We start from the raw sequence: 144,179 nt of genomic DNA on the forward strand, positions 1-144,179 counted from the left end.
GGAGGAGTCACATAATAATAATAATAAAATTAAGCAAGTTTGAGCGCTGTTAGTAGTTGGAAGGGATCAGTTGTTTATGCTGTTGGTACAGCCTCCCTCGTGGACTCCCTGGAGGTGTCACATAATATATAATAATATATATTATATATTATAATAATATATAATAATATATATTATATAATAAATATATCAAATAATAATAAATGAGATTTCACAGCTTGTGAAAATCAAAATAGAAAATTTTAAAAATTACTATTTTAATAATACTAAAATACGGTTCTTATCACAGGTGGCAGTTCAGTAAGAAAAACCCATTTTTCTGGTTTGAGGAACGAGTTGGATTTGAAGTTTGCCGGATATGGTAAGTAATGTTGTATTTTGAACTTTAAGATCATTTTTGGTTAATTGAAATGTGCTGTGTAAAATTTAAGTTATTTTGCGGAATGTGAAGCGATAATTCTTAGCGAAGGAAAGAAATGCTGTTATTTAGCACATTAATGCGCCAGTTGTTATGTTTGCCTCGTTGTTCACTTTCAATATGGCGATTTCTTAACACGTGGATTGTAGAGAATCTGGACTTTTTGAGGTAAGAATTGAATGGTTTCTCGCTTTTGCTTTCCAAACTCCAGTTTATTTATTTTTTAATTTTTATTTATTATTATTATTTTTTTTTTGTAAACCGCAGTAATATATTAACTGACACATCCTAAAAAGGCACAAGCGTATGACGAATTTCTTTATGAATAGTCAAGGAATTTTTCATATATGGGCTTCATTGAGTGTAAGTAGCTAAATGTGTTGAGTTCGTATTCTGTTTTCATCTTTTTATGTTAATTTTACGTTATCAGTTGTGCCATTTTTCATTTACAGTCACTGTAACTTACGTATTACATATAGGAAAGCGGGATATTGGGAGAGAAAGAAAGATTCCGAGTTTTTGGGTATTTTTAATTCACTGCTATTTTATATTTATAACCCCCCCCCGTTCAGTTAGCACTTAATTATTAACAAACACCAATTTTTGAAATAACTCACAAATAGACAATTGATCTTTTTCGCTGCCAGATAGGTTGCATTTAGGTCCCAGTTATATCCATCACTGATTTTAGAGATGACTCCGGGGGGGGGGTGAAAAATCTCATTTGAAAATGAGCGGTAACATTTTTTAGTGAAACTCAGATGCTACAGTAAAGAAGTTTGTTAAAACACTTCAGTCATTAATTACTGATTTTACTGTTCAGTATTTATTATATATATTTTTTCTATTATGTACAAAATCATTCAGATTTTAGAACTAGGCAAATCACTTCTTTTATCGGATATTTTCCATATACCATAAATATAACCAGTTATATTTCAGTGATGGAAAATATCTGATAATAAATTGAAAATTTCCAACAGTTTATATTCATTTAAAGAAAGAGTTCAGAGTAATCCATTTGATACTCTGGAATTCATTGGGCTCCAATGAATGATCGGAGCCCAGTTGGGCTGCATGTTGTCCACTTAGTACTTGTGTTGTGTTATATTTGTCCTTTTAATTTATTCATCATCAGTGATTCACATTCTCTTGACAATGGATTCTTTCTCTTTGACAAATTTCATCAACGTCACTGATTCAACTTTTAACATTCTGACTCTGAAAAATAAGTTATTGTTACGTAACACCTACACCTCCAGGGAGTCCAAAGATTCATTGAGGGAGGGTATCTACTCTACAGTGAACCACAACTAACATCATCTACACCAATGCCATCTATCATTCAACATCATCACTAGTATTTTCACAGGCAATCACAAACATCCACACACACGGTGGGATTTGAACCCACAGCCTTTTGGCTGGAGAGCAGATATGCTGACTACTCGGCCAACCAGGCTGGCATAGTTATTGTTCCAAAGATGACAGTTTTTCTCTTGCATGAAAGACTGGTTGTATTGTGACTCCCACAAAGGGTCTTATGACGGTGGGCCTGAATAAGAAAAATGCAATGATATGAAATGTCTATATCCTCTCACCATGTTGCTTTCATCTTAGACATTTGTTGAGGATCATCATTAAGAATGGGCACTGTTTTTAATACTTGACATTACATTATAAACATTTCTAGCATGTATAGTAAACTTCTCTCAGATACTAACAGCTTTGGAGATTGATCCAAGAATGCTTCACTTTATAGATGGCCCTCCAGAAGTCAGAGACTGCCTATACTCAAATGAAATGAAATGTGGCTTCCTTTCTGCAAGTCCCAACAATCATTTCCAAGTTTTCATATGAATGAACTTTGCTCTACAAATCAAAAGCTTTTATAACTTAAATTGGTCATATCTGGCCTAAGCCAGAGATAACCAGTTTAAATATTGCAACCAAATGATGACAGTTAGGATTATTACAAGAAAAATCAACTTGTGTCAAAAGTTTAAGTCTAATAATATATATATATATATTGTGAGAAATATAACAGGATTGTTTTGGAAATATTGAGGCTAATAAGGCTGTCAAAACTTCCATTGAAAAATTGGTCAAAGTCAGCATTTTTGTAAAAGCTTTTGATTTGTATAGTGTAGAGTTCATTCATAAATTGCATTGAATTTGCATTCAAGTGGAGAAAACCATCATTAATCCAATGATGGTTTTCTCTACTTGGTGAGAACAGCTTGATATACATTTGTAGCTCATAATAGTAATATTGGGTGAGAGAGAGAAGTGGAGCTAATAACTGTCTTTCCTGGATATGGTATAGGGAGATGAACAGCCTGATGGTATCTCAGAATTAATTTCAAAGTTGGAAGACAAGCTATGACTGGTAATGAATTTCTTCATTATTTTAGAAAGGGAGTATGAGCAGCTAAATGGAATTTCGTGACAGTTTGTAGCATTTTTAGGAATTGGTTATAATTTCCAAGCTGCAGGATAAATACCAGTAGGAGAGTATATAAACAGTCACAAAACAACTGACATTGAACACAATCATTCAGAACAGTTAGAAATGTCATCAGGCCTGAAGATTGGTGGTATCTTGTTTGGAAGAACTTTGTCTGGTGTCTTTTTTTTTTTTTTTTTTTCTGACAAACATTCAAAGGAGAGACATTGAATTTGTGAGATTGGATGGAAAGAGGATATTTACTAAAATAATCTTTGGGAAATTAGTATTAAAATGTTGGAAAAACTTGTAGCATGTCTAAATGGCAGCATGACTGCCATTCAGACATGCTACAAGTTTTTCCCCTACGTTTTGGTCTTTCGCAATTGGTATGGTATATGCAGAAAAGAAGATGGGATTTTTGATGAAAATCAGTTGCAGCATGCTTGATTCTTCTCTTGACAGTCCTGGCAGACTTGGAGAAACAAGATTTAGATATATGAGAATTTAAAATGGAGTAGGGCATGAATGTTTTCATATCTATAAGAATTGTGTGTGATGCTTTCAGTGTTTGGTTCAGAAGACTAATCGAAGTAGTGAAATGAAGATAATCTATCCATCTTAGTGAGAACAATACATATAGTAATACTAAATAACTTTCTCAAATCACCTTTGTCACCTAATACATCAGATCAAAGCAAACTTCCCCATACATTCATGGTACATCTGAATCAATATCCTGAGTGCTTAATAAATATTGGTTCCTTGCCACATTTAAACCATATATCAAATTGATAACCCTCAACTGTTCACCTGTTGGATCCTACTTCTTATCAAACTACACTTTGGATCCGACATGATTACAATTACGATGTTCTTATCCAAAAAAATAGTTGCTAGTTGATTTCTAATTCAAATATAGAGAAAATGTATATTTAAAGACTGCGCCACTCTATATCTGAATTAGTTCAAGAATTGAAGAAAAATCAACCTTCAACTATTTCTCCTTAAGATTATATATATACTGGCCGAGTATATTTGACTTACTTAATTTACCCGCATTGGTTCGAATATTTTATGAATGGTGCAGTAAAAGAGATTCAGGCAAAATACAACTTTAGATAAACAAAAACAAACGTTTAATTTTAAAATCACAAATTATACACTTAAGATCAAAATACTAAATAAGTTATTATAAACACTTCAGCCTTTCTGATAATACAGTCTTCTCACAGTTCTTTAAGTTCCAAATACAACAAAAATTGCAGTAATACCTCTTCATAAACAAACACTTTTAAATTTGCACTTTAGCTAACTTCCTCAATAGTTACTGTTAGTATAAGGAAATTCTAGGATGAAACTCACACTTTGCTGTATAGAATTATTAAAGGTTGGAATAATCTTACCGATAATCTTTTTTCTTCTTTAACTTACACACAAACACTTTTTATAACTGTAAACACTTATACGGCACTCATTAAAATAAATCTTCTAAGCAATAACTGAATTAATCATCGGTCACTACACACATAAACAAACGTTGCATAAAGTACTACTGATCAGTCATGAAATAAGGCAACATATAATAATTCCTTAACTTGAGGTTTTATATGCACAGTTGTTCATTCCTCCGGCATTCAATTTAATCCTTTAGGTACTATAATTCTTGACACCGCTATCATTAAACACAACTCTGTTACCTCTCATTATTCTCTAGTTACTTCGTGCTATGCTTCAAGTTTCCGTGTGTCCTTGAAAGGTCGGTCCTGAAATTAAATCTCAACTCAAGTAATCGCTAGTCTATCCATATCACTTAGCTATCTTCCGTAGCTTTATTTGTTATTCCGAAACTTATAAGCTAACCGCTTCTCGACTAGTAGACTTTATTTAGCTGCTTGAGTGACTTGCCAACTCGCTTTTATCGCACTGTGATTTTCGAATGCCGAATGCTCCGCTTCCAACCTAATGCCAGTCCCTCTCTAATAAATCTCTAATGCTCTCCCTTTTCCAGCGTTCCTCGCTTTTTATATCAGTCGTTCCCGCCTAAATTGTTCTCGTGATCTAAAACTCTTTTCAATAAGCTTTCTCTTCACGTGGTGTTCCAAAACGTGCTCGCTCACTTACATACATTTCCATGACAACAAAACAAAATATAAAAAAATTGAGCTATTACATAACGTTAAACTTTACAAACAGGAATAAATAGAGAATATTTACATTTCAAATAATGCGCAGTTAAAATATCAAATACAAGTTCTTATAATATTAACATAGTAATAATTAAAATAGCTTAATAATATTTACTAGTCTTATCACTATTAATACATATATCTTTGATTAAATAATAGATATTAGACAAAATTAAAGTAGTCATATGAATATTAAATTGTAAAATAAGTGTTTACATTAAATAATATTTACAAGTCCAGCCTTTGTGATGGAAATCATGTTGGATTCTGAAGCAAATAATAATTACTTAAATCTCTATATATTCAGAATCCAACACACCTAAGTACAAACGTTCACCTTTATCACAGAGGAGTATATGATATGCCCTGACTTACTATGGACAGACAGAACTGTTGACACCTGCTTTGGAGAGCATAAAAAATACATTTTTGTGTTATCATTATGGTAGGTTGGGTCTGTCAGGCCATGCCTTGGATACTCCTTCACACAGGATCAAATGAAGAAAATCAAAAGTGCTACATGTATAAGTCAGAGTGACTTTTTGGAATCTGCAGCAGCTTTAAAACATTCTCCAAACCTTAACAATTATGGCTGTATCAATTTATGAAAAATCTGTCATTTTAAGATCAAATTAATATTTGTTAACTCTATCCAACAATAGATGGCATCAATTAGGACTTTATTTCCTTGAATAAAATTTTTAACTGGTCCCACTGTTAACTAATTGTTGCTGTTTGCAAACTGACAGTTTTGTGCTCTGAAGATATTGAGTGTCAAACTCAATATAACATGACAAAATTTCATGCCGGCTGGGGCGTCGCCCGGTTAAACAAGGCCCCCGTTGTTTTTGCCAGGGAACCAGGGCGAACAGCGAAAAGTCAGCTACTGGAACAAATCTGAAAACAAACCCCAACTCAACATCACCAGAGTTAAAGATCGGTACTATCAACGTAAGAAGCCTGAATGGCAAAGAAATGGAGCTAGCTGAGGAATTAGATAAGTACCAGATCGACATAATAGGGGTGACTGAAACAAAAAAGACCAAAACTGGTGAGATCTTTCTGAGCAATAAATACAAAATATTATATTCAGGCAATGACAATCAAGGAAAAGAAGGAGTAGCCATAGTATTCAACACAAAATACGAGGCTAATCTTGTTGAATGGCAGTCAGTCTCAAGTAGAGTAATGTGGGCAAATATGAGAATGGGGAACTGGACAATGAGACTAATTTGTGCCTATGGTCCCACAGAAGGTTCTACTAAGGTAGAAGTGGAGGAATTTTTTGAGGCTTTAGAAAAAGCAACTGACACAATGAAAAAGGAAAAGTTGGTCCTTGTTGGGGATCTAAATAGTAGAGTAGGAAATGATTGTGAGACATACAAAAATATTTTGGGAAAATTTGGAGAAAAGAGCAAAGCTAATAATAATGGCAAATATCTGTTGGATTTCTGCTCAGGACATGGACTGGTTATTACTAACACCATGTTCCAACATAAAAATGTGCACAAATTCACATGGAGAGAAGAGGCTAGGAATAAGAAAAGTCTCATTAACTATGTTATTGTTGATAGTGATGTTTTCTCCCTGGTGCAGGACACCAGAGTGTACAGAGGATTTGAAATTGGAAGTGATCACTATTTAGTCTTGAGCAGGATAAAATTGAATTTCATATTGAAAAGAATAACATGTAAGAAAGTTTTAAAGCGAATAAAAGTTGAGCAGCTCTCAGATGTGAACTGTAGACTAAAATACAGAAATATTATTGAAAAGAAAATGAAAGAGTTTGAGAATAGGAATCAAACCTTGGAGATTCAGTGGCAAACTCTGAAGGAAACATTGATTGATTCTGCCAGAGAGGCATGTGGTGAGGTTGTCTGTAAGGATAAAAAATCAGAACTCCCTGGTGGACACAGGAAGTTAAAGAGGCAGTGAAGGAAAAGAAGAAAGCATATCAAAAGTTCCTGGCAAATAAGTCAGCTTTTACTCTTACAGAATACAGAGACAAATGTAAGAAAGCTAAACAGTGTGTAAAACTAGCTAAACAAAAGTCATGGGAGGACTTTGGCAAGAATATAGAAAATAAATATCAAGAAGGTGGCAAAATATTCTGGAGGTTGTTGAAGAAGCTTAGGAATGGAGGAAAGAGTGCTGTAAAAGGAATTAGAGATGATAAAGGTGAAATGAAAACAGCAGAAAAAGATATCCTTGAAGTATGGAGTAATTACTTTGAAAAACTGCTAAATGAAACAAGCAGTGATGACAGCACAGTGATAAAAAACACTGACCAGGCATGCAGTCAGGAATACATATCCATACTTGAAGTAGAAAAAGCCATCAAAGGCTTGAAATGTGGAAAGGCAGCAGGAGTAGATGATATTCGACCAGAAATGCTGAAGTATGGTGGTATAAGAGTCTTACAGTGGCTGCACTGCATAGTTCAGAAAGCCTGGACAGAGGGACGAATTCCCGATGATTGGAGTAGAGCTCTCATAGTACCCATATATAAAAAGGGAAATAAAACTGAATGTGAGAATTACAGAGGTATTTCCCTACTGAGTGTTCCTGGCAAGATCTATGCAAGTATACTTGAGAAACAGTTGAGAAGAATTGTGGAAGAAAAGCTTGGTGAAGAACAAGCTGGATTCAGGCCAAATAGAGGCTGTCAGGATCAGATCTTCACTTTACGACAAATAGTCGAGAAAGCATGGGAATATAACAAAGATCTGTATTTAAGTTTTGTCGATTTGGAAAAGGCATATGACAAGGTGCCAAGAGAGAAGCTATTCAATATGCTGCAGTTATATGGTGTCAATGGGGCATTATATCAAGCAATACTTAGTCTTTATTTGAATTGTGAGTCAGCAGTTAGAATTGAAGGAAGTACAGGAAGATGGTTTAATGTTAAATCTGGGGTGAGACAAAGATGTACGTTATCCCCTCTGTTATTCATTATCTATGTGGATCACATTATGAAGGAATGTGGTATTAAACCTGATATCAAAATTGGAGATGTTAATGTCAGCTCTTTGCTTTATGCGGATGATGTTATACTTCTAATAAATCCGCTACAAGTCTGCAAGATTCTCTGACTAAATTGAATAGCTGTTGTAATAGATATGGTATGAAGGTCAGCAATAAAAAGACCAAGACAATGAAAATAGGCAGAATCATTGAAAATGTCAACTGTGTTGTGAATGGAGAACCTGTGGAACAAGTAAAACATTTCAGCTACTTGGGCACAATTTTTACTGAAGATGGTAAACTAAATATAGAAATAGACAACAGAATAAGCAAAGCTGGTATCGTGGGAAGTCAATTGAATAAATTCATATAGAATAAGAAAGAAATTAGTCGGAACACTAAATTAGCTGTATACAAGACTGTGTTCAAACCAATTTTAACTTATGGATCTAAGAGCTGTGTCAGAAGTAAAACACTTGACCAAAGACTAGAGACCACAGATATGAGAGTTTTGAGAAAGATTAGAGGCGTGAACAGATGGCATCAATGGCAATATCATATTAAAAATGAGGATATTAGGAAAGAACTTGACATTGTCAGCATCCAGGAATGCGTTAGCAGAGCTAATCTCAGATGGTATGGTCACTTAAATAGAATGGGAGAGGAAAGATTAGCAAAACAAGTGTTCTCTGCCAGGTTGGCAGGAAAACAATCCAGAGGAAGACCAAGTTATAGGTGGATTGATACGGTACAAAGTGCCTTAGACGATAGAAATATAAGATCTGATAATGTTGGAGTCTTGATAATTAACAGACTGATTTGGAGGAAAATTGTAGATAGGAAGTTAGTAATGATGTAATTTTTTCATGTAGTACTGTCATATCCTGTACACCCCTTGAGGGTACATGGCAGGAATTTGATGATGATGAGATATTGAGTGTAACACCAGCGAACTATTGGTAAATAAATATTATTTTATTATTCTTGTGTTGTAATAAAACCACTTAAATAAACTAAACTTTAACTGCCAATACAAGGCTTTCTACATGCAGCGAGAAAATGCTTCTATATAAGACGTCATTGGACTGCTTCCCTGTATGCTGCTAATCATGGATTTCAAGAGGATCAAGAAATGTAGAATATATGAAGGTAGACATTGAGATGTCAACTTTGAGTACATATTGAAGGAATGCAATGTGTAAAGATTGGTATACAAGAGGAAGAATGATATGATTGAGACAAGTTGAAGCATATACTGGGAGAGATAAGATAGAAAAAGGTAGAACAAGAGGTCATTAATTTGTATGTAAATGACATTGGAAAGGGCTTAGATGGTGATATACAGTTGTTTGCAGATGATGAAAAATTGGAGCGTTATGAGGAGTAGAGCAGATGTAGCTTTGTAAAAGGACCTAAATAGACTGTCTGAATGAGCAAGTGTGTGTGTGGGGGGTGTCAGTTTAATGTTGCAAAGTGTAATGCTTTAAAATTTGGTAAAAGAAGAATTGGAAGATAAAGAAAGAGATGACATGAGACTGGAACAGGCCACCTGACCTAAAATCCATGTTAAGAAGAAGGGAAGCAACAATGGATGCAGAAAATAGGATTGAAGATATTTTAAAGGAGGTGGAAGGATGAAAGATTTGGGGGTTATGGTGGACAGGGACTTTAAATTTCATGGAATTTTGCTAAAATTGTGAGGACAACCCAGCAGATTATGGGAATGATATGGAGAACACTGAACGTGTAGAAGTTGGATGTTTTGATTCCATTGTACAAGACTGATCAGGTCACATGGATTACTGCACAGATTTGGTCAGCAGGTTTTCAAAAGGATGAGATGTTGGAAAGGGGTCAAAGACAATTGACTAAGTTGGTCTCTGGAATGTGGAATATGCAAATTACAGAGCCTAGTGGATAGAAGGAAGAAGAGAGACATGATTGAGACATAAGTTGGTAAAGGATAATTACCACATTGTCGTGGATGAGATTTTTCATAGACTATCTGAAGAAGGAAGAATGTGATGCCATCCTGGAAGTTGTATAAGATGGATGTGAGCAAAGCAGTGAGGTGAGATGTCTTGCATGGAGAGGTAGGTAATTGGAATGCATTGCCTGAGAGTGTGGTGAGTGCAGGAACAGAATGCATTTAAGTCAAAAGTATGATGAGCTGTGTATGTGTGAGTGGAGCCGCCCACAATGAGTCTTGACTCCATGTAGATCTTTTGATGATAACTTTGATACATAGAGCAGACCTCTTGTAATGTCTTGATTCTATGGAGATCCTAAGATATTAGTCATTATTATCCTCTTAGGGGACTCAAGTCCATTATTATTATTATTTTAAATTTTGTACAGCATAAGTAATACAAAGGTATCAGTTTTGAAATGTTAAGGGTGAGTGATCTGGTCTGAATGTATAATAACTGATACAGTGTTGCATTTATATACAGGGTGTTCGGGATAAATTTCACATATTTATAATTAATTATATTTTTCCGTAAGTTACATGTATTAACACACACTTCTCTTCATTTAAAAGTTTGGACCCTTCTTCATTCATATACAAGATGTCAGAAAGGATGGATAGCTGGAACCCACCTGAATCATGGAAGAGAATAACTTGTATCATGATGATTCGTGCCCGCCATCAAAATAAGGATATTACGACTGCTGCCCAATGCTCCCTGAATACAGTAAAAACAATCAGGCATGAACTAGAGACTTGCAATGGTGACTACGAGGATGTAGCAAGAAGAAAGATCCCTAGCAGACGATCTGATTGCGTTCGTACAGCAGAATTCCTCGCAAATCTGCAGGAACAGGTGTTGAAGAACCCTGGCATTGGAATTCGGGCTTTGTTCGTGGAGTTGCTAACTGTAGTCAAGCCCTGGATAACAAGGGTAGCCAATGGTAGGCCGTATGTATGGCAGCAGGATTCGGCCCCTTGCCACACCTCTGGGAAAAGTCAAAAATGGTTGTCTGAAAATTTCTACGACTTCACCAGTCCAAATGTTTGGCCTCCAAACTCCCCAGACCTTAACCCCATGGATTATTTTGTATGGGGCGCAGTTGAAAAAGACACCAATCGCACTTCCAGTAATACAAAAGCCCAGTTAATGGATAAAATTAAAACAGTTTTTGCGGCCCTTCCCAGGGAGACTGTAGCATCAGCTTGTTCGAGGTTCCGAAGCAGAATTGAAGCTGTGATCGATGCTAATGGTGGTTATTTTGAGTAAATCTTGTTGATAGTATTGTAGTTAACTCTGCCTGTAATGTTTTTTTGTCAATTCATTAAATTTAATAGATACAAAGAAGATTTTCTTTTTCCTTACGAAACTGTCAAATTTATCCCGAACACCCTGTATATATATGCATGCCACATGGATGCTGTTGTTTTATCAATTTTTTCCAGCTGACAAAGAATGTATAGAAGCATCTATTGTTTTCCAAAGAATATAAATAAAAAGGCTCTGGATACACTAATGTACTTTTCGTCAAAGGAGCATCACATAATTGTACTTTAGTTCAGACAACCTTTCAGTTGTCTGATAATTGAAGGATAAATATTAGATTACTGGAATTTTTCTCTAAAATGTGTTGCTTGAGAAATATAATTATTTTTAAAGTAAATTCTGATTGTGGTATAATTTTACTTAAATTGTTCCTTTCAGCAAGACAGACACTTCATACAGATAGGTCGTGTGGCCTACCTTGCCTTTGGTCGTGATGCTGGAAAGTTGTGTACAATTGTTGATGTGATTGATCAGAATAGGGTGAGCATAAATAGTTTCTTTTGCCATTTTTAAACTTCATATTAAAATAGCATTTACCATCTATCTTTTAAATACTGTGAACTTCCTTTGCTAATGAAGATAATTGGGACATAGATAGGCTTAGGTCTTGGTGGTTATTCAGAATATTGCTTCATTGCATAAGGGGTAAAAAATAACTGTCCAATGTTAGTAAGCTCAATAATCCCCCCCCTCTGGTGTTTATGTCATTAAGCGCGTATGAAAATAAGAAATCTTTTTGTTTTTTTTCTTGGACTTGACATTGCAGTTTTCTCTGCAATATGTAATGTAGGGTCAGAATTATTTGTTTGGTCATTGCATCTTTTTGCTTTGTCTGGTTTTCTTATTTATCTTAGATTGCTTATTTTGTAAACTACATAAATACAAGTCTCTAAAAATATATAAATCAGTTGGGGTTAGCATATTGAGTTGAATATTAATATAGACCTTATATAGAACAGTTTTTTAATTGACTTTAACAACATGAATGAATATATAAACATTGCCAATGTGATTGGTTATGTATGGGAGGTTTGATAAGCATTTCCACATTGTCCTGATTTAAATCAGTGATGGTTTCATATTTTTAAATGTTAAGAAATTATATTTAACTGTATGAATGTAAAGTCTGTAATGGATTTTTGTTGAATCCTGTTCAGTTTTTAAAATGCTTTTGAATGTTTTTATCCTCAGCGTTTATGCAATAGTGCAGAAGAAATCAACTTGTCATAAATTGAATTATGATACGCTATCAGTGTTAGAACTGAAAATGTCAAAATGATCATGAATCATTAATAATAAATGGTCACATCACTCACAATGTATTTTTTTTCTTCATGGTTCATGGAATGATAAATATACTAATATATATAATGGTGATAACACAAGATAAAATTCAGCCATACCATTATCTAAAGCTTATAAATTGACCACTTCTGGGATTGAACATGTAAACTGTGATATCCCACTCAGGCTGACTCCACCTGGCTTACTAAAGCAGCATAATATTTCAAGTCTCATCTATCATTTAATCCCATACATATCAGAAATTTTGATAGTTAATGGGTTTATATCCCAATGATACTCAATAATATGATGAACCTTCTTTGATAGGAATTGCCGTCAGAGCGATATCTGATGAAACTCGGAAATCTGATTATTTGAGTATCTTCATTGTTGTTAATATATAATATAAAGTTCCTTTGATTGATTTATAAATTCCATAGTAATATTGATAATTTATCTCAGTTATTTGCATTTGACATTAGTGGATGCCTTATGGTCACTCCCCTACCTTAGAGTTTATGGGAGTGTGAAGCCTTTTGCTAGAAGAATTGGTAAGGTCACAGAATCCCATTCTACACAGAGTTAATAGAACAATCATAAACATTCATGCTGATGGTGGGATTTGAACCTGCAGCCTTTTGACTGGAGAGTGGGTATGCTAACCAGTTGACCAACCAGGTTGGTGACAATTTATCTTAACTAGAATTTTAAAAAAAATTGCACCGTATTAAAATGCACTACTATTTCTGCAAGTATCAAAGTACCCATAATGTATTTATTAAATAGCATAAAATAATATAAGACATGCAGGTGCATCACATCTTAATATAATCTAGCTGATCTTTAGAATACATTCAGTCTGGCAATGCAGCAAGCCACCTGCACTCATGATCTCTTAATCTATAAAATAACTGTTAAGGCAGTTTTGTATAGCCCAAAGGAATGATAATCTGACAGCAAGGTTTGGACTGTGAATTGAAGTCATGACTCATGCAAAACTGTTTTTGCTATATCTGCAGTGATTTGCCACTTTGTTGATACTTACCCTTCTACTGATGAAGATAACTAAGTATTCTTTTAATGAATTAATGCAGTTGAGCACTGATCATTCATCAGTGATACTTAATTTGTCATTTTTAAATGTGAATCAACTCATGCTTTGTAGATAGATAGATATTCTCATCATAAGTCCTGTGAATTTATTACTCTACTGAATACTTTCATTCCCAGTTGAATCTCTTATTTGCTACATGTGGTCAGATGTCTCACTCAACAGTGAGATTTTATTTATGTTGATTTCTGCTATCAATGCATTCAATAATAGGTCCAGTTGGTTTAACCACCCCAGCTGGCCAAGACATATATATACGTCCAGGTTACCATGGATGCAAAGTGCTTATTAAAATTGTGATACCATTGATATTACATTGAAATATATAATGGATACGAAGTGTAGAGGGGTGGTATTTTATCCATATTGATGGCTATGTGATTGGGGGGAAAAAAAAAAAAAAAAAAAAAATATATATATATATATATATATATATATATTAACTCTTGTAATATTGAATGCACTAGATCTAATATTTACATTACAAGCTTGCCAAGAAATTATTTATCCTGATGAGTAATACTCAGTAATATAATTAGCCTTATGAATTTCAAGATATTAACTTGTCAAGAAATTATATTTTTGTTTTATGTATGATCAAGGCTCTACATACAAATAGCCAAATCGTTAATTTACTTGTTTGCATATGAAGTAAATTCATAGTTTGGCTATTTGTATGTAGAGGCTAATGACTTCATATTAATTGCCTTTGTATCCCATAATGCAAAGTACGCGCACACACACACACGTGTATAATGCATGCTATGCATTATGGAAAGGGCCAATTCCCAACTAGTTTTGACTTATATTGAGATCTCATTAATGGGAGCCAGAAGAGATACCAAGGCTGAAATGATACAGAAGGCATTAACCTCTATAAACAGTGAATGTACTTCACACTCAAACTTTGTTTGCTTACATTTAAATAAAGGATGAAACAAGAATATAACTTCTTGGTAAGTTTAATTTACAGATGAGTGAAAAAAAAAGTAATATTTATTTACATCTAATAAATTTGATTCAATGATTTTACTCTCAGTATCGTAAGTAACACTCAGTAATATGATGAGCCTTATGTGTGATAGGAATTGCCGTCAGAACGATATCTGATGAAGCTCAAATTCTGATTATTTGAGTATTTATATAATATCTAGAAGGCAGTTTTTTAAATTTATATGCTTGAAAAATCTGGTTAGAAAGAATTATTTTTTATCTTGATAAGTAATACTCAGTAATATGATGAGCCTTATGTGTGATAGGAATTGCCGTCAGAACGATATCTGATGAAGCTCAAATTCTGATTATTTGAGTATTTATATAATATCTAGAAGGCAGTTTTTTAAATTTATATGCTTGAAAAATCTGGTTAGAAAGAATTATTTTTTTATATTGATAAGTAATACTCAGTAATATGATGAGCCTTATGTGTGATAGGAATTGCCGTCAGAACGATATCTGATGAAGCTCAAATTCTGATTATTTGAGTATTTATATAATATCTAGAAGGCAGTTTTTTAAATTTATATGCTTGAAAAATCTGGTTAGAAAGAATTATTTTTTATCTTGATAAGTAATACTCAGTAATATGATGAGCCTTATGTGTGATAGGAATTGCCGTCAGAACGATATCTGATGATGCTCGAATTCTGATTATTTGAGTATTCTTATATAATCTAGGAGGCTTTTTTTAAATTTACGTTTGAAATGTGGTTTAGAAAGGATTATATTTTTTATCTTGATAAGTAATACTCAGTAATATGATGAGCCTTTTGAATTTCAAGATATTAACTTGTCAAGAAATTATATTTTTGTTTTATCTTTGATCCAGCCTCTATATACAAATAGCCGAATCATTAATTTACTTATTTGCATATGAAGTAAATTCACAAGTTGGCTATTTGTATGTAGAGGCTAATGACTTTATATTAATTGCCTTTGTATCCCATAATGCGAAGTGTATGCACACATACACACACACTTCCATGTGTATAATGCTATGCATTGTGGGAAGGGCCAATACCCAAGCTAGTTTTGACCTATATTGAGATCTCATCACTGGGAGCCAGAAGAGATACCAAGGTTGAAATAATACAGAAGTCATTAACCTCTATAAACAATGAATGTACTTCACACTCAAACTTGGTTTGCTTACACTTAAATAAAGGATGAAACAAGAATATAACTTCTTGGTAAGTTTAATTTACAGACGAGTGAGAAAAAAGTAATATTTATTTACATCTAATAAATTTGATTCAATTATGTTACTCTCAGTATCATTATTAAGTAATTATATTTATCCCGATAAGTAATACTCAGTAATATGATGAGCCTTATGTGTGATAGGAATTGCCGTCAGAACGATATCTGATGATGCTCAAATTCTGATTGAGTTTATATAATATCTAGAAGGCAGTTTTTTAAATTTATATGCTTGAAAACTGTGGTTAGAAAGAATTATATTTTTTATATTGATAAGTAATACTCAGTAATATGATCAGCCTTATGTGTGATAGGAATTGCCGTCAGAACGATATCTGATGATGCTCGAATTCTGATTATTTGAGTATTCTTATATAATCTAGGAGGCTGTTTTTTTTTTTTTTTTAAATTTATGTTTGAAATGTGGTTAGGAAGGATTATATTTATCTTGATAAGTAATACTCAGTAATATGATGAACCTTATGTGTGATAGGAATTGCCGTCAGAACGATATCTGATGATGCTCAAATTCTGATTATTTGAGTATTTATATAATATCTAGAAGGCAGTTTAAATTTATATGCTTGAAATGTGGTTTAGAAGGGATTATATTTTTTATCTTGATAAGTAATACTCAATAATATGATGAGTCTTATGTGATAGGAATTGCCTTCAGAACGATATCTGATGATGCTCGAATTCTGATTATTTGAATATTCTTATATAATATGTAGGGGGCAGTTTTTTTTTTTTATTTATATGCTTGGAATCTGGTTAGAAAGGACACTTGACAAACATGTCGAGCTTGTGAAGCATTCTGAGATACCAAGGCATTGTGCAAACTTGTTTGCTTAATTTGGATTATAGGATAAAAGCAGTAATTTTTTGTGAAATATAATTTGCTTTTTAAGAAATGGCAGGGAACTTGTTTCAACTCCTTTCTCATGCCCAGAATATTTTAATAACATGGTGTGCACCATTTGTTAACTTTATACGGAAATATCACTTCTACCATTGATTTAGCTCGTGCTTTCTCTGCATGTCTATTACCAACTGATGAAATCTCAGTAAAGGTTGAAATATGGGTTTGTAATGACACTTTGCAATAATGCATGGTATTATATATATTGCCGGCCTGGTTGGTGTCTCCAGTCAAAAGGCTGTGTGTTCGAATCCCACCATGGGCATGTATGTTTGATTGTCTGTGGAAATACTAGTGGTGGTGGTGGGCAGTAGATGGTGTTGGTGTAGTTGGTAGATGAAGTGGTCTAGACAGAAAGATGTAGAGTAGGTGTCCTCCCTCAATGAGCCTTTGGACTCTCCGGAGGTATCGCATGATAATAATATGTCTGCAATCAAGGGTTATATATTGGAATACTAGGAAGTTCATGAAGTTTATTTATTTAATGTCTAAAAATTTGATTGAACTACTCTTTTACAAAAAAAAAATTAAGTAGATCTGTTTGAATAGTGCTTGACTTTTTCATCTTGCCATGCATTTTGTAATAGTTAGTGGTCGCTTTATCAAGATTTCGGAGCTTCGTTTCATATCAGGATCAGCAGCAAACAAAATTTCCTTAACATGCTCAATGTGATTGAAAACTATCTCAAGTTCTTTTGCAGTTAGCTTCTTAGTCATAACATTATGTTTTTTGTTCACACTCCTTATCTTCATATGCATGCTGTTTTTCTAGTTGAAGGAGATCATTAATGACTTCCAGCTTTTCTTCTATTTTTATTATTGCTGCTTTCTTTGTCTTTCTCTTCTCCATATTAGGGGTTAAATATAATAAAGCCTTCTAAAGCAAAACGAAGGAAAGTGATTAAGCAGGAGAACAGAGTTTGCATGTGCACTTGTGATTATATGCCAGCCACTGCTCACTCGCTGCAGATTGGCGACAAAAAGTTTTGCGCAATAAAAAAATCATGTTGGCTGATTAATCACTCGCTTAAAGCAGGAAACTGTATCATTTCATTCCGTGCATATCAAATTCCCATTAAGCAAGGTTTTCCTGTACATTTAATATACCTTTTGTGGCCTTGGGCTCTGGCCTCTTTTATACTTATCCATCATTTGAGGTGGTTCTGGTTTAATCTCCTTGCTGACCAGCCATTCATGGAATGGCAGCCTACTTAGGTAAGTCAACTACCTGGAAAAGAAGGCAGACTTCCAAAACCTTCAAATGCTGTAACAGCATTGGGGGAAAGGAGCAAGATAAAAAGAGGAGGGACCAGTCTGCAGGCGATACTTCATGTGTATATTATACGAAGTGAGGATTCATCCAGCATCAGGTATGTTGGGGTGTTCGTCACTTCTGTCCACACTAGAAATGAGTCCTTGATGAACAGACACAATACTGGTCACCTTAAGTCTGGCACATTCATGCTCCCATATACCATTTGATACCTGTCCATTAGCTTCCCGCTTATTTAAACTAATAGCTTACATTCCAGTCTCATATCTCTTTTTTACAGTCTTTTATGTGGTATCCTATCAAATGCTTTAACAAAGTCAAATGGTATCAGAACACGTATTCATTCCTTTTAGTAAATCAATGCTGTTTCTTTCTTGCAAAACTATAGCTTGCTCGTTGATTCATTTCTGTATTTGAGTTCTTACCAGCTGCTCTAAAATTTTTACAATCAGTCTTTGTACCACCCTTGTGCAATGGGAATATCATACTTTTTTTACATTTTGGACACCCAAAATTCTTTCGCCTTTTAGCAAATGTTGCCAATTTCTTTTCATACTCCAACTTAGCTTTCTGTACAATACTTGTAACTTTTTTTGCTTGCACCTTATATATTTCATAATTTTTCTCCCTCTTATTCTCACGATATTTCTTCCACATCATATGGGTCTCTTGCTTAATAAGGTTGCATGTCCATTTCACTCCCATACTATTTGTTCTTTGAATCTAGGAACACATGCAGATACTGCTTAAGCATCTTTTAGAGCTTCTTCATTCATTGCTGATATCCTTCCCATTCAGTAACTGATATGGGACTGAAGATAATATTCTGATTTTGTTGTAATTGAAACATCCATGTGGTTGGCCATTTCTCAGGTCAGTATGTCATGATCAGTCACCTTCTGGTGCTGTGATCAAATCTAACACCTTTGTCCTTGAGTTGCTTTTCACATGCTGCTTGAGAAAGTTGTCTTGCAAATGTCAGCTCGATAAATTCTCCTTAGGTCTTATCACGAGTTTTCCTGTTGCTCAATCAGTATTTGTTATCAATATAAAGGTTCTTGTTTCCAGTTTCACATTATCGTTATCCTTGGCTTTTGATGGTGGTTTGTTCTGATGGGATTATAGTGTTATTTTCAAAAAATTAACCTTTTCTGGGTGACCACTTTCCATCATTAATCACTGACTGGCAGCAGAACTAGCATGTCCTTAATTGAAACCCCTTCTGACCTCTTATTAGGACCAGCACTCTTTAGTTCCTTCTCTCATATGTTGCTTGAGGAAGTTGTCTACCCAATCAACAATCAGATAATTAGTCTCCCACAATAATTCATTTAACAACTGACCAGATAGCTTACAACTCAGTGCTACATTAAAATTGTTGCTAGAAAGCATTCCTAGCTTTCTACTCCAGGTGGATTCAAATCTTCTATCATTAATAGTGCATGCACACACCTTCTATCCTGTTCTGTCCTTCCTAAAATTATTGTACTTTTTACACTCCACTCCAGACAGTATTATATCATCTTGAAAGTCAAGTCTCACCAATGCCACTATCCATATAATAACAGATCTAAAGTTTTAAATTTATCTTAGAGCTTATTAGTTTTTTTTTTTTTTTTTTTATGTTATAATAGCTATTACTTAATCATGCCAACTGGCTGTGTATTCTGGTACCGTAGTTATGCACTTACTGAAAAGTCATTTTATTAAGAATACAGCTTTCTGATGAGATTGGTGTGATAAACTAGGGATTGCAAATTTACTGACTTTTTTTTACCAAAATTTTAATAAACATGAAACAAATGTTATAAACAGTTGACACCAGTGGCGCACTCAGGATTTAATCTTGGAGGGGGCCGAGTTGAGTAGACATTTTGCGAATACACTACACATCGCATACAACCTATAACTGAGCATCTGCAGTAATCGCTAATTCATAAGTAGCACACAACATAAATAAAAAGAATGAATTTTAATTAGGAAAAGATTTTTGGAAATTTTTCTAGTGTTTTTTCCTTTTCTTTGGGGAGTGCCTTGGCCCCCCCCCCCCCCTCTGGGTGCGCCATTGGTTGACACAATACTAATGACGGTTGCCGCTTTCGACAGCAAAAAGATACAACAGGTGGTGCCACTAGTTTCTTCTATTTTTGAAAAGTTCAGTTTCTTTCTGTATAAAAATATTCCATTACAAAAAGAAACATGTAATTATAATTAGAATAAATATAATTATAATAGGATAAAAATTAATTTTAATGCTTCCAGTATTTTATCTGTCACTGAGACATCTTTAGAGATTACAAATAACTTTTGTAATCACTCACTCAAATACAATACAATACTTAGTAAAAGACATGGGTGATTCTAAAGTCCTATCTAGGTGGTGCACCCTCTATGGGCATTTGTAGGTGGCCTAGGATGTAATGTGGGATCTCTTTCTTTCTTGAATTTACTATGGAGAAGCATGGTGGTTTCTCTTCAGGAGATCCCGTGGGTTGTGTATCCAAAACATGGTCTGCAAGGCCAGATTGACCATTGTCGTGATTTTAGATGTATGATTCGTGTTCTTCTATCCAGATGGTTTCTGATCTGCCTGTCTGTCCAAAGCTAGCTAGCTTACATGAACAGGGTACTCTGTTCATGCTATATACTCCAGACACAGAGAGGAATGATCTGATCTTTGGTGGAACAGATAAGTGTAGTGAGTTTACAGTTGGGCTTAAATGCTGTGTGAGGGTTGTAATTTTTTTTAAGGATTTCGCCATTTATTCTGATGTGCCACCGATTCATTTCATTACTTGAAAAGGAAAAATTGAAATATTTTTCAATGCGTGAATTTGACTTACAATGGATTTGTTCGAACGTAACCCCATCATAAGTTAAAGATAACGTCAAATGATGCATTGCGTTAAGGGTAAAGAAATAAATTGCCAACTTCTCCAGCATAGTGCTGTAATATAATACTTTAAGAATTAGTCTTTTATAATTAGAATTATAAATGCAGAAATTGTTTAAATATTGCTACTTTGACTATTAGACTATATTGTGGTCAGCAAACATTACTTCAATGGAATATGGATCTCAAAGATAATGCCAAGTGTGACTGTGGATCTGATCATAGACTGGTCTTGATGAAGATGAATATTTGCGTGAAAACAATAAAAATTAAAAGGAGTCAACCCCTAAAATGGGATCTGCAAATGGTACAAAATCCAATAGTAAAATCAAAATTTAATGAAAATGTTTCAGAACTGCTGTTTGCACAGTTGCAAAATGAACCCTCTCGGCGGAATAGCATCTGCTTAAAAACCTATTATAACATCTGCTTAAAAACCACATCAATAAATAAGAAGAAAGAAAGAAAAAATCATGGATAACACAAGAAGTAATCAACCATCTTGATGAGAGAAGAACATGGAAAAGAGGAGCAAATGAAGAAGAAAGAAATATTAAGATTTAAAACATTGGATAAAAGAATCAGTTATGCAGAAGATCGAAAAAAAAACTGGATAAATAGGCAGTGCATTGAGATAGAAGAATTACAAAATAGGAACAAAACCATAGAAGCATTCCTGTTAGTGAAAGAACTTAATGGAAAAGCAAAACGTACACAGTCCTAATAGCATCAATAACAAAGATGGAAACATAATCATTGATAAGGAAAAGATAAATGGAAGATGGGTGTACTTATCAGATCTCTATGATGAATAATGGTAACATGATAGATGATTCATCGCTGGCAATAATAACTATTTAGTGGAATCCGTTCAGGACATGTAAAAAACAATACAATTACCTGAAGTTTTTACAACCTCTATCTACATACAAATTTCAAAGAAAAATAATGCGCAAAATTGTGAGGATTACAGAACTGTGTGAGCCTAATATCACATGCATCTAAAATTATTTTAACCATTGTTAAAATAATGATTCCATTAACACTCTTAAAAACAGAGCTTCAACAATTTGCTCTAACCATCAAGCCCTGAAACAAGAACTAAAAATCATCAGCGACACATTCATAAATAATTGCTATAACAAAAATACTATTAATAAAATACTCCATAAAACAACAACAAAAGTGAATCTAGATTACAATAAAACCATAGCCATCCCATACATTAAAGGGTTATTGGGAAAAAATCAACAGAATCCTACAACATTATAACCTCAATGCCACCTTTAAACCACCCACTAAACTTAAAACCATATTCAACTCCTCTAAGGATCCTCTCCTCCCATTAGCACATCCTGGAGTCTGTTGCATCCGCTGCACCTGTAACTTACCGTACATTCGTGAAACAGGACGGACAATCTATACGCAAGAAAGAACACATTAGACACATTAAATATAACCATGTAGACTAAAATACACAAAGATTATTGAAGAAAAAATGAAAGACTTTGAGAACAGGAATCAAACCTTGGAGATTCAGTGGCAAGCCCTGATTGATTCAGCTAGAGAGGCATGTAGTGAAGTTGTCTGCAAGGATAGAAAAATTAGAACTCCATGGCGGACACAGGAAGTTAAACAGGCAGTGAAGGAAAAGAAGAAAGCATATCAAAAGTTCCTGGCAAATAAGTCGGCTTGTGCTCTTAGAGAATACAGAGACAAATGCAAGAATGCTAAACACTGTGTAAAACTAGCTAAACAAAAGTCATGGGAGGACTTTGGCAAGAATATAGAAAATAAATATCAAGAAGGTGGCAAAATATTCTGGAGGTTGTTGAAGAAGCTTAGGAATGGAGGAAAGAGTGCTGTAAAGGGAGTTAAAGATGATAAAGGTGACATGAAAACGGAAGAAAAAGATATCCTTGAAGTATGGAGTAATTACTTTGAAAAACTGCTAAATGAAACAAGCATTAAAATGTGGAAAGGCAGCAGGAGTAGATGATATTCGACCAGAGATGCTGAAGTATGGTGGTATAAAAGTCTTACAGTGGCTGCACTGCATTGTTCAGAAAGCCTGGACGTAGGGACGAATTCCCGATGATTGGAGTAGAGCTCTCATAGTACCCATATATAAAAGGGGAAATAAAACTGAATGAGAGAATTACAGAGGTATTTCCCTACTGAGTGTTCCTGGCAAGATCTATGCAAATGTACTTGAAAAACGATTGAGAAGAATTGTGGAAGAAAAGCTTGGTGAAGAACAAGCTGGATTCCGGCCAAATAGAAGCTGTCAGGATCAGATCTTCACTTTATGACAAATAGTGGAGAAATCATGGGAATATAACAAAGATCTCTATTTGAGTTTTGTCAATTTGGAAAAGGCATATGACAAGGTGCCAAGAGAGAAGCTATTCAATACACTACAGTTATATGGTGTCAATGGGGCATTATATCATGCAATACTTAGTCTTTATTTGAGTTGTAAGTCAGCAGTTAGAATTGAAGGAAGTACAGGAAGATGGTTTAATGTTAAATCTGGTGAAACATGGATGTACATTATCCCTTCTGTTATTCATTATCTATATGGATCATATTATGAAGGAAAGTGGTATTAAACATGATATCAAAATTGGAGATGTTAATGTCAGCTCTTTGCTTTATGCGGATGATGTTATACAGGGTGTTCGGGATAAATTTGACATATTTATAATTAATTATATTTTTTCGTAAGTTACATGTATTAACACACACTTCTCTTCATTTAAAAGTTTGGACCCTTCTTCATTCATATACAAGATGTCAGAAAGGATGGATAGCTGGAACCCACCTGAATCATGGAAGAGAATAACTTGTATCATGATGATTCGTGCCGGCCATCAAAATAAGGATATTACGACTGCTGCCCAATGCTCCCTGAATACAGTAAAAACAATCAGGCATGAACTAGAGACTTGCAATGGTGACTACGAGGATGTAGCAAGAAGAAAGATCCCTAGCAGACGATCTGATTGCGTTCGTACAGCAGAATTCCTCGCAAATCTGCAGGAACAGGTGTTGAAGAACCCTGGCATTGGAATTCGGGCTTTGTTCGTGGAGTTGCTAACTGTAGTCAAGCCCTGGATAACAAGGGTAGCCAATGGTAGGCCGTATGTATGGCAGCAGGATTCGGCCCCTTGCCACACCTCTGGGAAAAGTCAAAAATGGTTGTCTGAAAATTTCTACGACTTCACCAGTCCAAATGTTTGGCCTCCAAACTCCCCAGACCTTAACCCCATGGATTATTTTGTATGGGGCGCAGTTGAAAAAGACACCAATCGCACTTCCAGTAATACAAAAGCCCAGTTAATGGATAAAATTAAAACAGTTTTTGCGGCCCTTCCCAGGGAGACTGTAGCATCAGCTTGTTCGAGGTTCCGAAGCAGAATTGAAGCTGTGATCGATGCTAATGGTGGTTATTTTGAGTAAATCTTGTTGATAGTATTGTAATTAACTCTGCCTGTAATGTTTTTTTGTCAATTCATTAAATTTAATAGATACAAAGAAGATTTTCTTTTTCCTTACGAAACTGTCAAATTTATCCCGAACACCCTGTACTTGTAAATAAATCCACTTTAAGTTTGCAAGATTCCCTGACTAAATTGAATAACTGTTGTAATAGATATGGTATGAAGGTCAGCAATAAAAAGACAAACACAATGAAAATAGGCAGAATCATTGAAAATGTCAGCTGTGTTGTGAATGGAGAACCTATGGAACAAGTAAAACATTTCAGCTACTTAGGCACGATTTTTAGTGAAGATGGTAAATTAAATATAGAAATTGACAACAGAATCAGCAAAGCTGGTATGGTTGGTGGGAAGTCAATTGAATAAATTCATATGGAATAAGAGAGAAATTAGTCAGAACACTAAATTAGCTGTATAAAAGACAGTGTTCAAACCAGTTTTAACTTATGGATCTGGGAGCTGGGGCAGAAGTAAAACACTTGACCAAAGACTAGAGACTGCAGATATGAGAGTCCTGAGAAAGATTATAGGCATGAACAGATGGCATCAATGGCAATATCATATTAAAAATGAGGATATTAGGAAAGAACTTGACATTGTCAGCATCCAGGAATGCCTTAGCAGAGCTAATCTCCGGTGGTATGGTCATTTAAATAGAATGGGAGAGGAAAGAATAGTAAAACAAGTGTTCCCTGCCAGGTTGGCAGGAAAATGACCCAGAGGAAGACCAAGATATAGGTGGATTGATACGGTACAAAGTGCCTTAGATGATAGAAATATAAGATCTGATAATGTTGGAGTCTTGACAAGTAACAGACTGATTTGGAGGAAAATTGTAGATAGGAAGTTAGTAATGATGTAATTTTTTCATGTAGTACTATCATATCCTGTACACCCCTTGAGGGTACATGGCAGGAATTTGATGATGAATGATGAAATATAACCATTATGGTGAAGCAGGCCTCTCAGACCACGCACTCAACACCTTAGACCAAATCAACTGGAAAAGCACCTGCTCTTTACACCGCACAAAAACCTGGTACGAAAGGAAATTTAAGGAAGCCTGCGAAATCCTGATAAACCACTCAAATATCAACAACAAAGATGGCATGAAAATTCTAAGGATCTGGATGGCACAAATTCAGCCTACCTAATATATAAGATCCAGCATAAGTCAGGACTCGAGCCAATCTTCAGCTAGTATTAGAAACCATTCCATACCAACTGGCTCGAATGTACATGATGTTAATATATGTATATAGATAGATACTTGTTGTGCCTTCAGCCAACAGATAACACTAATAATAGGACTCTAGCATTGATGTATAATTTTTTTTTCTCACCAGAGGTCAGGCCAAAAATTGTTGTAGCGGTTGGTAAATGTCTTTAACAAACCAGTTTGATTGTATTGTAGCTTGTTTTCTGTGTATAGTTGTATGCTCCAGAAGATGACCTTGACATAAAGGTGGAAACGTCGAATGTAGATTTTAGTTATATTAAACTAAAGTTTTTATTCAAACACGGTAGTTGTCTCCATAATTTTCAAAAATGCATTCGGATCACTGTGTAAGCTTAAAAGTAAGGATTTCCTGGGTACAGTCTTTATTGAAGGTTGAAATGGAAAATAGAGTAACACTGCTGATCTAGTATGGTGGGGAGCCAACTGGATAAATTTATATTAAATGTGTGGAATTAACAAGAAAACTTAACTAGCAATGTATAAAACAGTGTTCAAAGTAATTTTAACTTAAGTATCTCTGAGAATGGGTTAGAAGAGATGTGAATCAGAATGAAGTATGGATGAGGAAAGTGTGAGTCAGAAGATTCACACTTGATATGAATGAATTGATAGCTTTAATGAGAGAAATAGTGCACTTTACAGTTCCTTTCAGGACAGCTTGAAGTGGAGAAAGTAAGGAAGGTGTTATTGTGCATAAAAAAAGGTAGAGTAAGGTGATAATATCTTGTCAATATTTCCTAACATGGGCTCATCTAAAACGTGATATTATCAAAAGAATTGTACAGCAGAATAGCTTTAACCCAAAGATGGGGCATGTTAGAGGCCTATCCCTAAGAATGCTGTACTTGGAGTCCCAATCTCCTGCATCTCAAACCAGTTTCAAGATGTCTAAAAATATATATAACCTTGTATCTGCTTTGTTATTGTTTAACTATCTTCCATGTTACATTCCAAATATAAACTGTCTACACTTTCTATCTGAGGTAGGTTTTTGTTGATTGCTTTCTCTCATACTTTGGACAAACACATCAATCCTATATTTGCTGTTAAAACAATTCAGGTTTTGCACAGCATGGAGTTGGCATGGGCTACAGAATCTTCTGATTGAAAACCATTTGGAATGCTTATTTCAAGAATGGCAAAGTGCTAATACAATGCCCATATCAATTAGGCTAGGTGTTTTGGCATCCATGCATGCACATGTCAACTTTATACCAACTGTAATAATGCCCTCTGTAGCATATTCAGCTTGTTTCTTGCTTGTGAATTGTCTGTCTTTCTTTTTGAATTGTCTGTTACACTGCAAATTATACGTTTCAGTTCAAAAAAGTTTGTTTGTACACATTGCTAATAAAACCTCTTGTCTTTTCATTTCATATTTAGTTCATAGTGTAAAATATTTTGTCTCTTGGCAAAGTATGATACGAGTGATAACATTCACTCATGTGCAACCATGGAATTAATGAATTCCATGGTTGCACATGAGTGAATGTGCAGGAGGAATGATGTCAGGTTTTTAGATGTTTGGAACAAATTTCATGAATAGAGATTTGGAGTTAGGTTCTGGAGAAAGTTTTGTTCATTGTGAGATTTGAGGTGCAAAATCAAGAATACCAAATCCGTTAGAGGACGTAAGTGGAAAAATGAGTGAGAAAGAGATCATAGAATGCTGAATGTAGTTTCTAAAGTCTCAAATCAGAATGACCCTCATTCAAGAGTGCCTGCCAGCCAGCTCAAGGGAATAATTGCAATGCATCTATTTAATTCTTATAGTATCAGAGACAGTGATGAGTTTTTTTTTTAACATTAGTGAGACTAGATAACAGAACTTGCAGTTTTATCATTAGCAACATACCAACCTTCCAGTCTTTGGCACTGACCTCCCTGAAAATACAATATCAGAAGGATAGAATCATTATTATTGTCATACAGGTATCTCAATGCAGGAGATCATTGTTTAAACACTAATCATTATTCATGCAATACATATCATACCTCTCCACCAGTGGCATCTCGTGCCCATTTTGGTTGGGTGTGCTGTGCTACAGTATCATGTCAATTTCACTGCATTTTTATCAATGTATGAAAGTTTTAAGAGTGCATAGTGCATCAGCTATCATCTTAATTGGTCCAATGCAATTAATTGTGGGATAACTGAATACTTTAATTTATATATTAATTGTAACCAAATCTGCATAGAGTGGGGGGACAATACATTTGTTTTAAAATATATTAGAAAACAATGAAGGAGAATGGTATGAGGAAAGGTGTAAATATGTGAAACATCATTAATAAATCATGTTAGAATAGGAAATGTAAAGGAAAGAATAAATGAGTAGAAATACTTTCATTAATGGCAAATGAATGAATAATAATTAACATTTGCAATATTTTTTTCCTATAAGTTGCCGTGTAGAGTGAATAGCATGTGATCCTGTCATGTCTAGACATGAATAAGTGAATTTATGGTGGCATAATTTTAAAAAAAAATTATAAGGAGAGGGAAAGAGATTTGTTTGCTAAGTATAAATAACTAACCAATAATAAACAGCCACCATATGCATTTAGTAGTTCAGTTAAAAATTATAGGGAGAGGCTAATCCAATGAACTAATGTTGATGGAGCAACTAATCATCTTGTAAAATTTGTTGTTCATGTTATGTGTATTTTACTTTCTAAGAATTTTCTTTTTGTTTACTGAGACTCAGTATATATTTTACGCATTGATAGAATAGATAATATCCGATCATTATTGGAATTATCCACTTTCAGGAACCCTACATTTGTTAGCTTTTTTCCTCTGTGTGTGTGTGTGTGTGTGTCAGCGTTTCTTTTTTATCATCATCATCATATTCCTGCCATGTACCCTCAAGGGGTGTACAGGATATGACAGTACTACATGAAAAAATTACATCATTACTAACTTCCTATCTACAATTTTCCTCCAAATCAGTCTGTTACTTGTCAAGACTCCAACATTATCAGATCTTATATTTCTATCATCTAAGGCACTTTGTACCATATCAATCCACCTATATCTTGGTCTTCCTCTGGGTCGTTTTCCTGCCAACCTGGCAGAGAACACTTGTTTTGCTAATCTTTCCTCTCCCATTCTATTTAAGTGACCATACCATCTGAGATTAGCTCTGCTAACGCATTCCTGGATGCTGACAATGTCAAGTTCTTTCCTAATATCCTCATTTTTAATATGATATTGCCATTGATGCCATCTGTTCATGCCTCTAATCTTTCTCAGGACTCTCATATCTGCGGTCTCTAGTCTTTGGTCAAGTGTTTTACTTCTGACCCAGCTCTCAGATCCATAAGTTAAAATTGGTTTGAACACAGTATTGTATACAGCTAATTTAGTGTTCCGACTAATTTCTTTCTTATTCCATATGAATTTATTCAATTGACTTCCCACGATACCAGCTTTGCTGATTCTGTTGTCTATTTCTATATTTAGTTTACCATCTTCAGTAAAAATTGTGCCTAAGTAGCTGAAATGTTTTACTTGTTCCACAGGTTCTCCATTCACAACACAGTTGACATTTTCAATGATTCTGCCTATTTTCATTGTCTTTGTCTTTTTATTGCTGACCTTCATACCATATCTATTACAACAGCTATTCAATTTAGTCAGAGAATCTGCAGACTTGTAGCAGATTTATTTAGAAGTATAACATCATCCGCATAAAGCAAAGAGCTGACATTAACATCTCCAATTTTGATATCAGGTTTAATACCACATTCCTTCATAATGTGATCCATATAGATAATGAATAACAGAGGGGATAATGTACATCCTTGTCTCACACCAGATTTAACATTAAACCATCTTCCTGTACTTCCTTCAATTCTAACTGCTGACTTACAACTCAAATAAAGACTAAGTATTGCTTGATATAATGCCCCATTGACACCATATAACCACAGCGTATTGAATAGCTTCTCTCTTGGCACCTTGTCATATGCCTTTTCCAAATTGACAAAACTTAAATACAGATCTTTGTTATATTCCCATGCTTTCTCGACTATTTGTCGTAAAGTGAAGATCTGATCCTGACAGCCTCTATTTGGCCTGAATCCAGCTTGTTCTTCACAAAGCTTTTCTTCCACAATTCTTCTCAACCGTTTCTCAAGTATACTTGCATAGATCTTGCCAGGAACACTCAGTAGGGAAATACCTCTGTAATTCTCACATTCAGTTTTATTTCCCTTTTTATATATGGGTACTATGAGAGCTCTACTCGAATCATCGGGAATTCGTCCCTCTGTCCAGGCTTTCTGAACTATGCAGTGCAGCCACTGTAAGACTCTTATACCACCATACTTCAGCATTTCTGGTCGAATATCATCTACTCCTGCTGCCTTTCCACATTTCAAGCCTTTGATGGCTTTTTCTACTTCAAGTATGGATATGTATTCCTGACTACATGCCTGGTCAGTGTTTTTTATCACTGTGCTGTCATCACTGCTTGTTTCATTTAGCAGTTTTTCAAAGTAATTACTCCATACTTCAAGGATATCTTTTTCTCCTGTTTTCATTTCACCTTTATCATCTCTAATTCCTTTTACAGCACTCTTTCCTCCATTCCTAAGCTTCTTCAACAACCTCCAGAATATTTTGCCACCTTCTTGATATTTATTTTCTATAATCTTGCCAAAGTCCTCCTGTGACTTTTGTTTAGCTAGTTTTACACACTGTTTAGCTTTCTTACATTTGTCTCTGTATTCTGTAAGAGTAAAAGCTGACTTATTTGCCAGGAACTTTTGATATGCTTTCTTCTTTTCCTTCACTGCCTCTTTAACTTCCTGCATCCACCAGGGAGTTCTGATTTTTTTATCCTTGCACACAACCTCACCACATGCCTCTCTGGCAGAATCAATCAATGTTTCCTTCAGAGTTTGCCACTGAATCTCCAAGGTTTGATTCCTGTTCTCAAACTCTTTCATTTTCTTTTCAATAATATTTCTGTATTTTAGTCTACAGTTCACATCTGAGAGCTGCTCAACTTTTATTCGCTTTAAAACTTTCTTACATGTTATTCTTTTCAATATGAAATTCAATTTTATCCTGCTCAAGACTAAATAGTGATCACTTCCAATTTCAAATCCTCTGTACACTCTGGTGTCTTGCACCAGGGAGAGAACATCACCATCAACAATAACATAGTCAATGAGACCTTTCTTATTCCTAGCCTCTTCTCTCCATGTGAATTTGTGCACATTTTTATGTTGGAACATGGTGTTAGTAATAACCAGTCCATGTCCTGAGCAGAAATCCAATAGATATTTGCCATTATTATTAGCTTTGCTCTTTTCTCCAAATTTTCCCAAAATATACTCTACTATTTAGATCCCCAACAAGGACCAACTTTTCCTTTTTCATTGTGTCAGTTGCTTTTTCTAAAGCCTCAAAAAATTCCTCCATTTCTACCTTAGTAGAACCTTCTGTGGGACCATAGGCACAAATAAGTCTCATTGTCCAGTTCCCCATTCTCATATTTGCCCACATTACTCTACTTGAGACTGACTGCCATTCAAGAAGATTAGCCTCGTATTTTGTGTTGAATATTATGACTACTCCTTCTTTTCCTTGATTGTCATTGCCTGAATATAACATTTTGTATTTATTGCTCAGAAAGATCTCACCAGTTTTGGTCTTTTTTGTTTCAGTCACCCCTATTATGTCGATCTGGTACTTATCTAATTCCTCAGCCAGCTCCATTTCTTTGCCATTCAGGCTTCTTACGTTGATAGTACCGATCTTTAACTCTGGTGATGTTGAGTTGGGGTTTGTTTTCAGATTTGTTCCAGTAGCTGACTTTTCGCTGTTCACCCTGCTTCCCTGGCGAAAACAATGGGGGTCTTGTTTAACCGGGCGACGCCCCAGCCGGCATGAAATTTTGTCATGTTGTACCATCATTTTTTATTTTGGTTTAACCAATAAGAATACAATTTGGTCGGCTAAATCCCAAATTGCCAGCCCATCCTCGTTTGTTCAGTATCAAAGTAGATACCCAACAGGGTGCACCACGAGAAGGTGAGGATTGGACATTAGGTCAGAAACCCTGGTCGGTTCTCCGCATTCCGTTAAAGGCTATGTGGAGGTCTCCTCTCAGTTATACAGCTTTGACCCTTAAGCACCCCTTCTTTTTTATCAATAATAGATATCTCACATGATTTTTTTTTTTTGTACATTAACAACTGCTTATAACACAGGAGTATTAATGTTACTCTGGAATGGCTAAATTTTTTATCACATCTGCTATTTCTGAAGACTAGAATGAAATGTCCCTATACTGTTAAAAAAAAAAAAAAAAAAAATGGCCAACCTCAACAGATGCTATCCTGCACAAGCAAGAAAAACAAGTAGCTGTATCACTAAATATAGTAAGCAGACATTTGTATTAGGACAATTATTGTAATTAGAGACAACTTGAACGACGCAATGAAAAAAACACTCCACTCCTGCAAACTATACTAAATGCATGCACACCATAACCAATCACAGCCACTGGTTTTTAGGTGCCATTGTCTCAGCACTCACCCTGCCTCGCTTCCAGGCAGTTTAAAACCACTGGAACACTAAGCATTTGACATGTTTCACCATCTGTACATATGTTCAAAGGGCCCAAAGGTGTATGTATTGGCGACTACACAACCAGGCTATTAATGCAGATGTCATGGAATGTTTACAATTCTGAAAGTATCTTCATCATGAAGCATTAATGTATTATCTTTAAATTTAGGAATAATGTGAAGCAAGGAAACAATAGAGGAATCTATAACGGGAATAAATGTAAAAATATAAAATTTGTGATATTGCTATTCCATGGATGTGCACTGCATACCTAGCACACCCGGAACATTCGTCCCTGCTCTCCACTCATTCACTGAACAGCTCGCAACTCCAATCCAGAAATCAATTTCCATCCCATTCAATATTCTCTAACCAGAAAAAAAAAAAAAAATCTAGTCCTAATACCCTTGTTAACTCGTTCATTGCCAATCACGCGATATCACGTGATGCGAGTTCTCACCAAACGGCCAATCACGTGTTATCGCGTGGACTATTTAACTTATTTTGAGCACAATAAAAACTAAATAAAAAAATAAAAAAATTTGGCAACCACACGAAATTCCAATTTTCAGCTTGGCAATGAACGTGTTAACTACACAGATTTCCATGCATGACCGCCTCGATCTCTCTTCCTGCCATGTACAGGAAAAAATCTTGGTGCCAATCCTATAAAACTTGTTTAATAACTTATATGCATTTATCATGTCTCTTTTTTTTTTTTTTTTATCAGCTAGTGTTCGAAGCCCAAGATCGATTGGGAACATTCCATAGATCTGCCACAATCTTTGTCATTTGCTTCTGTCTTTTGTCCACTACTTCTTCATCCCACAGAATCCAGTTATTTTGCATGCAGTAGTCCGGATGTGGCCGCCTTATTAAAAAGGGGGCAAACTCTTCTCTATCATGGCTTGTTGGTGTGTTTTCTAATGACCACATAATCTGATGTGCTGTTTTGGCTACCTTCACAATATGTCCTCTAAACTTCAACTCACTGAAATCTTGGATTTCCTGCAATTCAGAAAATGCAAGACAGGAAATCAGTCTCTTCCCAAAGTGCATCACCTTACACTTGTCCACATTAAATTGGCAACCATTCACTTCCACTCATACTGCTAGTCTAAGTCTTCCTGGAGGATATGTATCATCTTCATTTATCTAGTTTAGCATCATCAGCAAGCATCTGATTATTTGCTGTCAAATCATTTCTTATATCATTGATATACAAATTAAACAATCTGCACAGTCAGTCGAGTGGCTATGCGCTTGAAAGTTTATTTTTCACTAGGTTAAACTATGATAAATTTAGTTTAATCCTTTATCCCAGTGAGAGCAAGCAAAGTTTGCACCTGAAAATATCTTCAGGACTGAATATAATGTACTATCTTACCTGGGTAAGTAGTACAACACCAGGCAACTTGTAGCAAAGGTAGAGCAAGCTACCAACACTCCTATCGCAGTATCTCCCATAATGCAAAACACATCTTGTGGATATGTATACTGTTATGCATTAAGGGATTGGCCTCTATCCAGACTAGTTTCAACCTTTATTGAGGTCTCTTCAGTGGGAGCCCAGGTCCAGAGTTGGAGATACCAGGCAGAAGCAGTAGCAAGGTCATCTTTACCTATAGGAGTTGCCAAAAGGTTTGCCGCCTTTTTTATTAAATTACTCTGGATTTAGAGAAAGATGTTGAAAGTTTATTTTTCACTAGGCTAGACTATGATAAATTTAGTTTACCATAGTCTAATACCACCTTTGCTACGAGTTGCCTGGTGTTGTACTACTTACCCAGGTAAGCAGCTAGTACAAATAAACTTTCAACATCTTTCTCAAAAAAAGAGTAATTTAATTTAAAAAAAAAAAAAAAAAAAAGGTGGCAACTCCTATAGGTAAAGATGACCTTGCTACTGCTTCTGCCTGGTATCTCCAACTCTGGGCCTGGCTCCCTCTGAAGAGACCTCAATAAAGGGCAACTAGTCTGGGTAGTGGCCCTTCCCTTAATGCATTATGGGAGATAGGAGATACTAAGATAGGAGTGATGCTAACTTGCTCCACCTTTGCTACGAGTTGCCTGGTGTTGTACTACTTACCCAGGCAAGATAGTGCAACACTATTCAGTCCTGAAGATATTTTTAGGTGCAAACTTTGTTTGCTCTCACTGGGATAAAGGATTAGACTAAATTTATCATGGCTATGCGCTTCACAACCACATGCCTGGAAAAGGAGTGTCCTTGGTTTGATTCTCTTCACCGACGTAAGTAGCTTAAAGATCTTTCTAAGTCATAGCCAAGTTAGCTGGTGTTGGGCATGGACAGCAGGGTTTTTCCTCCCTCAAGCAGGCAAACCGGCCCCTTGAACACACACGGATTATAGTCAGGAATACTTAAGTCCCAGCTATAAGCCTGATTCGTCAGTTATAACTATGCCAGTCCTGAGCCCTGGTGCCTTCCCCATACTAAGGCTTAAATTAAACTGCTTGGTCAGAGGAGCCAATAATTCCCTTTCACATTCGTGTAATTTAGTCGTCCTCCTTTTACTTGAACATAGTAAAAGAACTCCAGAATTTCTTTTAGCCTCATTAGCTATGGCCTTCTTTACCATGTGTTGCCCTCTTGTCTATGCCTTGTACTACTCATGGCATGCTCATCACATTTTTTTTTTATTTTCCTTCCACAACTTTGCAAATTAACCTGACCTAACCATCCAGTTTTTCTTCTAGAGTAATGGAGAACATTGACACAACTTCATCTCCCTCCTCTAAGCTGATAATTGATTTGCTCATGGATTCCATCTTTAGATAAATGCCATTTGAAAATTTGAGAAATCTCAAATGAGTGCTTATTATTACATAACACCTCCAGTGAGTCCAAAGACTCATCGAGGGAGGGCACCTAATCCACAACACTCTGTCTCCACCAACTACAGCTATGTTCATCATCTACCACCACCTCTAGTATTTTCACAATCACAAACATCCATGCCCACGCTTGGATTCGAACCCTCAGCCTTTTAGCTGGAGAGTGGATATGCTAATCACTCAGCCAGCCGGCCTGGCTGGTCAAGTTATCTCTAAGGCATTTGATCATGGCACAAACATCTGATAAGTAATCTCCAAACTTTCTTTGTATAAACATTATGAATATCAGTTCTTCAGCGTCCAGATAAAAAAAATTCTCTTTTGCTCAAAGGCATTGCTTTATTTCTGAACATCTAATAACTATGCAAATCACAAATCCATCCAACTGTTGAATACTGTTCTCACATTTGGAATGGTATCCCTAAGTGCTACCTAGAAACAGCCATTGGTAAAAAATCATATTTACATGGTTGAATGTTTCCTGCCCCTTCATTAATTTTTTGGTGTTTTAATTTAATAGTAGATAATGTTAGAATACTATGTAATTAGCTTTTTTTTTTTTTTTTTTTTTTTTTTTTTTTGCAAAATTTTTGATAGTAACAAGTGCTGTTATTAGCATAATCATGTAAATGCCTTGTCAGCGAATTGAATAACTATAAAGGAATGAACTTATTCATATAATTAATGCTTCATCTTTGTGTGCATTCAGTCATTATTTTCAAGTCTATCATTATCTGTAAACTGTGCTATTGGTAAGTGAGATGCTGTATTTCAACCTCATAAAGGTCTTTACTCAGGTTTCAGACATTGAAGCTTCTCACAAACAGTTTATTTCATCTCATTATCTGCAAACTGGCATCATTAGAATACATTCTTTGCAGGTTGTAGTCAGAGGCTATTAGATCCAGGTTATGAGCAGGATAGAGATCGTTTCATACAAATGTTGCTCGGTGTATCCCTCGTGTACAAGCAAGTGTTGGGTTGCTCAAAGTTATGGAGAAGGACCTTGTTCATGTTTTTAGTAGGTCGTGTACTGCTCTGAAATAATCATAGTGCCTCACTCCAGAAAGTTCACGTGCAAGATCCTATAACACAGTTCTCACAGTTGCCATTTTGATCACTGGTATGATGTATAAAGTCTTTTGCTGCAGTCAAATGGTCATTTGGGTGGCTAAACATTGATTATTTCAAATAGCCCCCATCCTAAGTTAAGGCAGTTTAAGGGTTGTGTAATTTGGGAGAATCTACATATACAAATAAAGAAATTGTGAATTATTGTCATGTAATTTTTTGAAGCAGTACTATAAGAGCCATAACACTGAAGAGTTGGCATTTGGTTTGCAATGTGGATTGTCATTAACATACAAGTAATAGGAAATCAACTTAATTTGGTTTGCATTTGTATATATATATTTTTCTCTGGCCATTATAGATTCTATAAATACATGTGTATTTCTTGGGGCTGAAATAATTGCTTTCACATTGTGTATATTAAAGGGAATCGCCATTGTTAGCGTATCCTAGAGATTTGTCTTGTTTAATTCCCCGCTACTACCACCACCACCATCCTTATCATACATGTGTAAAATGTTTGCCTTGTGATAATTTAGCTATTCTGTTTGATTATTACACAATGAAATATCTGATAGAATAGTTTGGTAACAATATATTTCATTTATCAGGCACTTGTTGAAGGACCTTGTACTGGGGTACTTAGACAACCAGTCCAATTCAAGAGGCTTCGTCTTACAAAATTCAAATTAAAATTCCCTCATGGAACTTCAGCCAGAGTAATACGTGGTGCTTGGGAAAAGGAAGGAATTACAGAAAAATGGGCAGAAACATCAACTGCTAAAAAGATGGCTGCTAGAAAATTGGTATGTATTTAATTTTTTGTAGATATAAATGTTTAAGTAGTATAGGGAATTTTACAAATACAGTTACACCCCCAAGTTATGTAAATAATGTGTTCCGTAAACCTTTATTATAAGTCGAATTTGTAAATTACATACATACAATAAAATGCTCAATGGCTATTCATACCGCTTTTTTGCATTAATTTTTTTGCCATTAATCAGATATTTTTCATTTTTGGGGTGATTATATAAAAATTTATCAATTGTATTTGAATAATATACATACTGTAAATATGAAAGTATGAAAAATACATAATATAAAAGAATATAAAAACAAACTGAAATATTCACTTTTCTTGTGACTGCTAAGCTGGCTGTTCTTCGGGAAGTTTTACCCCTTTCAATGTTGACAGCTGACGGTAGTCGGGGCCGTCATCTTGACTTTGTTGTGAACGGCATCTCACAAACATGTCTCGAGTAGATTGTGTAGTCACATGCTTCTTGGCCTTATAGCTAGACATCGGAATAGATACAGCGGCTAACAGTTTTGAATCGCTGTGTTCGGTTCCATCAATTTCAATTTTGCTAACGCCATGTCTACCAAGTTAAAAACCTCGGCTAGTCCCTTCGTTGTAAATTTCTTTGTCTGTTGGTTCAATTGGCTTAGTATTTTCTTCGGAATGCCTCAGACTGAATAAGGTCATCATCAGTTAGCTCTTCTCTTCATCGTGATTTAAAAAAAAAAAAAAAAAAAAGCAAGCTAGTTAATGTTACCATTATCCACTTCCAGCTCTAATTGCTGTGCCAGTTGCACACGTGTCTCTGTCACCTGCTTTAATTCTTGTGTCAACTCATCATCTGTATCAGTCATTGTTTGCTCTCTCCTTGCGTGAAATGGTTATGGACCATTTCTGGGCTGAGTTTCTTCCACACAGCGTTCATTGTTGTCTGCTTGATTTCATCCCAAGCCACCCTGATGTTTTTGATAGCGTTAAGGATATTATAGTTCTTCCAGAAATCACATAGAGTAATGGCCTTCATTGCTTGGGAAAATGTACACCACAGATAGCAGGCATTAAAAGTCGCCTTGATCCATAGGTTGCAATAGTGAGGTAGTTCTAGGAGAAAGGTAAACAACTTTTACATCTGATGAAAGTCATCCAATTCTTCTGGGTGACCAGGGACATTGTCGAGGAGGAGAAGCACTTTAAATAAATGGGATTCCTTCACCTGGTGAATGAAGTGTTTATTGAACCAGTCTCCGAACAGCATATGTGTAACCCAAGCCTTGGTGTTGGATTTCCGGATTATGGGCAGCATATTCATATCAATGTTCTTAAAGATGCTCAGTTTCTGGGAATGGTACACCGTGAGCGGTTTAACTTTTAAGTCCCCTGAAATGTTGCTGCCAATCATAACAGTGTCCTGATCTTTTATGGCCTTGAATCCAGGCATAGATTTTTCCTCTTTTGCAGTAAATGTCTGTTGGCATCCTCTTCCAAAACTGTTTCATAAACATTAAATATTTGCTCAGGCAAATATTCCCCCTCCTCAATTATTTCTGACAAAAGTTCGGGAAATCGACTTGCCATGTCTATATCTGCACTTGCTGCCTCACCTGTGGTTTTGATGCTGTGCAGATTTGTATGTTTCTTGAACCATCCAGCACTAGCTTTAAATGCACTCTCTGCATCCATGATGCTAGCCTGCTCTTTTAAATCCTTATATAAGGACATAGCCTTCTCCTGGATAATCAGTTAAACTTAACGGTATCTGCTTTTGTGTCAGATCATCGATCCAGTGAGACAACAATTTTGTTACATAACTCAGGGTGTAACTGTACCTATTAATAATTGATAACTTTTTAGCGTGAATTAAACTTTGTTCATAGTGGTACAGTCGACTTCGGATTTTTTATTGGCCTTCACAAAGTACATATATAGTCACTTTGATCTTTATCTTAAGGAATTCTTAAGCCAAAAAGATAGAAAAGAGTCATGGTGGAAACAACCAGTTATCCCAAAATTAATGGATGAATTTCTTTTGCATGAAGCTAAGTTGTGGCATACATAAAAGTGATATATATAGTTTCTCCCAAAGCAATGGACTGTTCCTTTTGATATAGTAATCGATAAAAACTAGTTGAAATTCTAGTTAAGAACTGTAAGCCCCAAAAGATTTTAAAGATAAGGAAGGAGTTTCCACGAGGAAAAAGGAACTTTAAAATTATCTTCGTATTTTAAGAAAATAGAGAAGAAAATGAATTGTGCAAAGATATGAGAGAAGACTTTTTTTAAGAGAAGTTGTGCACAAATTATTTTCTTGTTTTTGAAGAAAAACAAGTATGAGCTAAGTAATTTATATTTAAATTGCCATTATTGAGAGCAGAAGAAACTGCACTTAAACTAAAACAGTTAACTTCAAACTTGTGTATTTTCATCAAATTCTGTGATTTTGAAGAGAAGAGACCTTGTGTAGTATTTATGTTCTTTAATAGTGTTAAGTTTTTGAGCCCTTTTTCTATTTATGGGATAAGTTATTTATAATGCAAATTTGTATATAGCGCTTGCAAAAGAAACATTTTACACACACTGTTTAGACAATAACATAAATCTACACTAATGTTATTTTTGAAATTTCTTTGTTTCTCACTCAATCTCTTAAGTTATAATAATATCCCAGATCCGAATCTAATATTAACCACTCATATAAATCAGAGAAAAGACAAAAAAGGTTTACATCCTTTTATTTTTTAAAACAAATATATATTCTTTAGGTGGGGTATGGTTTTAAAAAAATTTTACATTATTGAGAAAGCGAGTAATTTGCTGATGAAAAAGCAGATTGGCACCATCAGGCAAATGCTTTCGATATTAGATGGTGTATGTGAATATTACTGGTGGTGTGGCCATTAAAAAACTGGTAATCCCCCACACACACATGCACACATCATCCTGATAAAATTTAGTTGAAAGAATAAAAATCACTTAATGTTTCCATCCTTATATACTGAACAAACATATGCCATAATTTTTGTGTTTATCTTAAAAATTATATTAAGGAAAATTATTTATCCTTTTAAATAAAGAACAGAGATTAAGCATCTTTTTTCTTTCAGAGAGCCAAAATGAATGATTTTGATCGTTTCAAAGTGTATAAAGCAAAACAAGCGGTAAGCTACCTCCTAATAATTGATTAATGTGTTCTTATATATATAACCTGGTTATTTAATATATATAATATACATATAATGTTGAGATGACTGCTCACCTTTCAGGTCACAATCTCATCCAAGTTTCATAACCTCATATGTTGGCTGCAATAGTGCCAAGTGGGACATTTTCAGGTACTTCCGATTTGGTTACAGAAGTTATCCATTTTGTAATGAAGGCCTTTATTCCCTGCACTTCAAAATTTCTATACACTGAGAATAACCGCTACATGGGAAGTCCATCGCCTGGTGCCCAGTCACCTCAGATTGAAAGAAAGAAACATCTCATTCCTTAATTGCAGCTGCACAAAAATAGTCATGATTTTGAAAACAAATAGCCTATTCCGTGCGTTTTGATTTTGCATTATAAAAGAAAATTAAAAATAAGTCAGTGGTGTGAAAAGATTAACATGGCTATCTTAGAACTGCATTGGAGATGGTTGAAGAAAGACATGGTGACCACTGATATGAGTTGTGAGAAAATTTATGGGAGTGAATAAGATATTATCAGTAGCAGAATTATAAAAAATATAGATATTAGAAAGGAACTTGAATTAGCATTCAGGAATGTGAGAGTAGAGCTGATCTCAGGTGTAGCAAAATCAAATTTGAGTAAAATTGGTAATACATTTAATCCTGGAATACTACCTGCTCAGAAGCATGCCTTGCCAAAAATAGAAGGCATGCTTACCATGGGCGTTGTTTTGATTCATGATAACACAACCTCTTGCCACCTTCAACTGGGAACAATTCCATCATCATCATCATCCCCCCCATGTAGTCCTGACCTCGTGCCAAGCGACTTTCCCCTGTTCAAACAACTGAAATCTTTCCTTGGTAGCCAGTGGTTTCGAGGCAACGAGGAGGTCAAAGAACCAGTCAATGCGTGGTTTGCATCATAGGTGGCAACCTTCTATGATGAAGGTATACAACTCTTGGTGCCACATTATGATAAGTGCCTAAATTATCTAGAAAAGTAGTGAAATGTGTCTTTTTTTTTTTTCTCTGACTGCCCATCGGAACTTACTTTCTGGATGTCCCTTGTATATCTGCCCTAACTCATCTTTGCACGTTTTACCATTATTTCAGTAGCAGATGCCACATGTTTTGCTTGGAAAAGCTCAGCTTGGATGTTTTCCTTTCAAAAGCTATAAAAGAAAGTTTGGGAATGATAACGTCAGTGAGAGAGATTACACTCGCACCTATTTCTTTTTCTTTCTGAAATTGGATCAAACTTGTATGGAATTTCAAAAAAAACTGAATTAGCTTCTCTAAAGTAACTAGATTCTTAGTTAATACTTTTAGGTCTTCGTTACACAGTTTTTGTGACCATGACTTCTGGATTATGCAGTGCAGCTTATCTAATTAAACATCTTTGAAATGTAGGCTTATATTGAATGAAGCAAATTTGCATATGCATGATTTTCGATTTTGTGCTGACAGGAAATAAGTGAATGCAGCAAGCACCACCCAGATGAATTTTCTTTCTCACTCATTTGCTGATATATACTACTTTGTGTATGAACCTGCCTCCTTTTATTTTGTTGATAAGACTGTAACAGACACACACACATGCAGTCAGTGAAGTTGTAGATGGGGATAGAAAATCATTGATAGAGAGGGAAAGTAAAATTCTGAAATGATGAAATTTTGGATTAACAGTTTATTGTGTAAGTATTTTATTAGGATTTTTTATTGCTTGCTAATGTTTAGTTTATGAATGTGTTCAGTGTCTTAAGTGGTCTATGCATAATCCTATTTTTTCCAAATACACCATTATTTGTATTGCATACTTTTCCATTCTTGTTTCTGGGAACACAACTATTAGAAGGCTGCGGGTTAGTAATAGTCAAATAGTATTCATCATAATGAGAAAAACAAAGGATCTTTCTGGGTTTGATAAAGAACTTATAGATGTTTGGCTGGAACCATGATTTTGAAAACAGTGGAGTTGACTGACTTCCCAAAAGATGAGATATCCTGAATGTAGATAATGTTATTTATTTATTTTTCAGATGAATCGTGAAATTAAACAGCAGTTTCTGAGGCTAAAGGGCAAAGCCAAGAAGATTCAGTCAAAACCTAGGCCGAAGAAAGCAAAAAAGGTTCAAGGAAAAAAATAGTTGCTGTAGACCTCTAAAATTTAAATGTTTCTGTTGTTGTGAAAGGCTTTAAAAGCTTTTTCACATTTTCAGAAAATTAAAAAGTTCTAATAAAAAATGCTTGGCTTGTTAAGATTTTATTCTTCAATAACACTTTGTATGAATTTTAAAATTATGTACAACAAACAAATTCTCTGCATGTATTCTGATAGGTAAGGGATTCCAAATGTACCTTTACCATATTTATAAGGCAGAATCTTTCTGCTAATAGTGAGTTAACTTTAAAGTAAACCTGTAATGTTTGGAATGCTCCTGAATAGTCAGTTGTATTTTTTCTGCTTTAAGGTGTACTTAATGTTTACATAAACTGTTTCTCATCAAAATAAGACAATACAAGGGTTTTGCATATTTAAAATATTTTCTACTTGACAATTTCTCATACAGAAATATTTCTTGGAGAGGCTAATTGAGAAAGTATTCCAATAATTCAGATATATGTCAAACAACTGCAGGATAAATTCCATCAAAATATCATAATGGGATTCCTGTTCTGTCTGATCAACTAACTATTTGTTGTGGATTTTAGTTTGAAATTTCACACTTTGCCTCACTGTTATACAAGATCTGATAGGATCACAAGTGCATGCAAGGCAGTCCATAACAAAATTGCAGTTTAAAGGAGAAGCCTGTATCATTGGTAGTTTCCAGTTATTATTTTTATTGAAACTGCTTAGTATATCAAGAGCATTTTGCTCTTAAGGATTGTGAATTTCACATGTACTTCAAGCATATTGTTCTGTTTCAGCTTTTCAGTATTCTTTAGAAATTATGCCAAATCGTAAATTACTTTTGGACCTCTGGTTTAAGGGTTTTTATTTTATTTATATTTTTGTTTGTATTTGTACCTATCTGCATCATTCGTTTGCTCTTTGTCCTATCCCAAAGCCAGAAAATCAACTTCTGCTTTATTTTTGTTGAAATTAAATTTCTTAATTCCAGCTAGCTAAACAATAGCTTCCAAGCATGCTGTAGAGATTGCTTCTCCTATATTTGTAACCCCAACTTATGGTTGTGTGGGATTACTAATAGAGGAGAGAAGTTGTTTTCTGTAGAATAGTTATCCTATTCCTCGTGTCTGTTGGCATTTCCAGCAGTACTCATACCAATTGGGGATGAGTACTTTTCTTTCTATGACCAGGCTGTTTCTACTCTCCAGATCAAAACACTGACTAATTGAGTTACAGAAGTTGTCCATGTTGGAAGAATGATGATGTTTATTCTCCGTTCAGAATAATTGTTCTTGCCCAATATCCAAATCTTCATTTTCCAACAAGAGTGGAAACAACCATCAACCAAAATACAAATGACTTAAATACCTAAATGTAGAAATGGCATTGGTACCATTCTGGACACTTGCAGAAGTAAATTGATTCAGCTTCACCTATCTCTTGTATTGGGGGGGAGGGGGGGGTATTCTCTTCCAAATCTTACTAGGCTTAGGAACAGTAAGCAATGCCTACTGTGATGTAATGTTTCTATTCAAGATACTTGTAATATGCCCCGTCATATCTCTCCTTAAAATCATTCACTGACAATCAATATCTGGCAGCTTATTTCAGCTTGCAAACAAATATCTAGTCCTAGCACCTTTGCTAACCACGCTAGCACAAATTTCATAGGTGGCTACTCGCTCCTGCCCTTTTATTGTGTACTGAAGTCTTCAGTGTCAATCCTTTAACAACTTATATTCGTGTACTTTTTTTTTTCCCTCTGAGCTATTTTTGAAGCCCATTGATCTTTTCTGTTCTTCATAGCTTTCCATAGACCCACCATGTCACCTTAAGTTTCCATCTTATTGTGCGATTCTGCAAGTGTTGTAGATTTCTCTATAGATGCTCATTACATGTTGATAGCAGATGAAATTTAATCATCAAAGTTTGCAATTAATGCAGTGTTCCACCATTTGACTCCAAATCCCTTTTTCCTAATAAGAAAAAGGAAAACTGAACTTTAAAAAAAAATTCATTCAACTGTTTTCTTTTCCTCAATTCCGAATCCTTTTCTGTAGACTACAAATTGTAAGTCACGCATACTTTCATTCATACTTTAATAAGCAAGACTTTGTCTCACATCAGGCAATAAATAATTTATCCTACACAACATCCACAAATTCAACTGAAGGGCCTATTTGCTGATCCCTAAAAATCTAATGCAGTCCTTTCAATTCAACCAAAAGAAGAAAACCTTGAATTTGAGTGGTTTAAACTTGGTAACTCCCAAAACTGCAGCTTCCAAGTTTCAGACACATCACCATTTGTTTTTACTTACAAAATTGGTAAGTAAAAAAATTTGGCACCTTAATCACATTGGATCAAACAATAATTGTATTATTTAATACATATGGATCAATGGCACCTGGGCAATATCCCATTCAGCCCAATGGATAAGGAGGGTAAGTAGTTACTAACAATGATTATGCAGATCAGCTAAATATAAATGACAAGTATCTAAAGGCAAAAAAAAAAAAAAGTGCTGAATGAGATCAGAAAGGAAAATAAAATTCTCAAGAAATAACCCAAGAAAAGCAATAATGACCGATATGATCACATAAATTATAGAGAAGAAAGGTTTGATCAAGACCACTATACCAAGGACAAAGAATACTGAACAAGCAATGGTAAAAATCCAGATCGAGATACATGAGAGGAATAAATGGAAAACCATCACTGCCAACCAACCTTCAGATGGAAAATGGTACTTAAATGAATGTGTTATCTCCTATTTCAAAACAGTGTAGGGAAGCTTCATTAACACTGACTACATTTTTGACACTCTCCACCCTTTGCTTACTGATAACTTAGTCAATTTTATATGCATCAAGAGAGACATGCTAGTAACCACAGACAGAAAAGACATGACAGACAACTGCCTTTTCTTTTTCCATCTGAAATGGTACTATGATTAAAAAGCAGTTACCCTGAGAAAACTATTTCCTGTACTAAAGACAGAATTAGCTTTTAAAAAAAAAAAAAATTCCAGGTGGTAAGTAGAATAGGACTTATAATGGTTTTTCTTGAGTCTATCTAGGTACCAAAAGCAGAGTTGAAAATACAGTTAACATTCAGCAAATGTTAGCTATTCTTATTCAGGGCATAAAAGACACACTTTAGCCTATATATATTATATTATACACGTTTTGAGAGTACATAATTAATTTTCACAAACCCTCCAAATTTAATAACTGAGGTGATACTTCCTATGTTAAGGAAAACCTGATAACTATTTGTCTTTCATCAATGGATACAGCCATCTTCACTCTGTTTTACGATAGTGATTCCACAAATTTCTTTCATGAAAAAAAATATATATAACAGCTCAAATATTAAGATATCCCTACAGATGACTTCCAGCTGTCTCATAATTTTGAACATAGCCTTTCAATACCTTAGCAGCTCATGTTTAGTTTCTTCTTTTCAGCCATTTTCTGTACACTGCTGGACAAAGGCCTCCTCCAGTTCTTTCCACCTTTCTCTGTTCGTGGCAATGGTTGGCCAACTTTCCCCAATGAACTCTTCATCACTCCATCTTTTAGGATGTCCTCGGCTTCGTTTCCCTTCTTTAGGAATCCATTTCATAAATATGGTGGTCCATCACTCATCTTCTCTTCTGGATAAATGTCCGGCCCATTTCCATTTTTGTCGTTTGTGGTGAAGAATGATGTCAGTGATGCGAGTCTGGCTTCTTATCCAGGTGTTTTGCTTATCTTTTAAGTGATGCCTAGCATCGACCTCTCAATTTTTCTTTGAGTTAATTTATTTGCCAGTGTTCTTGTTAGCAACCAAGTTTTGCAACCACATGAGATGACTGGAAGTATACAGTGGTTAAATGTCTTCCTTTTTAAAGAGAGTGGGACATAATCGTTTTGAAAAATGTTTCTCAATTTTCTGAATGCACTCCAGGCAAGTTGAACTCTCCTATTTATTTCCTTTTGGAGTCCACAGTTTAGATCAATGAGATGACCTAAGTATGTATATGAAGTGACTCTTTCCAAAAAATTGTTTTCTATTATGTTTTTTGGTGTTAAACATAATTTTAGTTTTTTCTCTGTTTATCTTTAGACTTTTCTGCTTTCATGATATAGGTCTTCTATCATTATATTAAGGTCTTCTGGAGTGTTTGCAAAAATTATGATATCATTTGCATATCTTGGATGTGTTAAATTTCTGTTATTAATTTTTATACCAAGGTTTGCCCAGTTTATATTAAATATTTCTTGAAGGACTGCTGTAAAAATTTTGGGTGATAGTCTCCCCTTGTCGGACACCTTTTTTCAATTGATATTTTATTGCTACTCATGAAGTTGGATTGTTGCTGTTGCAGTGAGGTATATTGCCTGGAGTAGGTCCACATATTCTCCAGGAACTCCCTGATTCTGGAGTGCATTGATTATTGTGTTAGTTTTGATGGAATCAAATGCTTTTTCACAATCAATGTAGGCTAAACACAGGGAGGCAATTGGTTTTCTTCTGCTTTTTCTATTATTTGTTTTACTGAATAAATATGATCAGCTGCGTTGAAGCCTTTATGGAATCCTGCTTGTTCTACTGGTTGACTTGAGTCTAGAAGAAGTATTAACCTGTTTGTTTATTACTTTTGTGAGAATTTTGTACAGATTAGAGAGAATACTAATTGGTCCATAGTTCTTTACTTCTTTGGCCCCTTTTTTAAATAACTATTGAGTAGCATTTCTCCAATTTTCTCTTATCTTTCCCCTCTTCTAGGCATAAATTTAGTAAGTTTGTGACATGGTGAATTATATTGTTTCCTCCCCATTTAATAATTCTATTTGAATTAGGTCTTCACCAGGACATTTTTCATTTGTTTTAATGCTTGTTTTATTTCATCTGAAGTGAATGGGGGGATGAATTCCATGCGATGGAGAGGAGTTATTTATATTTATATTTGATTTATCTGTTGAAGGATCACTATGGAGTTCTTTATAAAATTCTTCTAGTCTGCATAGGATTTATTCTTGGTTCCTTGTGGTAGTTCCATTCTCATCTTTTATTGCAGTTGACTTTTGCCGGCTGATAAATATTTTCATATTTTTATTGTTTTCGATTGTTTCTTTTATTTTTTTAGTGTTATAAGATCTTATTTCATTTCTCATCTTTTTCCTTATTGTCTTGCATAGTTCTGCATAATCTATTATAGAAATTAAGTTTTTGTCTCTTTTAGTAGTTGTAGGGTTTCCTCTCAAAGTTTATGGTCTTTTTGTTTGTTGTTTTTGAGTTCGTTGGCTGTTGAGATTATTACTTCTGTTAGGTTTTTGCTTATTTCATTTATGTCTTCAAATTATTTATTAAGTCTAGTTTTTGACTGAGTTTTTCTTCATAATCCTTGTTTTCAATAGGGTTTAAGTTAAAACTTGATTTTTTGTTGTTTAGCCATTTTATTCTTTCCAATTTGGGGTTTATTTTAATTTTGGCTCTGACCAGTCTGTGGTCACTTCCTTTTATATTGAAGTATTTCTTTATTATTACACAGTATATAATCTATTTCATTTTCTGTTTTTCTTTGGACTTCTCCATGTCCATTTTCTTTTGAGGGCTTTCTTAAAAAATGTATTCATAACAAAGCTTGTTACTGATATAGAATTCTGTAAGAGCCATTCCTCAGTTGCTGCTTGTACCGTATGTATGGCCCTATTGTATCTATTTGGTGAATGGGATGATCTACTTTGGCATTAAAATCGCCCATTATGATAGTAAAGTTTTGATTGCCGTTTCTTTTTTTATCTAGAGTGTGCTTCAGTAAGTCAAAATGTGTCTAACTCTTCATCAGCGTGAGATGAGGTGGGAGCATATGTTTGGATGATCCTGATTTTAAGTGTAATTTCAATTATTCTTTCATCTGTATAATTAAATTCTTCTATAAGGAGGTGCGTAATTGTTTTCTTAATTAGAAATCCCACTCTGTTGTCCTTTAGTTTTCCCATAATAGTATAGGTAGTCCCCATTTTTTAGTTTTATTTATTAAATGTTCATCCTGCCTGCAAACTTCACTTAAACCTATGGTGTTCCATTTAATGTTTTAATTCTTGCTGTAAGATGGTAAGGTCTTCCTCTTCCTTAAATGTTCCTATATAGAGGAAAAGAGGATTACTGTTATATTTATGAGTTCTTTGGGCTATTCCAGTATTGCTTATTATTTGGGAAAGCTTCCCCACTGCATCATTCACTGGTCTCCATAAATGGTTCTGATCAGAGTAGTCATATAGTTGGGGAAATTTAGTCATATCCAGTGATTGCCCATTCTGGCCCTGAGCTTTACAGCCTTTCTTTGTTCTTGGCATTGTAGTGGAGGGGGGTTGTGGCCTAATCTCCCATGCTGGCCACATAACGTCTTGGGAGACACATTTTATAACTTTCTGAACTTTGCCATGCCCATTACGACGCCATGTTTTTTTGGGGGGGTTTCATGTGGAGGCATGATACTAAGACTTATTGGGTATGGCCCTCCAGACTTCACTGAAATATTGGCATGCCCATTTATATCAGTTCAATCAGGGTTTTTGACCGTGTTGTAGGTTGCCAGCCCACCACGGATATCCATCCCAGGCCTAACTGCTCAGCATGCTACAAACATGACTGATGGCTAGTCAGTCACACCCCTGTTTGAAGTTACGGAACATTTTGGGTTTGTTAACAAAAACTGGTGTACAGATAATTGGATACAGGTGGTATGGCAACAACATGAACTCGCTGACTGAAAGGTGTGGTATATGTCACATTGGTGACATGCCATTGCTGCCCTGGTGGGGTATCCAAAATCGATGGTTGGCAATGTGATCAACAAATGGAGAAGTTCTGGCATCATCACTAGTGCAGGAAACCAGCTATGATCAGCACAGACCATCTGTGATGAGTTCCAGAATGCCAGTAACACCATGGTATGTATTTTGTACATAATACTGGACGAAAAGAACTCCATTCACTGGGTTCTGATGGAAGAGCGCTAGCAGCACACAGGTGGTTTGTCTAGCCTGGTGCAAAGAGCATGTGAAATGGACCAGTGGAAAAATGGTACTCTGGAGCGACAAATCAAAGTTCACCTGTTTCTAGTCTGATGGCAGGGTGTGGAGGCAACCTGGTGAACGCTTGTTACCAGAGTTGTACCTACATTCAAATTTGGTGGTGGGGGAGAATAACGGTGTGTGCATTTGGAGTGGGACCACTTACCTGTGGTTTCATGAAGGCAGGTGCTTTGATGTTCTGGAATGGAATGGACCCGTGTTACTATCAAGACAATTCCCCCATGCCACAAAGCCGCAACCGTTATGGAATGGTATGAAGAGGTGGGTGTTAGCTAAAATAACAACTGCCTTGACCTCAACCTCATCGAACACCTGTGGGGTGAATGAGATCCAGAGCAGCATGTCCTTGATCTATCGCTGAACTCGGCTGTTTTGATGGAGGAATGGACACAATTTCCAGCTGGTGTCTGCTGCACATTTATGGAAAGCCTCCCCAAAAGGATACGGGAGGTGAATAAAGCCAAAGGTGGACATACCCGATATTAGGGTTCACCTGCTGGTATCAATTGTAAATTGCTCAAGTGTCTGGACAATTATTCATAGTGTATGTAACACATGAATATGAATATATATATATATATATTTAGCATCTGTGTAGCACAAAATTCTTTAAGATAAAATATGTTTGGCCACTGCAGAAAAACAACTTGCTATCAAAATATCTTACAAGAAGTTGAAATTTGAAATGCAAGTTGGACTGTAAGTTCAGTTCTTAAGAATGTTGCAATGGTTAATGGCAGTATGAAATAGTTATTATAATTCCTCAGTATTCTGGCAGTGACACTGACTGACATTCAACATTGAATATCAGTCAGTCTCTGAGAATAATCTTTTCTATACCGAACTTTTCATATGATATCGAGATTGAACATTAAAACAATGTACGATACAGCATTCAACAATCACTCCTAGGTTATGCTCTTTCCGGTAAATGTGATGAGGGTGTCAAGTGTTCTTTCTTGTATTAAATATTAAATTTGATTTTCAGATGAGTGAGATTCCAGAAGAAAGCTTGAAAAACAACACAATCCCTTTGGTTAGAAGAACCAGAGTTTTTATCATATATATAGAATGCAAGAAACAACGACTTTTCAGTTGAAGGTGAACTGCATTGTTTTCTATGGAGGATCTCTCTCACATGGCAGGTGGTGGGTTGAATCCGTTATGAACTCTTTGTCATCTGACTATCTGGCAAATTTCTGTCACCTCTCTAAAGATGAATTGCCTCTGGATCATCTTCCGCCAATAATTTTATTATTTTGTGACACCTCCAGGGAGTCCAAGAACTCATCAAGAGTGGACACCTGCTCTACAGCTCTCTCTCCGCCAACGAAACGCAACTACACATGCCATTTACTGACCATCACCACTGGAATTTTCACAGAAATCACAAACATCTATGCCCACAGTACTCACAGAATGAGTTGAATAACCTGGAACACTAGGCAAATGATAATGGCTATCACTTCAATGAAGTGCAGTTATTCACTTCAGTGTAATGAGGTTTCCAAGCATGTTGTATTAATGGGGTTAGCTACAAGATACTGATGAGGTTTAGAGATCCTGGCGTTATGGTAGATAGGAATTTGAAGTTTCAAGGTCACCTACCCAAAATTGCAAATACAACTAAAAGCTTAATCCTGTCCTCCACGTAGGGTGTTGAGTAAAAGGCTGAAACATCATGTAAAAATAGACCTACTTAGAACATACAAAGAAAATTAATTAGAATGAATTCAGTGGCGAATTCTCTATGTTTGCTATGCAAGCTCATTAATTGAGAAAGAAGTAATATTTATTTGTTTTAATAAATGCATGCATTTATAAGCATTCCATTTAGGCTTTTATTTTTGTAGACAGAAGACGTCTTAACCTTGCGCGTAAATAATTGAGCTTTGCGTTGTGTATCGAAGGCCGATGCTTGCTCATCTAGTCAAAGTTACCTTGGCTTGCTCGGTTGTAGGAGTTCCAGGTCCTCGCAGCAGCAGCATTGTGATTTCATGCGCGCGCATAGCCATTTCACGCCGTCTCACTCTGTTGCTTAAACACAGGCCATACACAGTCAACTTAGCTCTAGCCATTGAGCTTCAGCCAGCCTTTACAAGTGTGCGTGTTGCTTGGGAAAATTAAGTTACAACCAACTTTTTATGACGATGTTATTGACCAGTTCATAAAGAAGAACAGTAGGCTAGAATTTGTATTCAAGTAGCTAAATTGAAAAAGATAGAATATCATTTGTAAAATAAATGTTGTATTTGTATGATTAAATATACATAAATTTCTAAATATATAGTTTTAAATGGATAGCAATTCATTATTCTGCTAATCAGACTTCAATCACACCTCTCACTCCCTGAATGATAACAAGAGCAAGCGTGAATTTCAAGACCAGCATTCGTCCCTAGGAATGATAGAGCTTGAATATTGCATAATGACATACAGTGGTGGGCTGCTAAAGGCATTAATACCTCTGATTTTTCACAAACTACTATCTCATTAAAACTGAGATATCATCCTGTTCCTGTTAAGATATCGCTTCTAATTCCATCTACAATCAGTTTACTTGTTCATGTAATTTCTGTTGCATCACTGTCTGCCACCTTCAACTGCTTCCTTATTTTACAAGCTGTGTTCAATGTTATTCATGAATCTATTCCATTGCTCCCCCCCCCCCCCAAGTTCTCTGGAATGTTTGCAAGTAAACCGTAAGCACATTACTTAAAACCGTTTTTTTTTCTTGGGGGGGGGGGGGATTTATGAGAAATCGTTACAGTTGGAGCCAGCTGTCAGTGACAACTCAGAGGGCTGGCGATCAATCAATCATTCCAAAATGTTATTTTTGGAATGTATATAATAGAGCCAGTTTTTTTTATTATTTATTTATTTTTTTATCGCTATTTGCTCGCAAGCTTTGTTTTCACTCACTGATATCAGTCAGTTGCAGTCATCAAATTGTTTTTATCGCAATGTTACATCGAAAATTAAAAATAACAAACGTAATTGAAAAAAAAAAAAAAAAAACGAGGAAAGTTCTGGTAGGTACTAATAATTAAGTACAGTAAACGCTAGATTTAACAGACAAAATTTCCGATCCGTATGGCACATGTGAAAATTAACACCCTGTTAATTTTAAAATGCTTTTAACCAAGATTTGCTTATAATTAAATTAACAGGTTATTTTTGTTATTAATTTTCTTTTATTTTTAATAAATTTAGCGAATAGGCTATCATATGTTGGAAAAACATTGTAGTAATTTAGCTGACATAAATGAGTCACCGCTCATAAAACATGTTCGGCAAATGATTAGGGACGTGATCACACTAATCGCACTGTAATTTGTTCTTTTGTCGCGTGGCCTGACTTTCTGTAGCAGTTTTATTACACACATTTTCGTAATTTTAGGGAGTTAATTATAAAAAAATAGCAGAATTAAAAAGTTAAAAAAAAAAAAAAAACTTGATAGTTTTTTCAAAGCAGGATTACATAAACCAAGCGCCTCAACATCGACATTAAATTCACATTAACTTATCTAAAAGTGTGAACATTGTGTGTGTAAATCATTTTTTTGTTATTACAGTGCTGATATTGATAAAATTGCAGTATAAAGTTAGATATATTTATTTTAAAAAATTTGCGATTTAACGGACACCCCTTAGCCACTATTAGTCCGTTAAATCGAGAGTTTACTGTGGTGACAAATATAGCATGATAGAAGATATGAAAGGTATGTTGGAAGAAGCAAGGGAGAAATGTGAGAGAGTAAAAATTGTAGGATTGATACCCAGATATGACAGTACCGAGTTAAGGAGACAATGATAGCAATGATTTTACACGCCGGCTGTGTAGAAGAAATGTGTGAGTTTTTAGATGAGTAGAGTGAGTTAGATGGCAGAAAAGACTTGTATAAGAATGATGGCCTGCACATCAGAAGCCTGGAAATAATTACTTATTGTTATGAGTCCTAATACAGAGAGTCAGGGAAACTAGATCATCAAGGGAGGAATGCAAAAAATGTGTGTGAAAGTTCAGCTGTGGTATACAAACGTGATAACCATGTTCGAAGACGTTCATATCTTTATGTATGTGGTGAAGGGGTGGAAAAATATGCTTTGGATTCTGACCTTTTGAGTATGCCTGGGGAAGGAAAAGAGAAAGTTTTAGAACAGGACCAAATGGATTTCACGTCTGATTGCACCTGCCAGGCGGTAATTTATTATGTCTATACATAAATGCTAGGAGCATCAGAAACAATGGGGTTGAGTTCGTTGCTTTGAGTATGACGTGGCCTAATATTGTTGGCATTAGTGAAACCTAGCTATCAGAATCAGATATGGTAACTTGGGATCGAGTATAAAGGGTATAACGTTTTTAGGAATGACAGGTGAGATAGGAGGGGTACTACTAATGATATCAGATGAGTTCAATTAAGGTAGAAACAAGAAAACAATGTCCCATGTAGCAGTGAGTTCGAGTCTATCTGATGTGAAGTAGAGGTTAACAGAATGAAATATATATGGTGGTGTGTTCTACAGACCTTGCAGCTCATTTGCAGAAGACAAAGAAATGCGTCACCAATTGAGCCTTATGGGTACCAAATAGGCGATATTATCGGTGACTAATTTTCCAAACATTCCATTGTTTCGGTAGAAAAAAAATCTCATGATAAGAAAGAAGAGGAGTTTATTGAATTGTTGCATGACAACTTTCTCAAGCAGCATGTGAAAGAAGGAACTCGAGGTTGGCGCTATGAGCAAATCAAACACTCAGAGTGTTGGATTTGCTCATAGCATCAGAAGTGGTAAAATAGCCAAATTTTAGCAAAGTGATCATGCTGTGCTTTCTTGGGAAACATCTAATTGTGTTGATGCTCCGATTAGAACAGGTTACATGCTGAACTGCACAGCTAGAAATTATGATCAACTTAGAAGAATATGAAGAGCCTGTGTAGCTCAGTGGATGTGACGTTTGCATACCACAGCGCTTGACCAGACGAAGGGAGACTTGCTTTCTTTTGAATCTATTGGGCGACTAAAGGAAATTTTTCTAAGCTTTTTTCGACCGGTTCCCCAGTTAGTCGATCTCTGGCACGAAAAATTAACACCCTGTTAATTTTTCCCAGTTTCTCCCGGAAACGCGGGTTTTTTTTTTTTTTTTTTGGTCCCTTAAATTCAAGAAAATCGACCGTAGAACGCATACTATTTCAGACATTAAATATATTGTGCTAGAAACGACGAGATGGCTGCACTTGTTGAGCCGTCTCCCTTCGCTGCATGCCGCTTAATTAGTGATAGCCTTGGGCTAGCTATCTCTGATTGCATACCAGTAGAGACTGAACTGTCCACTCAGTCTCCAAAAGTTAGTTAGGGCAAAACGGCCTGCCTACTCCCTATACGGGAATAAAAAATAGCATTAGCTGATTTTTTTATTTTTTTAGGAGAATACTATCTTTGGTCCTGTGGTATCCGTTACTGAATGGGAAAAATGTCAGCAATGTGTAGGAATCTTTGGAAAAGTGCTTAAATGAGGCGGTATCTGAATGTATCCCTAGTGTTCGAAGAATAAATAGGTTGAGAGTGAAATGGACGTGCAATCTTATTAAGCAAGAGATTCACGAGAAGATGATGTGGGAAGAATAAAGAATATCATGAGAATAACAGCGAGAAGTTATGGAATATATATATATATATATATATATATATATATATATATATATATAAACATAAACTCATGCCAGAAAAGTAACGAATATTGTTCGGAAATCTAAATCGGAGTATGAAAAGAAATTGGCCATGGAAGCTAAAGGCAATCCAAAAGAATTTTATCGTTATGCCACAAGCAAAAAAAAAAAAGAATGTGAAAGAATAACTTTATTGAATGCGGATGGAACTCTAGTGTCGAAAGCTAATGAGATTGTTCAATTAATAAGTGCTCACTTTGCTAAGATGTATCAACCAGGTGTATGTAACATAGTGTGCATAGTGCTATATTGGATGAAGAGGTAGAGGTTCATGAAAATGAGATTGAAGAGCATACATAAACTGGATAAGAATTTGTCAATAGGGACAGATGGAATATCAGCGGAATTGGCTAGGACTTTCACCTGTTTATATAACTTGAGTGTCAGCTCAGGAATAATACCACAGGAATGGAAGGAATGTATGATAGTTCCATTGTACAATAGTGGTGCAAAAACTGATTTCTTTCACTACCGACCTATTAGTATCTCTGGTGTGGTAGTGAAGATTTTAGAGAAGTTGGTAAGCACTTGCATGCAGAAATGGGTTGACAAGCAACCCATTTCTGTATGCAAGGAAAGGCATGGCTTTACTAAAGGAAGTCATGTTTTAACGATTTGCTCATATTTTATAATAATGTTATGGCTGTGTTGGATAAAGGGAATGGATACACTATGATAATGTTGGGTTTTTCTAAGGCATTTGATAGGATACCACATGAAAGGCTATTGCATAAACTGGAGAATGGGATTGGAATATAAACTCTTGACTTGGATCAGGGGATAGTTGACAGGAAGATATCAAAAAGTAGTATACAGTGGGTGTGAATCTGCCAGATTTAAGGTGACCAGTGGTGTGTCTCAGGGTTCAGTCCTTGGGCCATTGTTGTTCAATCTATACATTAATGCCATCAGATGTCAATTGTTTGCCGATGATGCGAAGATAGAAGGGCAATCAGGGATGCTACTGATATTCGGCACTTACAAAATGATTTGAGCAAACGAAAATGACTATCAGTTTAGTTAGTAAGTGTAATGTTATGCACTTTGGCATGATTACAGTTCCAGTGGCATATTATATTATTAGTGGGGTTATGCTAGAAGAAACTGAAGAGGCAAGGGATCTTGGCGTGTTGGATTGTGAAGTTGAAAAGTCACGTAGTAAAAGTTGCAAATATAATGCAGAAGATAATTGTGATGTCGAAGCGAACCTTGACATGTAAGGATAAGGAAGTCATTTTACCTCATAAGGCTTTGATAAGTGCACAAGATTATTGTGCACAGATTTGGTCCTCTGGATTCAGAGGCGCGCCGGCAATATGTGCAGTGTGTGCGATGCACACAGGGTACACTGGCGCCAGGATAATAAAGGAGCCAAAGATTTCAAGGGAGGAGGAAATACTTAAAAATATTATTGATTAATTATATCAAAATAAATCACATTTTTGTTTAAATTTTAATTATATTTTATAGAAATAGACAACAGAATCAGCAAAGCTGGTATCGTTCGTGGGAAGTCAATTGAATAAATTCATATGGAATAAGAAAGAAATTAGTCGGAACACTAAATTAGCTGTGTACAAGACAGTGTTCAAACCAATTTTAACTTATGGATCTGAGAGCTGGGTCAGAAGTAAAACACTTGACCAAAGACTAGAGACCGCAGATATGAGAGTTCTGAGAAAGATTAGAGGTGTGAACAGATGGCATCAATGGCAATATCATATTAAAAATGAGGATATTAGGAAAGAACTTGACATTGTCAGCATCCAGGAATGCGTTAGCAGAGCTAATCTCAGATGGTATGGTCACTTAAATAGAATGGGAGAGGAAAGATTAGCAAAACAAGTGTTCTCTGCCAGGTTGGCAGGAAAACGACCCAGAGGAAGACCAAGATATAGGTGGATTGATACGGTACAAAGTGCCTTAGATGATAGAAATATAAGATCTGATAATGTTGGAGTCTTGACAAGTAACAGACTGATTTGGAGGAAAATTGTAGATAGGAAGTTAGTAATGATGTAATTTTTTCATGTAGTACTGTCATATTCTGTACACCCCTTGAGGGTACATGGCAGGAATTTGATGATGATGATGATGAGATTTGTCTTAAACAAATTATTTATAATCACTTATTTGTTATTGTTTCTTAAGATCTTATTTTATTCTGATCCTAGTTTTAACAAGTAGTTTAGCGTAAACAATAAAAACATGAACTTGCATGAGTTTACTGTTTACAAGATGACGCGTGTTTGAATTTGTTTAATCTTGTTCAAACTCGTATTTGCTCTAAACACATATAAGGAAATCTGCTGCACTTTTTAACTTTATTCTATATTCTGCTGTTATCATCAGAATATAGGCAACATCTTGCAATGTACCTGAATCATTGTGAGAAAAATTTAAACAATTTGAACAATTACAAAAAAATGGACAGAATTAATTACATCCTTAAAAAACAAAACTTGTATTGATCATTTGCAACAAACAGTTTTAGATAATGAAAGGAAACGTTCGTATGAAGTTATAAAAAGAATAATTTTCGTAGTACAGTTTTTAGGCAAACAAAATCTAGCTCTTTGTGGTAAAAAGTAATAAACTTTACGATCGCAACCAATGTCAATTTTTTAAAATGCATTGAGATGTTCGTTGAAGAACGTTGCTGACTTGATGGGTGAAGCATAAATGCTTTTCATATTCCCCTTTATCTGAGGGGGAGTTCTTTGAGTGTAGAGTTATTGAGCGTTAAGGTCGCCCAAGAAGGGCAGTGATATTAGCTGTGTTCAGCTGAGCATAGATTTGACTTGGGTCTTTTGTATTTGTAAATTCTGTTTCATTGTAGTCTGAAGCTTGCTTGATCAGCAGATTTGGATGATTGTTTGTCTTGGTGAAGAACTTTGCGGCTAGATCATGGAAGAGGGATGCGATGTAGGGAGTGTTGACTTCTCGGTGAATCTGGGAATTTCTGATAAACCATGAGGCATCCAGAATCATTCTCAGGCATTTGTTCTGTATGCTCTGCAGTTTTTGAATATTTGTGTTCGAGGTGTGGCTCCATGTAGGTGATGCATAAGTGATGACTGGGCATATTACCATCTTGTATATGAGAGTTTGCTCTGGTATCCAGTTTACTTCTTCTGTTGATCATGGAGTAGAGCTGGCAATTGCTTTGGATGTCTTTGAGCTTACGTATATTATATGATTGGTGAATTGGAGTTTTTTGTCCAATATGACACTAAGGTATTTGACTTCATTCTGCCTTGGGATCTTGACACCTAGCAGGTGTATGTCTTCCATGATCTGAAACCTCTTTTTGGTAAACAGGATGGCTGAACTCTTCAGTGGGGTTAGTTTGGATTCTTCAGTCCAATAGCCATTTCTCCAATGTGTGAACACTGTTTTGGAGTATTTTGATAGCTAGTTTGGGACAGAGAGATCTTGCTACAGCATCCGCATATAATGCTGTGATTGTTGAACTTGGATTTTGTGGAAAATCAGCTATGTAGATAAAAAAACAGCAGGGGAGCTAGAAGAGAACCCTGTGGAACACCTGCAAGGATCTTGCGTCTGGTTGATACGGTTTCATTTATTTTTACTTGCATGAATCTGTCTTTAAGGTAACTGTCTATAATTTTTATTAGATTAGTTGGCATGTTAAATTTGATGAGTTTGTAGAGAAGACCCTGGTGCCTCACCTTGTCAAAAGCCTTCACAGCATCTATAAAGACCGCAGCAGCGTGAAGGTTCCAGTTGAAACCTGTGATGATAAATTCAACCAGTTGGTGTTTATGACGTGTGGTGGTTTTTTCTGAATCCGAACTGCTCATTAGGGATAATACCTAGTTTATCTGTTGCAGATTGAAGCCTTGTAAGGATGACGTTTTCTGCAACCTTACCTAGACTGGACACTATGCTGATAGGTCTGTAGCTTTCAGGGAGTTCAGGGTTTTTTCCAATATTTTTGATTGGTCTGATGTCAGCCGTTTTCCATGCTGAGGGAAAATATTTGAATCTGATTACTGGATTGATAATATTGACCAGGTGCATAATGGCTTTTCTGGGGAGTAATTTGATTGTTCTGTTTATGATTTCATCTGAGCCTGGAGCCTTGTTATTCAAGTGGGTTATGATATTTATAACTTCTATTAGAGAAGTGGGTGTGATGAGTTCTGCCTTCTTTTTGTTCTGTTATAACCTGCCTGACTCTGCAGTGAATCTTGTAGATTATTAAACTGATGTTTAAATTCTCGTAAGCAGGGTTACACTGAGTTTCCAAATTGTCAACCAAAGCTTCTGCTTTTTCTTGGTCAGTGTGAGCTGCTCCTTTCTTGGTTTGAATTGGGGGTATGAGTTGCCTTTAAGTGCAGAGGGTTCTCAAGAATTTCCAGATGGAGTTATCCTCTGGGTTCAGATTGTTTTCCCAATTTTGATTTCGGTGTTTTTGTACAGCTTCCTGGACTTGTCTATTTAAATTATTCAAAGTTGTTTTATCTTGTGGGGCTTTTGTGTTATGGTACCTCTTTCTGGCTGTTTTTTAGCCTGATCAGGTCCATAATTTCCTCAGGGATCTGACCACTGGAATGAAAAACTATGGTTTGTGTGACTGAAGCTAGTGATTTTTTTATTATTTGGTAATGTTGTTGACAGCTATATCTTTCTCCTCTTTGTTATGGATGATGGGTGTTGGGCCAATGTGATCTGAGAGAGTTTTGGAGAGCTTTTCCCATGATATAAAGGAGTGTGGAGGAGAGAATTGTTCTTGTGTGCCGAGCTTGAGCAGAATGGGGTTGTGATCAGATGATAATTCGTTTAGCATTTCCAGTTGGTATTGGCATCTGACGTTTCTAAGGACTGTGATGTCCAGTATGTCTGCTCTTCCATTTGGACTGTAATGAGTGGGCTCTGTGGGTCAGGCTATAACAATAGAATTTTGCATTGAGTAATGGTTTAGAGTGCGGCCTTTGTCATTGATTGCAGAGTTATACCAAGCTGTATGCTTGGCATTGAAATCTCCAGTCACGCTGATGGAGTCTGTGGAGCTGAGAATGGAGTCCAAGTCAGATACCAGTAATGGAATGCTGGGTGAGTAACTGCATAGATTTCGATACTGCCAGCATTATTTGTATGGACTTCAATGCTTGTTCTCTAGGTTCTTGGTTTGTGGATTGTTACATTGTGGCTTATGTAGTTTTTAATGAATATGGCTGTGCCTCCTCCACTGGCAATGAGTCTGTCTGTTTTGTAGATTGTGTAGTTCCATAATTTAGGATTATTAGCTGGTCTGAGATGTGTTTCATTAACTAGAATTATATCAGGAGTATATCTGTGAGTGAACTCTTGTAGTTCAAGGATTTTGTTGTTCAATCCATTTGCATTTCATGCAGTTATGGTAAGTGAAGATCTAGCCTGTTTCAGAAACTAAAAGTACTTTCATTCTTTTCACAGGCTTTATCTCTTTTCCCTTTGTTTCAAGTAAAAGGAAGAATTATGAAAGAATAACTGGCACTGATGGCAAGTTACCAGAAGTAGACAAAGTAATTAGTGACCACTTTGTAATGGAGATAACAGATATGACAAGAATTGATGTGGGAGTGAAAGTTGATGAAATGGAAGTAGGTACTTCGGATATTGCAGAATCTCAGTACAAGTACAGCTATGGAATATCAGCCCAAGTATTAATATTACAAGGATCTGCAAAGGAATTGTCATTGCCACTAGGCCAATTAAAATAAGTCTAAGCTCTTGTAAAGTCTCAAGGGAGTGGGAAGAGGGTAAAATAGTTTTACATAAAGGGGTGCAAATTAGTTGATTTGGTTTTACAGCTAAAGCAACTCAAGGTCTGTGTATTGTCTAATTGCATGTGTTTTAATAGCTAGTTTGCTGTTTTTCAGAATGAAAACACTGCCTTCTCTATGAGACTAACTCCCTCAGCTGAGAAAATCTTGATAAGGGGCTCCAAGACTTTGAATTTTGACAGGACAGCAAACAGAAATCTTATACATATATTGGAGTAAATATGAAGCTGGTGAGGAATATGGTAAGGGCTGTTGATGGAGATATACCACAGAGTAGAAGTAGCATCTTACATTGCTCTGTGCTTGGATCACTGTTTAATTTGTACATAAATGATACAGGAAATGACATTGGTAGTATAATAGTTAAGATAATGCAGAGAGATTGCAGGATAATTTAAATAGGAGAATATGCGCAAAAGATAATGGATTAAAGAGAAAGAGTGAAGTTACACTTATACTCTTGAAATTAGGTACCAGACAGCGGACTTTCACATGAGCATCATCATGAAGCAATTTCACAACTAGCCTACTTGTATGTGTGCGTGTGTATATATATATAGACTAGTGACTTTACATCAATTACCTCAGTATCATATAATGCAAAAACATGGTGATTCGTTTGACCTTTGAGGTCTCAGTCAGAGCCAGAACTCAAATGATACTGAGATTAAATCATTGCAGAAGTCACATTTTCCATATACATACAAGTAGAAAAGAGGTGTATTGCCCTATTATTAAATACTCTGGAAGTTGTGTAAATATTTTTCCATTTGGTTACAATGTATATAATATTATATTGTTTTAATTCTATAGCATAAGCATAAAAATCAAGAAACTTCACAATTAGTATTATTTATGGGAGAAAAGGTTATCAAGGTAGATTGATGAGAAGCAACTTTGAAGACCAAAATATAAAATCTGATGACGATGGAATATTTTCAGATTAATTTTGAAGAAAATTTTTACTAGGAAGTTAGTAAACTTTTCATGTAGTACTATCATATCCTATATACACTTTATGAGGAAATTAAGAATATATATTTCTTATATTCTTATTAAGAATATAAGAAATCGTGCAAGCTAAAACTGGCAGAGAACTGCAGGATGTGCACAGGAAGGTTTAATGTTAAGTTAATTTAAGATCTTATACTTTTTAGTTATAATCCATATGAACTGCACTGTTCAAGTGGTAGGTAGTAAAAAAAAAACTGCAAGTATTCAAGAGTTTTTATCCATTATACAACTTTTTATTTTTAATGGAACAGTACTCCTGAAAGCACTCTAGGTGGGGCTGAAAAGGTCTGATAAACACCTAGAACAAAAATGATATTAAAGCAACCGATATAACACAACTGCCTTCATAACTCTGCTACTAATATGTTCTTTGCTGTGGTTATATCAGTTGCTTTAATATATCATTTTTGTTCTGGTTGTTTAACAGAACTTTCTAGACCCCCCCCCTTATACATTATTAAATTTACACTTTTCTCCCATCTTACCAAACTATTTCTATATAAATGTTATTTACTGTCTTGTTAGATATGTAATTAGCTGAATGGGAAGCAAATACCAGAAATTTACAAAAAAATCTGTAGAGAAAATCAAAGTAAATAATGGTAAAGTGTCTTATTACATTTCTGTTCTGAACAGAAATATAGCACGGTGTTATTAATGAATAGTTCTATTCATCAATAAACACCAGATTCCATCATAAAGAAAAAGCAAGAAATAATCACAACTTATGTTAATGTTGATAGAAATATTTTCACACTGGTTCAGGATTATAAGAATACAAAAATGGATTTGAAATGGTAATAACGCCAGTTTTCAGCAGAATATAATCAATTATCATATGCAAGAGAGAAAACATAATTGAAAATTTTGAAAAGAACAAAGTCAAGCACCAAACTGTAGAGACTTCCAGAGAAAATCTAATGAAAACATTGATTCAACCAGGGACATAAAACTTCATGTATGTCTGGCAAGTTCGAAAAAAATTAATTCAAACTTCAAGGTGGATGCAAGAGTTAGAGGAAGTTCAGCAAAACAATATCCAAGTTTGTGGTAATTTCAGGAGGTACTCAGAATATACAGAAAAATTTAAGATGATCTTTGCTCCTTTTGCACACATACTGCTAAAAGTTTGATAAGAAAGGAGATCATGAAGGTGGCAAAACATTCTGAAGGCTATTGAAAAAAAAAAAAAGTTTAGAAGCAAACAAATGAGCAGTGCAAAAAATCAGATGGTAAAGATGTGAAAACTAAAGACAGACATTGGAGATAATTAATTTCAATGACTGCTAAATGAAACAATGGTGGAAAGCATTCCAGAAGAATGCAATCAGGAGTACATAAATATCTGAGGAAAAAAGAAAAAAAAAGCCATGAAACACCCAAAATGTAGAATTTGAGTAGATGATATTGACCATAAACGTCAAATATGAAGATAAGTTTTACAGTGGCTACACAGCATAATTCAGAAGGTTGAATTATTGTTGACTGTGGTAGAGATCTCAAAGTATCCATCTATAATATAAGAAAGGAAATAAAAATTAAAATATTTATAGAGGAATTACCTCACCGAGTTTTCCAGGCAATAAACTTGAACAAGATGTGTTAATGCTAAATCAGGATAATATTTTCATTTTATCAGAGTTGAGAATCATGCATAAATAACAATCTATTCAAATAGATCTGAACAAGATATATGATACACACACACACACACACACATATATATATATATATATATACATATACATATACTGCTCTGTATGATGTCCCATTTATTTAAACTGAAAATCAGCTGTTAGGAAATGGAGATACAGGAAAAATGATTCCATGTAAAATCAGCTAAGACAAGGATGCACACTTTCACACTGTTATTCATCATCCAAATGGGTCACATTATGAAGGAATGTGCCAATAGATGCGAAAGAAATATTGAACTCGGCTCTTTACTTTATGCTGATGTTATACGTCTCAATAAATTCAGTACTATTCTTCAGGACAAATTAAACTGAATGACACTTTAACAAATTTTGTTAAGTGTTACTCAGTTTAACGTTATGAAAAATTACCAATAAAACGATACGAAAACAGGAATGTTTGTGGAAATTAACTTCATTCTCAATGGAGAAATAGATACTGATCAGTTTTTGATCAATTCTATATCTATTTGCATATTTTGATAAATTTTCTATGTAAGTAACATACTTTGGCTATTCAAGCAAAAGTTTTACTGAAGATGGATTAGTATGTGAGGAGCCAGTTGAATATATATCTGAAAAATTAGCCAGCACACTAAATTAATTATAACATTTAAACTGATTTTTTTCATAGATCTGAGTTAGCAATAACACAATTGATCAAAGACTATAGAGCCACAGATATTAACATTTTAAGAAAAATTACAGGAGGGAAAACGGATGAGATTCATGGCAGAATCAAAGTAAAGAATGAAGATATTGGAAACATTGTTAGCACTGAAAAATGCATGAATAAAGCTAATCTAAGGTGGTTTTGTAATAATAAATTGAGATGCAAGACTAGCAAAACAGATGTCTGTGCCAAAATGTCATGAAAAAGACCAAGATGTAGGATAATACTATAGTCAATAGTGCCTTAGAACAACTGTCAATGCCAGTTTATTTTGCGCCCTAGGCAAAGTTTACAAGTGCGCCCCTTATTTTACAAACTAAAATGTTTCTGATTGACATTAAACAAAATAAAATAGTCTTTCAGGTTAAGTTAATAGGTTTTTTAATTTTCTTTTTAATTAATTTGAAAATTCTGTTATAATTCGTTTACAAAAAAAAAAGTTATAAAATACCGAAATTTAATATTTTAGTGATAACATTTTAAAATATTTATCTTAACTGAATTTTAAATAGCAGTAAGTTCAAATCATTTAGGTAAAGAACAAAAAAGAACCAAGAGTTAAATAGTAAAATAGTGTGATGTGCGAGGGATAAGGAAAAAGAATCGATAATTAAATCATATATCACTATTTAATTTTGATATTTTAGTAAAGTATGAATAAAGCATAGCTTGAAGTTTTGCACCCCTTCATGGCTTGCACCCTAGGCAGTTGCCTAAATGGTAGTGCCGGCCCTGCTTAGAACACACAAAAAAGTTTCATGCGAGTATTGGCCTTCAGAACACACGCAATTTACAGAAAAAAATGCTGTTGGTGGGTACACATCAATTTGATGACTAATTAAAAATAGGCAATATTACATTTTGCTGGAATGGCAGAAAACCAACTGCCGTTTATATGAAACAAGAGGAAAATCAACTGATACTCCCACAGATATGAAAGTATTGTGGGAAATTTTAATAGTAAAACCACATTTCATGAAAAAAATTAATCTAAGGTTTACCCTTTAAGTTCTAATTAGCTTGGAGTAATATGAATATATATATATATTTTTTAATATAACAATCACTTGTATTTGAATTTCTATCATTCTTTCATACTGATGGTTGGTGAGAATTTATCTATTTACATTAGTTTATTAAATGTTCTTTTTACTGTGTTTTTATATTTTTAATGGATTTCTCAGTTATCTCTCCATCAAAAGATTTTTTCTTAAATATTTTGTCACTGCATGTTTCATTTAACAATCATTCAAAGTAATTATTTCAGCTAAAATGTCTGCCTTCAATTTATCACATAATTTTCTTTTATAATACTCTTTCCATTTCTAAACTTTTTCAATAGTCCCTAAAACATTTTGCCACCTTCCTGATAATTATCTTATATTTTCCCCAAAACTTTACTGCTTTTGCACATTATTTCACTTTCTATCTCTGTATTCTCTCAGAGTACATGCTCACTCACTTGCTAAGAACTCTGAATACATATTCTTTTCCATGACTGCCTGGTTAACCTCCTATCCACTAAGAAGTTCACTAAATGACCACTTCCTATTTCAAACCCCCTTCAAAGGTGGATTAAGCTGGTTGTAGGTCCTCCCTCCCCATTACAATTTTTTACACTTGATAAAGTTGACATTTCTCTTGCAGCCTGGTATGCTTGTGTGGCAATATTGAATTTGTGTTTATCTTCTTTTCAAAGTAGTAGAAACTGCTCCAATTCATCATCAAAATGCATAATATCTATATCATTCTTATAGATCTCTTAATTTTTTCCACATAGCTCTAGGCCCCATTGCAGCTGCCAGGTCGACACCCACTTGATCTGCCTCTGAATCCCTTTATATATACACTCTTGTGTACTTTTACTCCAGAGTGAAGGTACCTATCAACAGTAAGAGTCAATGATACTCTTTGCATATTCCTCATATTGTCTCTCCACGTAAATTTGAACATCTATGTTGGAACATTAGTCCTGACTAGTGTCAACAGAAATTCAGCTATATTTACTATTAGGTTTCTTTTCTTCAAATTTTCCTAAAGCAGTTTTACACATATGGTATTCAATTTCCTACTTTGCTGTTTAGATTTCAAAAAGAATCATCTTTTTCTTCATCAGCTTCCTTAGAACTTTCTATGAACCACTGGCACAAATAAGTCTGTCCAATTCCTTAATCTGATGTTTGATTACTTCACCACTTCAATTGCCTGCCATTCAGGATTATCTCCACATTTAATGTTGAATACTACAGCCACCATATCTTTATCCTGATCACTATCTTAATAAGATCTTGAAATTGCTATTTAGAAGAATCTTATCCATGTTTTCCTTCTTGTTTGGATAAACTGTCAATGTGGTATTCATCTAAGTTCTTTTTCAATGATACTTAGACTGATGGTGCACCCATCTTGAATTTAGCTTATGTTGTGTTTCTTCCAGCAGCCATTTCACTGTTCACTCTCTGGTTTCCTGAGGAAAACAACAGGGGCTGTGTTTAACCAGGTGATATTTTAGCTGGCATGACACTGGATCACTGTTGTTTGCTTTAAACCAATATAGAATACAAATTATCTTTGTTGCCTAAATCCATATTACCAGCCCATCCCCCATTTCTTCAATATCGGGTTAGATACTGGAGTGCTCAATGTGAAGACGAGGATAAGATGAAAATTAATAATAGTGAAAAATTTTAAATAACAAATTTCACTTATAGAACTTTTTCATATCTGTTTCAGAAAGTTTAAATTGTAGATGTATTTAAAACACTTCAAAATAACTGTTTAAAAAGAGCTTTTATTTATTATTTTATATCACTAGGTTGTAGAAATATAGCTAAAAGATAAAAATATCACATTTATACAATACAAAAATAAGCAATATATACATGTTATGAGTGCAAAATAGCTATTATTTTCAGATTTATGCGAAATACTTAACATATAGAAATGCAAGATCGATATCATTCCACAGTTTATCTACAGTATAGAGTAGTAAATGGAATGTAGTGAGGATACCACTATTACATATAATTACATTGTGAAAAATTATTTACAAGCTGCACATCACAATTAAGCACATTTATTATAAATATTGTATTAATTTATTTTCATAAAAATATAGATGCAAATATTCACATTATTTCAAAAATGTATGATTTGACATGTATATCAAAGTTTAAGAAGGAGTATCAATAAATACAGGATTTCCTACACTTTTTTCATGATTCTTTCCACCCCACCCCCATCACAAATAGAATTCATAGTATTCTCAAAGTATACCAGAGTGGTGAATGTTCTCATTTTTAAAATCAATTTCAAACTTCATATGATAGAAGAAACTTGGGAAAGAAAAGTTAATTTCGACCCCAATTATGAATGAATAAATATTTCTATAAAGCAAATGAGTTTTTCCTATAAAATATTTTTTTCAATATTCCTTCTTTTAACAGGTGCTGTACATAAGTTTGTAACAAGCTAAAATGTTCCTCCAAATAAATATTATGATAAATTTAATAAACAGACTAAATTACAATAGCTTAAATAACAAATTATGTGAGGTAAAATCAGTTTGATATGCAGTTTTATCAAACTAGACTGCCATTTGAAAATCTAAAACCCTTAATATTACTATTATATTCAGAGATAATATAATTCATGAAGTGCTTTGGAATGTGCATTATAATCCTCTTCATTCTCACCTGAAAGGAAAAAAAAAACAGTTCCACATAAAAAAATCTAAAGATTAATTCAACTTAATCACAGTTGGTAGCTTTACATAAACATTTACTTCATGCTAATAAAATATATTAAGTTAAATTCAAATTCAACATTATAGTTCAATCTAAGAGATGTTCACATCAGATTTTAAAAAAGATATTTTTTCAAATGTGTATGAACAATGTACTGAAATAATGATTAGTAAGGAAGTAGTAACTTCCAAAACAGATAAATTAAATAGCAATATTAACTAGAAATCACTGTAGTATTGCTTGCAAAAAAATTGAGGTTTCTCCAAATTCAAATTGCTATTAACTAACTTTTATCCTACATTAATTATTCCCATGCAAAAGCAACTAAAAATGTAGTCTTAGTTTGCAGGTCAATAAATTGTAACAAAATTATAGGAATTAAAATCTAGTTTAATTTGACTGTGTTTATGAAGTGATCTAAATTCAAACTTTCTTTATTTACAGTAAAGCAGCAGTATGTACCTAAACTAATACTAATGATCTTAAGAAAGAGATACTCAACTTAATTAGTATCTCATCTCTTTCTAATTTTCTACATTATTCATCATCATCATCAAATTCCTGCCATGTACCCTCAAGGGGTGTACAGGATATGACAGTACTACATGAAAAAATTACATCATTACTAACTTCCTATCTACAATTTTCCTCCAAATCAGTCTGTTACTTGTCAAGACTCCAACATTATCAGATCTTATATTTCTATCGTCTAAGGCACTTTGTACCGTATCAATCTACCTATATCTTGGTCTTCCTCTGGGTCGTTTTCCTGCCAACCTGGCAGAGAACACTTGTTTTGCTAATCTTTCCTCTCCCATTCTATTTAAGCTACATTATTCATATTATAATTAAAGGAAAGATGAAATGCTTCTCCCTAATTTCCCAGTTATAATTTATACAAGCCTACTAATCCTAACTGAATAGTCTACTATTCAGTCAGTCAATGCATGTATTCTATGGACACTGTCTTGGCAGATGAAAATCTAAAGTTTTCAGAAGAAAATACCCAGTGCCACTTCCATAATGAGGCTAGCTAACTCACCTTCAACTGAAAATACTAAGTTCTTGATGTCCTAAATAAGATTTGAACCCAGATCTCCAGCCAATGGGCATCACCTTTACTGACTGATCTACAGAAGCTCCAAGGAGAAATAAATGAAAAAAGTATAAAAGTAGGTATTCTGTCATAGTGGATAGCTTCTTCTCAGATTTCCCTATCAATGCTGGAGTGCCTCAGGATTCTGATCTCTCACCCATGCTCTTACTCCTTTACATCAATGACTCCTTTCTCCAAATTCAAATCCTATTCACAACTTTGTCGATGACAGTACTCTTCATCATTCGATAAAACAGATCTTCCATAACCAGTGACTTGAACACTTGCATCCTCAATATCCCAAAATAAGATGTTCCAGTTTCCTATCAAGATCAACTTTTCCTTGGGTTGACTGTCACATCCAGTTTATCTCTTGACACAAGCATATTACTTGCATAGGCCTCCTTAGCCTCTAATAAGCTTGGTGTTCTTTTCTGTTTTAAACATTACTTCTCTTCCTCTCAACTCCTAACACTACAATTCTCAGATCTGTCCAACTTTGGAGTACTATTCCCACATTTGGGATGGAGCACCTAAAACCTCTTCAGGAATTCTTAATATTCAGAAAAGGACAATCCCACTTAACAGACAACCCTTTCCCCTCACAGACTCTCTCTTCAGTCACTTTATCATGTGCACTTTATTTCAGCTCTGCCTTTTTCCATAGTACTTTCATTAGCACTGCTCCTCTGAATTGGTTGCTATTATTCCTCCACTTCCTTCTAAAAGTAGGAAGTGGACGAATAAGAACCATAGGAGCAGCCACTGGCTAACACATCCATACACTATCCAGCTTCGAACACAATGAACTAACTTCTCATCAGGTTCCTCCATTCCATCCACCTCTACTTTTTGGAAAAATTCTCCCCAAAACTGTTTTTACTACTGAGTACACAACCTCCTACTCTTTAAGAAACATATCAATAAGGCTATATTTTTCTCCTTAATCTCTTGCACACACATGGCATGCAGTGTTACAGGTCTTGTAACTTTTTATGTGTGGGGTCAACATGAGTATGATTAATTTGTACTTCATTATAAAACATTCTCATAAACAGCAACTAGTTTATCCTAATTAGCATCTACCTCCATTCTGGCATGCAAGAATCAGAGTTACTCTATTAAAGAAAATTAGAAACACCTGACTAAAGGGAATTCTTAGTGCTCACAGACAAGATATAAAATATCTTGGTTCTAGAGCCAAAAAATAAGATTTGATTATATACAGAAACCTGTAGAGAATTCATGGCTAAATTTAACACACGTGAACCACAGTAGGTTTTTTTTATTACTTAAAAAAAAAAAAACTCTACTACTGTGGTTCACGTATGTTAAATTTAGTCAAAAAATAACATGTGAAAATAATCACTGGATAGTTTTAATTTTTAGTCCCGACTCTATATATGTGTATAACTTGCATCATTTACTAGGCAGCCAAGTGTAATCTGTATCAAGACTTCACTTTGTCAAGAATTTTGTAAAATGTATCTATAGTACCAGCATTTCAACTTTATGTTGTAAAATCCTAGTGACAGACTGAACAGGCATTTATAGCCAACTAGGTGCCTTAATGGATGCACATACTGCTTAAATTCCTATGTCTCTATTACTACCTAAATGTCATTTCCTAAATCCATCACTGCCTACTAGATACACAAAAATAACAAAAATTAAAAAGAATCATAAGCTAACATGGGTAAAGAAAATATTACTCATATGCATTTGCTAATTATGAAATGATTAACAAATTTCAACCGTGAAAACATAATGAGCTAAAGCCTTTTATTCCCTTATAGGGAGTAAGTGAGGCCAAACCCTTTTAATCCTATTTAGCTTTTTGGAGACTGAGTGGGCAATTTAATTTCCACCAGTAGCCAATCAGTGATAACTGGCCCAAGATTATCACAAATTATAAGCAGCAACTGATGAAGACATTGGCAGACAAGTGCTGCTATCTCAATAGGATATTTTATTGTCTGAAATAACTTTGGTTCTATGGTCAATTTTCTTGAGTTAAGAGGAAAAACTCACTTGTCCATGTTAAAGATCAACTAACTTTGGAACTGGTTGAAGAAAGACTTAGAAAAAGTCCAAATGAAGATAAACTTAAGTTGGACTTGAACTTAAGTTCATCTTCAGGCAGACTAGTGCAGTGGATGCAAGTGCCACTTCCATTGAGCTACAAAGACTTATGTGAAAACATTAATTATGATAATGCATAACAGAATGTATCAAATGTTTTCTTTGAGATGGAAAACTGAAATTACAAAAGTGTTAATTTGAAATTTTCATAAGCTCCTTTAGAACTGATTAAGCTGTGTAAATGCAAAACAAATATTGTTTCAGAAGAAACAATGATTTTTTAACAAAACAGACAGGTTTTTGTCATGAATGATCAGTACTTTTGTTCTCATTAAAGTAAATACATAAGTATTTCATCAAATGTTATTAAAAGCAAAGAATAATATAACAAAATTAATGAAATGAATAAATGATAACAAATAATGAAATATTCTTGCATAAATACATGCAAATGAATTCTTATGCAAAGCATAAGGTATATCAAAGATATACTGGGAGGAAGAAGATAAAGAACAAAAGAATAAAAAATATTTAATTGTTTGGAAGATTACTAGCAACTTAAAGAACGGGAATTGTATACAGTATACACAACAGAAATACTATTTATTAAAATAGCAACTGCAAAATGGGACTTCATGCCAATATAATTCTAGTACCATTAGATCTGACTTCATCAAAACAAGTTACAAAACAGAAGTATAAGACCATAGTTTTGAATTGCAATGCGTTTCGATGTTGTATTTGGAAAAATGCACACACCTATTACATTTTTATTTGTTTTGTCCATCCATGTGCAAATTATTTCTGGTTATAGCTGAACAGATTGTTAGTATTTGCAATCTGCACAAAAAAGCACACCCCCACCCCCACAATAAAACCATTTGCAGGAGAAAAGTTTTAAATGGATAGAATTTAATAAAAATTATTATGCTTCCAATCAATCCACAGCAGATCGAACCAACACACTACTTGTTTGGTCACAAGTAACAAAAGGTTTGAAGAATTTGAAGTTTGAACTTAGTATCTCTTGACATTTCTAGATCATTTCAACCTGGTCTGACATTAGTGCCTACTAAAAATACTATGCCTTGGTCTTCTATATTTCACAGATGCTTTCCTCTCTTCAGATTTTCTGGCCAATTCTGAAGTATCCTAGGGTTCCATACTTTCATCTCATCCTTTTCCTCCCAAACATAAATCACCTTTCTTCCTTGACTTCAAAATCTTATTTATAGTTTTGCTAATGACAGCACACCTGTGCAAAAATATTCCAAGATTCAAAATATCTGATAACTAATGCCTTAAAACTAATCTTCATTATCCATTGGATGATACTATTTCAATAGCAACTTAAATGCTATAGAGATAGTCATTTCTTCTAATATTATTTACTTTCTCTTTTTGTAGCTATTTATGGTTATAATCCTCACCTATTTGCCACCATCTCTGTGTTAAAGGTTTCGCTATACCAACATTCCCCGGTCATCTCCACTAGGGCACCCTTCCATATATCTCTCTCATGCATTTGCTTCCTTCTTATGGATGATGGGCGATTGTCTTTGTTCATCTATCGCTGTTCACCCACAATATCAATATGTCCTGCCTGTCTTCATTTTAATTTTAAAATCTTTCCCTATGTCCAACATTTTCTTCCTTTTCTTATATGTTCATTCCTTATTTGGTCTCCCTCTCTTACCCTCTTTCCACTCCCTTGGTACTTTGTCAGAACTGACAGATTAAAAAACTTTGTCAGAGAGAATGCCAGTTTACTTACATATTCTCATATCATATATAGTATCATTTACTACAATGTTTGTCATTATTTTAGTTTTTTTCATAGTTTATATATAATCCTACTTTATTTTATACTGTATTTAATTCATTAATTTCTTCTAGTTTTCTTTTGTTTGTTATTACTACACTATTATCAACTTATCATAAATGTTCTTTTTATCATTAATGTTAACCCCTTTGTCACTCCAATTTAGTTCGCTAGGAGGAACATTCTCTAATAATGCATTGAATTATTTGGGTAAAACAATATCTCCTTGGCATACTCCTTTATTTGGAATTGGCTACTCTATTCATTTAGAAGGACACTTGTAGATGTGTTTACATATATTTTGTTTATTAGCTGTATATAATTTTGGCTTACTCCATGTTTCTTCTTTGCTATTAGGAATGCTTGTTTTTCAACCGAATTGAATTTTTTTAAATAATCTCTGCATCTTTCTCTTAGCTGATTCTGTGTCTGCAGATAGTCAATTGTGTTAAACCCCTTTCTGAATCCAGCTTGTTCATTAGGGTGAGCTTCAGTCCAATAATCTTGCGATTCTGTTTATTATTTTTATAAATAGTTTATATACTTGTGACAGCAATCTTATAGATCTATGATTTATAGATCTTTTTCTTATTACCCTTTTTTGAACAAGAGTATCATGACAGCATTGTTTCAGCTGTTCAATACATCTGTTGCTTTCATCATTTCTATTGTAATTCCATCTTCTCCTGATAATTTTCATATCTTTCATTGCTTATTCAATTTCAAAATTTTGTATTTCTGGAATACTTTATCATCATCATCAAATTCCTGCCATGTACCCTCAAGGAATATACAGGATATGTAGTACCACATAAAATTTTTATCATGCTAACTTTCTATCTACAATTTTCTTCCAAATCAGTCTGTTACTTGTCAAGACTCCAACATTATTAGATCTTATATTTCTATCGTCTAAGACACTTTGTACCGTATCAATCCACCTATATCTTGGTCTTCCTCTGGGTCATTTTGCTGCCAACCTGGCAGACAACACTTGCTTTGCTAATCTTTCCTCGCCCATTCTGTTTAAGTGACCATACCACCTGAGATTAGCTCTGCTAACGCATTCCTGGATGCTGACAAATCCAAGTTCTTTCCTAATATCCTCGTTTTTAATATGATATTGCCATTGATGCCATCTGTTCACGCCTATAATCTTTCTCAGGACTCTCATATCTGTGGTCTCTAGTCTTTGGAGAAGTGTTTTACTTCTGACCCAGCTCTCAGATCCATAAGTTAAAACTGGTTTGAACACTGTCTTGTATACAGCTAATTTACTGTTCCGACTAATTTCTCTCTTATTCCATATGAATTTATTCAATTGACTTCCCACCATACCAGCTTTGCTGATTCTGTTGTCTATTTCTATATTTAATTTACCATCTTCAGTAAAAATCATGCCTAAATAGCTGAAATGTTTTACTTGTTCCACAGGTTCTCCATTCACAACACAGTTGACATTTTCAATGATTCTGCCTATTTTCATTGTCTTTGTCTTTTTATTGCTGACCTTCATACCATATCTATTACAACAGCTATTCAATTTAGTCAGAGAATCTTGCAGACTTGTAGCAGATTTATTTAGAAGTATAACATCATCGCATAAAGCAAAGAGCTGACATTAACATCTCCAATTTTGATATCATGTTTAATACCACTTTCCTTCATAATGTGATCCATATAGATAATGAATAACAGAGGGGATAATGTACATCCTTGTCTCACACCAGATTTAACATTAAACCATCTTCCTGTACTTGCTTCAATTCTAACTGCTGACTTACAACTCAAATAAAGACTAAGTATTGCTTGATATAATGCTCTATTGACACCACATAACTGCAGCGTATTGAATAGCTTCTCTCTTGGCACCTTGTCATATGCCTTTTCCAGATCGACAAAACTTAAATACAGATCTTTGTTATAATCCCATGCTTTCTCGACTATTTGTCGTAAACTGAAGATCTGATCCTGACAGCCTCTATTTGGCCTGAATCCAGCTTGTTCTTCACCAAGCTTTTCTTCCACAATTCTTCTCAACCGTTTCTCAAGTATACTTGCATAGATCTTGCCAGGAACACTCAGTAGGGAAATACCTCTGTAATTCTCACATTCAGTTTTATTTCCCTTTTTATATATGGGTACTATGAGAGCTCTACTGCAATCATCGGGAATTCGTCCCTCTGTCCAGGCTTTCTGAACTATGCAGTGCAGCCACTGTAAGACTCTTATACCACCATACTTCAGCATTGCTGGTCGAATATCATCTACTCCTGCTGCCTTTCCACATTTCAAGCCTTTGATGGCTTTTTCTACTTCAAGTATGGATATGTATTCCTGACTGCATGCCTGGTCAGTGTTTTTTTACCACTGTGCTGTCATCACTGCTTGTTTCATTTAGCAGTTTTTCAAAGTAATTACTCTATACTTCAAGGATATCTTTTTCTCCTGTTTTCATGTCACCTTTATCATCTCTAATTCCTTTTACAGCACTCTTTCCTCCATTCCTAAGCTTCTTCAACAACCTCCAGAATATTTTGCCACCTTCTTGATATTTATTTTCTATATTTTTGCCAAAGTCCTCCCATGACTTTTGTTTAGCTAGTTTTACACAGTGTTTAGCATTCTTGCATTTGTCTCTATATTCTCTAAGAGCACAAGCTGACTTATTTGCCAGGAACTTTTGGTATGCTTTCTTCTTTTCCTTCACTGCCTCTTTAACTTCCTGTGTCCACCAGGGAGTTCTGATTTTTTTTATCCTTACAAACAACCTCACCACATGCCTCTCTGGCAGAATCAATCAATGTTTTCTTCAGAGTTTGCCACTGAATCTCCAAGGTTTGATTCCTGTTCTCAAACTCTTTCATTTTTTCTTCAATAATCTTTGTGTATTTTAGCCTACAGCTCACATCTGAGAGCTGCTCAACTTTTATTCGCTTTAAAACTTTCTTACATGTTATTCTTTTCAATATGAAATTCAATTTTATCCTGCTCAAGACTAAATAGTGATCACTTCCAATTTCAAATCCTCTGTCCACTCTGGTGTCCTGCACCAGGGAGAAAACATCACCATCAACAATAACATAGTCAATGAGACTTTTCTTATTCCTAGCCTCTTCTCTCCATGTGAATTTGTGCACATTTTTATGTTGGAACATGGTGTTATTAATAACCAGTCCATGTCCTGAGCAGAAATCCAAACAGATATTTGCCATTATTATTAACTTTGCTCTTTTCTCCAAATTTTCCCAAAATATTTTTGTATGTCTCACAATCATTTCCTACTCTGCTATTTAGATCCCCAACAAGGACCAACTTTTCATTTTTCATTGTGTCAGTTGCTTTTTCTAAAGCCTCAAAAAATTCCGCCACTTCTACCTTAGTAGAACCTTCTGTGGGACCATAGGCACAAATAAGTCATTGTCCAGTTCCCCATTCTCATATTTGCCCACATTATTCTACTTGAGACTGACTGCCATTCAAGAAGATTAGCCTCGTATTTTGTGTTGAATACCATGACTACTGCTTCTTTTCCTTGATTGTCATTGCCTGAATATAACATTTTGTATTTATTGCTCAGAAAGATCTCACCAGTTTTGGTCTTTTTTTGTTTCAGTCACCCCTATTATGTCGATCTGGTACTTATCTAATTCCTCAGCTAGCTCCATTTCTTTGCCATTCAGGCTTCTTACGTTGATAGTACCGATCTTTAACTCTGGTGATGTTGAGTTGGGGTTTATTTTCAGATTTGTTTCAGTAGCTGACTTTTTGCTGTTCGCCCTGGGTTCCCTGGCAAAAACAACGGGGGGCCTTGTTTAACCAGGCGACGCCCCAGCCGGCATGAAATTTTGTCATGTTGTACCATCATTCTATATTTTGGTTTAACCAATAAGAATACAATTTGGTAGGCTAAATCCCAAATTGCCAGCCCATCCTTGTCCGTTCAGTATCCAAGTAGATACCCAACAGCTATCATACTTATTCTTGAATTCATTCACACTGTTTGCACTCACAACATCCAAAGGTAATCCATTCCAATCACACATCACCCTCTGAGAGAAAAATCTAGCCCTCACACCCTTCTTGGTGGCATTCATTCTTAGCTTCCAAGGATGCCCTCTTGTCCTTTCCCCCACCTTTCATAAATTGAAATCCTGCATGACCCTTTTAGAAGTTTCAATCATATATAAGTATCAATCATATCACCCCTCTTTCTCTTGTTTGCTGATGTCTGCATTCTACAAATTTTCAATCTGTCTTGATAATTGGTATTCCACAATCCAGATATCATTTTTAACACTTTCCTTTGTACTCTCTCCAGAAAACCAAACCAGCACACAATAGTCCAAGTGAGGTCTTATCAAGGCCTTGTAAAAAGGCAAAATAACATCCTTATCTTTAGATGGGAATGTTTGTTTCAGCATTGCAATTATCTTTTGAGTTGTATTTGCAATCTTTGTCACATGGTCCCTGAACTTCAACTTCTTATCTATTAACACTCCAAGATCCCTAGCCTAATCCCACCAATATAATACGACATTGGATACCTAATCATGCCGAAGTGAATGACTTTACATTTACTGACATTGAACTGACACCCGTTTTCCCATGCCTACAATTTCAGCCTATTCAAATCATTCTGCAAAGAATTTCCTTCCTTTCCTGTTCATTTTTCTTTTTCTCCCTATGCTCAGTTAAACGTCTCAACTTTTTGCAATTCCTGCATCATCTCTCTCTGATGATCTGCTTCAACTTCGCTATATCAGCAGCATTTCTGATTACCCTACCCATCTTTGCATCATCAGCAAATAGCTGTATGTTGCTTGTCAAATCCTTCCCAATATCATTAATGTACAGATTGAATAACAGTGGACCAAGCACTGATCCTTGTGGCACACCACTTTCTGATATCTGTCAGTCAGCTATCCTCTTATCCATGCTAATATTGTATAACCGAACAGTTTATACAATATTATGCAACAGTCTACAATGCTGTATTGTGTCAAAAGCCTTAGCAAAATCCAAAAGTATCGTGGTGTATCCATTCCCCCCTGTTCAGTGGTAACATTGTTATAGAATGTGAGGTTTGCTAAAACATGACCTTCACTTAGTAAACCCATGTTGTTCATTGCAAAGTAGAGATTCACTGTCAACTCATTTCTGAATGCAGGCCCTAACCAATTTTATCAAAATCTTCACCAACACTCCTGAGATACAAATTGGTCAATAGTTGGATACATCGATCTTTGCACCACTCTTGTGCAATGGGATTACCACACATTCTTTCCATTCTTGAGGAATCCTCCCTGTTCTGAGACTCATTAAACATCCTAGTCAAAGGAATGGCCAGTTCAGTGGAACAATCTTTTAGAACACGTGCTGATATTCCATCAATCCCTATTGCTGAATTCTTATTCAATTTCTGCAACAGCTCTAATACCTTGGTCTCAACCACCTGCATTTCTTCATCCAATGAAGGGGTAACAGTTAGCTCAATGTTGCATTCACCAGTTTGATAGCTTTTAACGAAATGGGCATTCATTAATTGAACAACCTCTTCTGCATCTGTAACCCTCACACCATCTGGATTTAGAAGAGTTATTCTTTCATATTCATTCTTTCTTTTACTTGCAGCATATGGATAGAATTCTTGTGGGTTGTCTTTAGCATGCAGAGCCAGTTTCTTTTCATACTCAGACTTTGCTTTCCATACAACAGTTGTAACTATTCTAGCCTGCTGCTTATAACGTTCATAACGGACGTCATCCTTATGCAAACAGTATTCCTTCCACATTGTCCTTTTCTTGCGAATCTCTCTTGCTTAATAAGATTAAGCATCCATTTGACTCCTACTCTATTTATTCTTCGAACTCTCGGGACACATTCTGATGTCCCATCATTTAAGTGTTGTTTAAATGCTTCCCATGCACTGTCGATATTCTTTCCATCCAGCAACCGACCCCATTCCACTGAACTCAGTGTACTCCTCAGTTGGCCATAATTTCCTGCTTTGTAGTTCATGTAACCTTTTCTGAATGGAACATAGCAACTTCCCAAGTGAGTACCGCATGATCACTGTCACCAACTGGAGGCAGAATAGTTACGTCTTTAACTGAAACGCCCTCTGACACTATAATCAAATCTAACACTCTTTGACTCGGGTTCCTTCTGTCACATGCTGCTTGAGGAAGTTGTCTTGCAACAGCTTACTTACTTTACTTTCGAAGTCCAGAACACCAATCATATCCTCTCCCTCTAAAAAACAGCGGCTTGTATCGCCTTGTCATTGACAGTCAGAATGTCATCCATGGAGCACACGTCGATTAGATTTGGGCAACATAAAAGATGTTTGTCAGTTTGGACGTCTCTGCAGTCACAGCTGTCATCATCTGCATAACCCTATTTCATCAGATTACTTCTGCATTTGGACACTCCCATTCTAAGAGAGAGTCCTCCAGATGCTGTAGGGTAGGTGATATCCCTTGGTTAACTCTTCCTTAATTATGGGGACTTCTTGAAGCTGAACCGATTTCCTCAATAGAACAAGGCGTCGCTCCTCAGGTTTATGGATCAGTGATTTTGTTCTTTGCATAAAACTATGCCTCGATTTGAGTCAAGAAGCCGTGATGATATGGCCATACATTGGATGTCTTTCATCAGTCACCTGCTTTTTTCTCTCCATCTCGCCGGCCACTTGACGTCTTATGCCTGGTGGTGCTATGCCTGCTAAGGGATACAGCTTATTGACTGGAGTTGGTCTTAGGCATCTGGTTACGATCCTAATGGTATCATTTAAAGCCACATCCATGTGTTTCGTATGGATGAATGCTTCCCACACTGGGATGGCATACCCCCTCCCCCTGCAGCAAAACACAATGCCAAAGCTGTCAAACGAAGTACCTCTGGTTGAGCTCCCCACATTGTGCTGGTCATTTTTCTTATGTTATTTCTTGCATAAATTTTTCCTTTCAACAATACATCTTATACGACAGGGTACGATCCAGTTTAACTCCAAGATATTTGGGGTTGCTGCAGTGTTCGAGGAGTTTTCCTATCCAAACAATATTTAACTGACATTTTGCTTCCCTATTGCGCAGATGGAAAGCATAAACCTGAGTCTTGTTTGGGTTAGGCTTCAGGCAATTGGTCTCATAGTAAGTGGAGAGTATTTCTAAGGTTTCTGACACCCTCTTCTCAACTTCTTCAAAACTCCTTGCTTGGCTGCATATAGCTGTGTCATCGGCATAGATAAACCTCCTCACTTGTGGGTGGGTTGGCTGATCATTAGTATAAACTGGGGTACATTGAAGGAGCCTCCTCACAGATTGTGCAATATATAAAGGCAATCACTCTGAATTCACAATTGGGCGTACCCTGGGCAACATTGAAATTCAACGGCTAATCCTTCAGCTACCGGAACAATCATCTGGCAACAGCTCAATAAATGAATTTTCATTCTTCATGAGATTCTACTGCTATCCAATCAATATTTGAATAATTAAAGTCTCCCATTATGATTACTCTTTTCGCGCTCATGTTTTCTATTTGGTGATTCATTTCTTCGTCACTAGCAACCAATCCACCAGGTTTGTAACAATACCCTACTATGTAATTAGTCTTGTTAGATTCTACCTCACATCAAACTCACTGCCACAAAATATTGTTAGATGCTGAATGAAGGAATCTTGCAAAGAAATCATTCATTCAGGGTCTAACATACTAAACTACACAGACAAAGAGAAATACCTGCACATCAGCTGAAATTAAAGTGAAACCTCTTCACATATGTATAAAAATAGCATTGCTTTTATGTATCATTTACTTTAATCTATTGTGATCATACCAAGATCGAATTAGAGAATGTCTTAAAAGAGGAATTTGTTAATATTATGTAAGCCTCACTTTAGCTGTATAGAATGATTGAGTCACCAAGTAGATATTAAGTAACAATTCATAGAAGGTATACAACTACATGTGTCCAGCGTAATGCCAGAGGCAGGAGCTTATGCGGAAGGTACGTAGACGCGAATTCCGTGAATACAAGAGCATAACAGCAAAGGGGAGAGCTAGGGATGAACCCAAGGGGAGAAAGTTCGTGTGCAAAGAGGATTCCGAAAAAGGGTGCACTCGAACGAAGAATATAAGGGAATGAGCGCCGTATCAGCTTGTTCGTCTTATTGTTTTCCTGGTTCGGAAGTTAGCCGGTGGTTCGAGTAAGGGGGGGGGGGCTGAAGCATCAGTACTATGATGTTGGATGGAGAGCTTTCCTAAGAATGGGGTAGGATTTCACACAGAGCTGAATGTGAAATTTTCAGTCCTAGCAGAATCGAGCCCTCGCTGAAAATCCCAGTGAGAGGAATAGCGATGTTTCCTGAGACTCAAAGAATCCAGTCCGTGTTCTGCAGTAATTATGAAGATAGCATAGCCCATACACTGGCATAAGGACAGCCAATAAACAAGAGGTAACCAGACATGCACGTGGTGTCGAAGGACGTCTGAAAAAGTTTGGTAAAGTATAATTACTCTATTTTGTGTTTAGAATTCCTTAGAAGAGAGAAAATTATTTGTGAATGTAAATTATGAACATTATTCTAAAGGACTTTGTGGACAGACTCTAATTAGATAGTTAGCCTCATTTTGAGAATAAGAATTGTTTGGAAGAGATCTCTAGTGTTGTATGCGATTGATTTAACATAACGAGACTGGGATTGTAGATTAAAAGTAACTGAATAACATTAGAATGTTTGTTGTTATCTTATGAATTGCTTGCAGAAAGGACTTTTGGTTAAACACCATATCATTTGCTATCTATTCCAATTATCAGTTACTGTTTTACATGCTATATGATCTTTGACTTAAACTTAAAGTGTGTTGATCTTTTAACTCGAGTTTCCTTATTTAGTATTGAGATGAATTGAATGCACGAAATTCTTTAGTGTATTTTGCTCTGATATTCCAATAAACACAATTTATTTGCTAATTCTGAGTCATGCTGACTATGATTCTGAATTATCACTTATAAAAATAGAACCGCTTTTGGCAGGAAGGAATTAGAAAGTGTATATAATCATAGATTTAGGTCACAACTGCAATCTGAATTTATACAGCCGTGTTAAAGTAAAGCATTATGTAAGAGAGCCTCAGAATCTAGTATTGTCTCCCTGAGTAAGGATATTTTCTGCTATAGGATACTGGCTGGCGCAGCATAATATAAATTTGCCAGTATCCGAAGAGGAAACAATCCTAGATGTAAGTATATTAGGCAAGATATCTGAAGAAGTGAAATAGTGATTGAAAGATAGAAAGAAAAGATATAAATAAGAAAAACAATGACGTAACAGCCTCAACTCTAACTGGATTTAAGTCATCTGATATCATTAGTAGCATGCCCCCTCCTCTCTCCTATCCTTTCTAAAAATACTGTACCCATGACACTCAATACCATTAGTAGGTCTGATTCTGATAGCCAGGTCTCACTAATACCTACAATGTGAGGTAGCAACATATTGACTAAGGCAACAAACTCTATCCTTTGTTTCTGATACCCCTAGCATTCGTGTACATACATAATAATCTACCTGAATGTTCTTTTGTATACTCTTGTTTGCAGTCTGCCTGACACAGTTGGACAACTTGCAGATCTCTATTCTTCTCTAATGCCTTACACATGTAGACATCTTTGAACACATGATGGGTCCGAACCAGACGAACACAAATCCTCGTCAACATTTCCATGACAAAGCTCATTCCCATCATTAACACAGTTATATAACATTGTTGCTCTTATACTCACACTCTCACTATTCCTCCCTTTATAATTTAGTTTCTCTGACTCACTGTGTTAGGTCTAATACCAGTTATTAGTTTTTCTAGACTCCTGATACCAAATGCATTCAGGCGTAGACCATCCCTCTTATACAAATCCAATATTCCCTCAAACTCACTCAACACATCCAAAAACTCACATCCATTCCTTCTACACAGCATACACATCAAATCATTTGCCATCATAGCCCTTCTTTTTAATTCATTTTTATCATAGTGAGGTAAAATACTAATGATTTTCACCTTCTCACTCTTACCTCTTCCAACAACCCTTTCATGTCCTCTCTCATACTGAACTTATCACCAGTTAAATCATTCGTACCTACTAGAACTGCGATTTCATTTACTTTTCAGTTTTTCAATTGCTTGCATTATATTTTTAATTTTCACTCCAGGAAAACTCTGTTATAACTTGCTGATCTATAGCATGTTTTATTATAGTCACCACGCCAAATAACTTCTTTTTACTAACGTCACCTGATTTCCATTATTTCCTGACTTATTTTTTTTCTTTGCTTTGTTATTTCTTATTTTCCTGTTGATTTTTCTTTTTCTCCCTATGCTCATTTAAACGTCCCTCAACATTTTTAATTTATTATTTTTTTTATTTATGAATTATTTAAAATTTATTTTAAATTTTTAATAATTCATTTTTATCATAGTGAGGTAAAATACTAATGATTTTCACCTTCTCACTCTTACCTCTTCCAACAACCCTTTCATGTCCTCTCTCATACTGAACTTATCACCAGTTAAATCATTCGTACCTACTAGAACTGCGATTTCATTTACTTTTCAGTTTTTCAATTGCTTGCATTATATTTTTAATTTTCACTCCAGGAAAACTCTGTTATAACTTGCTGATCTATAGCATGTTTTATTATAGTCACCACGCCAAATAACTTCTTTTTACTAACGTCACCTGATTTCCATTATTTCCTGACTTATTTTTTTTCTTTGCTTTGTTATTTCTTATTTTCCTGTTGATTTTTCTTTTTCTCCCTATGCTCATTTAAACGTCCCTCAACATTTTTAATTTATTATTTTTTTTATTTATGAATTATTTAAAATTTATTTAAAATTTTTAATAATTCATTTTTATCATAGTGAGGTAAAATACTAATGATTTTCACCTTCTCACTCTTACCTCTTCCAACAACCCTTTCATGTCCTCTCTCATACTGAACTTATCACCAGTTAAATCATTCGTACCTACTAGAACTGCGATTTCATTTACTTTTCAGTTTTTCAATTGCTTGCATTATATTTTTAATTTTCACTCCAGGAAAACTCTGTTATAACTTGCTGATCTATAGCATGTTTTATTATAGTCACCACGCCAAATAACTTCTTTTTACTAACGTCACCTGATTTCCATTATTTCCTGACTTATTTTTTTTCTTTGCTTTGTTATTTCTTATTTTCCTGTTGATTTTTCTTTTTCTCCCTATGCTCATTTAAACGTCCCTCAACATTTTTAATTTATTATTTTTTTTATTTATGAATTATTTAAAATTTATTTAAAATTTTTAATAATTCATTTTTATCATAGTGAGGTAAAATACTAATGATTTTCACCTTCTCACTCTTACCTCTTCCAACAACCCTTTCATGTCCTCTCTCATACTGAACTTATCACCAGTTAAATCATTCGTACCTACTAGAACTGCGATTTCATTTACTTTTCAGTTTTTCAATTGCTTGCATTATATTTTTAATTTTCACTCCAGGAAAACTCTGTTATAACTTGCTGATCTATAGCATGTTTTATTATAGTCACCACGCCAAATAACTTCTTTTTACTAACGTCACCTGATTTCCATTATTTCCTGACTTATTTTTTTTCTTTGCTTTGTTATTTCTTATTTTCCTGTTGATTTTTCTTTTTCTCCCTATGCTCATTTAAACGTCCCTCAACTTTTTGCAATTCCTGCATCATCTCTGATGATCTGCTTCAACTTCACTATTTTGGCAGTTAATTCATTTTCGTTAACCTCCTCCATGTGTACAATAACCTCGTTAGCAGGGCTAACCTTGTTCTTGCCTGTGGTGCTTTTTTTAGCATTACTATTATTATTATATTATTTTTTTTTAGCATTAGTATTCATTATCCTATTTATACCATGTTTCTACTCAGCTCTACCTTAGAATATGTCTGAGTGACTAAGTAAGCTCTATAGTGCTGTCTTCAATCTAATGGGTATCACAATGGTCTTATGTTTGATAAGATCAGTTTCCTGACAAGATCAGAATTCTCTTTTTGGGCACTTTTCCTGACACAAATGCATCATATCCACAGCTGCCAAAAAACCGTCTCTTCTGCTCAAAACATTTTTCACATGTACAACTGCTAACACTATATGAACTGACTAAACTTCAGAATATTGTTTTCATATTTGTAGTAGTGTACCATTAACCTCCTTTAAAATGTTGGATAATATACAAGGACAGGATAATCTGATTCATAACTCATCTCTAACAGATGAGATTTCCAGACTTGTCTTTAAAAAAAAAAAAGCAGAAGAAATTTTATGAGCACTGTTCCACTTTCCTTAAACCCTTCCTGATACATATACTCAAAGGGTGTACAGGATACCATGAGAGTAATAAACTTTTCACATAGTACTTACTTCCCATTGATGACTTTTCTCAAAATTGATCTCTTATTGGTTAAACTTCCAATATTGCCAGATTTTATACTTCTGTTTTCTTAGGCTTTTCTTACAGCATCAATCCCCCATCCTCAGATCCATCTTCTTCTGAGTCTTTTTTCTCCCACCAACACTTGTTTTACTAACTTTTCCTCTGCTATTTAAGTAACCATACGTGAGATTAACTCTATTCATAATATGCTAACAATGTCAAGTTTCTTCTTAATAACTTAATATTTTTGTGACTCCCACCCACAAAAAAAGTTAAGTTTGTATTATCACAAAATATAGAAGCACATAAAGGGTGCTCTAATGACAAAAACTCCCTTTCTAACATGTTACCCCCTCTTTTTCTTGTGTACCAGTGTTTGCAGTTTATATTTATATACTCTTAGCCTGTCTTCAATCTACATTCCATAATCCCAGAATCATCTAACTTTTCTTTGCACCCTTTTCAGAGAATTTAGAAGACCAAATCTGCACATCATTCCAGGTTTGGTCATATCAAGGCCTTGCAAAGAGGAAAAATGACTTCCTTATCCTTACATGTCAACTGTTTATTTGCAATTTTTGCTATGTGAAGGCTGAACTTCAACTTCATATTCTCAATTTCTTGCAGCATAACCCTGCTAAAATAATATGCCACTGGAAACTTTGCCAAAGTGCATCCCTTTAGACTTACTATCATTTAACTGAAAGCCGTTCAGTTATATTATACATTATCATTTTCCAGCCTATTCAGATCATTCTGTAAGTGCTGGATATCAGTAGCATCTGCATTGCATCAAACAACTGAACATCTACATCTCCTGTTATATCCTTTGTAATGTCAATGTATAGACAATGGTTCAAGGATTGATCCCTTAGATACACCACTAGTCACCTTAGTTATGGCAGATTTACACATGCCATATACCACTTTTTGATACACGTCTGTCAACCACCCACTTAAACAAATCAGGAGTTTATATTTCAAACCCATATTCTCCGGTTAATGTGATAGTCTTTCATGTAGCATTCTATCAAACACTTGAGAAAATCCAGTGGTATCGCAGTGTATCCATTCCATTTATCCAACACAGCCATAACATAAAATAAGAGTAAACTGCTCAGACATGACCTCTATATTAGTAAACCTGTGCTGTTCTGTCAATTCATTTCTGTATGGAAGTTCGTAACAACTTTTTTAAAATCTTTACCGCCACTCCAGAGATACTAACAGGTCAGTAGTTTGACGCATCAGGTTTTGCACTATCCTGTAGAATGGAACCATCATGCATTCTTTCTATTTCAGTGGGAACTTTCCTGAGCTGACATTTAAATTATACAACCATGTCATGATGGTATATGACATATTCCTTTGGAATATGTTCATTTCTCCTTACCATAGTATTTATTCTTATGCAGGTTATACAACAGCTCTTGAAACTCATTATGGTACCCCTACCTCTACATCCAATGTAGTGGTAGCACTGTGAGCCATGTTACATAAATCAGAATGATAAATCTTAAAGTGAGCATTCATTTGAACAATCTCATCAGCTTCTGACAAAAGAGTATCATCTACATTCAGTAAATTTATTTTTCCATGTTCATTCTTTCTTTTACTTGCAGCATAACTATTAAATTATTTTTAACTGCATTTAGCCTGCAGAGCCAAGTTCATATTCCAACTTTGCTTTCTGTATAATACTCATCAAATTCCTGAAATATACCCTCAAGGGGTGTACAGAATATGATAGTACTACATAAAAAATTTACATCATTACTAACTTCCTATCTACAATTTTTCCTAGAAATCAGCCTGTTACCTGTCAAGACTCCAATATTATCAACTCATATTTCTGTCTTCTAAGGCACTTTTTACTGTATCATTCCACCTATATCTTGGTCTTCCTCTGGGTCTTTTTCCTGCCAACCTGGCAGAACACTTGGAGAATTTGTAGACTGCAGACACTAGCAAACAGGAGAAAGAGGGGAAATATGATGGAGACTTACAAACTTCTGAAAGGGTCATAGAGGATTTAAATTTATGAAAGGTGGGGAAAAGACAACCTTGAAAGCTGAAAATGGCCACTAAGAAAGGGGTGAGGGCTAGATTTTTCTCTCAGAGGGTTGTATCTGATTGGAATGGATTACCATTGGATGTTGTGAGTGCAAGCAGTTTGAATGAATTCAAGAATAAGTATAATGTGTGTATGTGTGTCCTCCCTTGATGAGTGACTCCCTGCAGGTCTCTCTTAATAATAATGTTAAATCTTAAATGAAAGGTTTAATATGTCATAAAACATTTTGATGTAATTTTTTCATGTAGTACTATCATATCCTGTACACCCCTTGAGGGTACATGGCAGGAATTTGATGATGATGATAAAACATTTCATTCGGGATTTAACTAGGATATCAAAATTTCCCAAAGAAGAACTTGTATATGGGAATAAATGAAACTGTAAATGATGTATTAGTCCTTTGTTTTGTAAATTCTTCTAAATTTTTTTATATTGTTAACTGTCCTGTGAATTAAAGACAAAAATTGAAATTTTGTGAGAATTGTAATGGAAAGGGAGAGGTTAAATCAAAGTTCACAGTGAAATAATCGGCTTAAAGACGTAACCCGAGGCAGTAGCGTGTGTTTCTGAGGTGTGTGCGAGATGTCCACGGTGAAAACGTAACAAGGAGAAGATAGTACTGAGTGAAAAAGGATTAGGTGCCATGAGGAATCTGTGACGTACTAGGGAGAGCAGCTATGCGAGGATATAAGAAGTTGGGTGGCACGAACTCGGGGCTTTTTTTTTGCTTCTTCTCCTTTTGGCTTTCAGGCACCGGTGGAAGTCGTTCAAGCAGTCTGGAAGAGCATGGTCAGCGGCGGCTATGCAGTGCGGTAGTGTTCTAGTCCAGGCATAACAATGGTATAGCTAGACTGTCAGCGAGGACCAAAGTTTCATGCCGAACCACGAGGACCTATCCAGGTAGAGCAGTTTCGCCCACATTGGCAAGAAGGTGATTCATGAACGCAATCACTAGTTTGAATTCAAAGACAATGGACCTGAAAATGAAAAGACTAGCCACGCAAATTCAGCAAATTGATCGAGAGGAGATGCCAGCATTGATCTAAATAGTCGGTAATGTAAAATCTTTCTAGTTCCATTGTATTCCGAACAAGAGTGTAGAAAAGTGCTTGTATATTATGACAGGACTTATTAACTGGTAGCAGTGCTCTAGTATTTAATCCACTAGTTAATTGTGGTATAATTCTAGAGGTATTTGTAGTAGAGTTTGATACTGAATTGTTGAGACATGTCATAGTCTAATAGCCTTAGAATGAATATAACAATCTCTTCCATTATATGTGTTAAATGATTGAGGGTAGGACATCTTAAATTGATATTGTCTTTTAATATGAGGTATTGATTGTGGTGAGATTTTGTCTGGTTAAATAGCACATGCAAGTGTAACTCAGCTTAGTTAAGTGTAATTTTGATAATTGTGTAACGTACTATAGAATGAATAACCATTCCTGTTTTCTTTACCTAATGAAATTGCCTGATCTCTGAAATCAATGCACAGCTCATTAAGATTAGAACCTGTACGAATTCAAATGCAGGGGATTAGCCATGACTGTATTTAGAACAAGTTCATTAAAAGTTTGAAGTTGCTAAATTAATAGCTAAATTCCAGAGTCATAGGTTAGTCTGGTTGCTAACTGTCTGACAAGGAGACTTCTCTTGTATAGGAAATAAGATGGCGCAGCTGTAATAAACAAATTTTTCTATTCTAACAAGGAGTTAATTCCAGAATTGCATCCATAAAATTTGGCTCAAACCCAAGTCGTTCTCTTTGTTTGCTGAGATTTGTACTCATATCCAATAGAAGGAGCAGCCACAGAAAGGATAGAATTTAGCTAAAGCAGATTGTAGTATTAGCAGGGCTTAAGAAGGACAGAATACTCTAAAAGCTAGAATTAAGGAAGTAATTAATAGAAAGAGAATTTCAACAATTATAATTAATAAGGTAAGTATATAACAATAATAATAAACACAAATATCTGCTTACCTATGCCCAATACTTATACTATTCTCACTATACTGAAGTGAGCTACAAGATTTCCTTGAAAGTCCAAAATGTGAACAAGATGTCTGACTTCTACTGGAAGATAAAGGTGAACACTTATATTTTGAGCTATAAGTTGTCTCTTGGAGCCACACATGATGCAGTGCTTGTTGAGCTGTAAAGCGATATTCAGGATTCTGCATCAACAAATTCAGTATAAAATCTTTGGCTTTATTTGATATAGAATTCCATATCTAACAAAATAAAATAAAATAAAATAAAAAAATAAATAAAATACATTAATTTTTAAAACTAATTTTTTTTGTAATCCAAAATTTTTATAAATAAAAGTGGTATTATCCTAATAACTAAAACAAATGCAAACTTTAGGGTAGGATTAATGCTTTAAAAAAAAGTTAAGTTCATTAAGTAACATCTTACACCATTTTACCCTAAAAAAAAGTGACAATTAAAATGGACCAGTGAAAGCTGTTTTTTTTTTTTTATAGTGCTGAATTCCAAAATTTTTAGGAAAGCAACAAATTTTCAAAATTATTTTATTGTTTGAATTTTCTGACATGACCAAATATAATTCTGAATTTTTATTAAGTGGAAAATGCTGTAACTCTACCTTCCCATGCTTCAAGCAGGAGGATTGTGTTTGGTATAAATACAATTCATACCAAATTTTTCTTTTAGCAAATTTTATTATTGCTTCTATTAAAACATGTGATTATCGAATAAATTCATGAATGAGTAAATTCAATGGATGTTAGAGTTTACTAGTTTGGCAAATAGGTATCTCTTGGAACAGACTGCATTAGTCAGTCTCTCTCTCAACTGGCAATATCTGCCCTTTGGATAGAAAGAATTAGTCTTGGATCCTGATTAGGTCATAAAGTGCATTTATAAGGAGATACCCAAGCTAAAGCATCCAATCTTATGTGAGGCTGAAAGCCCCTCCTCTAGTGAATGAGTTTTTCATTCAAAAAAATAGGCAAACAAGTCAGAACACACACACAACATGCGCACAGTGCTTTGGAACCTTAGTTTCTTCCAGAATTCCAAACAATTATAATAATTGAAGATTGGAATGAAATGTTTAGACACTAGCGTTGCCAGTTCTGCTGCACAGTATATATTGTTTTCAGGTCTTGCTAATAAGTATGCCACATGATCACTTTTGAGATTATAGGCCATGTTTACTACCTTCTATTCATTAATTATCAATGTAGTAGGTATTAATTCTATGTTTAAGAATCCAATATTAATAACTGATATAGAATTATTAATTATTCTGAAGGTTCTTTATTAATTCCAAATTAACAATAATACAAAATGCTTTGCATTTGTCTTCGTTTCTTTGTTCTCGAATGATAGCAGCCATTATTACAGAGAACTGAAAATTATAAAAAGTGGACTGTTGTGCACATAAAGATGAATGATGAATATTTGATGCAACTGCTATTATCAAATAATGATAGTATTTCCTTTTTTTTTTTTTTTTGAGGTGAAATTGTCTACTTAAGTGCATAAAAATGAAAAATAAATATATTAAGTTTATGGAAATGATTATTACAGTTTGATAAAAACAACTAATAATAAAATTCTGTTTTGATCTTTAATAATTTGACATTAAGGTCATTTCAGGAATATATACATCTACGAGGGGGGGGAGGGTCTGTAAAAGTTCTGATAAACATCTAGAACAAAAATTATATGAAAGCAACTGATCACAAGAAAGAACATACCTTCATGTTCTAATATGTTATAATAATCTTCATGTTATAATATTCTTATATCTTCATATGTTCTTCTTTCTTGTTATATCAGTTGCTTTAATATCATTTTTGTTCTAGATGTTTATCAGAACTTTCAGATCCCTCTCCCCATATATACACGCAATTACATTACAGCAACATACCATTGTAAGCTACATCAATCTAAAACTAACCCAAACTCTTGTGTTGAAAAAAAAAAGTACATTAAAACTTCTTTTGACATTACTAAATTTGAAATGTCCCTGTCTATGACAATTCTTCTACAAAATAAATTTCAGTGACATTTCAGCCGTCTGCCCTGTTTTCCCCATTCAACTATTTAAAACAACTTCAAAAATTGTTTTATAAAAGATTCTATTAATTATATAACTAGCATAGGTATTATGATTTTCACAAGCACCTTCCATCCTACCTCCTTGTACATTTTTATGTGCTAAGTTTCTATATGAAAATTAGCAATTAATAGTTGTTAATACACACAGACTACTAAATACTATGATGAACTCTGACATTTCAAACTGGCAGGAAAGATACACACATACTAACAGATGCGCTTACCACCACACCCGCATTTGTTCAGAGGTCAAATTTTCAGGCAATAACAAAACGTGGGGGTAACGTAAAGAACGGGAAATGCGAAGCAGCTGACAACGATCATGCAATACCGAAAGTGACACTGCGATACGAAAAAGCAAGAAGGCTATTGATATATGAATAAACGAAAAAATAGAATTCCTCCTTCGTATTGCGTAACACAAAACCCAGGATATTTGTATATATTTTTTTATTTCGTTTTACTACGCCGTTCCTCATTAAAACGACAAATAAAAAATATTTCATTTCTTAAAACTGTACTTTAATCATAATTCCGTGATCAAAATTTATTTATCCTTTGCCCTTCGGTTGGAAGTCTATTCGAAGGTATTCTTCTAGTTCGAATTTCTCACCGCCTTCGAAACACGCGGAATATTTACAAGAGCTATTCCGTTGAAAATGAGTTATACAGTGGTAAGAAATTTTCATACTTAAATCAAGCCAGGAAAACATGGAATTAAAAGACATCACTCACACACATTGAAGCCACAGCTGTTCATTTCAACAACTACTGTAGTTGTATTATGTACATAACTCTTACCAACGAAAGGTTGGGGACCTATAGTATATTAGTACCTTTACTGAGCTAATATTTTTTTTTTCTATATTAAAATGCATAAAATTTCTGGAAATCTTGCTCTTAGAAACTACACATGAAACTTTTTCAAGTTACCTCAGACTCATTAGCAACGCGGTAATCTCACAAACAGACGATGACAGTTTATTCCTTTATTTCATGCAAGGCAGGATTTACATTATAAAAGGGGAAGGGGCATGATAACCAGTTGTTAATAACTATTATTACTACCCCAAGACCTCATGGAGTCAAAGACTCATCTGAGAGAACTGGAATAAAGCCACTTTTCTGTGAACGTTTTTAGAAAACGGAATTCTTAAAAGCTGGTCTTCATTTATTACTAGAGTAAATGCATCATTTCTCAAAATGAGCATTTTTTCCCCAAGAAAACGAAAGAAAAAAGTTCGAGGGTGAAACATTACGTAAAATTAAAATCAAAAACTTTCTTCATTAAAGAATTACAACAAAAACGGAAATGAAGTCCGGAGGAAATAAAACTTAGGAGTTATGGAATAATTATAATTTTCATAAATTACTTCCAAGCTAGCCAGTTTCATCTTGCGACAGAAAAAAAGTAATTTACTCCTGACTAGCACAGAGACCATCTTATGGACTCCTGCCATTCGTAACTGTATGGCCAGCTTCGTTTCTGGTCGTACAGTGGGTGTCACGTTGGATAGCTTCTATATATCAAACCTTCGAGAGATTTTTCACTTGTACCTAGTTGAAGTCGAAATACCGAAACAAACTCAATGCAGAAACGGATTTGAGGCTGTGTCTCATTCGAACCAAATATTACTATTCTTTGTTCAATTAAAGAAGCTTTTTATGCTTCATTTTGATTCATAATTACATTATACTCTTATGTTTAAGAGTTCCACTACATACAATGCTTATAATTTGCTTAATCTTACATTACTAAATGACAGTTTCGCGGGATAATCCTCTCGTTCTCACCACAGTCACACCCTGAAAAATGTTTAGTGTAAAAAAAATCATTTCGATAATTTTTTTATCATTTCCACCATCGTTGCTCTGCCTATCAATCCATTTCTATAATACACAAATTTTCAATCTATTCTCAAATCTACCGTCTTCGTCACTTGCCTCTGGATCCTCTTATACCTCTCACACATCCAAAGAAATTCAGTCGACCAGATCTGTACACATTAGTCGAAATGTGGTGGTATTAAGACTATGAAGAGGTAAAACGTTTATCTCTGCTTGTGGATATTAAGTAGCATGCAGATTAAGTTATTTCATACTGATTTCAAAAATCCCTGCAAGTTTCATACGAGCTATAGTACAGCTGTCAGAAGTAAAATGCTGGATGTGTAGACAATTGAGTTCAGGTATAAGCTGTAAGCATTTAAACACTTCCCACAATGCTCATTGCAGCGAGACCCAGTAAGTTGTTACTTAGCCAAGAACCATTCAAGTTTTTCAAATTCTAAGTATTATTTCAATTAAGCATCAAGCACCATATTTTCCCCACCCTGTTTTTAAAGTAGCATATCTATTCGAAAAAAAAACAACTTCCATATTTTGCGTTTCTTGGTTTAATACAAAAAACTGTGTATATGATTGACTTTTTTTTTTCTTTTCCCCCATTCATTCTTAATCATTTTAGGCGCTTTAGCAAATAGCATAAGTACTTATGAGTTGTTTGTTCATCCCCAAGCCAGGTATTCCGGGATTGAAGCAGATGATTTTTATCCAATTTTGGAATTATTATAAAACTTTGTAATGATTCCAATTTGTATCAATTGTACAATTTGAAGGGCAGAAGAAGAAGAAAAATTGACAAAATTATACTCTTCAATGAATGAAATTTAATTAAAAAAATGATTTAGGGTGTACACAAGATGACAACCATGTTGTTCAGTTTCAATTTTGGTTACTATCAAAACAATTCATACTGATACTAATGATTCCTTTCCAACAAAGAAAACTAAAAGGGATAAAGAAATTATGTAGGCCAAAAACGGTTCTAGATTCAGTTGTGATCATAAAAGGTTACGAAAAACTTTGTTCCTTTAATGAGTTATCCATTTGAATGTAAATGTCTTCAGGTGGTTGATGAATTTCATTCAGTGGAAATACCACTCGATTTATTGGAGATCTGGAGTGGCTTGAAAAAAAAAAGTGCTATGTTTTTTTCTCTCTCTAAAGCAGACTTCCCATATTATTTAATCCTTAGCCTGTCCACGATACCATGTGGTATAATGCTCCCTTCCCTCAGTATTTAGTTACTTTATATGAAAGATAGTTGCTAGCCAGCAGGTAATAACCTGTGAGTGCCAAGTCACCTTCAGAAACTTGGGTCGGCCAGTAGATGTTTAGCTGCTATTCACTTGAACTGCGAGTCAAAAAAAAAAAAAAAGCTTACGTGGTAGTATATTTCGTCATGCATTATTTCATTCAATATGAATTCTAGTCGATTTCTCCAAGTTTGCGGTGTTACAAATACTATTTGCCTGCGCCATTCAACAACTGCTTGAAGAAGAGAGGGGAGAAAAAAGAAAAAAAAAAACCCTCAGTCACCGATTAGAATCGAATTTTTAAGTTAAAGGTTTAGCATCAGAGAACCAGAAACTTTGCCAGAAAGCTACACAGTAACTTCAGATAGAAAATTTGAAAATTCGCAGGGAAAAAAAAAGGTTGCTAAATTAAATTACTTATTTTTGTATTAGTTTTAATACGAAAAAAAAAAAAGTTGAACAATTTTTTGATTAAATCTATATCGGCCAGCAGATGCATAGCTACTACTCAGGTTCCCTTGTTCAATGTTATCTGACTAAGTTTTGCGAAACGCTGTATTTCCCTGGAGTGTGGATGTCAGTGGCATATTATGTTTAATACTATGCTAAAGATCTCAAAGTTCACGGAAACCTCATTTATCTCGCGAAACCCAGTTTCAATTCCTCAGATTAATCCTTGACATTCACAATTTTAACTAAGAACTAAAGTTCAAAGTAATGCTGAGTGATCTGCTAGCTTACATAATACTATTTACTGTATTAAATCACGCTGTGCATGTTTAATGTAAATAAATACTAACAAATGTAAAAAAGTATCTGCAAATCAGCTTGTACTCGTTATGCAATATTATAAAGCGTGTTTCTAAAGTGGTCTTTACTCTCTCCAAGTAAAGGAGAGAGTTCATTTTTATTAAGAAAATAATTTGAAGGTTAATCGTAAGTGTGGATGCACTCAAGAATAAACCAGTGTTATCCTTTTAGGGATGGCTAAAGTAAATCTAATACAATAAGTACAGGTCGAGAAAGACGCTTTTGCCCCATTGACGACTTTGTCAAATTCAACATGCAGAAGAGAAAACAGCTAGAGCCGGAATGTAATGTTAACGGAGAAGAAAGGTGAATTTTTTTTTTTTTTTTGGGGGGGGGGGTGTTACACGTGCATTTTTGCGCAACTAATTTAGAATGACAAATGCAATAAAAGCATAAAATTTCGACAAGAATGAATCCTACTTAAGTGTGGCTAAATATGTTTCTTAAATGTAATTATATGCTGTGTGTGTATACATTCTGAAAACGATTAAAGTGGTATTTTGCAACTGATTTCATACATATAAAATTTACTTGGTAACCAAGAGGAGGAAAAAAAAACCTTCCAACAAACATAAGATTCAGACGTGAAATTTAAAAATACATGTCAATTTAAAACTGCAGTTGAAAATACCATTTACTTTATATAATGTTCTAATATATAAGTTAGCCGAACATATATTAGACCTGTCAAAAATGATGTAATCGCCCCTATTCATCGCAGACGTTGGAAATAACTACACCAGTCCTAAAAAATTTTTCGATGCTACCGTCTCTCTAATGATACAAAAAAAAAAAAAAACTGTGCATTATTAAATGCCAGCATTCAATGTGACTAACAATATTACTAATTGTTAAGAAAATGCGAATCTGAAAATTGAACATATCCTCTCTAAAGATGTGCATAATTTACTTAAAAAAAAAGTTGATGCCCAAGTTACGCCTGGGCAATTACGAAGCAGATCTCTATCCCCAATACCGGTAAGAATGACAAATTTTCTTTTACTGTTGTATAATAATGTATATCTGCCATTTGAAAAAAAAAAAAAAAAAGTTAATAATATATATATATATATAATATTATATATATATATATTATTACAGGAACCGTAAGCATCCCACTTTTAGTGAAATTTCCTTAAATTCATTTCGGTGCTGCTTTTCAAAAAGTGAAAGTTATAATTCTAATTGGAAAATGTCACCAATTCGCTGATATAAAAATTAATCACATCAAAGATACAAGCGATCTGGACTCACTTCATGCCACCTGATTTAGGTTTAAGCATTATATCTATCCATATCCTTCAGGCAGCTCCTTTGACGTAATAGCTATAACTGGGAGATTTGTTTACTTCCCGCTAACGTTCGTAACGTTAACTGCGATTGTACAAATCAAGCGCAAAGAAAGATATCACAATGCCACCGTTGAATGGTTTGCTCTGAACTGTCGAAGCACTCTCAAAATAAGAGACTGTTGCAAGCACTTAGGTCAAAGCTCCCTTTGTCTCGGAAACCTTTGAATTTTAAAGTATTATAGATGTCGTCAAACAAAACACAAGTGGCTATCAAACTGAGAGAACTGTCTACAATACACTGCGACCTCTACTTACTTCAAGAGAAAACCAGTTTGCACTAATTTATTCGGTAACCGTTTCGTTCGTATTTTTCCTAAATAATACACAAAGTAAATAGCATTAAATGCATTGCACTCTGAATTATCAAATACACGAATCACCCGTGTCTCAATATGAACCGGTGGAACGAAATCTGAAGAGTACATCTGATGGGCCAAATATTAGAAACCAACCAAAGTTACCAATAAAGCTGATGGTGCAGAAACAGTGCAAAAGCTTTAATACCTGTGAAATTAATGTTCAAACGCCATATTCAATACTGTCTCTTTTTAAACGCCAGTTTTGCTCGGCTTGCTAATGGCAAAACAGATGTATGATATACTATTGGAAAATTTTCCTTATGCACTTTCTACAAAAATTATAATAAAGAACTTTAAGGTTTTATCTACATATTTAAAAGGATTATCAAGTAAGGTGGGCAATCGGGATCAAATATTTAAAAAATCAATTTTTTTTTTTTAAATACCGAGGGAGAGCTAAGAGAAAAAAAAAAAAAAAAAAAAAAAAAAAAATATATATATATATATATATATATATATATATATATATATATATAATCCGGAAACCCAGCTCTAGAGACCAAACATGAAACTTTTTCGAGCGACTTCAGGCCTTCAATAAGCTCGGCAGCTTTCTCGCGCTGCGGTGTAATCCACCTCCGTGTGTGTGTGTGTGTGTGAGATAGGAGTTAAGATTTCTGTACATAAATAGATAACTTATAACAGTCGCAAGAAATTCACGAAACAAATAAAACTCAATGTGAAAATAACTGCAAACCAGCAAGACTCCGATTCCCCCCCCCCCTTTCATTTTCTGTGTATGTGATATCACTAGTAGGTTTCATGTAAATGAGTGTAGATCAAAAATTTATTAGCCTACGTTTTCCAATAGTAAAGAATGAAAATCGCTACAATGTTCTGCTACCTTACTAAGATAATATACCAAAGTTTCCATAACGTTTAGTCAGAATCTTGATTGATTAGGGCAAATTATCTTACTGATAACTACGATCCCTATTTGATGGCAAAAATTAATTCGCCATCGAATTAAGATGGAAAGTAAAGAACGCCATTTTAAAAACGAACGTAAAACACCAAATAACTTGGGCCTAGGCTCTCTGAGGTCCTGTATTTTTTTTAAATTTTGCACTGTTTTTTGTGCTCCGAAAATTAAACTATATATCTGATTCTAGGGGCTTCCGCTTTCAACTTTTATTTTTCTTTAAACAAATAAGCTTAATTTACCAGATTGTCACCATCAAGATTATTCTTTTACTTTCATTATTCCTGAATGTAATTCTATTAACTGTCCTCAATTTTATATATAATTCTTGTACTTTTTCTAGATTATATTATTGCAGGTCTAGTTATCCGACTAGATGGCGTCTACTCTTCAAGCTAGTTCGAATCAAATTGTAGATATCATGTTTGATTTATAGTAAATGAATCCCGTCGCTCGGTAAGACCAACTATTTGTCTAGTGGAAGTCCGAATTAACATGAAGAAAAAAAAAGTTTGGTGGTCGTCAGAGCAGATCTAAGATAACCTTAACTCGCAGCTTTTCTTGGATGGAATTCCTAAACAAAGGTTTCCATTTTTGTTTTCTCTTTTATTTTTAAAACAACCTGCCTTCTGCTTATAGATAACTTTAAAATTAAGTCACCAAGGTATCAAATTAGATATTACTATTTCTCTTTATTCTTCTGTTGTTTCAATTTTAAATTTGAAGATTTTTCTATGCCATACATTTTTAGATAAATCATTCAACTCTTTTTTCCCCCCTTCAAAATCGTAAGAATGCAATGGATTTACGGCAGATATTTGATGTTTCTTTTATTCCTTAAAGTGTTCAAAAATGTTTTTATAATTTCAGCATTGAATTAATTTTTTTTTCAGTTAATAAATATTAAATCATACTTGAATCTAACATTTATTTGGTTTTGTTTGATTTATTATATATAAGCTGTCTATTAACGTAATGGTCATGATTTTAAAAATCATGACTATTACGTAAATGTCATGATTTTAAAAAATAATTATACAGAAATCCCATTTATACTGTGACGTGGTATGTTGTTCGTTCCTATCAATAACCGGTATTATTATTACCACAAAAAAAAACTTGCTTAACTATTTTGTCACACACTTTGGTACGCTTCTTCGTGACAGGAGTTAATAAACAAAATCTGGCTTAAAAATAGCTAATAGAATGTGACAATGATAAACATCGTAGTGCTTATATCATATTGCTTCATTATTGATCTCGAACAGACACCGTCTATGCATCGCAACCTAATTCTGTGAAATTAAGATTTTGGTCGCACTGAGTTGAACGCCGGATCTTCCTGCTGCTTTTAAGTACTGTATGTCAGCTCTTGTAGTAATACCTTTCTCCGTATATTCTGAAGCACCATACTAAAATGTGAGAAACCATCTGAATGAACAAGTTTTTTTTTTTTTTTTTTTTTTTTTTAAGCGACGGATTATTGTTACCAGAATACACGCATCGGTAACTAAATGACAGCTATTATATGCACGTAGATCGAGTTACTTTCTAAATGAAAGTCTACTTTTTTTGAAAGTCTACTGATTAAAAGCATAGTGAAATATTTTGCTTTTAACAGTTATTAAACTGATGCCTAATAAGTTGGTTGTGTATTCTAATTTACGGCTATCCATTCGTATCCAATACCGAACAGATGATTGGTATCATTTCCACCTACCTTCAGCTTCTGAAGAAATAAAACTGTTTTCCACTACCCGTGTAATTTTAATAAGGGTATAATGAATCAAGGTTACTGTTTCTTCTTCTTTCCCTCCTCTTTTACCTTGCGGTGTGGAGGATTTCTATTCGCTTAACCACTACCGTATCCGAGGATAAGGTAATTAGCCATATTCCTCCCAGTGTCCTATATATGTAGATGCACGTGTTCACGGGTGAAAAAAGACCTCTGCCTCCATATGAGACCAGATAAAGGTTCCTCACGTCACTGACGGGAATCGAACCCAGGTCTTTCCGACCAAAGGACTTCGTCTATACTGACTGAGCTAGTAAGGCTCTCGGTTTGTTTTGTCTGGTTGTGAGGAAAATCTCACGTCCAAGGTCTGAGACTGACTAACTCGGCAGCGGGTAGAAGAAAGCAGAAAAAAAAACTTTCCTAAATGCCTTCGCTAGATTCGAACCCAGAACCTTCTCGGTGAGCAAGCACATACCGCACTAGGCTACCGTGGACCGCCGGGTTACTATTAAAAAAAAATGTATCCCGTTTCTGTTGCACAGTTTTTAGTATTTCCAAAGTGAAAATAAAAAAAGGGCAGACAAGCATCTTCTCTCAATGTTTTCATGCAGAAAAGAAGTCGAATGCCCAGTTTTTCCTCGTATTCGACTATGGCCTGTCACAGCTAAGTTAACTTGGCATCTTACAAATCTAATTAATGCTTTGATAAGGCGATTAATTCTATCTGCATAGTGGTTAAAGCTATCAATTGTGTGTGTTCTTCTGGTCGGCTTGCTGGATGAAAGACCGGAGTTTCCGGGAGGTAAACCCTTTACCTCAGTATGGGACCGGCTAACTCACCTTAAGATAAAAAGCCCTTCAAATCCTAACTGGGATTGTCTTAAACTGTTAAACAGTTCTACACTATACTGTCTGTTTTTGCAGGATGAAAAACCGAGCTTCCGGGAGGGGGAACTGATATTCACGCATGACGGACGTCCTGTCAATAACTCTGGCTAGACTGACCTACAGACACTAGTATAACAAGTGACAAAACCCTCAATCAGTTGTTTCCGCCCTTGTTCTGAACCAATCAATCGATAGCAGCAATGCGACTTGCTCAAGTTTCTCATTGTTTTTATTATTAATAATTTCGATAAAATTATGAAAACCGTCTTGGAATTTTTCTTAAAAAATAAAAAAAATAAAAAACGAGAAAGTATGATGAAGTGAAAAAAAAATCATAATATAATTAAGTTGTGAGATGCTTTATAAGTTTCCTGTCCTACAGACACAAGACTGATGCGCTACTAATATATTTAGCAACTTTTTGTGTTGCTGATAATAAAACATTTTTCTTTTAAAAATAAAGTGACACAATTATTCAGGTCATACTGTACAGGTACACAACCTTTTCTTCAGTACTTTTAGCGCAAGTAAATAAGCATAATAAATTACAGTATTTCCAGATCTATTTACATGAAACGTATGCAAAATCAAGCCCTGTTCAGTTGTCCCTCTTCCGAACTGCCAAATTCATAAGGTTGAAAACACCGAAAAATATTAAGATTTTCTGCACCAATTGAGATATTTATTTCATGGCAAGGGGAAGTGCTCAAATACGTTAGCATTGTCATAGAATGGGGGGTGGGGATATCTTCCCCAAATCAACAATTATGTTAAACAATTTGTAAGAACTGAAAAATATTAAGACAATTTCGATATCAAATTACCGCAAATGGAAAATACTTTGCCAAACAACCAGCATAATGAAATAGAAGTAGGGATTGTTAATTTATGAATAGCATCAAGAAAGTGTTTTGAACAGACAAATGACCTTTGACATTTGTTCTAGCTGAGTTTTATGAATGCTCTGCATGGGCACGCCAGAAGGAATCCAGTTATTTATGAAAGGATTAAATGCTCTTTCCCCGGCAGTTGATACACTAAGTGATTTGTTGTCAGAGAAGATAGTTCGGCGTTAAAGAAAGCCGTTCACCATTGGCTAGTCTGACATTGTTCTCCACATTACTTTCTCAGTGGCCTCGACCACGGGATCAAATTACACACACGGTTCTGAAAAGTAAACATACACCCAGTATTCCCGGAGTTAAGAGAGACGTGCGTGGAGTCATACAACCATCAGTAAAATATCGGCTACACGTTTTTATTTCAAACCCATCCTACATCCTCCCATGTGACAGGCAAGCTAAGGGAAGGAAAACGCGCGCGCACATACACACAAAGCCACATAACAATAGCCCACCTAGTGACAACTAATCCATGCGTGCTGGAAACTGGATATTAAACACTGCTCTCCAATAACAAAATTGGAAGTACCCCCCCCCCCTCTCCCGGAAAGCCAAATTACATCGATTTTATCTTTATTTTACGAAAGCATGAGCAAATGCGATTATATACTGATATCGTCCCAAGGCCTGTTTCTATATATATATATGTTTTTTTTTTTATATTTGTATATAGAAACAGTTGCCTTATATGCATAAGTAAATGACTTCTGCCACTGAGCTCTCGATATTTTCATCAATAAAGGCTGAAACCAGACTGGGTAATGATCTCTCCATAATGCATGAGGAAACATGGCGTACATTATGCGATATTAACTAATCTGGATGAAATGAAGGCAGAAGCAATTAAGGCTGCGGTCAGTATTTTGTTCTATTCTTATGCTATTTGTAGAAATGAATAATCCATCTCTGTATGAGACCGGATGGCAACTTGAATTCTGCATCCTCCCACCCATCCTGATGAAATTCAAACCGAGGACTTTTAACTAATTCAAACATACACGGGTGTGCTGAAAAGTCGTGATAATCACCATGAAGGAAACTAGATAGAACTACGTAACTTACACATAAATCTACATATTCCCCACGAAGTGTTATACACTTGTTACAATGCTGCTACACATTTGCAATACTCTGAGAAGTCTTTGTTGCACAAACCAATCCTCAGCTGCAGATGACTTCATCTGTGGTAAATTTTATTCCTTTCAAGCGTTTCTTTAAATTTGGGGATGGAAATAGTCAGATGGGATCATGTCTGGCGAATAGGGTGGGTGAGGCAAACGCTGAAAGCTCAAGTTGTAGCGTTGTCCCACAAAAGCAACACACCTCTGCTCAGTTTCTTGTGGTGTTTTTCCTTCACTACCTTCTTCAATTTCTTCCGAGCTGTTGAATAAAACTTTTTTTTTTTTTTAGATACTTGGTAAAGATTACACCATCCATATCCCAAACGACGAAGCAAGAACCTTCCCACCTAACTTTCGGGTTCGGAGCTTCTTTGGCTGTGGTGAATCTTTGCGTCTTCACTCCATTGACTGTTGATTGGTCTCTGGGTCATAGTAAATTCATTTCAACAGTCACGATATGAGCCTAAAAATTTGCAACTGATGATTATTCATCAGTTGCAACTGATGATTATTCACCCCTCATTCCCTGGATATCCCCCAGTTTTGCAATGTTTTTGGCTGGTATTCATCTATCAAGGATCATGGCATGCACTGCTTCAATGTTTTCAGGGATGATCACTGTGGAAGGTCTTCCTGCTCTGGGGAAATTTGTTTCAGGATGCCCAGTTTTAAACTTGACCACCCATCTGGCAAATGTTGGATATACTGTGGCACAGTCCCCTAGTCTCATGCAAAGTTCAGTAAATTTCAGTTGTGGACTTTTCTCGCAGCATGAAAAACTTGATGACGGCACACACCTCTGTATCTTCGAATTTTTTCAACACCTCTAACAATTCTTCTTATATATTATCATCATTATTATATGGGCACCTACATGGAGTCCAAAATCTCATTGCAGGAGACCCAATCTATCCACATAATCTATCATATCTTTCCTTGAACCCATTAACAAAGCACTCAACTGACTCTGGTGACTCATACCCCTAATTCAACTCTCCAAGCAAAAAGTTTAGTCCTCATATCTCTACTAACTGCACCTTTATTCAACTTCCAGGGATGACCCCTTGTTCTGGTCCATCTAGCCAAGTGCTGAAACATTTCCACTGCATCAATCCTATAAAAACCCTTTAAACAACTTAAATGTTTCTATCATAACGCCTTTTTCTCCTATTAACTAACTTCTGCAATCCACAGGCCACTCACCATCTTGGTCACCTGCCTCTTGATCCTTTCAATCACTTCATCCCTAACAAACTCAGACCAGATTTGAGTGCAGCAATTCATATGTGGCATATCAAAGCCTTATAAAGAGGAATAACAACTTCTGTATCTCTGCTTGTTAATGTGTTTTACAATAGAAAACTAATCTTATGGGCTAATTTAGCAACCTTGGCAATATGTCCTCTGAACTTCAACTCTGTCTCTTCAAATCTCTAGCTTCATCTATTTCCTGGTGTACAGTGCCATCAATACGATACACAGTTTGTAATCTATTTATCCCAAAATGCATAACTTTACATTTCTTCACATTAAACTGACAGCCTATTTAAATCATCCTGTAAGCTCTCGCATCACCTTGATTAATTATTACTCTACCTAATTTAACATTATCAGCAAACAACTGACTTTCCAGTTGTCTCCTATATCATTTATGTACAAATTAAGCAACAATGGTCCCAGCACTGAACCTAGCAGCATACCATTAGTCACCTGTTTTTGCCTCCATATACTAGTTTTTGATATCGATCCAGCAACCACCCTCTTAAGTAGTGTCATATCCATCCCCATTTGTTTCTAATTTGCATAACAGAGTTCCATGCAGTATTCTGTCAAATGCCTTTGCAAAATCATGTAGCTATTTTCTTTATCCAACTCAGCTGTTACTCTAGTATAAAAGTTAGTAAAGTACTAAGGCATAATCAACCCTTCACAAAGTCATGTTGATCCTCATACAGTATCATATTTTTATCTACTCATTCTTGATTTCCCTTTTTGACCAAGTTTTCTAGTACTTTTACCATGCCTGAGATACTGATGGGTCTATAATTTGCTACAGCAGTCTCAGAACTTCCCTTATGCAAAAGAATTATTTCATCCTCTTTCCACTCCCTTATAACTCTACCAGAGTTGAGACTTAAAGAGTCAAAAGCATTGCCAGTTCCCTCGCACATTCTTGCAAAACCCTTGTTGATATCCCACAGCTGTATTTACATTGAGATTTTGCAATATCCTAAGAACCTCAAACTGATCCACCTCTGTTCCTTTCCCACATTAGTATCTATCGCATAGGCAGGGCCGGTTCTACCGATGGTGCAAGACATGCATTTGCACGGGGTAGCAAAATTGGCATAAACTATATGAAAAATAAGGGGGAAGGGGTGGCAAAATTCCTAAGGGCAGCCCCGCACAGAGGTTAAAGCAGTAACCTCATTAAGATGATATACCCTTGCCAAGTGGTCACTCAGTGACTCAACAATTTTATCTGCCTCTGTCTATTTCCTTGTGACCATCATCGCTCATTAAGGTTAATCTTGCATAGTCATTCTTCCTCTTACTTGCCACATAGCGAAAGGACTCTTTTGGGATTTCCTTTGCCTGCCTGACTAGATTCTTTTCATAATCCGATTTTGCCTTCCTTGCCATGCTGGTCTCCTTTCTCTTTATATACCTTCTACAGCATTTTCTTCTTTTGCAGCTCATGCTTAATGATATTACTCATCCATCAAACTCTTACTTGATTGACCCTTCTCACCCTGGGTATATAATGTAATACTGCTTCCTCTAGATGACCCTTAAATTAAAGATACCAAGAAATTATATACTTGGTTTAATCCTTTATCCAAGTGTAAGCAAACAAAGCTTGCACCTGAAGTATTTTCAGGACTAGGGCAACTCATATATCCCATGCACTATATCTCATGGCACAGATTTAAGCTGCTTCTTCCTAAGCTTGTCATAATCACTTGCCTTGTAGTTCCACAAATACTCCTTCTTGAAGAACAGTGCTCATGTTTTACAATCTCCCAAGTCACCTTGGTTATGGATAGCTCTTCTGATCCTATGACCAGGTCCAATATCTCCCATCCCTAGTCCCCCTTCATCACATGCTACCTCGAGTAATTATCTCTTAGGTGTATAAATTCTATTCCCTGTGCCACATTATCTTTCTTCCTTCCAGTCTATATGTCTATAGTTGAAGTCCCCATAATAATCACTTGACCTGTACTCATTGTGCTAATTTGCTAATATCCTAAAAGAAAAAGAACAAATTATTACAATTTGATGAAGCACGAGAGTTAAAGGGTTTAAGACATGTTCACTTTTGTGGTTATATATATATCAGTTGCATTAATATAATTTTTGTTCTAGGTGTTGATCAGAACTTTTCATCCCCCCCCCCCAATATCTGCTTTACTTAAGGTTCAAGATTACCAACAATTTAAGACCATTATAAGTTATGTCAATCATGCATGCATGAATTCTCTGGTCGATTTTTTGCAGGGCATTGCGAGTGCCAAACGTATATGATGTTCAATTTTGATTTCAGTCGAATTATTAGCAAAATGATTTGAACTGATTAAAAATTCTGCACTGGTTACATGTAATTTAATATTTAGGATCCTAAAGATCAATTCAGATCTTTTGTATTGGCAAAAATTAAGCAAAAACATATTCCTATTTTTAGACAATGTTATAGAGATTATTACCTATTCTAGTAATGTTCTTGAAAGCAAACTGATATAATATTAAGTGAATTTTTTGACTGTTTAGAATGAGTCAAATTGAATTTTTTTTACTTTACAAATTTGAATTGGAGCATGATGGAACAACAGAAGTCAAAAATATCTGCAGAAACATTAAGGACACTGCACTTAACAGCACATAGCTAGCAACATCTCAAATCTTGTTCTGAATAGTCCAGTTAATTTCAAATCCTGAGTAAGCAATCAAAACCTATCTGAGCTCAATACCCAAAGACAAATTGAAAATAATCATCAGGTGTGGCATGATAGGATATCAAGATGATCCATATAAATATGGACAATGTACCAATCAGACATCACCTATTTTTAAATCTTTGAATAAATAGGCATTCCAATATCGTGAAATCCTGATGTCACGAATATAGCCTATAATAAGTCCATAAGTATATTTATACATGCACTTTTAATGAATTTTTTTGTTGTTGTTGTAACGAGCACATTTTATTACAATGAATGCATTTTATCACTTTTTAAAATTATAAATGCTTTATTCTGTTTCTGGTAGGATCAAACAACAAAAGGAGAATGAATGTTTACACATTTGCACAATGTAACCAGCTAAGAAGAAATTTACTTACAACAACTGTTTTTGTATGACTAAGTTTCAGTACTTGATTGTTGACATGTGCAGTTTTATTTTAACTTTCTAGTCTGTTTCAACAAAAAAAAGTGCAATCTAACACCCCAGAAACCAAGTAATCATATTTGCAACTAAATCGAGCTTAGTAAATAATGCTGCTCGCTTTCTCTATCAGAGCATGCCTTTCATTACTGGTTATGTATAGTTGAGTTAAGTGCTGTAAATCATGTAATAAGTTGTAATTTAAGTTACTAAATATTATACTATATCACAGGTGTGATACTACAAAAAATAGGCGCATGCTATAAAAAGTACTTTTTTTTTTCTTTCTTCATGGATAGAAATGTCTAGTAAAGGCTAGACTAAGCTATTAAGTTTGTAAATCATAAAAGGAATGAAGTGGTAAATGACAAAAATGGAAGTATCAAATGAACTTCACATTTTATGGCACTGAAGAATCAGTAAAGATTATGTTCCTTGTTCTCAAGGACAATACCCGAAGAAAGCAAAGGCACAGTCTCAACAATTCAATCAGAAACCAGGCTTTTCACTCAGAAATGTAACTTAAATTTCCAGAGGCAGTCTTATTATAAAGATAAAAACAGCAGATCTATACTTCATTTGAAATTATTAATGTTTAACTGGTGTAATGGATGCCCTAGTAGGCTTCTCTTTAAATTCATTTAAATTACTTGTGAAGTACCAACTTGATTATGCCAAGGAAGTTCTTTGGATGTCTAGAGTTCATGCTAAGGAATTCACTTTGTGAATAGTCCACAGATCATAGTACAACTGCAAGAGGAAGGTTAACTGACTGTGCAACATTACTGACTGATCTAAACTCATCGAAATGAGTACTGAAAAGTTATGTAAAATTTTTTAAAATTTATTTTTACTTCAAGAACTTTCTTAAAAGCAGGATTAGTTTGTCCCCCCCCCCCTCATCCCACTGCACATAGTTTGTCTCTGTGCTTATCATATATAACATGCCTGCATTTGATGCAGTATTTCTCCTTTCAGGAGGAAAATACTAACATCTAAAAATGTGGTTTCCATGCAATGTTTAAAAATTTATCCCATCAAATCTTAAAATTCTGAGCAAATATGTGTGTATAAGAACCTTAGTAACAGATAACAGTCAAAATTACTGTAAAAAAAAAAAAATGTACCATTTTTGTTAAATTTTCTATTTTATTATTTTCATTGCAAATATAAGTTTATAAACCCAAACTGCTTATATTTGTTGGTAGTGTTTCCTAATCTGGTAGTTTGGGGTAATTGAAGCACTACCCATGTACACAATGTTAAGCATAACATAACATGTTATGCAAAATTCTGGCTTTGTATAGTATTTTTCGTTAGCTTTTTTCAGAAGAAAAAATGTATTTACCTACTTGCAAAGATCTGAAGTAATAACCATTAGGGCTTATGCAAATAATTATAAAATTTGACAACTGCAATGTTTTAATAAGCATTTCCAGGGCACTAGAAAATGGGTTGCACAACTAGATATTATTTGAAGGTATCAGGCATTTCAATTAACTCCCAAAAAGAGTATTGAAAAACAAGTCATGTCTCAAATTTTATGTCAATTTCTACATCCATTTAGTATTTAGAGTTAAAGAAAGGAAGGTTCCCTTTCATGATGTATATTACAATCAGTGTTGGATCTAAGGTAGAAGAATGAGGATCCCTATCCTTGACACATTAATTTCACATTTTTTATTAAATATTTTGTCAGCAGGTAAGTCATTAAATCATTTTTTTCTGGCTGTGTAGTCCAATGGAAATGGTATTTAGTTTCCAAAGAAACTTTCTATGGTGATTTCCCTCCACCCCTGCTGGTTCCTTAGTTTATCTTTGGACAGAGAAGTAGGGTTTTCCCTTAGAAATCTGGATTTATAACTGTGCAACTCAAAATCTAGGCTTTTGTGTCTGGCATCAAGGCCTGCTTTGCAAACTGCTGCCTTCCTTCAGTCTATTCTCTAACTGGATAACCAGCTTTTTCTCTGATTGTTCACTGTATCATGGTGGATGGCACCCTCTCTCTCTCTCTAAGCTTTGTCACCAATGCTCAGCTTTGCTGATGACAGCCCTCTCCACTCATCCTACTCCTTTCACAAACCAAGTAGCTTTCCAGCCATCCCTTTATATTAATATCTGCAACCAGTGCCTTATATGCTGATCTCTATACCATCCTTCAGCAGAGCAAGGATAACCTAGTCACCTTCAGTGCTGCCAAAATGCAGTCCTTTTCCCTTGCAAATGGGATCTCAGCTCATCTTCCTTCATCCTCAGTTAACACACACACACGATAAATTCCCCCCCCCCCTTCCTTGGACTGTCAAGTATCTCCAACCTGTCTTGGCACAAACACGTCACATCAATAGTTTCCTCAGTTTCTAAATAATTAGGCATTCTTTTACATTCAAGAAGCTACTAACTCCATATAAATCTCAAATCCATTCATCCTTAGAATACTGTGCACACATTTGCAGTGGTGCACCTAAAACCTCAAAAATTCTTGGTGCTGTCCAGAAAGAACAATTCAACTCAATGATGATCCTTTATACCACAGATACAATGTTTCAGCACTTGCCTACAGATACTTCCATGGTCAATGCTCCAATGAATTGGCAAACATTCCTCCGCTTGCTGTTAGGCCTGTTAAAACAAGAGCAGCTACTGTCCAACATCCCTTTACAGCACAGCTGCAAACTCAAACCTGCTTCTCTTCTTCATTTATTCCATCCACTGCCCTCTGGAACAGCCTTCCTCATGATGTGTTTCCCAACAATTTTAACCTACAGCCCTTTAAGAAGAAAGTCAACAGGTTGTTTCTTTTTCGACCATCATCTGCATCTCACTCATGGCTGATGTGCTATAGGTTCTTATACTTCTCATGTGTGGGATAAATATAAAACATGAAATAAAACTAAACTTATTAATCCTCTAATCATAAAATGCAAGTAGACTGCTAAATGAAGAACTACCTATCACAAACCCATTTTCTAACCATTATAGAGAATCGTATGTCAAATCAACCCAATCCTGGGTTCTATTACTAACCAACTTCTCTAACACCTTTACTACAAATGAAGACAGACTAATCTTAAAGCTTATAGCTCAGTAAACAGCTGAATGTGATACAATATGGCATATAATTTTTCATTACTTTTTTGAACTCATTTGTTTCTTCTTAAAAATGATATTTGTAGTATGTACTTGACTGCAAACATCACCTTGATGCTATGTCAGACATAACTACCTAGTTCTCCACCTTACAGCATAATCATGCTACTACCATCATATTTTGCAGAGGCCATGTGTCTCATTCAGGCTAATAGATTAAATATCAGTATTATCTTGCACAAATGCTTCTAAGATGAACTGCTTGTCAAGAAGCTAAACAATGTTTAAATTAAAATTGCAATATAAATTAAAGATGCCAAGAAATTATAATCTTGGTTTAACCCTTTATCCAAGCATAAGCAAACAATATTTACACATTACGTATCTTCACAACTGGGCTACTTGTATATAGAGGCTAATGACTTCACATCAATTGCCTTAGTATCCCATAATGTAAAGCATATCCTTTTCAGATGTGTATAATGCTATGCATTACAGCAAGAGCCTGTATTCATGAAACCTCAATAACGGTTAAAACCGGTCTGGGTGGTGGTCCTTCCGATAAAGTCTAAGAACTTTGTGCCATGTTAATCTTGATCTTCCCCTGGGTCTTGTATCTTCCATGGTGCCCTCAACCAGGCAAGGATGTCTGTCCAGTTCCATTCTCACAATGTCACCAAACTGATGGAGTTGCTTTTTATCAGAGTTAAGAATTGTTGAATTATGGATATTCAAATCTTGCAGCACTTGTGCATTAGTCTTATGTTCTATCCATTGAGTTTGTTGATCCTCTATTCATAAAATGCAAGTAGACTGCTAAATCAAGAACTAAAACTGAAGCACTTTTTTCCTGAAGCATTTCATTTCAAAATCCAACAGTTTTCTCTCTCTGCTTACTTTTTAAAGTCCAAGTTTCTCCCCATACAGAGCTGTTGGTAGTATCATACTTTTGTACAATATCATTTTTAGAATTATAGAAATTTTGTTTTTCCAAATTTAATTCATTGACCATACTATGGCGAGTGTTTTATTGTTGTTATATCATTTAAATTTGAAGTCAAATGTGCTCCCAGGTCATTAAAACTATAACTTGTTCTATGGTTTCCTGATTAAGTTTTATCTATATGTCTTCTGGGTGTCTTCCAATTTTGATTATCTTTGTTTTATTTGAATTCGTAATCGTCTTATAATTATATCAGCACTCATTAATTCTATAGGCAAACAGAAGTTAACTACCAATATGAAAGGAGCATGCATATCTGATGATACGCATGCTCCTTTATAAAGACCTCTAAACACCACTTCCTGATGTCTATCAACCAATTTCGCACTCATCATGCCAGATCAATAACCATTTAGTACATTTTAATCTGCAGGTTCTGATGCGAATGCTATCCAAGACTTTGTCAAAATCTAAATAAATCACACCATAGCATTACTTTGATCAATTTCTGATCATGACCACTTTATAAAGTGAACAGGTTGGTCATAACTGATCTCCCTTTTAAAAATCTATGCTGTGCCATGATCAACTGATTACTGTCAAGAATATCCCAGATACAATTCCTGATTAACTTTTTCAATACTTTGTCAACAACAATGAGAAGACTTAGCAGTGTATAATTCTCCACTTTATTTGATGACCCATCCTTATGAATTGGAATAACCTTTGCAAACTTCTATGAGAAGAAACTATTTCCAATCTCACTGATGATGATCAAGAGTGGATTTATTAATACTGACATAAATCAGTTAACTACTAAGTGAGAGATAACATCCCTACCTCCAACCTTATCACAAATGCAAAGTGATTTAAGATATCAAATATTTCTTCCAGTATTATACAATTTATTGAAACTTGTCCTTCAAACTGAAATTTCCCTTCTGATAGTATACTTGCAGAACACTTATGAAATCTGCAACTGCAGCCAGATCATTCAGATTTGTCCCTTTTTATTTTATTTATTTATTTATTTATTTATTTTTTTTTTTTATACGCACATATACCGTATTTACTTGTATATAACTTGCCCTCTTATATCTCTAACCCTTGATTTTTACTTTAAGAAAAAAGAAATCAAAAATTTTCACATATAGTTTGTATACGAAAAAAACATTTAAACCTTTGAGAAATAGATAGGGAATGCTGTTATGGCAGTTTCAGATATTTTGGAATTTGGTTGAAGAGAATCAGCATTTCAATTCAACAATCGTTGGTTTACCTTTGTTATTGAGTTGTGTGATCTTTTGTTAATACCACACCAATCATATGCATAGAGATGAAGAAACTAATAGAGGAAATGTAGCAGTGAGAGTACTGACTTCCTTTCACCATAAATAATTAACTTAATTAGAGAAGCATTGTCGCTAACAAATATACTGCATGAAGGTGAGTGGCCGATCGCGAAAATAATGTTGATAATTAAAATTTAAGTGCATTCATTTTATAAATAATGTGAGCAATTATAAATTATAATGAATATTGAGGATTTAATCATAAACGTCAATTTTTCTTGACGTTTATGATTAATCTTTCGATTAATACAAGCTTTACAATATTTAATGAACAGTTAATTAATGTTACCTGTGGCTTATATCTTAATCTTTTTTTCAGACTGAGACTTTTTCCAGAGTTTCTTATATTTAAGAACCTGATTATTTGACCAGTTGACTACAGGTTTATTACATTTATTACTCCTTGGAATAAATACAAGTATTAAATTATACAAGATATCTCCCAGTACTATCCAATTTGCATTAGTCTTCCATTAAACAAATGTTCTCCAGTTAATACTTTTTTAATTCTCTTAACATGGCAAAGTTATTTTTGAAATTCCCCTCTTGGTAATTTCTAATTATCACTTTCCTACTTAGTTTTCATACTCTTCTAAAAATTAAATGTTTGATGTCACAAAAGAGCTCCAAATAATTAATGATTCTTCTTTATGAGATACTTCTGCCATGACATTCCTTTAATTCACATGAAAACACAAGGAAACATTTATTTAAAGCCATATATTTCAGGCCATCATTAGTTAATTACAAGTAGAATGTGAACAATTGATTGATTTGAAATAGTGAAAGCCATGTGATGTTATACACAAAGCAATGCAAAGATATAAAATGGGAAAATCTTATTCTAACTTAAATTCAAAGAAAGAAGGCCTCAGCATTTTCTTTAAACAAACGTTCAAATTTATAGTGCCACACATGAAGTAAGTGTGTTTCTGACCATAGGATATTGTGGTCTGTAATTATTCTGTGCTAAGCCAGATTTCTCAGATTTCCTGTTGTTGATGTAAGATTGGTGTTCCTGCATTCTCTTTTCCACTGCACATTAAAGTTTGTCTGAAGTCAGAACGATGCCATTCACAAGGAACTTCATAGATACCAGGAAGAACATTTGTTTTTAGATAATGGAAACCATAATGATAATTTGTTGATAGAAGAAAAGTAGCCAGTAAATTTTATTTTTTTTAAGAATTCTGGAAATTGGTTCTGAAATGCCAGAAACGTGAGAGATAGGGACTTTATGTATTATTTGGATTAAGACTGCAGGAATCAAAAAGACATGTGGTCCTTTCTGAGAAGCCATTGAGTTTCTTACATCATTTGATGTTCAGGAGTCTTGCTGTAATTGTTAAAGTGGAGAACAGAAATATCAGATGAATGTATTTATATATATATATATAAATAAATGAGCACTGTAGATTAAGACACCATAAAAAAAAAAAAAAAAACTTATTTTGCTAGAACCCCTCATTCTTGGGTGTACATAAGGAAAATTCAACTAATTATTGCATAGCCAAATTTTCATCAGATTTGTTGAAAGTTCAAATTGGTAATTTCTGCTCATTCATAAAAATTTCATCCAATAGTCTAGATAAAGTGGAATGTTTCCTACAACCCACTGATTTAATGGCTAGCTTTGATACAGAGCTCTCTTCACTTATGTACCTCTAGAGCAGTGTTCCCGACCTTTTTGAAGTCGCAGACCCCCCTGTAACGAATGTTAATTCACTGCGACCCCCATAAAATCCAAAATGGAAATTGTTTATATTTTACATATCATAAAGTTGAAGTAATAAATTACAATTTTACAACATTAAATGTGTCATTTATGACAATGACATACTGTTATAAATGGAGATATTCGGAAGAATACGAACATATCAATTAGGCCAGGTGCGAGCAACATAAGATAAATTTTAATGAAAATAAACTATCCTGCAGACCCCCTTTGAATTACTTGTGGACCACAGGTTGGGAAACATTACTCTAGAGGATACATTTTATATATATAAGCTACATCCACAAATTAAATTTACTATGGAAATAGAAAAAGACTACAAATTATCCTCCTCCACTCATCATCAGGTGAACTAATTACTTCTATTAATCGAAATGATACTTTCACTGGACACTACATTCAGTGTCAATTTGCTCACCATCCCTCATAGAAGACGAATTTTCAAAACTAACATGAGATGCTCACACTATATATCCTATGCCTCAACAATTACAGCAAAAATCCCTAAACATAAAATATGATATATGAAACCCAATGGCTTCTCAGAAAGGACGTCTTTTTGATTCATACAATCATAGCCGAAATATGTTGGGTCCCTATCACATATATTTCTGGAATTTCAGAACCAATTTCCAGAATTCTTAAAAAATAACATCAGTGGCTACTTTCTATTCCTTCTTTTCCTTGTTCTTTATTAACTGAATAACATCCTATATTTATTTAGTTGGTCCCACTAAGACCCACGTTAATATATTATTACAACTTTATAGTAAACTGACCATATCTGACTGCTATAAACTTTTGATATTCATTAAATAATCAGTTGGAAGTACCCATGTGTTAGATCTTTATACTGTTTTTAGGAAGAAGATGGCAGTGTAGATGAAATACAAAATATTTATTATTTCCTATATTTTGTCCAAGTCAAATTGCCATTATCAAGGTATATATACAGAAGTAAAGATACATGCATGCAAGAACTACATGGTAGAGAAACAAAGGGGATCTAACCTAAATTGCAGGGATGCTCTTTTCCACTGGGCTGATGGTTTGAGGATGAGCATTTTCCAGATAAGGCAGCATTTTATTAATCCAAATTTGTTTAGGGTTGGATAACTTAAGGCACAGACAGATTCTTAAGTAAGTAAAGTAAGGACCTTACTGAAGCAAATACAAGTATGAAAGACTATGCTTTGAATCGGCATCTGACTTAATATCTATCCAAACCTCAGCAAATCTGGATGCACACAACTGCCTGATCTCAAAAATGTTCATTCTCAGACCATCAGCACTCATTTGAGTCCAGTAGTAGGCACCTTTAGGAAATTATGCCTTCATTTATTTCTCTATTTCAGTCTCATCCATATAGTTTGTGAATGCTCGCATCTTTACATATTGTTCCCTGATAATGCCAATTTGTTTTGGTTTTATGGAAGAGACTATTATTTTGGTTATCATATCATTACTTTCCTAAAAATACCAAATACAAATAATGTAAAAAGTAGTATTATCTTTGATGGACAGCACTGATTTGGTAAAGAGAGAGATCGCATTTTAGTAACGTACTTATTGCAATAAGGTTACAGCTGCATTGGGCGAACGAGATGGATACACAGTCACAATAGTATACTTAGATTTTGCAAAGGCTTTTGACAGATTACCACATAAGTTGAAATAATATCTAATCCCCATCCACTAGAGTGGATGGAGTTAAATATTAAGACTAGCACATTGGATTGGAGATGGGCTATCTGATAGATATCAGAAAGTTGTGAATGCATCATTTCTTAATGAATTTAAGGAGAAGTATGATAGGTATAGTGTGAATAATGAAATATCAATGGTTTGTATTATCTTGTCTCCATGGAGTCAAAAGATTCATCGTGGAGAAAAAGAATCTTCTGAATCCATGGAGACACTGTTATAATAATAATAATCAGCAACAGGATGGAGCTCAAATAGTGAGTCTAGAAACTCCATAGAAATCTAGTGTTTTTTTTTTTTTTCTTCATAATTTGAAATCTTAAATTGAAAATAACCAAATTGCTAAAAATGAAGGCTCTGTTGTCGGAATTTTTCCAATAACCAATTTCGTAACTATTCATTCCTATCCATTGTTCTCATTATTGATATTACACTCTTGTAGATGAACCTTTTTCTAAGAATAGCGATTAATAAATGTGGAAAAGCGAAATTTGTGAATACAATCTAGATAAAACTGTTACTTACCTTTCCAGTCATAACCAAATGGCCTAACAAAATCAATTTAAAAATCTGAGCATCATGCTCGGCATCAAATGGGAATGTTCCACTTAAAACAATATAGGTTATAACACCCACGGCCCACATATCCACAGCACTGGTATATGATTTTTTGGAAATAATTTCTGGGGCAATATATTGCGGAGTTCCACAAACAGTGTGCATAAATGGATTACCGTTTGATTTTCGTATACTTGCAAAGCTGAAATCTGTTATCATTAAACGGGAATCGTTACCAGGATGATAGTATAATAAATTATCGGGTTTTAAGTTCCTGTGCGTGATTCCAAGTGCATGCAAGTAACTTAACCCATTTAAAATCATTTGTACTACTCGTTTGGATTCTTCTTCACTGAAATATCCAGACATTTCTAATCTGTCAAGTAAATTTCCACCGGTTGCTAGTTCCATTATCATGAAAACATTATTATTCGATTCAAAAATCTCTATCAATTTAATTATATTTAGGTGATTTACTCTCTGTAGTACTGCAAGTTCAGTTTCAAAGGAGTCCCATACTTCCTGGGCTTCTATCATTTTCAGTGCATATGGTTGTTTGGTTATTCGATGTTCTACTCGCAATACTTTACTGAACCTCCCCTTTCCTATCACACCTCTCATCACATATTTCGCAGCAATCCTACTGTCAAGAAAATTTCTTACGCTATGTTTGGAATGTGGTGTCTTCTGACAATTTTGATTCACCATATTGCAGGCTGATTTATGCCTTTGATTTTCTTGACTTTTTACACTGCTGCTTTTCTTGGCTGGCAATTTGGCATGGAAAGAATTCTCAGCTGTGTGTTCATCAGCGAAATCCGAGTCCTCGACGTTTAATTTTAAAACGGGCTGAATTTTTATGTCAAGGTTACTACTTATTTTTTTGTCTAACTTGCTAAAGGTACAACCCATGCTTTCTTTCGTTTCCTGAATATACTAATGAAACTACTTATCATGAGGTATAGTCTAATATTCAGAACAATTATGCTTTGACAAAACATGAGGTCTCATAAGTTCAAATCGCTTCAGGTTGGCGCAGTGATCAGTTATTAACTGCAGTATTCGCCAAAGACAAACATTTGTACCTGAGGTTACTATAAAACGGTGTATAACACATAAAAATGAAGTCCCGGTGATAAAAACTACTCACATCCTAACATTTAAAAATAACTAGGAGATAATTAATCTATCACATGTAAATCACACACATATTCAAAGAGAAAGCCCTTACTACCACGCGTAACCTAGTTGAAAGAATTAGCACAAGTGGCGCTTTCGGATTTGAAATCGTCTTATATATTTGAGATGAGAGATTAAGGCGCCATTTCACTAGTTCAAATGTAAAAATGAAAACTGCATGAAAATTAAGGAAATTAAACTGTGAATTTAGCGCTCATACATTTCTTTCCAATATTTATGTTTTCTACAATAAAGTAATAACTATGAAAAAATGGTCATCTGAAAGTTGTTTTCCACGTACTTTTTCTCTCAATTGGATATTACAACCCATCATCCATAACTAAATTATACAGTATATTGTTTGTTACTATAAGAAACAGTGTAGATCACGGTTCCGTAATGCTAAATTGATTATCTTCCTTCCTCATTTACTATTAGTTCGATAACAACGGAATACTCATCCAGACTTTGTAAATGTTAAAAAAAAAAAATCTTAAGTCTTTTATTGTACAGGATATATAGTTCCTTCGCTATCTCTTATGCGGTTCAACACATAAACAACTGATGATAAACTTCCGATTACTATCCATCTTCACATTTCCAAACAAATATTTCATCCTCATTTTCATTCCACCCACCTCTGGCTTCTGAAATACACCGGTGTCCAAAATCTAAGGATGAACTACATTTTCACCTGTATGAAAATTTTCATGACAACAGCCAGATATAGTCGTAACTTTATTGCCAGCTTACTAAAAAAATATATTAACATTGCAATTATATTTAATTCGAGGCCTGTTTAGCTCAGTGGAAGTTGTGCTTGCGTCCTCTGCGCTTGGTTGCTAGAAGTCAGACTTAAGTTCAAGTCTAGTCGCCGACTGGAGGAACTGTTTCTAAGCCTTTCTTCGACCGAGTTAGTCGATCTCTGGCAAGCGGGTTTTTCCTCTCGGAAACTCGGGTGTTTTATCCTGTAAACTCAAGAAAATCGACCATAGTACACACATTATTTCAGAGAGTAACATATCGTGTTAGGGTTAGGTACCAAGAGATGGCAGCCGTTGTTTGCCTGCCTCTTCATCGGTGGCTGCCATAATTAGTGACAGACATGGGCCAGCTATCTGTGATTGGCTTCCGGAGATTGAACTGCCCACTCAGTCTCCAAACCCTAGATAGGGTATAAAGGCCTTGCCTTTCTCCCTAAGGGAATAAAAGGCATTAGATGATTTATTTTATTTTTTTATATTTAATTGTATATAATTAAATACACTACACAGAGCCTGTGTAGCACAGTGGATGTGGCGTTTACACACTACGGCGCTTGGCTGCACGAACGAAGACTTGGTTTCGAGTCTAGTAAGCGACTAGAGGAAATTTTTCTAAGCCTTTTTTCCACCGGTTCCCGAGTTAGTCGATCTCTGGCACAGGCAAGCGGGTTTTTCCTCCCGGAAACTCGGGTTTTTCGTCCCGTAAACTCAAGAAAATCGACCGTAGAACCCACATTATTTCAGACATTAAATATATTGTGTTAGGGTTAGGGACCACGAGATGGCGGCACATTTGAGCAGTCTCTCTTCACTGCGTACCGCTTAATTAGTGATAGCCTTGGGCCATCTATCTCTGATTGGTACCAGTGGAGATTGAACTGCCCACTCAGTCTCCAAAAGTTAGATAGGGCTAAATGGCCTCGCCTACTCCCCGTATACCGGAATAAAAAGGCGTTAGATGATTTTTTTTAATTGTATATATACATAAATAATAATGATAATAAATAGTAATCTTCTTAGCCAACCAATTTCAGTAGTTAATAATTTTTTCTCCTCAGCTTTTTTGAGATTCCAGCATTCAATTCCATAGAGGGTAGCATAGAGAGGACTATTGTCTCATAGATTCTTCTTTCTTTTGTTGCTTGCTTGATGTCTCTTGACTTCCATATTTTATTTAGTTGTCCAAAAGTTCGAGATGCTCGACCGATTCATCTGTTTATATCTTTAGTAATTTCACCATTGTACTCAATTACTCCTCTGAGGTAGGTGAAGTTTTCTATCTGCTTTAAATTCTTACTATCAATTTCAATTTTTAGATTGGTGTTTCTTTTTCCTATTTGCATAGTTTTGGTTTTGTATATATTTATGTTTAATCCAAATTTTAAGCCTGTCTAGCTCAGTGGATGTGGCGTTTGCACACCATGGCGCTTGACCGCACGAAGGAAGACTTATGGGTTTCGAATCTAGTCGGCGACTAGAAGTTTTTCTAAGTCTTTTGTCGACCGGTTTCCGAGTTAGCCGATCTCTGGCACTGTCAAGCTGGTTTTTTCTCTCAGAAACTAGAGTTTTTCGTTCCATAAACTCAAGAAAATCCACAATCAAGAAAATCAAGAGAACCCACATTATTTCAGACATTAAATACGAGTGTTAGGGTTAGGGACCACGAGATAATGGCACTTATTGAGCCGTCTCTCTTCACTGCGTGCCACTTAATTAGTGATAGTCTTGGGAAAGCTATATCTGATTGGGTACCAGTGGAGATTGAACTGCCCACTCAGTCTCCAAAAGTTAGATAGGGCTAAACGGCCTAGCCTACTCCCTGTAAAGGGGAATAAAAAGGCGTTAGCTAATCCAAATTTGATACATTCTTCCTTTATTTTATCAGAAATTCGTTGTAGATCTTCTGAAGAAATAATAGGGAAATATAAAAGAATCGAAAAGGAATGGTTTGATGAAGAATAAAGGAAAGCAATGGAAATTAAAAATAAAGCAAGAAAGAAATATATACAAAGAAATACAAGAACAAATAGAGAAAAATATCAAGAAAAAGGAAAAGAGTCAAATAAAATATGTAATCTAAATGAAAAAAAAAAGAGATGGCGAAGTGGAAAATAGAGTTAATAAGTGAAGATAATAAAACCAAGAAATAAGAAAATATTATAAAGAAATTAATTCACTAGTACAAAATTTCACTCCTCAAATAATATGATGCAGGAATAAAGAAGGGGAAATAGTAACCGAAAAAGAAGAAGTCATGAAGAGATGGGAAGAGTATTTTGAAGGATTGTTATCAGAAGAAGAAATTAATGATAATGAAGATGATGATAAGAATTTGAGTGAATTTAGAAGAAAAAATAAAAGAACCAACTTATGAAAAAGTAGTTAAAATGATAATACAGATAAAAAAAACTTTAAAGCACCTGGTATAGATGTAATAACATGGGAACTTATCAAGAATGCTGAAAAACCATTATGGAGAATAATCTGGCAATTATTAATTTCCATTAATAATTAATAACTGAAATATGGAATGAAGAAAAATTAGCAGAGAAGTGGAAAATAGGAGTGATTCAACCATTACATAAAAAGGGAGATAAACTGAATTGTTATAATAATTGAGGAATCATATTGTAAAATGTAACAAAAAAAGTTTATCAAGTTTAATAAATAATAGATTAGAACCATGTACGGAAGAAATTACAGGAGATTACCAATTCGTTTTAGACCAAAGAGATCTACTACTAATAACATATTTATGTTCAGGAATATGCATGGAAAATGTATGGAATATAATATAGAATTATATAATTTATATATTGATTTTAAACAGGCTTTTGATAAAATAAATAGACACAAACTTATTAATAGTCTTAAAAGATTGGGAATCCTACAAAAAATGGTTACAATGATGGATATAACAATAGAAGTATCTAAGGCAAGGGTTAAAATACAAGGTGTGATAACAGAAGCTTTCGAAATAAGTTATGGAGTGAGACAGGGAGATGCCCTGTCTGCAAAAAACATTCATACCGAAGTTCATAACATGGGTTTCCATGTTATGAACCAGGATATGCAAATCTCACATTACCCGAACTGACATGCAGTCTTCAGTGGTGCAAAGAGCATGAGCATGTACAGCGGTATTGGAAATCTGTGATATGGAATGGCGAATCGCGCTACACCCTATACCGAACAGATGAACGTCTCTAACCAGAGTGCTTTTCCTCAACTATGAAATTCGGAGGTGATAGTGTGATGGTGTGGTCATATTTTTCCTGGTCTCTGACCACGGACTTCTCTGGCATAACGAATATTGGACTCCAAGAGGTATCTGAACATTCTAGACAACGTAATGCTTCCTACTTTGTGACGTTTCTAAGGAACGGACCATTGTCTCACTGACTCCATGTCATAAGGCTGATATTGTAACTGCGTGGTTTGTGGACATGAACGTCACCACACTTGACTGACCTCCATAGAGCCTTTATTCCAACCTATTGAGCATCTGTGGGATGAACTGGAGCATCGGGTGAGGTCAAGGGACATCTGCCCCACAACAGTCCAGGACCTCATTATATGCATACAGGAAAAATGGTCCAAAATTCACATTAATTGCTATCGTACGCTTGTGGAAATTATGTCCTGCAGTCATCGCAAGGTGCTACATCTTATTATGGTGGGCGCAATGGCTGTTTCTTGTTTACAATTTGGCGTCCGTTGATTTCTTTCCAAGCAGTATATGCAGAATATTACGGAATCATTCGACAACGTTTGGTATTATGGTCTACTCCAGTGTTTTTCAAAGTGTGGTCCAAGGACCATATCAGATTCCCGCTACGTTCTGAAGGGGTTATCAAATGGTTACATGGCATGTGATTTCGACACTTTCATGAGTAGTAGAAGGTGTCTATTCTTGTTCACTATAATTTTGGTCTTAGGGTTTATATACAAGTATGTGCAATTCTAAGAGCCTGTGTAGCTCAGTGGATGTGGCGTTTGCACACCATCGCGCTAGGCCGCACGAAGGAAGTCTTGGTTTCGAGTCTAGTCGGCGACTAGAGGAAATTTTTCTAAGCCTTTTTTCGACCGGTTCCCGAGTTAGTCGATCTCTGGCACGGGCAAGCAGGTTTTTCCTCCCGGAAACTCGGGTTTTTCGTCCTGTAAACTCAAGAAAATCGACCGTAGAACCCACATTATTTCAGACATTAAATATATTGTGTTAGGGTTAGAGACCACGAGATGGCGGCACATTTGAGCCGTCTCTCTTCACTGCGTACCGCTTAATTAGTGATAGCCTTGGGCCATCTGTCTCTGATTGGGTACCAGTGGAGATTGAACTGCCCACTCAGTCTCCAAAAGTTAGATAGGGCTAAATGGCCTCGCCTACTCCCGTATATACGGGAATAAAAAGGCGTTAGCTGATTTTTTTTTTTTTTTTATATGTACAATTCTAGAAATTAACTGAGTTATTCTCAGTAATTCTAATCTGCTTTCACTAGCTACTGTCGATTTTTTACGTATTTTTGTATTATACGAAAAGAAAACGAACTAATTTTGGCTAATCTGGACAGCAAAATATTGGATCTGATAAAAGGGTGATTTGCATTGCCATAAACGATTCCTCTCTGAACATGTTCATTGTCAATCACGCGACATCGCGTGATGCGAGTTCTCACCAAACGGCCGATCACGCGTAACCGCGTGGACGTCGCTAACTAAATAAAAATATAAAAAAAATTTGGCCACCACACGAAATTCCAATTTTCAGCTTGGCAAAAATTAGCGATTTGTCATAAAATCGCTGATCTTACATGTTTTGTGTTGTCAGATTTTGTTGCTATGGTTGCACATTACGCCAAGCTAATGCTGGAATACACAAGTTTCTGTTATTTCATCTTCTCTCTTCATTCTGCTGAACTAGCGAATGGCGATTAACTACATCTGAAGCAAATACCAGTCATATTTGTTTCCGGTAAGAGTAGGTTTTCTTTCTTATTTGACGAACTCCCCACCACACAAAGAAACAAATCAAGAATATCTTTATCGAAATATAAACATGCCATGAAATCTTTATATTGAAACTCATTCTTTAATAGCAGTGCAGCCATGCGATATAATCATTAATAAAATAAAATAAATATTATTTATAATATTCATTGCCCCATGCTGAATAATGATAATGATAATGATACAATATGAACTATAAGGATTTATTTGCATTTACCATCGATTCTTTAGAAAATGAAAAGTTTTATATAATATTATGCTAAATAAATCAATATTTTCAATTTTTGAAAATATTTTTTGAAAAATTTAAATTTTTAAAGATATATTTTAAATCATAATACACCTTTCATAATTTTGAATATTATGCTTTGTAAGCTGATTTCGAAAACGAAAAGTCGAGCTGCATTGTTTTTCTAGGTTTCCTGCTGTTGCTTCTGCTTTTTCTTTATCAGTGTGTGTGCCGTTCCATGAGCAGTTTGCATGGGCGGTAGGGGACTGTGTTTAGTGCGCAGAATCTTCAGAAATTTCCATATTGTGTGATCTTCTGGGTTGAGTGATGATAATTTATTGTCCCAATCCTGGTTCCTGTGGATTTGAAGTGCTTTTCTGACTTGGTTGGTCAACTTGTTCAGAGTTTTCCTGTCCTGTGGGGCTCTTGTGTTGTGGTATCTTTTCCTGGCTTTGTTTTTTGTTCTGATGAGGTCCATTATGTTTTCTGGGAGCCGACCGGATGGGTGGTTGGTTGTGGTTTTGGTGACTGCTTCTAGTGCTTTTTTAATTTGGCTTGTTAAATTGCTTATTGCTTCATCTATGTCTTCTTTTTTGTGGATGATTGGTACAGGACCAATGTATTCTGGTAGGATTTTAGCTAGCCTATCCCACGATATGAAGGTGTGCTGGTGGGTCAGTTGGTCTTGCGTGCCAAGTTTGATCAGGATTGGGTTGTGGTCAGATGATAGTTCACTGAGCGTCTCTAGTTTGTATTGATAACTGATGTTTCTAAGGATAGCTATGTCAAGTACATCTGATCTGCCATGAGGGCTGTAATCACCAACATATATAAAATCCACCAGCAGGTCAAGCGTACCTTAAGTCAGTCCAAAGACAACTTACTACTACTCCAGTTGAAATAACCACTACTCCAGTTGAAATAACCAACATCATAAAACATCTAAACAACAAAAAAGCTTCAGAGCCAGATGGAATTACTAACAGAATCATCAAATTAATTCCTAGAAAGGCTATTATGCACCTGGTTAACATAACCAATGCAATATTTAGGATACAACACTTCCCCTCTGCATGGAAAACAGCAGACATCATACCAATAAAAAAGCCAGGAAACAATCCGCAACTCCCGCAAAGCTACCGTCCAATAAGCCTGCTTTCCAACCTGGGAAAGATTGCTGAAAAAATTATCCTTTCAAGACTACAAGAAAAATCAGACCAATTAGGAATAATTCCAAGCGAACAATTCGGCTTCCGCCGTATGCACAGCACAGTGCAACAAATACACCGACTAGTGGAGAATATCACTCAAGGATACAACTGGAACCTTCACACAGCTGCGGTTTATCTGGATATTGCCAAGGCCTTTGATAAGGTATGGCATCAAGGATTACTCTATAAACTCATTCAGGCCAACATTCCAACAAACCTTACCCGTCTAATAAAATCATACCTCACTGACAGATCCATGCAGATAAAAATAAATGGCACCATCTCAACTAGGCGCAAAATCCTGGCACGAGTACCACAGGGATCGCTTTTGGCTCCTTTACTTTTCACAATCTACGTGGCTGACATTCCACAGAACCTGAGGACTACCATCACAGCCCTATATGCTGACGACACGGCCATAATGACAAGATCTCTCCGCCCACATCTGGCGATCAGTCGTCTCCAGGATACTATCACAAAGCTAGAGAAATGGTTCTCCGACTGGAGGATAGAAGTAAACCCCGTCAAAAGGTCAGCTATACTGTTCACCAGACGCAAAGCCTTCATCCAAGATGATATTGAACTTCTCGGGAAAAAGATACCATGGCAGACAGAAGCCAAATACCTTGGAGTACAGCTAGACAAAAAGCTAAATTTCAACAGCCATATCAAGCTCATAGGCAGAAAGACATCCAGAACCATAGCCCAACTCTGTCCCCTGATCAATCGCAACAGCAAATTGGATAAATGCAACAAGCTGTTATTATATCAGATGGTAATTCGACCAGTAATCACATATGCATTCCCGGCATGGAGTCACACATCCAAATCTAACATCCAGAAACTACAGAGGATACAAAACAAATGCCTGCAGATGATCTTAGATGCCCCATGGTTCGTCAGAAACATGCAGATCCACAGAGAAACCGGAACCCCTGACATCCGTTCTCTCCTTCATGACCATGCGGAAAAGTTCTTCAGCAAGGCACATTCTCTTCCCAATCCACTAATCAGACAAGCTTCCAGTTACAGTGAACATGACTATCAAAAACACAAAAGACCCAAGGCAATCCTGCTTTCAGCAGAACAGAGCTAACTCCATAGTTCACAAAGTGCGAGCATAAGTCTCACAACCTCCCCCATCAAGCTTTTCCACACAGATAAAGGGGAGAATAAAAAGCATTTTATGCTTTACCCAGCAAGCCAGTAACGTTTTGTTGTTGTTGTTGTTGAAAAGTACGTTGGAATGGGAAGAAATGGGGAGATGCGGTGATTGATTCAGTCAATCCAATACCCCTGGATGGTAATGGATGGCAATACTGTAGCCAATGAAGTTCTAACTGATGCTCGGCTATGCCGTTACCCTCCTGCCATGATCAGAGCTTTAATAGCTCAATAACACCTTATCCCTACACTATCCTCTACAGATAACGGGGAAGATGAAAAGTATTCTTGCTTCGCCCCTTTAAGCCAGTCCTTATAAGGAATATAAGGATAAGGAAAAGTACTTTACAACTTAAGTATAAAGAGCTAATAAGCTTCATTTCGGCAATGAAAACATTACTTAAATTAAGGGGATATTAAATCCCGCATAGTTTTAAAACCGAATAAGAAACTCAAACATCGGAATCAGAGAGTTTCTTGCCGAATATAGTAAACTATAAAGTATCGGCGACACTAGCGTTAGCCAATGCAAGTGATCCTAGTACGTAGTACAATACCAGGGCAACTCGTTGCAAAGGTGGAGAAAGTTCAGATCGCTATTCTTAGGTATTTTCCATAATGTAAAAACACATTTCCTAGGAAATGTATGCTGTTATTACATTATGGAGGGAGGTCACTACTCAGACCGGTTTCAGCCTTTTTTGAGGATTCATCAGTGAGTAGCTAGACCTAATATCAAAGTGTATAGCGAAAAAAAAAACTCGTTCGCAGAGTATATACGATTCGAAGAGATGATCAGACACAGCTCTAATTTGGTCCAGCCAAGCGCTCAAAAATTTCTCTAATAATAATCACAATCTAGCGATGAAGGGATAAAAATCCAAGGGATTGACGTCCATCTCGCCATAGAAGTTAACAGTTAACATAACAGAAGAAGAAAAATTCTTTTCAGTAGTCAGTTTTGAATTGTTTTTTGTCTTGAATGGGGTAGAAACAAAAATATGGATTAAATCTTTACCACTGAAGTACAAGAATTTATTAAACAGGAGTAGCTTACCTTGGTAGGGCTTATGTTAAAACTCATATCAAGATGTGCTAGCTGTTTTAATTAATTATAATTATTTATCTGTAAAGGGGCTGTCCCAACAAGACTTCGAGTGTTCTTTCACAAGGTGTTCGATTTATGCATAGCAGCCCTTTCCAGCGCTGTGGAGTTCAGTGCATAATGTTTTGAGACAAACCTGTCCATCTGTTGATGTAAGGAGTTGCTGTTAGAAAGAATCAGCTCATTTACGAAAGAACAGCTCTTTTCAGTATTTCCATCGCGCTCTTTCTCCCTTTATTTAGTTCGTGTAGTCTGCTTAACTGTTTCTTTGGGTATCATTTTTGTCTTTTTAATGACATCATTCGTCCATAGGAGTTCATTTCGGATAAAGCATCCGAAATAAACTTCAATGGACGAACTGATTGATTACTTAATATAAAATCTGATATCACATCATCGATCATTTAACTCTATAACAGTGAGTAGTCACCTAACTTTCAACGTTGTTGTACAAGTGTTCTGATATATATTTTAATTAAAAATAGATGCACATCAAATGTTTTAATATAAAATATAAAATATTTAATAAAAAGGAAATAATTTTCATAATTTTAAAGAAAGTGCGCATACACCAACATAATAATAGTACTATAGGGATACTTAAATTTTATATATTGTTGGTTTTGGATAAGGGTTTTGGAGACTGATGAATCCAATACCCTTGGAGGGTAATGGAAGGCAATGCTGAACCAACGAAGTTTTAACTGAGGTTCGGCTATTGCTGTTACCCTCCTGCCATGATCAGAGCTTTAATAGCTCATTAACACCTTATCCCTATACTGTCATCTACAGATAACGGGGAATATGAAAAGCATTCTTGCTTCGCCCCTTTAAGCCAGTCCTTATAAGGACTATAAGGTTTTGGATAATTCCTGCGCAAGCTTATCTCAGCCGGCATCTCACCTAAAATGGTTCATTCAATCCACTCATATCTTCAAAATAGATCAATGCAAGTAAAAATCAACGGTTCTACATCCTCCCAGCGCCACATCTTTGCTGGAGTGCCGCAGGGATCTCTACTGGCTCCATTGCTGTTCTCTGTATACATGTCAGACATCCCACACAATCCGATGACTTCCATTTTGGTCCTATATGCGGACGATACGGCAATACTATCCAGATCTCTCAGACCCCTTTTCATTACCAGAAAGCTTCAAGGAAACATTCTAAAGCTGGAGGGTTGGTTCTCTAAGTGGAGATTGGAAGTCAACCCCCAGAAAAGCTCAGCCGTTCTTTTCTCAAAAAGGCCAATGTTTCCTGTAGGAGATTTGTTACTATTCAATACTAAAATTCCCTGGAAGTCAGAAACAAATTACCTGGGTGTAATTCTCGACAAAAAGCTATCTTTCAATCAACACACCAAGTCTGCATGCACAAAGGCATCTAAAGCCATAGCACAGATCTATCCGCTAATTAATAGAAATAGCAAGCTCAGCAACAGAATCAAATTGCAGCTATACCAGTTGACGATTCGTCCTATAATCACCTATGCCTCTCCGGCCTGGAGCCACACCTCTAATGCTAACATCATCAAAATACAGCGAGTGCAGAACAAGTGCCTGAGAATGATTTTGAACGCCCCGTGGTATGTTAGAAACACTCAACTCCACAGAGACACAAATATTTCCTATATTTTCTCTTTTCTACGATCCTTAGCCACCAAGTTTTTCCTAAAGACGTCCACACATCCCAACGATTTGGTTCAACAAGCTACAGCATACGATCCAACGGACATATTCAAATATAGAAGACCAAAAGCTATATTGGCCTCCTTTAGTGATGCATAATCTCCATGCCCAATCAGGACGAGCATTCGGCTCATAAATTTTACCTTCACTGCAACCACAACAGATAGTGGGGAATATGAAAAGCATCTTGCTTCACCCCTAAAGACATAAATGTCAATTGTCAATTGTCAATTGTTTTGGATAATTAGGTTGAAAGGTGGAAAAGAGGGAATCAATCGACCGTGAGATGCGGTGAACAATTCATTCAATCCAATACACTTGGAGGGTAATGGATGGCAATGCTATAGCCAATGAAGTTGTAACTGAGGCTTGGCTATTGCTGTTACCCTCCTGCCATGATCAGAGCTTTAATTGCTCAATAACACCTTATCCCTACACTGTCCTCTACAGATAACGGGGAATATGAAAAGCATTCTTGCTTCGCCCCTTTAAGCCAGTCCTTATATAAGGACTATAAGGGTTTTGGATAATTCACAAAGATGAAGAGAAAGCCGAAGCACTAGTAGATAACCTAGAATCTCAGTGCAATGCATCTCAAACCAATCTAAATATCAACCAAGAACAACATTCACTGCATTATATGCAGATGATACTGCACTGATGGCAAGATCACTGAGTCCAAAACTGGCGACTAAAAGACTCCAATGATCGTCATGTTAGGACAACCTTAAGTCAGAACACTGTTAACGCCGAACATATCACTCCTACAAATCCAGCAAAAATGATAAATATAATCTCCCTTTTAAACAGTAAAAAAGCTCCAGGACCGGATGGCATAACCAACAGAATAGTAAAACTACTTCCAAGAAAGGCTATAATCCATCTCTTCAAAATTACAAATGCCATCATTAGATTCCAGCATTTCCCTACTACATGGAAAACAGCAACCATCATGCCACTGAAGAAGCCAGGAAAAAATCCTCACCTTCCCGAAAGCTACAGACCCATAAGCTTATTGTCCAGCCTCAAAAAGGTGACAGAGAAATTGATCCTCTCACGACTTCAAACAGAAACAGATAAGTTAGGAATTTTGCCCAATGAACAGTTCGGCTTCCGTAAGGCCCATAGTACAGCTCAACAAGTGCACCGGCTGGTAGAAATCATTACTAAAGGCTTTAACTGGAGACTCAACACAGCTGCTATCTTTATCGACGCAGAGAAGGCGTTTGATAAAATATGTCATCAAGGCCTTCTCTACAAACTGATTAAATTTAACTTGCCAGTCAAGTTAATAAAAATAATACATTCTTACCTGAAAGACAGATATATGCAGGTCAGAATCAGCGAAATGGTTTCGACCAGACGCCAGGATCTCAGCAAGCGTACCTCAGGGATTTCTTCTGGCACCTCTCCTGTGGATTTCTTCTGGCACTTCTCAATCTATGTAGCGGACACCCCTCTGAGCCCAAGAACAACATTCACTGCATCATATATGCAGATGATACTGCACTGATGGCAAGATCACTGAGTCCAAAACTGACGACTAAGACTCCAAACCAGCATACTCATTTTAGAAAAGTGGATGGCAGACTGGAGGATTCAAGTTAAACCCCAGAAAAGCTCAGCTATATTGTTTACTAGAAAGAAAATCCATACCATGGAGGATATTTATTTATTGGGAGTAAAGATTCCATGACAGACTGAAGTTAAATATCTTAGAGTGATTCTGGATAGTAAACTGCTATTCAGCAAACATACTAGTTACATTACCTCATACATCCAAAGTCATAGCACAGCTCTACCCTATGATCAACAGACAAAGTAAACTGGACACGCAAACAAAATTAACAATTTACAAGATGGTAATTCGACGGTGATCACTTACGCATCCCCAGCGTGGAGCCGCGAATTCAAACATTCTAAAACTTCAGAGATTACAGAATAAGTGCCTGAGAATGATTCTGGATGCCCCTTGGTTTATAAGAAACGCCAAGATCCATAGAGAAGTTAATATCCCCTATATCTCTTCCTTTCTCCTAAATCTAGCTAAGAAGATGGTTACTTGTCTTGGTAAAGAACTTGGTAAAGATAAACCCGTTAATCAAGGAAGCCTCGGAATATAATGAAGCAGAAATTAACAAATATAAAAGACCAAAGTCAATCTTAATTTCAGCTGAACACAGCTAACTTCACTGCCCTCAATGGGCGAGCATATAGCTCAAAAAACACTCCATTCGAAGTTCTTTCATCACAAGACAAAGGGGAATATGAAAAGTAATTTTGCTTCAACCATCTAGCCAGAAATGTTAATGTTAATGTGGTTTTGGATATTGGATTTGAAGCCTTAGAATCGACCGCGAGATGCGGTGATTAATACCCTTGGAGGGTAATGGATGGCAATGCTGTAGCCAATGAAGTTCTAACTGAGAATTGCCATGATCAGAGCTTTAATTGCCCAATAATACCTTACTCCTACACTGTCCTGTACAGATAACAGGGAAGATTAAACGCATTCTTGCTTCGCCCCTTTAAGCCAGTCCTTATAAGGACTGTAAGGTTTTGGAAATCGGAGAGCTGCGATGATTAATACCCTTGAAGGGTAATGGATGGCAATGCTATAGCCAATGAAGTTCTAACTGAGGCTCGGTTGTTGCTGTTACCCTCCTGCCATGATCAGAGCTTTAATAGGTCAATAACACTTTATCCCTACACTGACCTCTACAGATAACGAGGAAGATGAAAAGCATTTTTGCTTCACCCCTTTAAGCTCCTCATAAGGACTATAAGGTAAACTTAAGAGGAATGAAGAACTTGAATCGACGGTGAGATGCGGTGATTAATACCTTGGAGGGTAATGGATGGCAATGCTATAGCCAATGAAATTCTAACCGAGGCTCGACTATTGCTGTTACCCTCCTGCCATGATCAGAGCTTTAATATCTCAATAACACCTTATCCCTACACTGTCCTCTACAGATAACGGGGAAGATGAAAAGCATTTTTGCTTCGCCCCTTTAAGCCAGTCCTTATAAGGACTATAAGGTAAACTTAAGAGGAATGAAGAACTTGAATCGACGGTGAGATGCGGTGATTAATACCTTGGAGGGTAATGGATGGCAATGCTATAGTCAATGAAATTCTAACCGAGGCTCGACTATTGCTGTTACCCTCCTGCCATGATCAGAGCTTTAATATCTCAATAACACCTTATCCCTACACTGTCCTCTACAGATAACGGGAAAGATGAAAAGCATTCTTGCTTCGCCCCTTTAAGCCAGTCCTTATAAGGACAATAAGGATGGTAAACTTAAGAAGCCACAACGAACCAACTCATCTCAGTACATTTGGCACTGCTGACATCCTGGATATAGTTATCCTGCAGGATATCAAACTTCAATACAGCATCATATCTATGGATGAACTATCATCCGTTCATAACACAATTCTAGTACAGCTGGGAAAACAAGAATACCTGTCTCCTCCTTCTCACTCCTACATAGCATGGAAAAGACTGTCAGCCGCACTCAAGGATTATATTGGACCTGTTCCTCACATACGCAAAAAAGAAGAAGTAGAAACTGCAGTTACAAATCTCACACAACAAATTAATTCTGCTATAACGGTAGCTGCTTCCTACAAATCTGCCCGCAAGCCAGATAGTTTGCCTGAAGACATCATGAACTTGATCAGAGACAAAAACAGAACTAGGAAAAGATTCCGTAACACGTGTGCACCACAAGAGAAAAGAGCTCTAAACAGGCTAAATGGAGTAAGAGATGCACTCAAAGCTCATAGAGACCAAGTATGGGAAGAAAAGTTACGCTCTATCTCACCCACTGATCATTCCATCTGGGGACCTAAAAAATATCAGAAACAAAGACAGATCCCTTCCCCCAATATTCTCTGACTAGGGCCTTGCTAACACAGACGTAGACAAAGCAGAAGTTATAGCAAACAATTTGGAGGAGCAATGCAGGCCCTCGTATGGAAACCTTGACTTTGATCACATAAGATTCGCAGCAAGGTCAGACACTCACTCAAACTTCCTGACACCAGCATGGACCATATTGCACCAACATCACCTGCTGAGATATATGACATAATTAAAAAATTAAAGAACAAAAAAAGCTCCTGGGCCAGACGGCATTACTAATCGGGTGATCAAACTTCTGCCCCGAAAAGCAGTAGTGCACCTGACCATAATTATAGATGCAATCCTAAGTCTTCACCGTTTTCCTTCCACCTGGAAACTTGCCGATGTAATTCCTATACATAAGCCAGGCAAGGATCCTCACCTGCCTCAAAATTATCGTCCAATCAGTCTCATCACCAACCTAGGCAAGATTGTGGAGGTCATCCTCGCACGTCTTCAAGCCTCAATAAATGAACTAGACATCCTTCCTAAAGAGCAGTTCTGTTATCGGCAATTCAACAGTACTACTCATAAAATCCACAGAATAGTGGAATACATTACTACCAGCTACAACTGGCGTCAATACACGGGAGCTGTTTTCCTTGACCTATCCAAAGCATTTGACAAAATATGGCATTTTGGATTGTTACATAAATTTATCTCAGCTGGTATCTCAATGAAATTGACACATTTAGTTAGTTATATCTGCAAAACAGGACCATGCAAGTCAAGATTAACGGCACTACCTCATCTCAGCGACCCATCTTGGCCAGAGTGCCACAGGGATCACTACTGGCTCCATTGCTGTTCTCTGTATACATGTCTGATATCCCGCACAACCCAATGTCATTCCATCATGGCCCTGTATGTAGATGACACAGCATTATTAGTCAGATCTCTCCGAACACATTTCGTTATTAGAAAACTTCAAGAAAACCATCTAAAATTAGAAAGATGGTTCTCCAAATGGAGACTGCAAGTAAATCCCCTAAAACATTCAGCTATTCTCTTCACAAAAAAGGTCGATAGATGTCCTGTAGGACATCTCATTATTCAACACCAAAATTCCCTGGCAGACGGAAATAAAATACTTAGGTGTCGTCCTCGACAAAAAAATAACTTTTAACCAGCACATCAAGGTTACATGTACAAAGGCATCTAAAGCCATCGCTCAGAATCAAACTGCTTTTATACCAGGTGACGATTTGTCCTATAGTTATGCTTCTCCAGCCTGGAGCCACATCTCCACTACAAATATTATCAAATTGCAACGTGTTCAGAACAAATGCTTGAGAATGATCCTAATGGTTCGTCAGAAATCATCAACTTCACCGAGATACAAATATTCCTTATATCTTCTCCTTCCTACAAACTTTAGTTGCAAAGTTCTTCCTAAAGACATCCACTCATCCCAATGATCTAGTTCAGCAAGCTGTAGCCTATGAGCCTACGGATACATTCAAACACAAAAGACCAAAAGCCATTTTAACTTCCTGCCCATTCTGGGATAGCAAACTGCTCATAATATTTTCCCTCACTGTGACCGTAACAGACAACGGGGAATATGAAAAGCTTTTTGCTTCACCCCTTAAGTCATAAATGTCAATTGTCAATTGTAAACTTAAGGAGGATAATGGATGGCAATGCTGTAGCCAATGAAGTTCTAACTGAGGCTTGGCTATTGCTGTTGTAATACCCTCTTACCATGATCAGAGCTTTATATTGCTGTTGTAATACCCTCCTGCCATGAGCAGAGCTTTATATAGCTCAATAACACCTTACCCTTACACTGTCCTCTAGAGATAACGGGGAACAGGAAAAGCATTCTTGCTTCGCCCTTTTAAGCCAGTCCTTTTAAGAACGTTAAGGTAAACTTAATTATCTTATAGCACAGTTATAGTTTTGGGTAATATTATGATAAACTTAGCGACAATAATCAATGCAGTTTGAAATAAATTAAACGTCAGTTAATGGATATTTATTATTTTTATTAAAACAGTATTTTTTTTTTTTTTCAAATAAAATAGTTGGTCGGCTAAGTAGAAAGAAACAGGTTTTTTTTCTTCCATTCAGTCCATTAAGATAATCCTTTCCCATAAGCCTTTATTTGCGAACTATTGTAATTAGTAACTGAAACGTTTAATTTAAACGCATTCAACTATGGCTAAGGAGTGGCAGTTAAAAAACAACACAATGAAAAACATGCGTGTGGTAGTGAGGGGAAAGAGGGATACGAAGCGAGAATATACCATTCATTGAAGTTTGAAACCACTTTTAACTGGAAATCTAATTAAACAGAAACTAATCCTTTTGAGAAAAAGTATTATATAATAATAATAATAATAATAATAATAATAATAATAATAATAATAATAATAATAATAATAATAATAATAAAGAATTATCATTTAGGGCTTTCAGTGCCTTTTTTTTTTTTCCATAAGACATTCTTCATCGTATAGGCTTCCCAAGGAAATAAGACTGTTGAGGTGACCAATTAGAAACATTTTTTCGAACATCACAATAATCAATATAATGAAATTTGGCATATTTGCAATGTTCTCTAACTATAATTAATGGAGTGAATTTTTGTTCGATGTCCCGCTAGCGCAGTGGATAGAGCGTTGAACTTCTAATCTAAAGGTTATGGGTTCGATAGAATCCCATAAGGAATGAAGTTGAGTTTTATTTTCTTTGGGAATCGTAGTCTTTACATTGCTAAATTAATCTGTTTTGGAAGTCTATTAATGTTAGAAATATATCAGATGTAATTTTATTGGAAGTCCTCTTATTAAAAAAAAAAAAAGCGAATTAGATTCCAGCGGTTCCACCTAGCATCGGACTAAATTTCAATTTTAGTAAAATGCTTGTATTCACTTGTACCCCCCCCCCCCCCTCACCTCTCAATTCACACTATCTTATTTCAAGCACTCTGATGAAAATATCGAAATTCCTAAAAACAAAGTAAAACTTTTTTCTGCAGTGATTCATAATTTCGGTTGTTTGGTCATTGTCATTTTTTTTTTTTTAATTTGTGTAACCATATTCTTCCTTTCCTACTAGAAGCACGTTCAAATACTTAATGAAATCCGTTAATTTGTCGCTTCTTCTCTACGGTTGAATACGTACACTCAATTTCGAATTGGAGTGGCGTTTTTTTTTTTTTTTTTTCGGTTAATCCCGACACAACATTTGATTTTTTTTTTCTTTTATTTAGGAAAAAAAATCGCCAATTTTTGGTACTTTAATTGCTATCCGTGTAATTTCGGAACGAAATGATGCGGTACATGATTTAATAATTCAGTTCAGCAACAAAATAAAAAAAAAAAAAAAAAACTTAATGGAGTAAGATTTCACGTATCGATAACGAGACAGGTAAAATATATTGTAAAAAGAAAGATACTATATGGAATAGAGATTCAATCGTAAAACATGTGATTGATGACCAAGTGGCTATATTGATCTTTCCGGGAAATGATGACGCACATTCTTCAAAATCGTTTCCATGATGACTCACAGGAATGTGCCTCATTATGGAAATGATTATGAGGACAGCAGCGGCTATGTGTTCGTCTTCGTCTGGGTCGAACTTATTAAGCATGCGCAAGGATGTCAGCAAAATAAGGAATTAGATAAGAATAGAGACCTGCAAGTACACTATATAGCTGAGCCAAGCAGACTATCGAGGGGAGTATGCAAAAAAGCATGCAAGTAACTTATTCTGTCTGTACGCGAATGGCAGGAGTCCTCAGAGGCAGATATCTGGTGGCGAGTGTAAAGGAAAAGGACACGGCATTTTTTGGAAGAATAGGACCCGAAGGGACGTGCTGGTAATGGCAGTTTGAGTCCAGTCGGGGTAGAAATCTATGATTGCAATACTAATAACAATATTCCATGTGGCATTGTGATAATGATTGGTTTTCTGATTGTGCATCGAGCGTGATCCAACTTTCATACGAGTCGCCACCACTTGCAGTGTCTTATTATCTCTCTCTCTCTCTCTCACTCTTCGTTTTGCACCGAATCGAAAGAATGGGTTATGTTTCATTCTTTTCATTCAATTGACATAATATGAGCTGAGAGCTCGCCCTGGGGGGTACGGAGATTAGTCATTGTTGCAAGTATTTAGGATGGCTTTTGGCCTCTTGTATTTGAAGAGGTCAGTCTCTTCATAGTTTGCTGCTTGTTTAACTAGATCGTTGGGATAATATTGACAATTGACATTTATGTCTATAGGGGTGAAGCAAGATGCTTTTCATATTCCCCGCTATCCGTTGTGGTTGCAGTGAAGGTAAAATTTATGAGCAGAATGCTCGCCCGGAATGGGCATGGAGATTATGCATCACTAAAGGAGGCCAATATAGCTTTTGGTCTTCTATATTTGAATATGTCCGTTGGATCGTATGCTGTAGCTTGTTGAACCAAATCGTTGGGATGTGTGGACGTCTTTAAAAAAAACTTGGTGGCTAAGGATCGTAGAAAAGAGAAAATATAGGGAATATTTGTGTCTCTGTGGAGTTGAGTGTTTCTAACATACCACGGGGCGTTCAAAATCATTCTCAGGCACTTGTTCTGCACTCGCTGTATTTTGATGATGTTAGCATTAGAGGTGTGGCTACAGGCTGGAGAGGCATAGGTGATTATAGGACGAATCGTCAACTGGTATAGCTGCAATTTGATTCTGTTGCTGAGCTTGCTATTTCTATTAATTAGCGGATAGATCTGTGCTATGGCTTTAGATGCCTTTGTGCATGCAGACTTGGTGTGTTGATTGAAAGATAGCTTTTTGTCGAGAATTACACCCAGGTAATTTGTTTCTGACTTCCAGGGAATTTTAGTATTGAATAGTAACAAATCTCCTACAGGAAACATTGGCCTTTTTGAGAAAAGAACGGCTGAGCTTTTCTGGGGGTTGACTTCCAATCTCCACTTAGAGAACCAACCCTCCAGCTTTAGAATGTTTTCTTGAAGCTTTCTGGTAATGAAAAGGGGTCTGAGAGATCTGGATAGTATTGCCGTATTGTCCGTATATAGGGCCAAAATGGAAGTCATCGGATTGTGTGGGATGTCTGACATGTATACAGAGAACAGCAATGGAGCCAGTAGAGATCCCTGCGGCACTCCAGCAAAGATGTGGCGCTGGGAGGATGTAGAACCGTTGATTTTTACTTGCATTGATCTATTTTGAAGATATGAGTGGATTAAATGAACCATTTCAGGTGAGATGCCGGCTGAGATAAGCTTGTGCAGGAGTCCAAAATGCCAGATTTTGTCAAATGCTTTGGAGTTGGGATAATAGTTTTAACAATAATTAAAATATATGATTATTAAGATAAATTATTAAAGGTGTTGTTAAAAATTAATATATAGTTTAGCTTAAATAAAAGAAATTTAAAATCTTTGTAAATTATTATTATCAGTAAAGTATCGAAAATTTATAAATTTAATATATTTTTAGAATTACAGCAAAATAGCATTTCTCTAAGAATGCTATGAATAGCCAATTACTGAATTCATTCAATATAAAATACGCGATTAGCATCGTATTTTATGGTTAAATTATTTTTAAATAAAGTACATATCTAAATTGTAAGAATAATTATATTAAAAAATTAAAATTGTAGGAATATTCATCATTATCATTATTAAATTCCTGACATGTTCCCTCGTGGGGTGTACGGCAGACCAAGGCAGACTACATGAAAAAGTTACATCATTACTAACTTCCTACCAACTTTCCCTCCAAACTCATACATTATCTGTCAGGACTCCAGTATTATCAGATCAACATCTCTGTCTTCTAAGGGGCTTTTTACTGTATCAATCCACCTGCATCTTGGTGTCCCACTGGGTCTTTTTCCTGCTGCTCTGACAAAGAACCCTTGTTTTGCTAATCTTTCCTTTCCCATTCTCTTTAAGTGTCCATATCACTTGAGATTAGCTCTACTAACACAATTCTGAATATGCTAACAATATTAAGTTCTTTCTTAATATCCTCATTTTTTAATATGACAGTCCCCTAATCTTCGCATATCTTTGGTCCATTATTTTACAAATTTGTTTATTAAAATTGGTTTGAGTACTGTCTTGTATACAACAGGATTAGCGACTGACTAATTTCTCTCTTATTCCTTCGAAATTTTTTCAGTTGACTTCCTACCACCAACATTTCTAATTCTGTTGTCTATTTCCACATTAATTTTTATTAAAACACTGAATAAGTAGCACAAATGAAACATAAAAATATCATTTTAAAATGGAATACATTTAAATTTTTGCGTTCTTCTATATAATTACCACATGAATATAATAATTAAAGTTATAAACGTAACTCTATGAATAATACAGTAAATTAAGTTATATTTTTAATATCTGAAAATAAATATTTCATTTTTTCGAAAATAATAAGAGTAAATAAAATTCTATGTACATTGTACTGGTAGCAGAAAGGAATAGTAACACGCTGTAGGTTAGGAACAACAGAAAGCACTCTCTTGAAAAGAGAACAAAAGAATGCTCATCCCTGGTGGGAGTCGAACCCACGACCTTTGGATTAGAAGTCCAACGCGCTATCCACTGCGCCACAGGGACAGTTTACTTCAACTATTGAATTAGCTGAATCTCAATGATGAGAGTGGAAACAGAAAAAGACAAATATTCATTTTCTAATTCTGCAATTTCTTTCCTTCTTGACCTTCATTATAATGTATTCAATAAGACTCGGTGATATTTCTTTACCTACACATGATTTGTCGTTTTCGTCTGTTATTAACGCCTTACTGGTAGCAGAAACAACAGAAATAATAATTTCGGTACTTTGTTATAAAGTACCGAAATTATTATTATTTTTTTTAAGTATTTAAGGAACTCTACACGATTCTTTTCAAGGTAACTTACACTGTGGAGGTCCTTACATTATGTTTTCAGACAAACTTGCACATCTGTTCACGCCATGAATTGTTGTCATCAAAGATTGCTGTTGTTTCAAAGAATCTACTCATGCATTAGTAGAAACCAAGAACTTTCTTTTTCTTTTTTCTTTCTTTCTTTTTTTTCTCCCCAGTACTCTGCTATCCGTTTTTCTTCGGTTTATGCAAGGCAAAACGTTTCCATCTTTTAATGAGGTCAAAATGGGGCTGTTCCTGTTATTGTTTTACTATATAATGTACTACATGCGTAATAAAAACTGATCACAATTCAAAATTTTATAGTGAATTTACCTATTCTATTACAGTGCATGCTGATTGAACCAAATAAAGTGAATCAAACCTCCTTTGCTATCCACAGATTGATTAACAGAATTCCGGTTTCTTCATGTTATGCAAAAAATTCAAGATATGGGATGCATTTTGGTACCAGAGTAAAATCATGGCCTTTAGCTAATACACTAGTTTGAGCATCAGATCACGGGCGACCAGAAATATTCACAATCCATTTATTAGTGGGAGTGCTTTCAGTAGTAATTTTTTGTTTACGGTATAAAGATTCATATTTTTGCATTAGTTTGCAGGGAGGTCTTTCATAAGAACGGGCTAAAGATTGTTTAGAAACACGAAGAACGATATCCAGTAATTCGTCGTTTAGAGAAGCTGAAATCCTTCTTTCAAGATCTAAAATCGACTGAATATTAAATGCTAAATCTTTTCAGTCGCTCGAAGTTGGTTCCGTATCAAGGAAAAACTTGCAGGAATATAAATTGCGTGAGCTGCAGGCGACCGAATAGTTTCTCTAAATCTAGCAAATGTAGGAATAACTTTCGTAACGCGACATTTTTTGAGAAAGGCAATCCAAGCACGAAGCTTACCTTGTAAAACTGATAATTTTCCTAATTTGCGTGTTTGTTTAGTGAATTCTTTCCAGGTGAACGATAATAAGTCTAATCTCTTTAAATATATTTGTATTTATTCAGACTTATCCCTTCTTGCGATTCGACAGAAAATTGTTAGCATGATTGCTACTGTTAATATAATTAATCAAACCAAAAAGAACTCCGAGTGGCAATGCGCTTCGCATAGCCACTCGGCTAACCACGAAAGGAGTGTCCTGGGTTCGATTCCCGTGAGGAGCTTAAGGATCTATCTCAGACATAGCCAAGTTAGCCGGACATGGACAGCAGGTTTTTTCCTCTCCATTTATCTGGGGTTTTTCTTTCAGCAAACAGGCAAACCGACCCCTTGAACATACGCATCTACAGACAGAGGACACACTGCAAGGAATGGGGCTAGCCACTTTATCCTCGGGACGGGTAGAAGAGATAGAAGAGATGATCAGAACTGCCTTCGGGCGTTTGTGTCTCCATCTCTCATTTTCATCATAATTTGATGAATCACGAATGAGTTGGTTTTGATGGAGTGATGCCTGAGCAAAGTTCTTGGAAGCAGTCTGGTTGAGATATGTCTGTCATGTTTCCGTCTTGGTGGAGGAGAACATTCCTAACAAACCACGGGTTGTCGAAGATCATTCGGAGGCATTTATTTTGTAGTACCTGTAGTCTTTTGATGTTGCTGGGGGAGGTGTGGCTCCACGCCGGCGATCCGTACGTTAGTATGGGCTTGATGATCGCTTTGTATATTGTTAGTTTGTTTTCTGTACTGACTTTGCTTCTTCGATTGAGTAGAGGGTAGAGTTGGGCTATTGCTGAGTTGGCTTTGTTACAGGTATGTGAGATGTGGGATTGAAGTTGACATCTATCCTTCATTTCTGAAACCATTTTTCAAGATTTGATGAAGCGTTTTGTAGTCGTTGTGTGGCTAGGTATGGCCTGAGTGATCTGGTCAATATCGTCATGTCGTATGCATAGAAAGCCATGGTGGTTGATGCTGTGCTTGGGACATCAGAGATGAAAATGTTGAAGAGTAGTGGCGATAGGAAGGAGCCTAGCGGGACACCTGCTGTGATGCTTCTCGCGGAGGATCTGAGGCCACGTAGCTCAACTTGAAATGTTCTGTCTTTTAGATAGGATTCTATGATTTTGGCGAGGTTTAGTGGGAATTTTGCAGCTATTAGTTTGTGGATGAGGCCTTTGTGCCATACTTTGCAAAAGCTTTTGCCACATCCAGAAAGATTGCACCCGTGTGTTGTTTCTAGTTGTATCCGGTAGTTAGGAATTCTATAAGTCTGTGAACCTGTTGAGTTGTGCAATGGCCTTTGCGAAATCCGAATTGTTCTTTTGGGATTAGGTCGATCTTGTCTGTTTCGTTTTGTAGGCGGTTCAGAATTATCTTTTCCTCGATTTTTTCCAGATTTGATAGGAGTCTGATAGGTCTGTAATTCTGGAGGAATTGAAGTGTTTTCGCCAGAATCTCACCCATTTGTGGATGAGGATTACATCTGCCTGCTTCCAGCGAGTGGGGAAGTAGTTGAGTCTTAGCATCGGGTTGATTACAGCCACTAGATGCATGCCTGTTTTATGGGGGAGTGCTTTTATGGTTTAGTTTGAAATCTCATCAGGACCTGGGGCCTTTCTGTTGTTGAGGTTCTTGATGATTTGTTGTACTTCCTTTGGCGTAGCATAGCTTGTGTTTTCTTGGCTGCAGGTTTTATGGAGTGCACAGCGGACATGCCTGTGTATTTTTTCAATGAAGTGCAAGTCCGCATGCGCATAGTTTAGACTGAATTGCAGTTCCAGGGCGTACGCGAAGGCTTCTGCTTTCTCGTCGTCTCGGTAGGTTATACCCCTTTCTCCGTGGATTGGTTGTATGTTGGGGAGGTCGCTGCGATGGGCTTTAGCCATTTTCCATAATGAGTTGTCTTCGGTGATTAAGGAGCCATGTATGGTGCGATATGAAGAATTATACAAAGATCTAGTCAAAACAGGATTTCAACGAATAATTACAGAGTTCGTGTTAAAAAATCAAATTAAAAAAAATCAATCTTAAAAATTATTGGAAATTAGTACTAATTTAGTTCCTTTTACTGAAGAAAACGTTTCTCCTTTCAGTATGAAAAGGACGACCAAAGTGTTTCAAGTGATGGAAGAGATTTAATTTCAGTCTCACACAAAAGAACCCGTCAACTGTCAGAAAGTGAGGGCGAATAAAATTTAACTAACAACCATATGCGCAAATGTATTTGGGCCTTTTCAAATTTCTGTTTTATTAGTGACACACTATTTTCTTTTAGAAGACACATATGTATATACTTTAAATAAGTACAGTATTTAAAATAAAAAATATTTCATTAAAAATTAAATAGAGTTTTATTCAATGATTTTCGTATGTTTTATTTGAAAATAACTTATTATTGGTAACGGGTTTTCATATCTGGAACCATTCTACTATTTTTTCATATGCACTCTGTTTTTTTTTGCACGGGTTTTTTCTAGAACCAATCTACAGTGTAAATGGACAATTGGATGTGTTATATATATATATATATATATATATATATATATATATATATATATATATATATATATATATATATATATATATATATATATATATATATATATATAACGCATATTTTGTACTATATTCTTACAATAAAGTAAGCTAGAGAAAAAGAAATGTTATTAAAGAAAATCATAAGGAAGTGAAGATACATTTGCAGTACTGTAATGTACGAGGGTTGTCTGAAAAGTTCTTGGCCTAACAATGGAAAAACGAATTTATGATTTCAAAATTATTTTTATTTTTCAACATAATCTCCCTTAAGACTAATACAATTATTCCAGTGATGCTCCATCGCCATTATCCCGTCCCTGTAGTGGTTCTCAGTAAGACCTGCAAAATACCCCTCTACAGCTGCAATCACCTCTTGATTCGAAGAAAAACGCTGACCAGCGAGAAAGAGTTAGTTTTGGGAAGAGAAAGAAGTCAGAGGGAGCCAAATCTGGGGAATAGGGTGGTTGTTCCAATAAATCATAATGCAGATCCCTTATTTTTCAAAATTAAGGGATCTGCACATTTGGCATTCCCATTGCCAAAACACCTTTGTGGGCAGGTGCATTGTCCTGATGAAAGATGATTTTTTTTCTGCAAACCGGGTCTTTCTTAACGAATTTTTCGTCTAGTCTAGTCTAGTTAAAAGATCGGAATAATATTCCCCAGTTATTGTTTTACCCCTTTCAAGATAATTAATAAACAAAATGCCTTTAGCATACCAAAACACTGATGCCATGACCTTTCCTGCTGATGAAACCGACTTTGTCTTCTGGCGCTGAATATCCGGCTTCTATCCACTTTTTTTGACTGCTGTTTTGGATTCTGGTATGTAATAGTGAA

General features: G+C 35.4%; 2 protein-coding genes and 8 non-coding genes across 10 annotated transcripts; 8 read left to right on the top strand and 2 right to left on the bottom strand.

Annotated features, from left to right (window-relative positions):
• The first annotated feature begins 300 nt into the window (after positions 1 to 300).
• RpL14 (ribosomal protein L14) lies at positions 301 to 42,481 on the top strand. The gene is made up of 5 exons (XM_090392460.1): positions 301 to 361; positions 11,692 to 11,793; positions 36,862 to 37,056; positions 40,154 to 40,207; positions 42,262 to 42,481. The coding sequence occupies exons 1-5, from the start codon at positions 359 to 361 to the stop codon at positions 42,367 to 42,369; spliced, it is 462 nt and encodes a 153-aa protein (XP_090248586.1). The 5' UTR covers positions 301 to 358; the 3' UTR covers positions 42,370 to 42,481.
• Positions 12,900 to 12,969, top strand: LOC150110275 (small nucleolar RNA SNORD49). Its single transcript, XR_016549056.1, has one exon. It is a non-coding gene; the product is annotated as a small nucleolar RNA SNORD49 (small nucleolar RNA).
• On the top strand, positions 14,767 to 14,837 carry LOC150110276 (small nucleolar RNA SNORD49). The gene has a single exon (XR_016549059.1). It is a non-coding gene; the product is annotated as a small nucleolar RNA SNORD49 (small nucleolar RNA).
• On the top strand, positions 14,941 to 15,011 carry LOC150110277 (small nucleolar RNA SNORD49). Its single transcript, XR_016549060.1, has one exon. It is a non-coding gene; the product is annotated as a small nucleolar RNA SNORD49 (small nucleolar RNA).
• On the top strand, positions 15,116 to 15,186 carry LOC150110278 (small nucleolar RNA SNORD49). Its single transcript, XR_016549061.1, has one exon. It is a non-coding gene; the product is annotated as a small nucleolar RNA SNORD49 (small nucleolar RNA).
• Positions 15,290 to 15,360, top strand: LOC150110279 (small nucleolar RNA SNORD49). The gene has a single exon (XR_016549058.1). It is a non-coding gene; the product is annotated as a small nucleolar RNA SNORD49 (small nucleolar RNA).
• Positions 16,025 to 16,099, top strand: LOC150110280 (small nucleolar RNA SNORD49). The gene has a single exon (XR_016549054.1). It is a non-coding gene; the product is annotated as a small nucleolar RNA SNORD49 (small nucleolar RNA).
• Positions 16,374 to 16,444, top strand: LOC150110281 (small nucleolar RNA SNORD49). The gene has a single exon (XR_016549057.1). It is a non-coding gene; the product is annotated as a small nucleolar RNA SNORD49 (small nucleolar RNA).
• A 24,642-nt stretch (positions 42,482 to 67,123) lies between the features above and the next one.
• Positions 67,124 to 117,938, bottom strand: LOC150110282 (serine/threonine-protein kinase H1 homolog). Its single transcript, XM_090392471.1, has 3 exons — positions 116,662 to 117,938; positions 89,628 to 89,878; positions 67,124 to 68,047 (listed from the first exon to the last, which is right to left on the bottom strand). The coding sequence occupies exons 1-3, from the start codon at positions 117,604 to 117,606 to the stop codon at positions 68,044 to 68,046; spliced, it is 1,200 nt and encodes a 399-aa protein (XP_090248597.1). The 5' UTR covers positions 117,607 to 117,938; the 3' UTR covers positions 67,124 to 68,043.
• Positions 117,939 to 139,472: 21,534 nt separating this feature from the next.
• Positions 139,473 to 139,545, bottom strand: TRNAR-UCU (transfer RNA arginine (anticodon UCU)). The gene has a single exon. It is a non-coding gene; the product is annotated as a tRNA-Arg (tRNA).
• Between the last annotated feature and the right edge of the window lie 4,634 nt (positions 139,546 to 144,179).

Source organism: Typopeltis vanoorti, chromosome 1 (genome assembly GCF_054136105.1).
Source record: "Typopeltis vanoorti isolate ZY-2024b chromosome 1, IOZ_Tvanoo_1.0, whole genome shotgun sequence".
Taxonomy (NCBI): domain Eukaryota; kingdom Metazoa; phylum Arthropoda; class Arachnida; order Uropygi; family Thelyphonidae; genus Typopeltis; species Typopeltis vanoorti.

Bases quoted from the DNA above. Each gene is read 5' to 3' on its own strand.
- RpL14 (XM_090392460.1), top strand. The intron at 11,794-36,861 runs GTGAGCATAAAT...TTCATTTATCAG, and splicing joins ATGTGATTGATCAGAATAGG to GCACTTGTTGAAGGACCTTG. The intron at 40,208-42,261 runs GTAAGCTACCTC...TTTATTTTTCAG, and splicing joins TGTATAAAGCAAAACAAGCG to ATGAATCGTGAAATTAAACA.
- LOC150110282 (XM_090392471.1), bottom strand. From the start codon at position 117,606: ATGGGTTGTACCTTTAGCAAGTTAGACAAAAAAATAAGTAGTAACCTT. The intron at 89,879-116,661 runs GTAAGTAACAGT...TTATTTTGTTAG, and splicing joins ATTTGGTTATGACTGGAAAG to ATATGGAATTCTATATCAAA.